At 43.7% G+C, this 117839-nt stretch overlaps 3 protein-coding genes across 8 annotated transcripts; 1 reads left to right on the forward strand and 2 right to left on the reverse strand.

Annotated features, from left to right (window-relative positions):
• Positions 1-7586: 7586 nt before the first annotated feature.
• On the forward strand, positions 7587-16829 carry HNRNPH3 (heterogeneous nuclear ribonucleoprotein H3). 4 transcript variants are annotated; one of them, XM_055138718.1, is made up of 10 exons: positions 7587-7791; positions 11239-11373; positions 11861-11999; positions 12469-12608; positions 13094-13180; positions 13419-13534; positions 14548-14683; positions 15320-15415; positions 15493-15585; positions 15702-16829. In XM_055138718.1, exons 2-10 carry the CDS (start codon positions 11262-11264, stop codon positions 15776-15778), a joined length of 996 nt encoding a protein of 331 aa, XP_054994693.1. In that variant the 5' UTR covers positions 7587-7791; positions 11239-11261; the 3' UTR covers positions 15779-16829. The 4 variants fall into 4 exon arrangements, with proteins under 4 accessions (XP_054994693.1, XP_054994692.1, XP_004617161.1 ...); XM_055138717.1 differs by having other exon boundaries at positions 7588-7791; positions 12469-12653; XM_004617104.3 differs by having other exon boundaries at positions 7588-7772; positions 12469-12653.
• Positions 16830-17053: 224 nt separating this feature from the next.
• Positions 17054-68623, reverse strand: RUFY2 (RUN and FYVE domain containing 2). Of its 3 annotated transcripts, XM_055138725.1 has the most exons (18): positions 68466-68623; positions 66024-66197; positions 54669-54786; positions 53552-53653; positions 50627-50750; positions 50380-50441; positions 49053-49118; positions 47756-47825; positions 45634-45735; positions 45405-45521; positions 41766-41933; positions 39013-39110; positions 36480-36599; positions 33917-34046; positions 30625-30719; positions 25744-25792; positions 20625-20702; positions 17054-20539 (listed from the first exon to the last, which is right to left on the reverse strand). In XM_055138725.1, exons 1-18 carry the CDS (start codon positions 68467-68469, stop codon positions 20396-20398), a joined length of 1821 nt encoding a protein of 606 aa, XP_054994700.1. In that variant the 5' UTR covers positions 68470-68623; the 3' UTR covers positions 17054-20395. The 3 variants fall into 3 exon arrangements, with proteins under 3 accessions (XP_054994700.1, XP_054994703.1, XP_054994702.1); XM_055138728.1 differs by lacking the exons at positions 17054-20539; positions 20625-20702; positions 25744-25792; positions 30625-30719; positions 33917-34046 and having other exon boundaries at positions 36515-36642; XM_055138727.1 differs by lacking the exons at positions 17054-20539; positions 20625-20702; positions 25744-25792; ... (1 more) ...; positions 33917-34046; positions 36480-36599 and adding an exon at positions 36818-38238.
• Positions 68624-68980: 357 nt separating this feature from the next.
• On the reverse strand, positions 68981-110161 carry DNA2 (DNA replication helicase/nuclease 2). The gene is made up of 21 exons (XM_055139211.1): positions 110057-110161; positions 107144-107326; positions 103264-103447; positions 99775-99920; positions 97064-97195; positions 95770-95989; positions 93620-93737; positions 90708-90873; positions 87849-88043; positions 86548-86778; positions 83561-83677; positions 83368-83477; positions 82984-83093; positions 80203-80427; positions 78821-79014; positions 78443-78532; positions 78157-78361; positions 76817-76906; positions 75336-75518; positions 72877-73025; positions 68981-70974 (listed from the first exon to the last, which is right to left on the reverse strand). Exons 1-21 carry the CDS (start codon positions 110128-110130, stop codon positions 70908-70910), a joined length of 3189 nt encoding a protein of 1062 aa, XP_054995186.1. The 5' UTR covers positions 110131-110161; the 3' UTR covers positions 68981-70907.
• Between the last annotated feature and the right edge of the window lie 7678 nt (positions 110162-117839).

Here is a 117839-nt window from a genome sequence, read left to right on the forward strand (position 1 = left end):
AGGCACTCCTGCCCAAAAAACAGTTACAAATTATAAATTAAAAAAGTTTTAAGCCCAAATTTTTGGGAAAATAGTCTAAATTTCCTCTAGTTACTAAGATTATGTGCATAAGTATATATGTTTAAGAGACAGAGATGCAAACAGAGGGAGACAGAGGTAAAGCACTCAACTACTTTGTTTACTGAGTTTCCTAGACTTCATAGAAGGAATATGACTTTGTGAAATATTTATAGGCTGTTTGTGAATTCTTCAAATGCTTTTGCTCAAACACCCATTATTTTGGAAATTTTTCACTTTTCTGTTGCAGTCCACAGCTTCATCTTATTACCATGACTTTCTATTTATCAACCAAACCATTTTTCTCTTTTGAGGGAGATTCTCCTCTGCAATGCTCTGGGGGCTCAGAGGCCACTCTGGGAGAGAATTGGCCCATGACACAAGTTGTGATGGTCAGTGCTCAGGTCCAGCAATATGGTGCCACTGGGGCTTGAAGGTGCTGGGGGTGACTAGAGCTCCACCAGGGAATGCTTGAAAGGCTATGTGGCACTGGGGTGTGATTCCTGGGCCCCATGCATGCAAGACATACTTGCCACCCCTTTGAGCCTTCCATCAAATTTGAAGCATACACACCTGGCTGTGCTCAGGGTTACTTCTGGTTCTGTGCTCAGGCATCATTCCCGGTGTGTTTGGGGGACCATGTGGAATGTTGGGGATCAAACCCAGATCAGCTGTGTGCAAGGCAAGTGCCCTACTATTGCTCCAGTACCTCAATCAATTTTTTTTTAAGTCACTTTGGCATTCATATGGAGCAAAGCGTCCTTCAAGCAAACTGGATGTTTGTCTTGTCTCATGTCTGAGGAAATAACATGAAAAAATTAAAAGTCATTTTAGGATTGAGAGGGAGAGATTAAGGGACAGAGAACAGACTCTGCAAATAGAGGCCCAAACTCAATCCCTGGAACTGCTGGGTGTGCCCATGACCCCACAAATGACTGACTACTTAAAAATAAGACTGGCAGGGGTTGTGATGGGGATTGAACATGGGGCTCCCACGTGCAAAGCATATGTTCCAGCCCTTTGAGTCATCTCCCCAGCCCCAAGACCCAAAATTTTTTACATCCATGGAGTTGGATTAGACTACAGAAAAATAGACTAGAATTGATGCTATGATCTAATCTAAGTAAGACAATCATGATTCAGTGCTTTTAGGTAAATTCTGTTGCTCTATTAAAAAGTTCTATCAAAAACTGCACTAGATGTTTATTTTGAATTTAGAAGTCTTAGTGCCATAGTTAAAGACACTGATATTGGGGCTGGAGAAATAGTACAGTGGGTGGACAGAACCTGCTGATCTGGCTGTTCTTCCCATTTTTTGATGGTTTACTGTTATGTTTCTGTTATTGTTTTGAGGGGGACTGCTTAGGACATACCCTGTAGTGCTCAGGGATAACTTCTAGTGGTTGGGACCATATGGGTGGGGGACAGAACCAGTGCCTTCATCCCAGCACTCTCTTTGGCCCTACTGTTTTTTTTCTTATTATTGTTGAGCTTTGAGTGCTATACATATCTTGGAGATTAGTCCTTTATTTGATCTATGGTGTGCATTTTTTCCCTCCCATTTAGCAGGGTATCTTTTTAGTTTGTGCAGCTTACTAAGCTATAAATATGGTTATAACACATTTTCAAAAGTTAGAGGAGGGGCCGGAGCGATAGCACAGCGGGTAGGGCGTTTGCCTTGCACGCGGCCGACCCGGGTTCGATCCCCGGCATCCCATATGGTCCCCCCAAGCACTGCCAGGAGTAATTCCTGAGTGCAGAGCCAGGAGTAACCCCAGAGCATCGCTGGGTGTGACCCAAAAAGCAAAAAAAAAAAAAAAAAAAGTTAGAGGAAATTAGGTATATTAGGCGTTTCCTTCCTTTAAATTTTCCAGTTTTTACTTTGTTTATACTTATTAATATTAGACACGATCTTTAGATAGCCCCAGAATGGACTTAAAGAAACAAAAGTATCAAGAACATAAAACATGTAATTCAGACTTGTCTAGGAATTGAATCATAACAAGGGAAGAAAGATCACTGCTTTTTAAAGACAATAAATGTATTAAATAAAAAACAAAAAACCCTAAGCATTTTACAAAACCTTCGCATCAGATTTGGTGTTCAAAAGGTATTAACTACTTTAGATACAGTCCTAGAGGCTTGTATTTGTTTTTAGCTTTTCATGTAGGCCCAGTGACATTGACAATCCCGTTTCTAAAGTTATTTTCGAATATCATGGATGAGTGACCATATTAACAAATTTTTAGTTCATATGCCTCTTGCCCTCCCAGGATCTCTTTCAATTCCTCTCTCCCTCAAACTCTGCATGGAATTTTCCTCTCCTCTTCATCTTGGTGGTGTAATCCATCATCACACAAGCTCATTGTCTTGTTCTCACTGGGTATGAGGGCACTTCTATTTCCTTCTCCTTTTGCGTCTTTTCTCTCATCCTGGCCTTTAAACAAGATCTTCTCCAGAGTCCCTCTGATGTCTATGCTAATAGGAAAACATCAAAATGACTGAAAAGAAGACAAAGGAGTGAGAGTTTGGGGAGCCCCAGAGCAGCTGGGAGTCCTTAATTCTAACCATCTCTATGGAAACAATTCCACAGAGATCAATCTGGAAACAATTCAGTAGGGATCATTATAGCAGAGGTGAGCCAATCTCGACAAGCCTAACAGGATTCAGCTTGCACACAGAAATAGTTTGATAGGCTTTTTTTTTTTTTAGAAAAGTAGTAAAATAAAAAGCCAAATAAAAATTAGGCTTATCCCCCATATGGTGACTGTTTCAAACTCAAAAATTCCTATTTGCTATAATAATGAAAAGATAAAAGGAATGCTGTGCTAATTTCCAGTCTTTCCTAAATATTCATATTGACAAACTACAGAGTGCCCAATACAAAGAAACTGTGGCCAGAAAGAAAGAAAATGCCAGAATTTGGTGGTAAAAGTAAATAGAATGACTTTAGGATTATGATCCATATACAAAGTTAAAATGAGAAGCATGCCCTCAGTATGTACTATTTCTCTCGCCCCAAGAATAACAATTGTAATCAGGCAACTAAATTATGTCTGCACATAGATTGTTCATAGACTATTTCCACATAGGGTGAAAGAGATTGCAGGATTCCATCTCTCAAATCAGGTTGAAAGACCTGAGTAGCAATGTATAATTGGACCCAGGAAAAGCAAGGAAGGACTTCCGCTGTGGTATGGAGAAAGACAGTGTTCTAATCCAGCAACTACAAAAAAAAGAGAAAGAGGCAAGGGCAACTCAGGGCCAGAGACTTCAATAGAACATCAAGGTTTAGGTCTCTAAAAGTCCTAAAAGTTGTTCAAAAGCCTCCAATCAACTGATGTGCTTCCTTAATGCGCAATTATTTGCAACCTCAGGAGGGTTCATAGTGATTTAAGAGTTTGACCTCTGGGACCATAGAGATAGTACAGCAGGTAGGGCGCTTGCCTTTTGCCCGCACCCAACCTGTTTTCCAACTGCTGACACTTCTGAGTTCCACCAGAAATGATCCCTGAACAAAGATACAGGAGTAAGTCTTTGACCTCTGGAAGGACCAGAGGGAAAATGAGAATTACAGATGTCTGCTGTCTGAGTTGGATCCCTGGTACCCACAGGGAACCCTGCCTCCTCCCCCAAAGACCCTGAAAAAAAAAAGTTACTTGGATTTACTTTCTAGCCTCCATTTAGCTAGATACTTGGGCAACATTGTTCAACTCTCTAGGACTCAAGGCACCTCCTCTGCAAAAGGAAGAAAATAATAATTAAGTTTCAAATTGCTAATGAGCAAGTGAACCAGCGAAATGAGTACTGCATTGACCCAAGCAAGCTCTCAAGAAAGTTGGTTACATTATATCCTGGCTTTGTTCTTCTGTTTCTTCTGTAAATGACCACTTCCCCTTCTGAAGTACTTTGAGGGTATAGAGTGATTATAATTTAACTGACTATTTGGAATTGTTTGGGGGTTTTGTTTGATTTGTTTCCACATAGGGTGAAAGAGATTGCACACCCTACAGTGTCACACCCTACAGTGCTGGAGACAACTCCTGGTTAAGAACTCAGGAACTGGGGAGGAGTGGAGATTGTCCTCTGGGAGCTGCTGGGGGAACATGAAGTACAGAGGGTAGGGTGCTTGCCTTGCATTCAGACAACCTAGGCTGGATCCCAGGCACCCCATCGTCCCTTGAACCCTGCCAGAAATGAACAGTGAGCACAGAGCCAGGAGAGAACCCTGAGCACTGCACAGTGTGGTACCCAAACCAAATCCATCACACCCGGGTCCCACTTGTTTTGCTCATATGAAATAATCCCTGCCACCGGATTTCTCCAGGAAATGGTGGAATCCAGGCTGGAGCAGAAATGACTTTTTTGTAGGAAAGAAAAGTTAGTTCAAATCTTACCCAGGCTTTTCAGGTCTGTCACCTTCCCTTACCGCCCCCCCCACCCCCAATCAGGAGAACAGAGAAGTAAAGCAAGTTTATGCAGGAAATGAAGGGAGGTGATGCTCATGGGGGCTCTGGGTGACTTATGCGAAGTGGGGAGGAGAGAGGCGACAGCCTGGACAAGGGAATCTGTAGATTTCTATTCACCTCTGCCACACAGGGAGTGGCTTAGGAAATCTAGGACTGTTAAGAGTTTGCAGTGATCTTGCCCTTTGCAGGAAAAGAAAGTCGGTCCTAAACCTTACCCGGGCCTTTCATTTCTGTTGCCTTTCCTCTCAGAAAAGAATTTCAGGAGACAAACAGTAAAGAACAGGTTTTATTTGGAAGTTCTAAAAGGAGAGAGAAACATGCTCGAGAGAATGTGGATTTCTCCAGAATGGAAAGTCCCAGAACATATCCCAGAATTAAAGTATGAAGGTAAGAAAGTACATCTCTCAAGAGGGAAGATGTGGGCAACACATGGGCACAAGGTAACACATGCATGTGGCAGCAACAGATGTGTGCACTTCCTCGTTCAAGTTGGCTTTTATAGGGTTTCTCCCCACCTGCTCCATCCTGGGGGGCTCTCAACCCAGGTAAGAGTCCATGGCTAGGATGGCTGTCTAGGGAAAGAGCAAGGGGCAGCAGGTGGGCTTCTTTCCTGGACTTTGTTCCTGCTGGAGCCCCTCTCCTAGTAGGTCCAGTCTCCTCTGAGTCTCTGCTCGTGCCAGGCAGAAGTCTTATCAGCCTTTAGTTCCTGCGCTCACAGGGTGGGTTTTTTGGGTTTTGTTTTTGTTGTCTGTTTGCTTCTTTTTTTAGCTAAGCCTGAGTTGGCTTGATTATTTAAAGAGAATTCATTGCAGTGAGGCGGGAGCCACGCCAGATGAGGGGTGTCCCTCCCTCCCTGCCTACTTGAGAGGGAGAGAGAGAGAGAGAGAGAGAGATGTGCTCAGCAGAGAACTTGGGCCATCTCCAGAGTGGAAAACCATTGCTAGGGTGGTTGCCAAGGGGGTGAGCTTAGAGCAGTTGATGGTCTTCTTTTGATATTCTTTTCCCTTGTGTTTGCTTTTGGGCCACACAAGGCGGTGCCCTGGGTTTACTCCTGGCTCTGCACTCAGGCCTTTGTTGCTATAGTGAATCCTGTCCTCTGGGGTAGGGGTCCGGGAGTGGGTCTAGTCGTTCTCTGGTTCTGCACCTCAGTGGTTTTCCTGGCCAGGCTCTTGGGATGGGACCCAATGCCTCTGGGCTGGTTTAGGTTTCAGATAATGTTTTATACTATCTACATTACCAGCCCCCTACCCCCATCTCTCTGCCTGCAACACCACTGAGCAACACGTCCCCTCACCGCCCCCCCCTTTCAAAGACTGACTTTCCCCTTGCACCAAAAATGCACCTTGATTTTTGAAACTTATAAATGGTTCAAGGTTCGGTTCTTATTTCTGTAAGAGAGCACAAACAAAGGCATTTGTTAGGTAAGACTAATAGAAGGACACAAGTAGCTCTATTTTTATGTGCGCGGGAAGCAGGATCAAAATAATTGGGGGCAGGAGGAGGAGCTTTTTGGGTCACACCCAGCAATGCTCAGGGATTACTCCTGGCTCTGCACTCGGGAATTACTCCTGGCATTGCTGGGCTGGGGGTTAGGATTGAACCTGGTCAGCTGTGTGCAAGTCAACGCCCTACTTGCTGCACTATCACTCTGGCCCTATTTTTTTTTTTTTAATGGAGATGTGTTGTGCTGCCACAAGTCGAGAATAAACAGAGAGAGACAGCTCAGGATAAGATAATGAGTTTATTAGGAGCTCAGCGCTGAGGACATCAAGTCAGAAGAAAGAGGAGGCCCGTTTGCTGAGACGGTCTCTCTTTTATCCTGTAAAGGTGAGCTACAATCTATGCACATTCTTTGGTCTTATCAGTTAAACAGGGGATACAGAGGTAATAAGTAAAAGAGTGACAATCAACGTGTCATTCCCACACGGTAGGGCTTCAGGAGCTCAAAAGAAAAACTGTCAGTATATCTTGCCCATTTTGGGTGCGGCCTTCAGATATCATCTCCTCAGATTCCCATAAATCTGTCAGGTCCAGTGTGCTCCCATCAATCTAGTGGGCCCTTAACTGGGTTAATTGGGGTCATAAAAGGACTGCTTCTCCCTTCCTTCTCTTGTTTAATTTAGGAGGTTTCAGTTCCCCAGTCCCCATTGCATTTTCTTAATTTTCATTAGTTTCATAATTCTCATCACATAGTTTATTTGACACAATAGTTTTTATTGAAACTTACTTAGAAAGATGTGGGGGGGGGAAGCAGAGAAATGTATTCGTCCATAGAGAATACAGGCTTCTCCAGAGAGGAAATAGGTGAGCAAAGAAAGGGAAGTGTTCAAGGGAGAACACAGGCTCCAAGGGAGGCCAAGGTTCAATTTTGAATCCGACTAGAACAGAATCTGGCCAGAGGGCGTTTAATCCGGTCACTGAGTTTATTAAAGTGGGAGCAATTAGGGGCAAGCGAGCTGACAGATGAGAAACAGGACTTTTTGTATGGACACATCAGCCTGGCAATCAGTGAAATAGCAACTGTGGGCGGCGGGCTCTGGGCTCCAGGACCAAGGAAAAGAGGAAGGCGCCCGGAACCTGAAAACAGGCCCAGAGACTTTTGTTTCCTTCCTGCAAACGCACTTTCCCCGCATAATGCAAACATGGTGGCCAAGCCAAGTCGAACCACGTGGCGTCGTCTCCACGCAGCAGCCGCCGTGGTCAGGGCGGTGGCTTCGGGTATTTGTTCTAGGTGGGGCCGAGTGGGGCCAAGTTCCAAACCGCAAAACCACGGTTCCTTCAAAACACGACGGCGGAGCGACTCCCACCTCAAAAATTTCCCCACAGGGGTGAAAGTTATTCAAAACGGGCTCTGAGTAACAGTGATTTTCCAGGACGGGCGGGGCCCGACAATAAAGCCGCTCAAGTGCGCGGCTCCGCCCGGCGCAAGCGCCTCGCGCGGCGCCCCAGTGGAGGAGGAAGAAGCTCGGACTCCAATCTCGCGAGAGCTCAGGGCGCCGGCTTCGTTGATCTCGCGAGCCTTGGCCAGCCGGTCTGCGCTGCTTTCGCTCCACCTCCTCCCTCTCGCTCGCTCCGTCCCATCCCCCCTAGCCAGTCGCTCTGCTGCGCAGCTCCCCGAGCGGTTACCACTCCCGGAGACGGTTGGGAGGACCGTTGTGGGGCGCGCTCCCCGAGCCCAAGGACCTCTCCTCTCCTCCGCGCCGGACCCCACGAACACCGGAGTCGGCGCTGCTGTCGCCTGACAGGGTATCTGGAGTAAAAGGGGGTAGGTTGGGCTGGCTTCGAGGACGGCGCGGGGAGAAGGACGAAGTGGGGGGGAAGTGTGGAGGTCGCCGTTCGGCGACGGCGGGGCTGCGCCCCCCAGGCGATCTCCCACTTCACGGAGATCCCACCTGCCGCGGGGGAGGGTCTGCCCAGGTGGAATCCCGTAGCCGAAGCCGAGGGCCGGAGCGGGGCTGGGCCAGCGTCTCTGTCCCCTCACCTGCTGGCTCGGCCTCCGCCATTTTGGATACGGTGGCGCGGCCGCCTCGGCTTCCCGCTCTTTCCCCCTCTCCCTTTCTTTCTCTCTCTCTGCTTTTACTTAACTTTATTGTTTCGCCCTTCAGCACAGGGGTTTGAGAGGGCCAGGGGGTGGTGAGGACGCCCGGCAGGGACAAGGGTGGGCCCGGAGCGAGCGGGGAGACCGGGGCGGGCGGGCGCGCGCCCGCGGGAAATGGCGCCGGCTGGGCCCGGCCTCCCTCCGCGGCCTCGCCGCCTCCGCCGTGTGGGCCGGGCTGCCCGCGCCGGCGGGACCGCGAGCGGACTTCGGACGCAGGTGGCCCCACGAGGAGAGGCTGGAGCCGGGGAGGCGAGCCCCGTGGCGGCGGCGACGGCGCTCCTCGCCCCCGCGCCCGGGACAAAGGAGGCGAACGGGCCTCCTTTGTGACCCCGCCGCCCGCCCGCCGGGTGGCGACGGTGTCGGGGCGGCCGGGGGCAGGGCGGCGACTGGCCCGCCGGCCCGTAGCGCCCCGGTTCGGAACTTCGGAAAGAGTACGTACCCCGCTTGGCGACGGGGGCGCGCGCCTCCCCGCGAGCGGACGCGCGGCGGGTTTTCTTTTTCAAACAGGACGAGGGGGTGATGGAGCGCCTCGGAATGTGGAAACGAACGGGGCCTGTTGTCCGAGAGGTCGGCGGGGCCCGGGGGGGCGGCGCGGCTGTGTGCCCGGGGGGGGGGGGGAAGGGCGGGGGGCGGGGGAGCACAAACCGGGTTCGAGTTGGAAGTATTCGGTGCACTTCGGGGGGGGAGACGCCCCAGCGCGACCGGGGGATAGCGAAACCTCCACTTCCCAGGGTCGCTGGGCCGTGTTTGCAGTCTTCTCTAGGCTATAGGAGTGAAATTAGTTGGGGGAGGGGAAACAACTCACGAGCTCATTTTCCGGTGGCAGGCTTGTTTTTTTGTTCAGTGTAGGACCCTAGTTACTTTATGACGATGGGAACATGCCTACTCAACATACAGACAGACTGAAAGCGCAGCATGTGGCGTGCTGACTTGGGTTCTTAGAGAACTGGGCGATGGTTTCACGGAAGACGGCGGTACCAAAGGAGGGCAAGGCAAGACCGGAGATTGACTTCACATAACGCACGGGAGTCTACACGTCTGTTAACCTACTTCCCCGGCTTTGAAATTTTGCAATTGATGAAATACTCAAGTTTTAGTAGACTAATAGCCTTTCCTAATTGGATTGCTCTTAAGCCCCACCCCCTCTCCCGCCCCTGTATGTCATCTGGAAATTTTATTTCATTGCTTTAGTGTTTAGTAACCGCGGACTGTCTTTGTCTCCTTATTTTAGTAAACAAGTGATTAAACTGCAGTAGTAGGCTGGTAAAGAAAATTATTTTAGACGCAGCTATAAATATATTAGTGTTGTGCTGCTGTTTGGGGCCAGTATACAGTTACGGAGCCAGATGCTTTAGAAAAGGAATAGTGTAAATTACTATATCATATGAAAAAACATTTTTTTGGTCGAAAAACTAAGTTCATTCGGGTTTTAAACAGGTTTGAGATACAGGTCACTCTTGATTCATTCAAAACACTGTGACTGCTTTCTTTCAGCTAACATGTTTAGGAAGGTAAAGCCTCAAAAAGTTACCTAATATATCAAGTGCTGTTATTTTTCTTTTTTAATTGGTATCGACTAACATTTGGAATTCTTGAAAAGAAAGTGGAATTCCTACAGCTGAATTAGTGCACTCTTCGAGATTGAGTCAGCTATATGACAGTATTAGAGCAACTTACCTTTTTGAATACCTTTTGTTTTACAAGTAGGATTCACATTTTGGAGTTGGTGTGGCTTTTCTGGATTCTGTCTTCCAACACATCGGATATAGAGCCACTATTTAAATCTTTTTGTCTAATCCCATTTTCACTTTCCCCGGTTTAAAATGACGGTTTAGTGTGGTTTAATAAACTAAGTCCTTTGTCGTCTTATTGGTATAGACTGATAGAAAGCTCCTTTGGTGCCGGTACTAAGAGTTAACAGTGATAAAGCAATCTCTATCTTTCCTGTTTCTGAAACAGCATTATTTACATTGAAGAAAGAAATGTGCTAAATGATGAAAAGCAAATTCCTGTAGAGAAGAATGATCTAAGTTGTAATTTTCTGTCCTTTAGGGTTCCCTTGTGTTTTTCTCCTTAGCTTTTACAGGGCCCTTTACAATCCAGCAAAAGTGACCACAAAGTAATGGTTTAGACTAAGCAGTGTGAAGGATTCTTAGTCTTGTGAGACATAACTGCTATATTTTACAGTTGAATGCGGAGGTTAAGCTGGCTTAAGTATCCAGTGAGTGACAGAATAGACATTCAAACCCTGAAAAAATTTGTTTTCTTCCTGTTTTCTAGTTTTTGTTCCTACAGACAAAAATACATTATATTATATGCAGAGGTATTAAATAGTAACCACAATTAGAAACATTTTAAGGTCATTTATTTTCAATGCGTGAATTACAGAGGAATTTTTTGTAACTCAAATAATCAATAGATGCACTGATCAGATAGAAATTAAACATTAGTGACTTGTTATGAAATAATCCTCAAGCGTAAAGGAATCAGGTGAAAAAAATGTTTTATTTACAGGGGTAGAAGGTGGTGGGAAAGGTATGAAATACTCAGGTGAGTAGGATTCCTACAGCTGCATGGTGACATTTATATGGTTCTGGTAAGTTTTTGCAGCTGAAGGACTTTTGCATTAGCCTCTGAAACTGGTAAAACGTAAAGGATGGTTGTCTTGGGCATGTAACTGGGTGAAAGGGACAGAGAAGAGGGCTTCTCCATGTACTCTCCTAATATAATTTGGGTTTTAGTGTTGAGCATTCGGATGACTGAGTATTGGATTTTTAAACAGTTTAAGGTAGAGGCAGGAGCTGCTATAAGGTGACAGGGAGAAGAGATAGAAGACTAACAATACAGTGTAATTTTCTTAATCTGTTCATGTATAATTGTTTTTAGGAATTTGGATACATTTTGGTGGGATGGGTCAGGCTTGATCATCTTTTTCCTGTCTTTTGTGTCTACCACACAATAAAGGATCCTGTGCCCTTGTATTAATGATAATTGTTACTGGAATCAGCCGAATATTGATTTTCCTTTTGTGCACTACTGAAAGGTGTTTCTTCAGTACCCCTGGAAAGAGTATATTTTGATTGACTGATTTATGTGCTTGTTTATTTTTTATAGCATTTAAATCAAACGGTTTTGAGATGGATTGGGTTATGAAACATAATGGTCCAAATGACGCTAGTGATGGGACAGTACGACTTCGTGGATTGCCATTTGGTTGCAGCAAAGAGGAAATAGTTCAGTTCTTTCAAGGTACCTCTAGTATTAGTCAAAGTTCAGTAGTATTTTATCTGTATTGTGTATTTAGTTTGTAGTTTGTAAAACACAGTTGTGGGAGGGGGGATTTTAAATTTGGGTGTAATATTTTGGGGTTATGTTGTGTAATGTGCTCCACTTAGTATTAAATGTACACTTCTAGAATATGTAGAGCCTAATTGTATAGTAAATTTAATTGAGAGTACTTATGTATTATGAGATGACCATGAATTATATGGAGCACAGTTAAGCTTTATTTCATGTAATATAGGTGGGCGTTGGGAATGTGTAATTTTAAGACTAGTTACAATATTTTAATGTAATCCAGTAATAATTGAAAAATTTGTATTGTGATGGGGTGATGGGAAACTTAAGTTTTTTTGTTTTGTTTTGTTTTGACTTGTTTTAAATATTGATTCAGATGGGATTGTTTCAGCCTTTAACACTGTTCCCCTTGATGGGGTTATTTGTCCTTGGGTTAAAGGGTTGGAAATCGTGCCAAATGGGATAACATTGACGATGGACTACCAGGGGAGAAGCACAGGGGAGGCCTTCGTGCAGTTTGCTTCAAAGGAGATAGCAGAAAATGCTCTGGGGAAACACAAGGAAAGAATAGGGCACAGGTGGGGATGGAGAGTTTGGGATGGTGTTAAATTTTTATTTTTGGGGGTTGTGGGTCACTATTGCTTAAATGGGGGGGGTAACAATAACATTTTATGGGGTAGTTTAAAATTGATAATTTCTAAATTTAACTTGGAAACTACAGATTTGGGTGGGGAATTAATGCTAATAGCTTAAATTAAAATTAGATTGTTTCCATTTCTCTGTAGGATATTATTGATACTTGTTTTGTATATAATCAACTATTTTCTCTAAACATAAATGTACTAAAGGAAACAAGCTAAAATTATTTATAAATTGTTTTCAAGTAACTAATTTGTCCTTATAAAAAATTGTTGACTTTATGATGTACATAGCCAATATTAAATTGGGTTGTGTATCTAGATGTAGAAAAACTTGAATTTTGCCCAATGTCTTTCTTACTCTAATGCATTTATGCTGAAACCTGTACCTTAAATCATTTTTAAATAGGTATATTGAGATCTTCAGGAGTAGCAGGAGTGAAATCAAAGGATTTTATGATCCTCCAAGAAGATTGCTGGGACAGCGACCGGGACCATATGATAGACCAATAGGAGGAAGAGGGGGTTATTATGGAGCTGGGCGTGGAAGTATGTATGACAGAATGCGACGAGGAGGTGATGGATATGATGGTGGTATGTGTATCTAATGAACAAAGGTTCTGTTGTCATTTTCTTAATGTTCCTGACATTTTGTCAAGAAATACAGAAATGGCAGTGATTTCAGTACCTACTAGGTTTTAAAACCTGTTCATGAAAGTAAAAAAATCCCATGGCCAGCTGTGGGGCTTGATTGATGCACATATTGGCACCTATATAAAGAAGAAATTTAAATAGTTATTTGCATATTGTATTCTTGTTTGACATCAGGATAAATATTAATTTTGATAATCTAAATTGATCTTTTGAGATTACTTCCACCAAGTATTAACTTTTTTTAATATTAAGTACTAATTTGGAGTTTGCAAACTTAGATTCTTTAAGTAATCAGACTGCTTGCAATGAAGTGTTCTTTTGTAAATTATAAAATTGATCTCTTCAAAGTGTATTTGTATGTTTATCTCTAAATCATACAGGTTATGGAGGTTTTGATGACTATGGTGGCTATAATAATTATGGCTATGGAAATGATGGTTTTGATGACAGAATGAGAGATGGAAGAGGTAAGAAAATTGATAAAGACATTATAGTGACTTTAATTTGCTTTACCTATGGCCAATTAACTAGAGGCTATTTGTATAAGGCAATTTAGTTTTATATATAGCTAGAGCTGATGGTGTTTTTGTTCTCTGATATTTAAAACAAAAGATTCCATGATAGTCAAATAAGGAAGTTGTTAATGGTGGGGAAAGAGGTACTTTGTTTTTCTACGTGTCTTGATTTATTTTTGGAAATTTATAGGTATGGGAGGACATGGCTATGGTGGAGCTGGTGATGCAAGTTCAGGTTTTCATGGCGGTCACTTTGTACATATGAGAGGATTACCTTTTCGGGCAACTGAGAATGACATCGCTAATGTGAGTGATTTTAGTAATTGTTAGCATTAAATTGAATCCTGATGTCTAAATTATTACTACCTTTTTTCCTCTTTATTTTTCATTTTTGGGCTATACCAAAGGTCCTCAGGGACTACTCTGAGCTCAGTGCTCTAGGGTGGTGCTCAAGAGACCTTGCAGCGTTAGAAGACAGAAGCCAGGGCTCCAGCATACAAAACGTGTGCTATTTCCCTGTACCCTAATGTCTAAATTTTGAGCCACTTCATAGTTTCAAAGCTGTATTCTTTGGCTAAGAAAAATATACTTACCAGCTACACAAATTTGTATTTATAATGTCCACTTACAAATTGGTGAGCTGTCGACACGATGGATTTTGGCAATTTCCCTTGTCTAGTTTGAGGTATTAAAAATCAAGGGTTTTGAGTTCTAAAGATGGAAGATAGAAACTATCTAAAGATAGAAACCAAGAAGTTGGGGCTGGAGCAATAGCACAGCGGGTAGGGCATTTGCCTTGCACACGGCCGACCAGGGTTTGATTCCCAGCATCCCGTATGATCCCTGAGCATCTCTGGGTGTGACCCAAAAAAGAAAAAAAAAACCAAGGAGTTGAACATATGTTGCTGTTACTAATTTGGTAATATGTCAGCAAATTTTCATTTGTGGACTGAGATTAATTATCAATCTCTTGAGTAAAGTACTGTGAAACCAAGCACTCTGCAAGGAAGGCTAAGCATGTTTACCACTAACCTCTTCTGGCCCAGGTCGCAGATGGTCAATGGTGTTTAAATATATTTTAAAACCCGCATACAATTATTCACACCTCATGAATGGAACTCCATAGATTAGAAATTAGAACCTAGGTTAGAAATGCTTTTCCTTCTAAATTTTATTGTTCAGGGGTGGGAAAATGGCTCACATGCTATATGTGTAGGAAGCCTGGGTTAGATCCCCTACTGAACACACTAGATAATTATTTAAATGTATGTAATTATGTTCTAAGCAGAAAAATGTGACTAGTGTTATCTTTTTATTAGTTCTTCTCACCACTAAATCCAATACGAGTTCATATTGATATTGGAGCAGATGGCAGAGCAACAGGAGAAGCAGATGTAGAATTTGTGACACATGAAGATGCAGTAGCTGCCATGTCTAAAGATAAAAATAACATGCGTAAGTGCTTGAATACCATATTATTCCCCAGGTGAAAATTTTAGCTTTAATCAAGAATGGGTGGTTCTAGGATTTATAAGGAACTCCATACAGGTAAGATAGGTGGACCTTGGGTTTTCTGAACATGGCCTGCTTCTGCCCTTAGGCTTCAGTGAAGAACTAATAGAAACTTTTGAACACATGACACAGATGAATTGAAGTTAGTTACTAAAGGGGATGTAATACTAATTGCACTTGTTTTAATGCCATTTGTAAATTGATACATTGACAAGTTTTGGTAAGCTATTCTGCATGCCATTTAAATTGGTAACTTTCCCTTGAAGTGATGCCTAGTTCTAGCTACAGTCACTATACTTGTTTTCCTGAGAAACAAGGGGGTGTGGCTCAGTGATACAGTGTGGGCCCTGCATTTGATACTAAATGCACCTTAAGTTCCTAGATGATACCTCCAAGCTGTTACCTCCCTGAACCCCAGAATTAAAATTTAAGTGAAATCCAGGTTTTTACAATCCTATGTGCTTTATTACTCCACCGGGGATTTTTTTTATTCCTTCTGCTGAGATTCAAGCTGTTGTTCGTGTTTATCGAAGTTTACTTAAAGATGTATATTATTATTATTATTATTATTTTTTGTAGAACACCGATATATTGAACTCTTCTTGAATTCTACTCCTGGAGGTGGCTCTGGAATGGGAGGCTCTGGAATGGGAGGCTATGGAAGAGATGGAATGGGTATGTAATATTTTGTATATAAGTGGGGCTGAGCACTTTACAAGCAATCATTAATTTTTTTATTATTATTTTTAAAGATAATCAAGGAGCTTATGGTTCAGTAGGAAGAATGGGAATGGGGAACAATTACAGTGGAGGATATGGTACTCCTGATGGCTTGGGTGGTTATGGTAAGTATCTTGGTTATCTGATTTAGTTTATAGTTGTCCTTATTAAAATTCAACAATGAGGCCAGAGTGATAGTACAGTGGGTAGCGCCAACAATGATTAATGTTTTTTCTTTAAGGTCGTGGTGGTGGAGGCAGTGGAGGTTACTATGGCCAAGGTGGCATGAGTGGCGGTGGATGGCGTGGAATGTATTAAAGAAAAACTACCAACCCAACATAAAAGCCCTGACAACAGCATCTGGTCTACTAGACTTTCTTACAGATTTCATTTCTTTTGTATTTTAAGAACTTTATAATGACTGAAGGAATGTGTTTTCAAAATATTATTTGGTAAAGCAACAGATTGTGATGGGAAAGTTTTCTGTAGGTTTTATTTGTTGCATACTTTGACTTAAAAAATAAATTTTTATATTCAAACCACTGATGTTGATACTTTTTATATACTAGTTAATCTTAAGGATGTACTGCTTTCATAAGATTTGGGTTTGATGTATTTTACTATAGCTCTACAAGTAGTATAGATACGATTTTAGAGGCAGTGTTTCACCTCTTAAAACATTCAAGTCTTAAGCAGACATCAGAAATAAAGCTTGGAAATAATTAGTGTATCTTTTTCTTAATTTCTTCTGGACAATATTGTAAATATAAAAACCTCAAGATGAGCTTAGATGGCTTCAGAAGTATAAATTCAGTTAACTCTGTATAGTCATTCTTTCAAGTGTCATTTATCAGGTATTGCTCTGAAATGTTACTCTAAAAAGGCATCTGGAGTTCTCAATATTCATTGGTGTGTTGCCTGGGGATGGAAGTGTTAGAAGATTGAATTCTAGCCCTAGATTTTTAGAATAAAATTACCTTGTTTGACTGAAGTACCAAAATACTTCTTTAAAATGATGGTTGTATGTTATCAAATATAGAGGTATTGACTGCAGTATAATCCTCACAGATAAAGATGGGTTTTAAATAATTGTAAATGAGTTAAAAGTGTAAGAGAAAAGTCCATGTATTCAATTAAAATGAGGGTCCTGCATCTGATACCTGTTTGGAGCCATTGTTCTTTTTTTAATGCAAGGAAAAGGTGCTTTTACTTTTAATCCCTTTGATCAATGTTTTTGGTTTTTTTTTTTTTTCAAATTGGCTATTGATCAAAAATGAAATAAACCTGTCAATGTGAATTCGGTTATTGAACTTGTTACTTTTTTTTGCGAGAAATGTTAATGTAATAAATACCGATATGGGAGATAATAGTGTCGTGTCTGTCCTAGAATGCTTTGTGTCCTTACTGTATATGATGTCCAGAACGGTTTCTGACATTAAGCATCATTTAGCAACTCAGTTTCAATGTAGGAAAATTACTCCTCTTAGTGCTTCTTACCTACTCTATTTACTCTTGAAATAGCTTCTTTACTAGGATTTGTCTGTCAAGAGATTTAATGATACCATAAAAATACCCTTAAAAGCAAAATAATTTTTGAAATAGTTTATTTAGCTTATAAAATTCACATTTTTAAAACATTACAGGATTACAATTCATTGGCACAGAGTGTGCTAAGTACTGGTTAAACAAAGGAGAATGACATGGAAACACTGAAGGAAAGTAGAAGTATAAATTAATCAAAAAATACAAGTAGCAAGTTGTTTTGGGGAATACATCTGACTGTGGTTAGGGCTTATTCCTGGCTCTTCTTGGATGACTCACGGCAGTGTTTTGGGACCATATATGTAAAGTGATAGGGTGAACTGGGGCTGGCCATTTGCAAGGCCTATATCCCAAGTTTCCTAGGTGGGGGTAGGAATGTATACTGTGAGGGACCTCACACACACAGTCTGCCACACAGCTATGTAACCAGCCATGTAAGTTGAGACTTGGGGTAGATGAGGGGCTATCCCCAGTGGATCCTGCATTACCTGAAAATGGCTCTGGTCCCTGGAAATCTGAGAGTTTTTGTTTTTTCTGGTTTGGGGGGGCTACACAGTGATATTCAGGGCTTTCTCCCTCTGGATTCACTCCTGGTGGAGCTATATGTGGTGCCAGGTTTCAATCCTGGGTCAGCCATGTTACAAGGCCCTACCTGCTCCAGCCCCCAAGAGATTTTCTTTAACATGAGACCTAAAATTCATTTCACAAAAGGAAAACAACCATAGTTATAGATAACAGGCATATCTTCAAAAGCAGAAAAATGGAACTCCCAAGTTATCAAGGTCAAGGAGTTTAGGAGAAGAAAACACCATGGAATTTAACTTGAAAACATCCTAAAATTTGTTCAAAATACAATAATTAAAACAATTGGTATCTGGAATGAAAAATAACAAATTTTTCATTGTTGCTCATTTTTCAGTCAAAAATTTTAGTTCATCCCATTGATATAATGCATATCTCTTGAGAATACTACAGATAGCTTGTATCAGAGGTTTCGGTCTGTCAGTTCTAACTGAAGACCACAAAGATGGAATTACAGAAAAAATAAACCTTAGAATTCTTTTCACACTTTGGCAATTTAGAAAATTAGGTAATTTTAAGCTTTAACGAGGGAAAGTTCTGTAGAATAACCTGTTCATGACCCTACAGAATTAGGGTCATGACTAATCACAAGTGCTTCTAAAAATAGTGTTGGATTCCTATATGATTGGAGAGGCTTACAGACTTAAAAGTGTCAAATTACAAAAACTAAGGATCCTGAAGTGGTGGTGATCAAAATTATATAAGCAGTATAACAGGATTAGTGTTTACTGACATGCTTAAAATTTAGTTCCAATTATGTTGCTAGCAGCACATCCATCTCAATACCCTGGCTCAGAAGTGCTCAGCATATAGTGAAGTTTCTTTTCTCTCCAGACCAAATAAATGCTTACGAGTTAAACTGGAATGGAAATGTAATTTGTTTTCAATTACTCATCAGGCATATCAACGCTTTTCTATGGGCAATATGCAGCAAGCAGTTCTATCCCTGGTCTTGCTAGGGGTTACCCACATTGGTGCCTGAGACCATGCTGTGCTGTTTGGATGTGGGCTCTTAATGCCCTGGTCCCATGTACAAAGCATGTGCTCAGATCTCTGGCCCAAGACTTCTTAGAAGTTTAGAAGAGAGCCTATCAAGAGTGTACTCTCTGTAATTATATAAGCAATATAACAGGATTAGTGTTCAGTGATATGCTTAAAATAATTCCAGTTATGTAGCTGGCAATACATCCATGTACTCAATACCCTGATTACAGGAGAGTACACTTACAAAGGATTTAGGTTTTCAATTTTCAAAAGATACAAGCTCCCTGGGGCTGGAGCGATAGCACAGCGGGTAGGGCGTTTGCCTTGCACGCGGCCGACCCGGGTTCAATCCCCAGCATCCCATATGGTCCCCTGAGCACCGCCAGGAGTAACTCCTGAGTGCAAAGCCAGGAGTAACCCCTGTGCATCGCCGGGTGAGACCCAAAAAGCAAAAAAAAAATACAAGCTCCCTCAAATAAAATATATTTTTATATTTTATCTGAGGTATATCTGTGCTCAGGTGACACTCCAGGAGGGCTCAGGGGACCATATGGGGTGCCAGGGATCGATCATACCTGAGTCAGCCATGTGCAAGGCAAACACCATACCCGCTAAACTATCACTCACTCTGGCTGTACAGCTGCAAATAACTTAAAGGAGGGTACTTCAAGACAAGAAGGCAAAACAATATTTAACCCAAAACTTGGACCTGAAAGGTGCCATTACATTACTTTCGGAAAGAACCAAAAGGAAGTATTACAGGATAAATAGCCTTTTCTTAAGCAAAGGAAGGGAAGAAAGCAAAGTAAAGCTGAAATCTTACTGGGCAAATCAAATTGTTGAAGTTTGGTGTTTTCAACCTTTCTCTGAAGAAAAGCTTAAAATTATAGGCATCAAGTTATCAGTTTGACAATCTGGAGAATAAAATTACCCAAGGCCTTGTTTTTAAGAAGGTCTTTTTACAAAATAAGGCAAATATGTGTCAGCTATTAAGAGTTAGTGGTAATTATACCAATTAGGAATTAGTCAAGTTATGTGAAAATTTCATATATGGTTGGAAATTCTTTTTGTATGTATGTGGCTTTTTGGGGGGGGTCACACCTGGAGGTGCACAGGGCTTACTTCTTCCTGGCTCTTTGCTCAAGGATCATTCCTGGCAGGACTTGGGGAGCCAAATAGGATGCTAGAGATTGAACCCAGGTCAGCCATGTGCAAGGCAAGCTTCTTGGCCACACCCAGCAGTGCTCAGGGCTTACTCCTGGCTCTGTGCTCAAGGATCACTCCTGGCAGGGTTTGAGGGACCTGATGGTGTGCCAGGGATCAAACCCAGGTTGTGGGGGGTGGCCAGGTGGGGGGTTAAAAAAAACAACCAAAAACCCAGGTCAGCCATGTGCAAGGCTAGTGCCCTACGTAGTGCCCACTGTACTACGGCTTCAGCCCTGGAAATTTTTTTTTTTTTTTTTTTTGCTTTTTTGGCTCACACCTAGCGATGCACAGGGGTTACTCCTGGCTCTGCACTCAGGAATTACTCCTGGCTGTGCTCAGGGGACCATATGGGATGCTGGGAATCAAACCCAGGTCGGCCGCGTGCAAGGCAAACCCACTGTGCTATCGCTCCAGCCCTGGAAATTCTTTTTAAGTAGCACTGGGGAAGGAAATATAAAATTAAACAGCTAATTCCCATTAGCTGAATAAAAGTGAAAACCGGTACCAATACTGTCTGAAAGCAGCTGCTGAAGAAGGACTATATACATACGTATTACATACATACATACATACATACATTCATCATATGTACTTTCAATACATAAGGGTATGTTCTGGAATTCATGGCAAGTTAGATGAGCATCTCTGAATCAGCAAAGCATGACAGGAATCGCATACCCGCACTGGTTTTGGTGAAGAAGGCAAAAGTAGTTCGTTGTCAGAACAAGCATTACAGAAAATTTCCCCACAGTTTCTACAGTGGTGCTATTAAATGAGAAAATAAGAAAAATGAATAAAATTAGAAAACAGTTTTTTGGACTCTTTGGAATTTAGACTACCTCTCTCTTACCTTTCTCTTTGAAAGTGAGAATTCCTTTTCACAAAGTTTACAGTGTGTTGCTTCTTTGTCTTTCAACCAAACGAGTCCCTAGTAGGAAGAAAAGTTAATGTTCAAACTGGAACACAAAATTACATGTGAACATTTTCCTCAACTAAACATTTCATAAGAATATAAATGTATGGGGCTGGAGAGAGAGCACAGCGGGTAGGGCGTTTGCCTTGCATGCAGCTGACCCGGGTTCAAATCCCAGCATCCCATATGGTCCCCTGAGCACGGCCAGGGGTAATTCCTGAGTGCAGAGCCAGGAGTAACCCCTGTGCATTGCCAGGTGTGACCCAAAAAGCAAAAAACAAAAAGAATATAAATGTATGACAGAATGGCAAAGGATATTCACCCAATACCCATCCGATAAGGGGCTGATATCAAGGGCATATAAGGCACTAGTTGAACTCTACAAGAAGAAAACATCCAACCCCATCAGAAAATGGGGTGAAGAAATGTACAGAAACTTTCCCAACGAAGAGCTATGAATGGCCAAACGGCACATGAAAAAATGCTCTGTATCACTAATCCTCAGGGAGATGCAGATCAAAACAACCATGAGATACCACCTCACACCACAGAGAGTGGCACATATCCAAAAGAACAAAAGCAGCCGCTGTTAGCGAGGATGTGGGGATAAAGGGACCCTTTTACACTGCTGGTGGAAATGCCAACTGGTTCAGCCCTTTTGGAAAACAATATAGAAATCGAGCTTCCATTTGACCCAGCAATACCACTGATGGGACTATATCCTGGAGAAGCAAAAGAGTATAGTCGAAATGACATCTGCACTTATATGTTCATTGCAGCACTGTTTACAATAGCCAGAATCTGGAAAAAAACCGAGTGCCTGAGAACAGATGACTGGTTAAAGAAACTTTGGTACATCTATACAATGGAATATTATGCAGCTGTTAGAAAATATGAAGACATGAACTTTGCATATAAGTGGTTCAACATGGAAAGTATGCTAAGTGAAATGAGTCAGAAAGAGAGAGACAGACATAGAAAGATTTCACTCATCTGTGGAATATGAAATAACAGAGTAGGAGACTAACACCCAAGAATAGTAGAAATAAGTACCAGGAGATTGGCTCCATGGCTTGGAAGCTGGCCTCACATGCTGGGGGAAAAGGCAGCTCAGATAGAGAAGGAACACCAAGTAAAATGTGGTTGGAGATGCGTGCTGAAAAGTAGACTAGGGACTAAACACGATGGCCACTCAATACCCCTATTGCAAACCACAACACCCAAAAGTAGAGAGAGAACAAAAGGGAATACCCTGCCACAGAGGTGGAGGGATGGGATTGGGGGGTGGGAGAGATACTGGGTTCATTGGTGGTGGAGAATGAACACTGGTGGAGGGATGGGTTCTCGAACATTGTATGAGGGAAACACAAGCACAAAAATGTGTAAATCTGTAATTGTACCCTCATGGTGATTCACTAATTAAAAAATAATTTTTTAAAAAAGAATATAAATGTATGAATAAAAAGCAAGAATCTTTTGGCTTGCCTTCTCAAGCCCATATTCTCCCATGAACATATATCTTTGCATGCTTGCTCTTTTCATTGTGTAAAAGCCCATGTTCTCTTTCAAACGCATATTCTTTTTTTTTCTGGATTTTTAAATTTATTTTGAATGCATATTCTTCTCTTTCCCCTCATGTCTAAGTAAATTTTCTTCAATAAAAACTACTTGCTTCACTTATAAAAAAAGTCTTTCGGGACTGGAATGATAGCACAGCGGGTAGGGCGTTTGCCTTGAATGCGGCTGACCCGGGTTTGATCCCCAGCATCCCATATGGTCCCCCAAGCACCGCCAGGAGTAATTTCTGAGGGTACAGCTAGGAGTAACCCCAGAGCATCGCTGGGTGTGACCCAAAAAGCAAAAAACAAAAACAAAAACAAAAAAATATTTCTTTGAAAGGCAAGGAAATCTTTTTTAGATTAAGTTGAAGCTGCTTCAAAGTAATGTAGGGAGAGAAGAAAGGAGATAGGATAAATGTAAGTGAAACAACTGGTTATATAATGATAAATGAAACTTAGTGATGGTTTGTTTTACTCTTCTTACAATAAGTAAAAGTATTTTCATGATAAAGTAGAATGATAATGTGAATACCTATTACTGATGAGAATAATAAAAGGGTGAGAGGCAGGGTAGGGGATGGGCAGAGCAATAGTACAACAGGGAGAGCATTTGCCTTGTACGCAACTGACCTGGGTTGGATTCCCAGCACCACATATAACCCTCTGAGTCCCGCCAGGAGTGATCCCTGAGCACTGAACCAGAACCAGAAGTAAACCCTGACCACCATCAGGTCTCTCTCTCTCTCTCTCTCTCTCTCTCTCTCTCTCTCTCTCTCTCTCTCTCTCTCTCTCTCACTCACACACACACACACACACACACACACACACATACACACACACACACACGTGCGTGCACAAACAACATGTAACTTTTACTATGCAAAATGCATGTTTGGCATTTTGTATGCTTTATTTATGTATTTATTTTTTTGCTTTTTGGGTCACACCTGGCGATGCACAGGGGTTACTCCTGGCTCTGCACTCAGGAATCACTCCTGGCGGTGCTCAGGGGACCATATGGGATGCTGGAAATCGAACCCGGGTCGACCGCGTGCAAGGCAAATGCCCTACCCGCTGTGCTATCGCTCCAGCCCCTTGTATGCTTTATAATGTAATAAGTGCCTAAAATTTGAAGAGAAGTTGTAATCAGATGTGAATTATTTAGATAAAACTTTACCTTAAATTCAGTTTTATGTGGCTATTAAAATATAGAACCTCAAGTTCTGTAATTCACAAATACCTGCTAGTTAAACCAGTAGAAAAGTGCATGCAAGCAGTCTGCTTAAGACTAATTGGAGTAATATACATGAGACCTACAATTTCTTTTTTTGTTTCAGGGACACACCTGGCAGAGCTTAGGGCTTAGTCCTGGCTCTGCACTTGGTGGGCTTGGAGGACCATACGGAGTATCAGGGAGCAATCCCATAGTATAGGGGTCAACTATATGTAAGACTTTACCCTATCATATATTTTTCAGTATTTGAAGGATGATTGAAAAAGTACTATCACTTTGGTCCCTGAAAATCCATTCTTAAATATCCAAGATCTTGGCTAGAGAAACATTCTTTCCCTAATTACTGCTAGATGGTACCAATTTCATAATGAGAAGACCCAGGTGAAGGAAGAGTCATGATGCTTCTGATAAACCTAAAAGAGTCAAAACTAACACATCACTATTACTTCAAAGACTCAAAAGCAGGGCCTAGGACATAGTACAAGAGTTAGGGTGCATGCTAGGCCCAGCCTGTGTTCCTGTCACCAGAGTCCCTGAGCATCAGCAGGCACAACTCTGGAGGCCCCCAGCCCAGCCTGGATGCCCAGAGTAATCTCCAGCACCACTGCATCTTTGCAGCATTGCATGCTCAGGCCCAGTAGTGGTTCCTCCACCCTGTAAAAAAATGAAAAAGATCCACCAGGGCCGGAGCGATAGTATAGCGGGTAGGGTGTTTGCCTTGCACACGGCCGACCCAGTTTAATCCCCAGCATCCCATATGGTCTCCCCAGCACCACCAGGAGTAATGAGTAATTCCTGAGTGCAGAGCCAGGAGTAACCCCTGAGCATCACTAGGTGTGGCCCAAAAAGCAAAAAAAAAAAAAAAAAAAAAAAAATCCACCAAGTATAACAATCCAATGGGGGAGACTCTAAAAGGGTAACCTATAAAGTACTTCTCCTGGGAGGAGGAAAATGGGGTGAAGGGGCTATTCTCAGCAGTGCTCAGTGGACAATGAAGCACTGGTTTGAACCTGGGACCCCTGCATACAAAGATGTACTACCTATGAGCCATCTACCTGGCTCTGGAGTTTTGTGGGTTTTTTGGAAAAATTTTTTTTTTGGGTCAGAGCAAGGAGAAGCATTAATCCGATCAATTTGGTGACCACCATAATAACGAAAGTGACTTGGGCTAGACAGAACAGAGGATTGGGCACTTGCCTTGCATGTGGTCAAAATTGCTTTGATCCCCAGCACCACATATGGTTCCCCAAACCCAACCAGGAGTGAGCCCTGAGCACAGTCAATGGGAAAAAAGAAAAGTGGCTTTCCAAATATGCTAAAGCCATTTAGCAGAAACAGCTTCGCATGCCTCCCATCTATACCTATAAGATATGGAGAACTGAAAAAAAAAAAAAAAAAGATATGGAGAACTGGATGCAAAGCAGATTTCAAGCAGCCTCATTAGGAAAAAAGGAAATCTTACTGACATCACTGCAGGACTTTCCAGACATCCTTTGTATTGATCATTCCACCTCTTTCAGGAACATCGGTGAAAGGCCCCCCTACATCAGCACTTAGTGAGGTCTAGAGAGCTAATGCTACTTCCTCACGGAAAGTAGCGCTCCTTACAAACAGAGCTAAGAATAGAAGGCAGCAAGCTACTGCTTCACCAATAAAGGGCTGCTTGCTCTGCCCAGCTCTAGCATGTCATATGCTCAACTCCTGACCCTCATAAAGAATATTAAAAGCATCCCACTCTGTGCGCCAGAGTACACAGAGGTAGGTAATAGAGCAGGTAGGGTGCTTGCCTTGCACAAGGCTGACTTCGATTCCAGTACCACATAGGGTTCCCTGAGCACCGCCAATATTAAGCCCTGAAAGCTGCTAAATATGGATTGCACCCCCAAACTCACCCCCAAACAATTTTTTTAAAAAAGAAAGAAAAGAAACAGGTATCTTGGAATTGGAAACCATCTGTCCCCGAAGTGCTCTTGTGGAGATCATATCTGCCCTTTTACTGTAGAGGAATTCATACATGCAGACACATTCAGGTTTTACTGATAACTTATACTAATCCCTTCCACTTACATTAACCTACTTAAATCATAAACCCATTTCAGAGGAGAAAACGGAGACTTTCTGAGGCTATATGAATTGCTGAAGGTCAAAAGCCTTCTATGGCGAGGGGGAAGCGAGGGGGCTGGCGTGACAGTACAGGGCTCAGGGGCTCACCCTACATGCGCATCTCTCTTATCTACCTACCTGAGGAAGGCTTCCTACTCACCTGCAGTGCTTTGTTGGCTTCTTTAATGTCTTCAATTTTAAGTTTTGATCTAAAAAAGATAACAAATAGGTCGAAATTTCAGCACATTTCTAAATAATAGCATTTAGTCATTAGGTAGAAAAGTACTTGGTTTATCATAGGATATAAAATTATACAACTGGGGGCTGGAGCGATAGCACAGCGGGTAGGGCGTTTGCCTTGCACGCAGCTGACCCGGGTTCGATTCCCAGCATCCCATATGGTCCCCTGAGCACCGCAAGGAGTGATTCCTAAGTGCAGAGTGATCCCTGTGCATCACCAGGTGTGACCCAAAAAGCAAAAATATATATATAAAAAAAAATTTTAAAAGAAATTTTCTAAAGCAAATAATATACACTTTCAATATTAAAAATTGCTTTTACAAACATTAGCATTTTCATGTGATTATGACAACATTATGGTTATCATTTACTATAGGCTATGGTGTTTAAAACACTATGCTATATGACCTCTTAATTCACAATATCTTTTATCATTAAAAAACCAAACCCTGCGGGCTGGAGCAATAGCACAGCAGGTAGGTGTTTGCCTTGCATGTGGCCGACCCGGGTTCGATTCCCAGCATCCCATATGGTCCCCTGAGCACCACCAGGAGTGATTCCTGAGTGCAGAACCAGGAGTAACCCCTCTGTGCATCGCCAGGTGTGATCCAAAAAGCAAAAAAAACAAAAAAACAAACCCTGCCCAGAGGCATATGGAACTTGCCTTGCATACCACCAATCTTGTTTTTTCTGGTTTGGGGGGCATATGAATGCCACCCCCACAAAAAAAGAGTCAGGAAGAGACCTTAAAAATGGCCAGATGTGGCCCAAACAACCTAATTAATTACAAACAACAACAAAAACTATCTTAAAGAAAACTGAGGAGAGTGAATCCATTCTAACAGGTCACAGAGTTAGTAACTAAGAAGTCAGACTGAAAAGCCAGGCCTTATGACTCCCAAAACCCATATGCTAATCATTATGCATGTGTATTACATGTTCCAGCAGATGGACGAATAGTGTGTGTTAAGGCCAGAGAGATAGTAGAGTGGGCCAAGTGATTGCCTTGCATGCAGATGATTCAGATTTGATCACCAGCATCCTAAATGGTCCCCTAAGCACACCTGGAGTAATTCCTTAGCACAGAGCCAGGAGTAACTAGGTATTGCCAGATATGGCAAGTGCAAGCACCCCAAACCAAGTTTTAGAATCCTGGTGAACACTGCATCTAAGTGTGTGAGCACTGCCGCCAGATGTGAGAATGCCCAGAAAACAAAACTAAGTTTGTGTGTGAGACACAAGCAGATGCCTGGTCTAGGTTCAGTTCTCAGTGCCAAAACAGTCCCCTGAGTATGGCTGGGTGCAGCCGTGGGGCCAACTGAGCACTGCCAGCTATGGCCCCAGAGGTTCCCCAAACATCAGTGGGGTGATCCAGGAATCCCTGGCACTACAGGGCCTGCAGAGTAATCCTGGCACTAAACCACCAGCCCAGCAGACCAAGAATCACTGGTAAGGTCCCCATGCCACCCAGGCACCATTTAGGAGAACCTCAAAAACAGAAAAGGAAAGCTGCACAGACAAACCAGCAAAGATAGCACATAGATGCCCAACAGACACATGGGAAAATGCTCGTTAACAGGCAGAGATAGTCCAGGGGTTAAGGGTCCTTGCCTTGCATGCAGCTGACCCAGGATTATCTATGGTCCCTGAGCACCATGGGATGTAGCCCCAAAACTACCCAACCAAATGAACAAAACCCCCCACAGATAGGGCCTGCCTCCCGAGAAGCTGCAGGGAGCCATGAGTGGTGACAATACAATCAAGGCTGCCCTGACCATTACAACTGGAACAAGAACCCAACAAAAGAGGCAGAGAGGAAAAGTGCCCTGGGGGAGAACTCCAGCAAGTCACAGGCTGTCTGCCCACACACCTGCAGTCACAGCAAATGTTCAGAAGAACTACAAGACACGCACCTCTGTGGTTTATACTGTGGCCCTAATGCCAGCAAAACAGAGTTTCATTATCCAAATTCTGTGCTTTCTTTCAGCTTTTTTTTTAAAATTTATTTATTTTTAATTAGAGAATCACCGTGAGGGTACAGTTACAGATTTATACACTTTTGTGCTTATACTTCCCTCATACAAAGTTTGGGAACCCATCCCTTCACCAGTGCCCATTCTCCACCACCCGTAAACCCAGTGTCCCTCCCACCCTCCCCAATCCCATCTCCCCCCCACCCCACCCTGCCACTGTGGCAAGGCATTCCCTTCTGTTTTCTCTCTCTAATTAGCTGTTGTGGTTTGCAATAAAGGTGTTGAGTGGCCGCTGTGCTCAGTCTCTAGCCCTCATTCAGCCCGCAACTCCCTTCCCCCACATGGCCTTCGACTACAATGTAGTTGGTGATCGCTTCTCTGAGTTGACCTTTCCCCGGAACGTGAGGCCAGCCTCGAAGCCATGGAGTCAACCTCCTGGTACTTATTTCTACAGTTCTTGGGTGTTAGTCTCCCACTCTGTTATTCTATATACCATAGATGAGTGCAATCTTTCTATGTCTGTCTCTCTCTTTCTGACTCATTTCACTCAGCATGAAACTTTTCATGCCCATCCACTTAACTACAAAATTCTTGACCTCCTTTTTTCTAACAGCTGCATAGTATTCCATTGTATAGATGTACCAAAGTTTCCTCAACCAGTCATCCGTTCTGGGGCATTCGGGTTTTTTCCAGATTCTGGCTATTGTAAACAGTGCTGCGATGAACATACATGTGCAGATGTTGTTTCGATTGTACTTTTTTGCCTCTCTGGGATATATTCCCAGCAGTGGTATTGCTGGGTCAAATGGGAATTCAATATCTAATTTTTTGAGAGTCGTCCAAATTGTTTTCCAGAAGGGCTGAACCAGTCGGCATTCCCACCAGCAGTGAAGAAGGGTCCCTTTCTCCCCACATCCTCTCCAACAGCGGTTGCTTTTGTTCTTTTGGATGTGTGCTAGTCTCTGTGGTGTGAGGTGGTATCTCATGGTTGTTTTGATCTGCATCTCTCTGATGATTAGTGATGTAGAGCACTTTTTCATGTGCCTTTTGGCCATTCGTATTTCTTCCTTGGTAAAGTTTCTGTTCATTTCTTTGCCCCATTTTTTGATGGGGTTGGATGTTTTCTTCTTGTAGAGCTCAACCAGTGCTTTATATACCATTGATATCAACCCCTTATCTGAAGGGTATTGTGTAAATATCCTTTCCCATTCTGTGGATAGTCTTTGTATTCTGGTCACTGTATCTCTTGCGGTGCAGAAGCTTTTTAGTTTAATGTAGTCCCATTTGTTGATCTCTGTTTTTACTAGATTGCTTAGTTCCGTGTCACCTTTGAAGATACCTTTATCTTCAATATCGTGGAGGGTTTCGCCGACCTTGTCTTCAATGTACCTTATGGTTTGTGGTCTAATGTTGAGGTCTTTAATCCATTTTGATCTGACTTTTGTGCATGGTGTCAGGTCAAGGTCTAAACCCATTTTTTTGCATGTGGTTGTCCAGTTGTGCCAGCACCATTTGTTAAAGAGGCTTTCCTTGCTCCACTTCACATCTCTTGCTCCCTTATCAAAGATTAGATGGTCATACATTTGGGGTTGTGTGTAGGGATATTCCACCCTGTTCCATTGGTCTACGGCTCTGCCTTTGTTCCAGTACCATGCTGTTTTAATTGTTACTGCTTTGTAGTAAAGTTTGAGGTTGGGGATGGTGATGCCTCCCATCATCTTTTTCCCAAGAATTGTTTTAGCTATCTTTGGACGTTTGTTATTCCATATGAATTTTAGGATTGCTTGATCCATTTCTTTGAAGAATGTCATGGGTATATTTATAGGGATCGCATTGAATCTGTATAATGCTTTAGGGAGTATTGCCATTTTGACAACATTGATTCTCCCTATCCACGAGCAGGGTATATGTTTCCATTTCCTCATGTCCTCTTTGATTTCATGGAGTAGCGTTATGTAGTTTTCTTTGTAAAGGTCTTTTACTTCCTTGGTTAAGCTGATTCCGAGGTACCTGATTTTCTGGGGCACGATTGTGAATGGGATTGCTTTTTTCATGTCCCTTTCCTCTGCCTCATTGTTTGCATATATGAAGGCCATGGATTTTTGGGTATTGATTTTGTAGCCTGCAACTTTACTGTATAAGTCTATTGTTTCTAAGAGTTTCTTAGTAGAGGTTTTAGGCTTCTCTAGATATAGTATCATGTCGTCTGCAAATAGTGAGAGTTTGATTTCTTCCCTTCCTATCTGGATGCCCTTAATCTCTTTTTCTTGTCTAATAGCTATCGCAAGTACTTCCAGTACTATATTGAAGAGGAGTGGTGAGAGTGGGCATCCTTGTCTTGTGCCTGATCTCAGAGGAAAGGCCCTTAGTTTTTCCCCGTTGAGGATAATGCTTGCCGTAGGCTTGTGATAGATGGCTTCGACTATCTTGAGGAAAGTTCCTCCAAACCCCATTTTCTTTCAGCTTTTTTTATCACTGTCACCGAATCCCTGATATTGCTGATAGTGTGTATGGCCTCAAAACAAAGAATAATCTGAGGAAGACTACCAAAATGGAATGTATTGGAAAGATTACCTATAGAACCAGCTATTGTAAATATAACACATCTGCATATATCTAATAATAATAAAATAATAATGAAAAAATGTAAGACAATTTTAAAAAGATGAGTAACAGGCCAGAGAAGAACTTCCATGGGCTGAAATGCACATTGAAGTCCCCTGAGTACTTCTGGGAACAATCCCCAAGTATCACAAGGTGTGGCCCCCCCAAGCCAAAAAGAAATAAAAATTAAACCCCAATGACTTAATTGAAAGAAGAGAAATTACTCGCTAAGTTTGTTGCCGAGTTCTTGAAGAGCTTGCTCCTGTTCATGATATATTTTTTTCAATTGTTGATTTTCATCCTGCAGGTTAAGGAAATCCTTCAAAACAATGAAAGAGAGAAAATTCAAAATTCAATTTAAAAGAAACTTCATAAATATGCAGAGAAGGAGAGCATAAGGAGAGAAAATAAATTTCAAAAAATTTTTTAATTAAAGGAAATTCCACATGCAAATATGGCACTTATTAGGAAAACATATCCTTCAGGCTTTGATTTTTTAAAAAAAACAGAATCAGATGTACAGTTTGGCAGTTTGAGTTTGTTTCTTTGTTTTGCCTTTTGGGTTGGGCCACATCCAGCAATGCTCAGGGGTTCCTCCTGGCTCTGCACCCAGGAATTACTCCTGGCAGTGATTGAGGGACCGTGTGGGATGCCAGGATCGAATCCCGGTTGGCCACATGCAAGGCAAATGCCCTACCTGCTGTTCTATTGCTCTGGCCCTGTACAGTGCTTTTTATAACTCTTCTAACAACTATTTTCCATTCACTTAATCACCTAATTGAAATTTTCCTGAGCACTGCTATGTGCGCCTGAGCACTATGCGCACCAATTCAGAAGAAACATCCAAACACCATCAGATATGGGTACCACCCCCAACCCCCATAATAAAATTAATGAGGGGAAAATAAAAAGACTAACAAGAGAGTACACAGGAAATCACAGGTAATTTACAATTTTATTAGTTTGATTTTGGGCTACACTCTGCAGTGTTCAGGGCTTACTCTGGCTCTGCACTCAGGAATCACTCCTGATGGGCTAAGGGGACCATGTGGGATGTCAGAGATCAAAATCAGGTTGGTTGCATGCAAGGTGAGCACCCTACCCACTGTACTATCTCTCTGGCCCCAGTAATTATAATGTTAAATAAAGCATTGTTGCAAGACCATTTTTTCCTTTTTGAAACCACTGTCTCCCTTTCCCCCACCCCGACTCCTCCCTTTCTTCCCCTCCCTTTCTTCCCCTCCCTTCCTTCCTTCCTTCCTTCCTTCCTTGGGGCCACTCCCAGCAATAATGCTCAAGGGTTACTCCAGGCTCTGCACTCAAGAATTACTCCTGGCCTGGCAAGCTTGGGGGACCATATAGGATGCCACGGATCCAGTGCAGGTTGGCTCTGTGCAAAGCCTGACTCACTGTGATATCATTCCAGCCCTGAAATTCTTCTATTTCTTAAGGAAAGTATGACTATAACTTCCAGTTTTAGCATTTATAAAATTTAAAGAGATAAAAATTAAGTTGCAATGTAATCTTGAACACGTTGTTTTATCATCAACAGGGGCTAAGGCATTGCCTTGCATGCAGCGACCCCAATTTGATCCTCAGCACTAACTATGGTCCCCTGGGCACAGATCTAGAACTAATCCCAAAGCACTGCTGGGTGTGGCCCAAAACCGAATAATTAAATTTGTTTTTAAATCTTAAAATTGCCTTAGGTTTAAAGTCATTGCAGGCAGCTGGACCAGTTTGATCCCTGGCACCACACGGTCCCAGAGAACTGCAGGATCAGTCTGAGAAGATCCTAAGGATTCACAGGTGTGGCCCTGGAGGTTCTTGAGCACTGCTGGGGTGACCCAGGTGAACCGTGCACTGCAAGGCCAGAGCAATACTGCATCCTTGTGCCCTCTCAGAATTGCCAGCTGGTGCTGAGAACCACCAGGAGGTGTCTCCAGGCCTCTTGAGCACTGACTGGGAAGAGCCTTTTCAAAACTGATTAATTAAATTTGGTAACTTTCATCAAAATGTACAATTTTCTCATCTAAATATATTAGGAGAAGGAGGCTGTCCTGAGGGAGAGGTAACACGGGCTGGGAACTCAGCTGACTCCAATCCGAACCCCAGCACCACATGGTTCAATCCTCCAGCACCAAGCACCAAGATGAGAATAGTACAGAGGATTGTCAGGTGTGACCCCAAAATCCAATTCCCCCAAATTTGAGAGTCCTCTCCAAAGCAGTACTCAGAGGGTTGGTGACCACTCCCAGCAACTCTTGACCAACCAGGCCTTTCTGGGGTTTGTTTTGTTTTGTTTGGCTTTTTGGGTCACACCCGTCACAGTGATGGACTCAGAAATGACTCCTGTCAGTGCTCAGAGGAGTATATGGGATGCCAAGGATTGACCCCAGGTCAGCTGCGTGCAAGGCAAATGCCCTACCTGCTGTACTATCACTCTGACCCCAACCAGGCCTTCTGATGATGCTAGAGGCTGGGGGCACGCAGCGCTCTTCAAAGCCAGCAGTTCTTGGGACCACAAGGGCCACCCTAGAGATGCTCAGGGGTCTTCACACCAGCACTAGGGAACCATATAGTGCTAGAGATTGAGCCCAGCTCAGGCACATGCAAAGCATATGTCCTAACCTTTGTACTACCTCCCAAGACCCTCAAAAATCCCACCAAGCAGTGCTGAGGGGGATCCAGACCACTCCTTTTTTTTTTTTAATTTTTTAAATTTTATTGAATCACCTGAGATAGTTACAAGCCTTCATGTTTGGGTTACAATCTCACAATGATCAAACACCCATCCCTCCACCAGTGCACATTCCTCACCACCAATATCCTGGGTATACCCTCCCTTTCCCACCTTCCCCCTGCCTCTAAAGCAGACAATATTCCCCATACTCTCTCTCTACTTTTGGGCATTATGACTTGCAACACAGACACTGAGAGGTGTCACGGCTCTTGTCCAGTGCTGGGCCCAGGCTCTGGAGCCACTAGGACTATCCTGGTGCTCCTGGTGGGCCATCCAAGCAGTGGCAGGGATAAGACTCAGCTTGGGCCTGGAGAGGAAGTACTGAGATGAAGCTTGCATTGCTTGTGGCCAATTTTGGTTCGCTCCCTACCTAGCACTTCATATTCCTCATATACACTAGTCATTCTTTCCTACCACTTAAGCTAGCTCCCTAATCCCCAAACTTAAATTATAAAATTTTGGCACCCACCACTTATGTATTTTTCTTCCCCACAAAGATAGAGATTTATTGACAAACTATATAAATCATATAACCTTATCAAAAAAATGGTAGGGCACTGACACTGAAAGAAAACTGAGAACTTTACAATGTTAGCATATAAAAATCCCAATTATATCAAAACCCTATGAGTAACTTTACCATAACATTTTATCACCTTGTTCCTGAGAGTAAAGCAACAGTTTAACTGTTTATTAACTAGTTAATTTATTTACTTTTATTTATTTACTTATTTTTTGTTTAGTTTTGAGGCCACACTCAGCTAACCACTTACTTTTTTAAGACTAACGATTTGTTGGGTCTCATCTTTAACTTGAGATACAGAATCTTTCTCCTTTTGAAGATCTTCCTGCAAAGTTTGCCTCCATTCCTTCTCAATCTTCAGATCAGTTTCTAATTGCACCCTGAATGACAATACAAAACAATCAGAGCTGTTTCTCAGATGAGAATTACTTGCACCTTTTTTTTGTTTGTTTTGTTTTGTTTTGGGGCCATTGCACAGCGGTAGGGTGTTTGCCTTTCACGACCCATGTTCGATTCCTCCGCCCCTCTTGGAGATCCCGGCAAGCTACCAAGAGTATTGCATCCGCACGGCAGAGCCTGGCAAGCTACCTGTGGCATATTGATATGCCGAAAAAAATAGTAACAATAAGTCTCTCAATGAGAGATGCTACTGGTGCCTGGTCGAGCAAATTGATGAGCAACAGGATGACAGTGACAGTGACAGTGGGGCCACACCCAGTAATACTCAGAGCTTACTCCTGGCTGCTGCACTCAGGAATCACTCCTAGTGGTGCTAGGGGGACCATAAGGGATTCCCAAGTCTACCACAAGCAAGGCAAATGTCCTACCCACTGCTATTGCTCTCACCCTCACAACTATTTCTGGTAAACAAACAGCAACAGAGGGTTTTCTGATCCCAAATAATTATAATTAATTTATTGGTTACACTACTTGTGCCAGAGAGAGAGTAAAATGAACTCCCTATGTTAATTTTCCGATCACTTTTTGTTACCTTATCAAGTTAGTGTTTCTACTTAGCTACACTATTTTACAAAGAAGTAAACTGTATGTTTATAATGCAGGATGAACAGAACAGATTTGACTCAAACAAAATTTGTCAGTTGTTAAAAATGCTATTTTGGGGCTGGAGAGATAAGACAAAGGAGAAGGCACTTATCTTGCATGAGGCTGACCTGGATTTCATCCCTGGTCCCCTGTACCCACCAGGAGTTGATTCCTGAGCACAGAGTCAAGAGTGAGTCCTGAGCACAGCCATGTGTGCTCCCCAAACCAAAACAAACATAAAATACAATAAAATAAAATTTAAAAAAGCTATTTCACTACATGCTGAAAAGAAATTGAGATTTTTGTTACTGAGACGGAAATCACCAGTACAGAATGCTTTATCGAGTGGCCTCATCCTTAGAATCAGAGAATCATGAGTGAAAAGCAAAGGAAAAACATTGGGGAGGGGGCACTGAAGAAATAGTACAGTAGGTAGGGAGATTGCCTTGAAGGTGGCCAAAGCAGGTTGGATTCAATCCCTAATGCTGCATGTGGTCCCCAAACACTGCCAGGAGTGCCCCTGAGCACAGAGCCAGGAGTATGCCCTGAGTACAACTGGGTACGGTCCAAACCCCCAGCCCCCCAAAAGATTGATTGGAACTAGAGAGACAGTATAGTGGGTAAGGCGCTTGCCTTGCAAGCAGCCAACTTGGGTTGAATACCTGATGTCTTATATGGTCCCCTGAGCACTGCCAGGAGTAATTTCTGAGTGCAGAGCCAGGAGTAATACCTGAGCATCACTGGGTGTGGCCCCAAACCCAAAACCAACAATAACAAAAAAGATTGATCTACCAGTGGGGAAGTGGAGTGGGACTGGGTGAAGGAGATCATTTACTGGTGTACATACTTTCAGTAAAAAAATAAATAGAAATATGTAATTTACAGTGTGGGAACTACAGGCAACAATATTGTAAAGTACACTTGAAAGCTATTAAGATATGATGTTAGGACTGTTGCAAGTAGATAGTACAACAGGTAGGGCACGGGGCCCTACCTGCTGTACTATCATATATAGTGCCAGGGTGCGATCCCTGGCACTATATATGACCTCTGAGCACAGGATCAGGAGTAAGCTCTGAGCACCACCAGGTGTGGCACACTACCCCTCAAAAAAAAAGAAATGATATTAAACATTCCCATGGTCATTTTTGGGCACATTGTGGTCAATTGTCTTTTTACTATTGTGCATGTCTTAAACTAAGTGATGTTGTATGCAAATTATACTTCAGTAATTGTTTTATTTTGTTTTTCCTTTAATTCAATCACATAACTGACATCCTTATCTATTGATATGTAGATCAACAGATAAAGAACTAATAGAAATTAGCTCCTTGAAAATACAAAGTCCTGAAGTTACAAAGGCCTATTTTTCAGTATGTAGAAACATAAAAGCCATCAGATTAATATCAAATAGTAAAAGTAAAAAACTCTCATTGAGCTAAAAGATAGCAAGAACAAATTTAAAAGCACTCTAAATGCAACATGGGGAAAGTATGTTTTATCATAACTATGTGTGTTCACTTTTTTAAGAACTGCAAGATCAGGCCAGTATCATTAAACAAACGAGAATCTAAGTATCCTACAATCTCTTCAATGGGAGCAACATGCTGTGCTGCCCAGCCCAGAGGTGCTGGGGGCTTTTGGAGGTGGGGATCAACTCAGTCTCCCAGAAACTCTGGCTCCATTCGAATTCTAGCACCAAGTTTGAAAAAAGAGGGGGAAGGGAATTATGTTAGCCTTGTGTTTGTTTCCAAGAGTAAAATACTTACAGCTGTTTCTCCTTTTGGGCGATTTGTTTCTGCAGATTGTTGGATTTACTCTGACACTCTTGGAGAGATTTCTTGTCCTCATCTTCAGCTGCCATTTGCGCCTTCTCTGCTTGCTGCAATCTGGTGTAATTCAAATCAACTTTGGGTAAAACTGAGGCTAGAACTAGGGTGTAAAAGGGTGAAGAAGACAAATAAAAGAAAAATGGGGAAATAGAAACATTTCTAAATGAAAACAAAGTTTGGGGAAAACTCACAAACTCAAAACGTGAAAGAGCCACACAATGTCTAGAAATTGCTTTGTGATCTTTTTTTTCCAATATGACATAATATGCCCAAAATACTATCTTCAAGTTTGTTTTATTTCTTATTCGTATTTAACAATGCAAAGGAATACAGCCTTTACCACTTATGTAGAGCATAATTAATCAACTTTCAAAGTCTAATTAGGTGCATTACTGCCATTTTACAAAACCATGAAAGCACAGTGCTCATGTCTACACTAGGTGAAGAAGCAACATCATTGTATTTTGTGCTAGAATGTATATGCCAGGAATCAAGTGCGCCAAAAGGCCAAGGGTAGAGACCTGAAATTACATCAAATAACAGCTTAGTCCTCCATACAGGATGTCTTGATGTATTTGATAAAATATGCCAAAGCTGTATTTGTGTATGCGTGCAGAGGTGTATTTTTTTAAGACCTGACAGAATTTAGTACTGTTGACAACATTTTCTAAAAATCATTTTTGTTGAATTTTAAACATTAGCTAAAAAATGTGGTTTTCAGTATTTGATTTTATTTCTCCGTCACTGCTTCTCCCTGTGCTGAGCTCCACTCCCTGCCTCCTATGGCTATCATCGAGTTCTTAGATTTAACTTGAATAATTTTATAAGAAAATATCCCCCAAGTATTCAAGAGACATGAACTCCTTCCAGGAAATTATAAGAAATTTCTACTCAACTAATAATTTTAAGTTTAAAAAAAAAATTGCCTCTTCCTTAAAACCAGTGAGGCAACCCTCAAACAATTCAGGAGTTTAAATGCTGCTTTCAAGGAAATAAACTCTCTAAATCTAAACTAAGGAGATTAAGGGGTTAAGGGAGGGGCCAGGGGATGAGTCATGCTTTTCTCTCCGCTTACATACACTACATGTCAAAATGAGGTAGGCCTGGAAGTTGTGCTATCAAAGCAGAGGGCAAGGGGACTGGAAAGCTGAAGTGCTGAAGCATAAGATGATAGGGACCAATCTGGGGCAGAAACTATTTTAAAACATATTAAGGAGCCATTAGGCAGAAAGTGAGGGACCCACGGGGCAAATAATCTGTGCCAACAAACTGTCAACCAAAGAGAACTTATTTTTAAACAGTTTTAATATTTTCCATCAAAAAGTAGCTAAAAAGATAAAACTACATTGAAAATCCTGACCCTCAAAGGGTCGATACTCAAATCAGCCCTGTGCACAAGGGTGGGGGAATGTGTTTCGGAAAGTCCAGGTGCACCCTCTGCTTTATGGCAGTGAATTACCATGGCAGCTGATCAAGAAATGTTTAGGGTTCCTAATACCCTTTTAGAATATGTAATAGCGTATATTCTTCTCTATTTAATAGATTATAAAATTGTTGATATTCTCCTAGTTTAAATACAAGTGTTTTTCAGAAAGATATGTCTTTGACCAGCTTGTACTGGTCCTGAGTGTCACTGTTGGCGCATTTCACCAATGACATTGCAAGTGTCCTAGTTTGGGTTAACAAATCGTTGTCACTTCATAATGGAATGGACAGAAATTAAAGACAGAAAAAGGTAATAAAGATGTTCAAAATGTAAAAATGGGGATAAAGAAAACAAAAAAGAAAAAAGAAGAAAGAGGATGTCAATAAAAGAATATTCATGTCAATAAAGCATTAATAGTTATGTTTTTCATAAGTAGATTCAAAGAAAGCAATGATAAGACATATGTTGACACCAACATGACAGGTCAATGGAAATACATTACATTTTCCAACAATAAAAGTGAAAAATGCCAATATAAAGCAATTCAATTTAAATAAAATTACTTCTTGGGTTGGGTTGAGGGTCCTAATTCAAAGAAACACAACTAAACCGCCAACTCAGAAAGTCTGATTTCAGATGGTGAATGACAAAGGTATGACAGTCAGTATGCATGGAAATCAAATGGGATAATTCCATCATGGATATTACTCATTTTATTCAAGACTTCTGTGTGGATTTTGTTTTATGTAACAGATTAAACCATATGAAATTGCTAATATTAGGCCTTTTAAAAAAATCTACAAAATGGCAAGTTCATATAAATCAGCCAAATACAAAGCAACTTGATTCCATGCAATAATCAAAACAAAAAAATTAAAATTAAAGATTCTGCTGGACTTAAAAATAATAACACATGTCCTATTCTAAATGTCTCTAGTGGTTCTGTGGCAGGTGTCAGAGTTGAATAAAGAAAAAATGGGGAAATAGGGGCGGGGGTGGGGTGGGGAGAAAGGGAAAAGGAAGCCACGCCCAGAAACGCTGTACCTTTGCTCCAGCTGTCTCATAGCAGCAGTGATTTTATTGGTTTTTTCTTCTAGTCGGGCAATTATTTCATTTTTTTCTTTCAAACCATCTTCAGAACTCTACTTACAAAAAACATAAAGGCTATAGTGGTTTTGATTTTTAAACCCGAATAGTTCTACATTTTGCTATAAGATAATTACTTAATTACTTTGAAATAGGCACAGTTATTTAATTATAGCTTAAGATACTCATTTTTAATATACAGCAGCAGCACCGTGGTAAAGTTAAAAAAACTCAAAACTCAAGTTTTAAGTGTTTCTGGAAAAAAACTCATAAAATATATGCTATTTTTCTAATTAAACTATAAAAAGCTTTTGGCAACAAGTCTGCTCAATGGCAATGCCACATTATTTGAAAAACCTAAATACTTCCCAGTAAATCATTTAAATCAAAATTGTTTCTTAAAGCTATACTATATTAAGAAGTTCACAAAAATGTCTTACATTTTTGGACCAGAAGCTAGCTCAAAGGACTGAGCACATGCTTTGCATGTAGGAGGCCCAAGTTCAATCTCCCCATGACATGGTCCCATGACCACTGAGCTGCGAGCCCTGAGTACTACTGGGAATGGCTCAGAAAAACCAAAATCAAAAACAAGTCTCACATTTTAGATTAAGAGTGCTTTCATGGGTCAGAGCAATAGTACAGGAGGGAGGGTGTTTGTCTTGCACAAGTCTTACCTAGGTTGGATCTCAAGCATCCCTTGAGCCTGCCAGGAGTAACCCCTGAACACAGAGCCAGGAGTTTGCCCTGAGCACTGCTGCGTGTTGCCCAAAACCCAAAAAGGATGTTTCTAAAAGATTTGGTGTTCATATTATCATTTCCTATTACTAAGCCCTTCAGTAACAAGAAACAAATCAGGGATCTGGAGATGTGAGAGCAGTAAAGCTCACAGTTTGCGTGCATGAGACCTAGGTTCAATCCCAGCAACTCCAAAAACTAAAGGAAAGAAATTCAGACAGATTATTTTTGTTTGTTTCTTGATAGCTTTTTTTTTTTTTTTGCTTTTTGGGTCACACCTGGCTCTGCACAGGGGTTACTCCTGGCTCTGCACTCAGGAATTACCCCTGGCGGTGCTCAGGGGACCATATGGGATGCTGGGAATCGAACCTGGGTCGGCCTCGTGCAAGGCAAACGCCCTACCGGTTGTGCTATCGCTCCAGCCCCTCTTGATAACTTTTCTTTTGTAAAGTGGGGACACACCTGGCAATTCTCAGAGCTTCTCCTGTGCTCCTGGCAGGCTCAGGGGACCATACAGGGTACCAGGGATTGAACCCAGATTAGCTGCATGCAAAGCAAATGCCCTGCCCATTGTGCTATCTCTCCAGCTCCACCTTTGATAACTTTTCATTGCTATATTTCTTTTTTTTTTTTCTTTCTTTTTGGGTCACACCTGGCAATGCACAGAGGTTATTCCTGGCTCTGGCTCTGTACTCAGGAATTACTCCTGGTAGTGCTCAAGGGACCATATGGGATGCTGGAATTCAAACCCAGGTGGGCCACGTGCAAGGAAAACGCTCTACCTGCTGTGCTATCACTCCAGCCCCCACATTGCTACATTTCTTAAGCTTCCAAGAGAAGAAAAAAATAAGTCACTGGCTTTATTGTTACCAGAGCATAATGGCACATCTCTTTAAAAACTAAATCCAGGGGCTGGAGCAATAGCACAGCGGGTAGGGCGTTTGCCTTGCACGCGGCCGACCCGGCTTCGATTCCCAGCATCCCATATGGTCCCCTGAGCACCGCCAGGGGTAATTCCTGAGTGCAGAGCCAGGAGCAACCACTGTGCATCGCCGGGTGTGACCCCCCCCCCAAAAAAAAAAACAAAAACTAAATCCAATGATCCAGACACACACAACAGAATTTCAGAACCGAGCAGCTTGCTACAGAGATGCCTCTGGACCTTGCGCCAGGCCAATTTCACAGGGGTGCCTCAGATGGGAGCAGGTATTGTCCCCTCACCTGCCCCCTAGGAATCCCAGTGGATGCCAACTTCCAGAACCCAGTGAAAAGCCCAGGTACGTGGGAGCAGTTGCTACAAACTCCAGGCTTCAAGGGATAGGGGATGGGCCAGTCCTTCTCATCTCCCGGTCTCTCTGGGACCCTGGAGGTCACACCCACAAACTGCCTCTGGCTACTATTTAAACTCATTAATCGACAGGATCCAGAGATACACAAAAGAATCTCAAAACTGAGCAGCTAGCTGCAGAGATTTCTCCAGACTTTATCTAAAATTTTAGAATTTTCGGAGCAAAACATCTTATGCTATTCATAACAAGCAATACAAAATAAATTATCTAGGATCTGCCTGTTTGGCAGGTTTGAGTGGTGATGGGAAAATTCAAAATAATGGTGGTGGTGAGAAGGTATAATGATGGTGGGACTGGTGTCAAAATATTGAACGTAATCCATTATTATGAACAACTATGAAAATTAAATTTTAAGAAAACCTAAATCTGGGGCTAGAGTGATAGCACAGAGGGTAGGGCATTGCCCTGCACGCGCCTGACACAGGTTCAATTCCCAGCATCCCATATAGTCCCCCAAGCACCACCAGAAGTAACTCATGAGTGCATGAGCCAGGAGTAACCCCTGTGTATCACCAGATGTGACCCAAAAAGCACCCCCCAACAAAAAAACCCTAAATCCTTCATACAGCTATCATTGTCAATTTATATAGCAAGAAATTCTAAGAATTTAAGAACATTCCTCACCTGCAACTTTTGATACATCTCTATATTAATTGCTTTAACTTCTTCTAGCTGTTGTCGAAGGCCTATCAAGGTATCTTGCTTCTCATGGATATCTTTCTCCAACAACTTCATGGCAAGTTCAATCTCCTGTTTCATGCTGACTTGTACTGCTAGCTCATTCTCCACATCCTGCAATTTCAACACATACTCAATTCACACAAAATGTAATGTCAAAATCAAATACACAATTAAGGAGATCAAAAAGGATTTCTATTCAGGGGGCTGGAGCGATGATAGCACAGCAGGTAGGACATTTGCCTTGCACGCAGCCGACCCGAATCCCAGCCCCATATGGTCCCCTGAGCACCGCCAGGGGTGGTTCCTGAGTGTAGAGCCAGGAGTGACCCCTGTGCATCGCTGAGTATGACCCAAAAAGCAAAAAAGAAAAAGAATTTCTATTCAGTAAGTAAGCTACATCTTACAAATTACATGCCCACTAAAGGCATTCAGTTAGTCCCTGCATTCAGTTAGTTCTGTTGTTTGTTCTGCAAACAACAGAACAATTTAAATATTTTCTGAATTATTATTAACAATTTCCTTGAGGGGTCAGAGCGATAGTACAATGGGGAGGGCATCTGTCTTGCACAATGCCAACCCGGGTTTGACCCAGGTTCAATTCCCAGCATCCAATATGGTCCGTGAGCACAGTCAGGAGTAATTCCTGAATGCAGAGCCAGGAGGAACCTCTGAGCATCACTGGGTGTGACTCAAAAAGTTTAAAAAAATAACAAAAAGAAAAAACAATCCCCTTTATTGATGCATTAGCACATCTTTTTAGTTGCCTTGCTCCTGGCTGTGGTTTGGCTGGAAAGTGTTTGTGCCAACCAAGGATCACATACATCAGAGCTGCCAGGATTACACAGCATAAAACAGCAGCATCCAGGACCAAGCCCAAGGCCCTGTGCCTGCAGTGCAGGGCCTCTAAAATCATGGAGATATGAGTGCCTCTCTATAAATTTTTAGGTGGGAAGGTGCTGGGGCACACCCGGCAATGGTTCCAGGTAGTGCTCTGGAGATTATGTGGGCTGGAAACCGAACTGGCTGCTTACAAGGCAAATGCTGCTATTCTACTGGTTTAATAGTTATTTGAAGGAAGTGAAGTTTAGGCCACAGTCAGTCAAGCTCAGCGACTTCCTAGCTTTGTGCTCAGAAGTGAGCCCTGGCAGCGCTCAGGGGAACATGTGCAATGTTGTCTCTATACTCACTGGTCAGTCCTGGCAGGCTCAGGAGACCATGGTTGGCAGGGATTGAACCTAAGTTGGCCGCATGCAAGGCAGGCACCTTATCCACTGTACATCAAGCCCTTTGGGGGAAAACAAACTTCTTAAAGTTACTTTAAAAGTCTGGAAAGGGGGGCTGGAGCGATAGCACAGCGGGGCATTTGCCTTGCACACGGCTGACCCGAGTTCGATTCCCAGCATCCCATATGGTCCCCCGAGCACCGCCAGGAGTAATTCCTGGATGCATGATCCAGGAATAACCCCTGTGCATCGCCGGGTGTGACCCAAAAAGCAAAAAAAAGGAAAAAAAAGTCTGGAGAGACAAATACTTGGGGAGAAGACAATTGGGCTTAGAGAAGGGATCACCATGACAAAGATAGTTGGAAATAATCACTCTGGAGAACTTCGTGCTGGAAACAGGCAAAGGAACAAACATGATAACCTCTCAGTACCTGTATTGCAAACCATAATGCCCCAAGGGGAGAGACAGAGACAGAGACAGAGAGAAGGAAAGTGCCTGCCACAGAGACAGGCTGGAGGGAGGGTGGTGGGAGGAAAACTGGGGATACTGGTGGTGGGAAATGTACACTGATGGAGAGATGGGTGCTGGAACACTGTATGACTGAAGCTCAACCTTGATCAGCTTTATAACTCTGTTATCTCACAGTGACTCAAATATTAAAAAAATAAATTAAAAAAATACTGGGCTCTCACATTGGGGTGGGGTGGGAGGAAGGCTGGAGAGATAATAGAAATTAATATACTTATTTTCAACATAGTCAACCCTGGTATTGCATAAGTAAGTATCCACAGGAGTTGGTGGAGGCCAACCCTTGCCAAATGTATTATTACTTTAGAATATTATTTTTTTAATATTTTAATATGTCATTCTGTTTCCCTGGTTAGCTGGGTGGGTGGAGGAGGGACTTGAGTGATAACTGACAGTGCTCAAGAGGCTATTTCTGTCTCTGTGCTCAGGGATGATACCTGGAGGTGCTTTGAGGACCATATGTGGTGTCAAGGTGAAAAACTCAGGTTAGCCACATTCAAGGCAAGGGCCTTACCTCCTCTACTAATTCTTCAGCTCCTATTTTATATTTTGCAATGCTGGATACAACCCATTAATTATGAAATGAAATGTATTTATGGAAATACAATGTTAAAATTATTTAAAACCACTGTTTAAAACTCTCTAACAATCCCTGAGCACAGAATCAGGAGTAATCCCTGACCACTGCCAGGTGTGCCCTAAAATTGATGTAGATAAGCTGACAGACAGGGAAGAGTCTCATGGCAATGAAATTCCTTCAAGTAATAAAGCCATAAACTGGAGCGATAGCACAGCAGGTAGGGTGTTTGCCTTGCACGCAGCCGACCCAGTTTCAACTCCTCCATCCCTCTCGGAGAGCCCAGCAAGCTACCGAGAGTATCCTGCCCACATGGCAGAGACTGGCAAGCTCCCTGTGGCGTATTCGATATGCCAAAAACAGTTAACAACAAGTCTCACAATGGAGACGTTACTGGTGCCCGCTGGACAGTGTTATGACAATGCTACAGTGCCAATAAAGCCACTAGTCCTAAGGCTGTCCAACCCACCTGTGGATACAGGAAACAAGACTTGATAAGACCTTGTCCAGCAGAGGACCCTGAGGAGACAACCCCTCCCTACAAAAAGGACCTGAAGGAAATTCCCTCAATTCCTTCCTTTAATCAGATTAACCCTCAAGGCTCCAGAACATTCCAGGCTAACACAACCCCCCAAAAAATCCATAAGAAAACCGGTCTTAAGGTCACTCAAGGCTCTCTCCTTTGGACAAGCCCAGCACATTACTCTCTCTCACTTTCTCTCCCTCCTTCCCCTTCCTAAAATCCTCCAAATAAATCTGTTCACTGCTCCACTGCTTCTCTAACTCCTGAAATTCTTTTGGGCAAGGAAAGACAAGGACTTGGAAGCCCTGGGTGAGGCCTAGGACTTTGCTCTCCTACAAAGGGCTAATCCCCTCTCCAGCCTGAGTCCGTGGCTCCCAGAGAAACTGGGCCCCTCAGGGGCTCGGCATCAAGTGCAAGTATAATCTGCTGCTTATGACCCCCAGCACTACAAGTGTGTACAGACACAACCAAAGATGCCTGGCGAGCAGCACAACTGAGTGTGCATGACTCTGGGTCACCCAGACAACAAAGGGAAGCTACAGAGGGAGGAAAAATCAGATACAGTGGGTACTTAGAAGAATTTGAGGGGCTAAGGGATCTCTCACACCAAAGATGAGAAAGAAATTGTGCCTGTTTATTTTGTGGTGCTGGCACTGAGGCCGTGGGAGGCCCTGCTGCTGAAATCCGTGCCTGCTTCAGGGGAGCAGGAGGGGAACCTAAGGGAACCCACCTGTCTTAGCTGAGATTCATCCCGAAGCTGCCTCCTGGCTTCATTGTACATTTCATCCAGCCCCTGTCGAGAATGTTTGTATGTTTGAAGCTCAGTTTCTACATCTACTTTAGCAACCTAGGGGGAAAAAAAATACAATTTTTAACTCTATCAAAATTCTGAATGCAAAAATCCAAAAAGTAGCAATTTTTGACATAAGACAGTCTGTATACAATCAGTCTCTACTTACCTCTAGTTGCTGCTGTGTTTTCATTATAATCAATTTGTTTTCACTTCGTAACTGATGATTTTCTTCCTGCAGTTTAATGATGTTATTCTTCGCTATTGCTAACTAGAATTAAGAAACAGAAGTAAGATGAGATTTTTTTTTTCCTCTTTGGATCATACCCAGTGATGCACAGGGGTTACTCCTGGCTCATACACTCAGGAATTACTCCTGGTGGTGCTCGGGGGATCATATGGGATGCTGGGAATCGAACCCGGGTCGGCCGCGTGTAAGGCAAACGCCCTACCCGCTGTGCTATTGCTCCATTCCCTGGTCAGATGAGATTTTAGTTATTTATACTTGCTTTAACAGGTTATATCCAGGGCAATAATATCAACATGCCTCTTGCATGTAAACTTTTATTTATTTATTTATTTATTCTGCTTTTTGGGTCATATCCAGCGATGAACAGGGTGGCTTTGCACTCAGGAATTATTCCTGGCTGTGGTCAGAGGACAATATGGGATGCTGGGAATTGACCTGGGTCGGCCACATACAAGGCAAACGCCCTACCCGCTGTGCTATTGCTCCAGCCCCTATCACTGTCATCCCGCTGCTCATCTATTTGCTCAAGCGGGCACCAGTAACGTCTCCATCATGAGACTTGTTACTGTTTTTGGCATATCGAATATGCCACAGGTAGCTTGCCAGGTTCTGCCGTGGGGGCGAGATACTCTTGGTAGCTTGCCAGGCTCTCTGGAGGACCAGGCCCTATAACCTTTTATTTTAGAAACATGCTCCTAATTATAGTAAAATGCCAAATAAGTAAATTATATTATTTCTGCCATCCATTTCCTTGTGATAGTTGAACCAAACTGGCTCTATACTCAGGGATCACTGCTGGCAGAGTTTGGGGGACCACAGAGGGGTGCCAGGATTGAATCCGGGTTGGTTGCATGTAAGGCAAGTGCCTTACCCACTGTACTATCTTTCCAGCTCCAGAAGCTATAATTTAATAAGAATTTCTTACTAAGGGCCTAAGAGATAGTACAGAGGTTAAGACACATGTCTTACATGAGGCTGATTTTGGTTCAATCTCCAACAGTCCCAGCACCACTGGGACCATGAGCACTGTTGGGTGTGGTCCCAAACCAAAACAAAACAAAAATCCCTTCCCTGGCTAACTGGGACAGAAAGCTCAATGTTACAGAGTGCCGCTCAGATCCAGCATATGTTCTGGAGCTTCTAGGGCTACACCCACTAGTGCTCAGGGGGCCAAACTTGGGGCACTGCAAATGCCAGGGGCATACACTGCCCCAGACCCCTAAACTCTCTCTCTGTCCAAGGATTTGTAGTAGTAAGTGATCTCACTGCTTAAATCCTAGGTCATACATAATTTTTTTATTGAGAATTACAGATTAACAACAGAAGAATTTGCATGGGTTTAGTTTGGGGAACTCATTTTCTAGAGTGTCTCAAACACCTAGAGTCACCTGAGAACCTACCTAAGAATTTGCCTAAGTCACATCCATGTGACATCTCACACTTTACATCACTAATATACCAAGAGTATCCCACCACATTTGGTGGGGTTTAAAGTAGAAGGCAACTAATCATAGGGGGAAATACATTTATTCAGATATATATATAAGCACACAAGGCTCAGTCTTTAACATGTTACTAATCTCTTATAGAAGGGCTTAATAGCTCCTGGGTGAAACAATCTTCACACACTTTCCTTTAAGAAACCTTTTTTTGGATTATTTTTAGCAAATTATTCATAACAAGCAATGCAAAATAAATTATTTTGGTTCTGCTTTGGGGGCAGGGTTTGGGGTTCGGGATGAAAACATCCAAAATATAATGGTGGGAAGGTGTAATGGTGGTGGGATTGGTGTTCGAATATCAAATGTAATCAAATATTATGAACTACTTTATAAAAATAAATTTTTTAAAAAATAAAAAAGAATTTGCCTAAGTATATGTTGCTTCCCTAGAGATTGTAATCACCAATTGTAACGCTATTATTATAAATATCCCACAATGTGATGAAAACATATATATACTTAATACATTCATACATAAAATGGGAAAAAAATCACAAACAGTGCTTGAGAAACAGTGAGAGATGGCATCACGTTGATACCTCTTCAATCAGCTTAGTGTTGGACTTTTCCAGGGAGTCAACTCTTGAATGGAGACTGCTCACTGTGCTGCTGAAATTCAGAAAGAAAAACTCATTCAAAATTTATGCAAATGCAAAAGCAAGGAACACTGTACTATCTTAGACTCCTTATGATGTTTGACGTACTCCAACAACACTCTGAATTTCTGAACTGTGGGTAATTTCATTAAGTTAGATGACAATATGGCTAGAAAACCATTAAATACTATCTCAAAAGAATCTATCCTTTTTGTTTATTTTTATTTTGGGGCCACGCCCAGTGATGTTCAGGGGTTACTCTTGGCTCTGTGCTCAGGAATTACTCCTGGTAGGGCTTGAGGGCCAAACAAGAACCAAGCAGGATGCCAGGATTGAACCTGAGTTAGTCATGTGCAGGACAAGTGCCATACCTGCTGTACTATCTCTCCAGCCCCTCTATCCTTATTTTTAGGAATAAATATCTGTACTAAAATTACATTTGATGGTACTCACTTTTTGTCACTGTGATTTTTTTTTTTTTTTTTTTTTTTTGCTTTTTGGGTCACACCCAGCGATGCTCAGGGGTTACTCCTGGCTTTGCACTCAGGAATTACTCCTGGCAGTGCTTGGGGGACCATATGGGATGCCGGGGATCGAACCCGGGTCGGCCGCGTGCAAGGCAAACGCCCTACCCGCTGTGCTATCGCTCCGGCCCTCACTGTGATATTTTTAATATTTCATTTAAAATATCTAAGAATGGAAATTCCATACAGATTCTAAATATTGTTAAAAATAAATTGTATTGATTTCTTTTTGGTTTGGGAGTACACCCCTGGTGCTCAGAGCTCACTCCTGGCAGTAGTTAGGGGATCCTATTGTAGTACAGAGAACTGAAACTGGGTTCAGCAGGCTGAGTGCAAAGCAAGCAATTTTAACCCCTGTACTACCTCTCTAGCCTGGGGAAAAGAATTTTGAACTATCAAATTCTTAAAACCTACCCTACCTAGCCTTTTTTCTCAAGGTATAGTATAAGTCTGAAGTGGTTACTAGTTTTGTTTGTGTGCTCGGGGATCCATATGGGATGTCGGAGATCAAGCCCAGGTCTATCAAAATTTACACGAACTCAAATGGGTTTGCCATGTACAAAGCAAGTGACTTACCTACTGTGCTAAATCTCCAACACCAGGACTCTGAAAGTTTTGGTTTTGAGCCATACATGACAGTACTACTAAGGGGCTACTCCCAGCTCAGTGCTTAGGAGAGATGTGAGGCTGGGTATCTTAGTATCCGTGATACTTACTTCAGCTGTCTATTTAATTCTTCAACATAATTCTTCTGGTCCAGTATGGCAGCAATTTGAACATTCCTAGAGAGAGGAAAAAACACCTTTGGGCTAGTTGGAAAGACATTTCTTGGATAAAATAAATTCTAAATCGCCTTAAAAACTGTTGTAAAACCATGATAGTAAAACACTATCTTACCTTTAAAATATAATTCAAAATTCTCTATAATCATAGAATAGTAAGGTACTACCTAATCACTATGACCTTTGTTAAATAAACTACTTGCTAATATTCAACAATGCCATTTACACATTGAAATTTTTGTTTGTTTTTTGAGGCCATACCTAGCAGTGCTCAGGGACTCTATCTCAGGAACCACTCCTAGCATTGCCTGGGGAACCATATGTCATGCTAGGATTAAACCAGTCAGGAGTCTAATATATGCAAGGCAAGTGCCTTATCCCCTATGCTATCTTTGTTGTTTTTGGTTTGGGGTCCACAACCAGCAATGCTCACGTGTCCATATGGGGTGCCAGGGATCAAACCCAGGTCGGCAAGGCAAACACCCTACCCACTGCACTATCTCTTTGTGCCATTTCCTGTACTATCTCCCAGGGTTATTTATCTGACTACTATACTATCTCCCAGAGATATTTATCCAAGTAGTAAATATATCCCTACATATTTTCTATCTAAACACAATTAGATCTTGAAATAAGCCTGCTTATGCAAGTCTATGAAAAATAATCTTTCATTCCTTTTGTCATAAACACAGTTAACTATTAAAATGAGTCTCAGGGGTGATCTGTTTAGGACCCTCACCCTCCCTTCCCAAAGGGTGCTTTGCACATCACTTTCTTAATATACACTGAGCTTGCTCGCAAAAAAAAATAAATCAAATGGGTATCAGAAGTTTTAGAAGTTTGTACTTTATTTTATTTATTTATTTATTTATTTATTGCTTGCTTGCTTGCTTGCTTTTTGGGTCATACACAGCAATGCACAGGGGTTACTCCTGGTTCATGCACTCAGGAATTACTCCTGGCGGTGCTCGGAGGACCATATGGGATGCTGGAAATCGAACCCGGGTCAGCCGAGTGCAGGCAAACACCCTATCCGCTATGCTATCACTCCAGCCCCAAGAAGTTTGTACTTTATACTAAAAACTCCTCCTATATGATTTTTTTTCCCTCCTATATGATTTTTACAAGGCTTGTCAACTGAAGTAAAAACACAGAAATTACAAAAAAAGGAAACAAAACCGACCTTGTAAACCAAGTGATATCAAATTTGTAAATAAAACTACATAAAAAACATATGTGAAATAATTTATGAAAATCATACCTTTCTTTATTTCCAATATCTTCTTCATTCTTTAAGTACATGGAAAAATCAATCACTCCAACCTGAAGTTAACAAAGATATTTTTTACTTACGGGGGAAATGTGTTAGAAATACCTATGTTACGAGTTCAACCTTTATTCTTAAGCTTTCTTTACTGCTAATAGCAATCTTTATAACTTAAAACTAGCTGAATCAAAGAGCAGAACAAACTGAGAACATGCACTTGGTACTAGTCACTGTTACTTACTTGTGAGTCTAAATCTTCACCCTTTACACACAGGTTAGCGTCTATCACATTCAGGCCGACCAGCAGTCCAACAATTACTGCTCCTTCTTCTTCCATCATTAGTGCATGATACTCATAGAACTCACTGTGAAAATAAAAATAATAAAAGCTTTATACCACAAATCTGTTTCAGAGACTCGATTTAAAATATCTTGGTACCTTATTATAAAGATGAAGTCAATATGTTATCATCAAATTAGTTTTTCTGTATGTAACTTTATAAATTTTGTCATTTAAATGCATATACTGAAAATTTTAAAGAAAGACTGAAGGAAAGGAAGAAAAGAAGAATTTTGAACAAGGAAATAAAGATGCAGAGAATCAAAAGATAAAGAGGCATTACTGAGGCCTAGAATGTGTGACTTGTGTTAGTACTTAGTAACAGTTCTCTATCCAATTTTAGTATTTTTTATAGTAGTTACTGTCACTAACTTTATAGTAGTTAAATTTTTATTTTTTATTTTTTACTTTTTAAATTTTTTATTAGAGAATCACTGTGATGTACAGTTACAAACTTATGAACTTTTATGTTTGCATTTCACTCATATAGTGATCATTTACCCATCCCTCCACCAGTGCCCACTCACCTCCACCAATGATCCCAGTATCCCTCTCACCACCCCCACCCCATCCCCCACCACCCCACCCTGCCTCTGCAGCAGGGCATTCCCTTTTGTTCTCTCTCCTTTTGGGTGTTGTAGTTTAGTTAACTTTTTAATTCTACAACTTATTTAGAACTTTGAGATCATGACTAAGTTGTGGAAATAATATATGAAACATTTTGAAGCCAAGGTTGCAATTAATGCATTTGATTTATGTACTATAAATGTTGATAATAATCGGGTTGAAGCAATAGAAAAGCGGGTAGGGCATTTGCCTTGCACTCAGCTGACCTGGGTTCAATCCCCTGCATCCTATATGGTTCCCCAATCACCACCAGGAGTAATTCCCGAGTGTAAAACAAGGAGTAACCCCTGAGCATTGCCAGGGGTAGCCCCAAAACAGAACAAAAGAAAGTAAAAATGTTAAAAGTACAAGGAGCTGCAGAGTACAGCAGATAGGGTGCCTGCCCTGCACAGGGTCGACCCAAGTTCTGTCCCCAGCATCCCATATGGTCCCCTGAGCATCACCAAGAGTAATTCCTGAGTGCAGAGCCAAGAGTAACCCCGAACATCACTAGGTGTGGCCCAAACAACACCATTATTAACCCCCTACAAAGGTAGTCATCAAGATACTTCATTAATCATCAGGGTCAGGAAGATAGCTCAGAGGGCTAGAGCACAGGCTATCACTTGTAATCACTTGTCATCCCGTTGATCTTTGATTTGCTCAAGCAGGCTCCAGTAATGTCCCCATTTACATGTTTAAAGCACAGGCTTTACATGAGGAAAAGTACAGTACAGTACAGAGGTTAAGATATCTGTCTTGCATGTGCCTATGGTCACAACAATGGTTCAAATCTCAGCACTACATGTGGTTCTCCAGTACTAGCAGGTGGCCCCGGAGCCCGCTGAATGTAGGATGCTCCCTATCCCCCTGCATCCAAAGATTTTTTTCACAAGTCTTTGTTTTCCTGTGATGCTCAGGATTGAACCCAAGTTAATAATCATCAAGGTACTTTATTTGTAGGGGCTGAAGTGATAGCACAGCAGGCTGCGCGTGTCTTGTAAGCAGGTGATCCAGGTTTAATCCCTGGGCACCCTATATGAGCCCCCGGGCACAACCCAGAGTAATTCCCATGCACAGAGCCAGGAGAAAGCCCTGAGCATCTCCAGGTGTGACCCCAAAATAAAACAAAGCAAAACAAAAATAAAAAACAAACCAAAAAAAACCCCAAAATACAAACCCACCACCAACACTATTCTGCTTCACAAATTAAAAAATTCAAAAATTCAAAAGTGATCACAATTCAGTACAAAGAGTAGTCTCAAACATTCAAAGTTTTAAAAGATACCCTGGGCTTAGAAGATAGCTCAAAGGGCTTAGTGCACACACCTTGCATGTGGGAAAACCAAGTTCAATCCTACCACTGGTAAAAGCTTCTCCGAACACCACAAGCACACACCAGAAGTAGTACCTGAGCACTGCTGGTTTGACCCAAATTCCCAAGAGGAAAAAAAAAAGGAACCCCTTAAAGGCGACACATTTACAAACTTTTATTCATAGAATTAAATGTACTTAGAAAAACCTAAAACTTGTAAAACTGTGATTCAGTGATAGTGATTCCCCAAGCACTGAGCTAGATGGAGCCCTGAGCACAACAAGGTATGGCCCAAGAATTCTCCATGGTATTAATTTTCCCCCTTTCTTTCTCTTTGTTGTTTATTGTGGCAATGAGTTCGGGAGGATGGGAGGGGAAGAGGGAAGGGGCGGGAGGGAGGCAATGGCACTTGACAGGGAAGGTACAGTGCTCCGGCTGTGCTTGCTGAATGCTGGGTTATAGTGTTCACACATTTCAGTCATGGCACTTGCAGGCGGTCATATGCTTGTGTTGCAGTGTTTGTACACCCCTGATAGCTCTGCTCCAGACATTCAACACTTTGGGCGCTGGGGGTCTGACACAGCATAACTGTTATATGTACAACAACACATGTGGGTGGCACCAGAAGCAAATTCATGGCCTTATACTTGCAAGGCAGGTTTCTCTAGTCACTGAGCCAAGGTATTCATTTTTAGGTTAGTCTCCACCCAGATTATGTCCCCATCATAATATTCTTTCATTTTGGTTTTCCATTTATTTTATGCCATAATTTTGTCTTTTATATGTATATGTATATATATATATGCAGACATATATATATATATTCTTTTGTAATATATGTCCAACACTTTAAGGAAGACTGGGTATAAACAAAAGAGAAAATAAACACGATTTATGGTACTAACCTCAAGAGATCTCTTTGAATAATTAAGCAACGTAGGTAATCAGCCATTTTTTTTTGCATGAGGGCTAATCGAAGCCATGCTCTTGCACGACCCAGTGGGGTCCTAAAAAACAAAACAAGCTTGTCAGAAAATAGCCCAAGCCCCCAAATTATAAACTACATGTTCTTTCTCTGTTTCTGTTTTTAGCTTACTCCTGGCAGTCCTTGGGAGATCATACAGTACCACTTCACCAGGCTTTCCACATGCAAAACTCCAGGCATCTAAGCCATCTCTCAATGAAGAGATGATGCCCCAAGCACGGCCAGAAGTAATTCCTGAGAGGCAAGCCAAACAACCTGTGAGTATCATCTGGCGTGACCCCCCTCCCCGCAAAAAAAGAAGCCTCTATTGTAAAGCACCTTCTCTATCCTTTTGTTGTTATCACTAAAGTTGATATCAACACACAAGCTGCTCTCATACTCTTTGGCACTGGAGACTGCACTCAGCGCCACTGGCCAGTGCTGGGGACGTTGCTCCCAGCCTCAGGTCGGCAAGGCAAGTGCTCAACCACTGAATCATTCTCAGGCACCAAATAAGCAGAACATTTTATTTTATTTATTTATTTTGCTTTTTGGGTCACACCTGGCAATGCACAGGGGTTACTCCTGGCTCTGTACTCAGGAATTACCCCTGGCGGTGCTCAGGGGAACCATATGGGATGCTGGGAATCGAACCCGGGTCAGCTGCTTGCAAGGCAAACGCCTTACCCGATGTGCTATTGCTCCAGCCCCTAAGCAGCACATTTTAAAAACAAAAAATAGAGGCCACAGGGTAGAGCGACAGTACAATGGGTAAGGTGCTTGCCCTACACATGGCCACCCAGGTTCAATCCCCTGCACACCCAGAGGTCCCCAGAGCCCAACTAGGAAGTGATCCCTGAATGCAAAGCCAGGAGTAAGTCTCGAATAAACCACTGGGTGTAGCCTCAAAAATCTAAAATAAAATAAGAAGTCACCACCAGCTATGCCTGGCTAGGTGGGCCAGTGGTATTCACTATTCTCAAGCCATCAGGACCACTCAAAGGTGCTCTTGGAAAGCCTTACAACACCAGGGATGAGCAAATAATCAGACTACCTACTTGAGACCGGGTAGATCCCGGACACTGGCTCCGATCTCCTCTGCTTCTGGGTATAACTTCTCCACCAGTTCCAAAGGGCCCCAGATAGTTTTGTTGTAGCTCAAAAATGATTTTCTTACTGAAAAAGAAAAAATGTAACAAAAATAAACATACAGAAGTGTAGTTAACTTTCTTTTAAATTTTACTTTCAGTACTTTTTGGGCTGTAGTGATAGTGCAGCAGGTAGGGCGTTCGCCTTGCACGAGGCCAACCCGGGTTCGATTTCTCCGCCCCTCTTGGAGAGCCTGGCAAGCTACCAAGAGTAACCTGCCCGCATGGCAGAGCCTGGCAAGCTACCCATGGCGTATTTGATATGCCAAAAACTGACAAGTCTCACAGTGGAGACATTACTGGTGCCCACTCAAGCAAATCGATGAGCAACAGGATGACAATGACAGTGATAGTTACTTTCTACCTCACATACAAACTATCTATAGGCCTTTCCTCTCTTATCACTTCTCTGATTAGGTACCCATTCATCAGAAGCCTGATATTTTCCTGAGCAGAAATTTTCATGTTTTTCTTCCATGTCACAAATATGCATGCAGGTACTTAAATAAGTAACAACTAAACTCATTCCTTATCAGAAACAAAAATAAAAAGCTGATGGCTTTACTGGGTTGGTGCTTTTTAGTTTATAAAATAAAACAAGGGGGCCAGAGAGATAATATAGCTTATAGGATGCTTGCCTTGCATGTAACTGACCAGGGTTTGGTCCCTGGCATCCTATACGGTCCACTGAGCACCATCAGGAGTAATTACTGAGAGCAGGGTCAGGAGTAACTCAGAAATCAAAAATATAAAATAAATCAAGAACAACTTGCTCTTTTACTTTTAAACATAAAAAGTTGTGACTACCTGTTTACAATAACCAGAATCTGGAAAAAACCCGAGTACCCTAGAACAGATAACTGGTTGAAGAAACCCTGGTACATCTATACAATGGAATACTATGCAGCTGTTAGAAAAAATGAGGTCATGACGTTTGCATACAAGTGGATCAGCATGGAAAGTATCATGCTAAGTGAAATGAGTCAGAAAGAGAGAGACAGACATAGAAAGATTGCACTCATCTGTGGACTATAGAATAATAGACTATAAGACTAACACCCAAGAATAGTAGAAATAAGTACCAGGAGGTTTTCTCCATGGCTTGGAGGCTTGTCTCTCATTCTGGGCAACTCAGGGAAGGGAACACCAAGTAAAATGTGGTTGGAGGTCATGTGGGGGAAGGGTGATGCGGGCCGAATATAGACTAGAGACTGAACACAATGGCCACTCAACACCTTTATTGCAAACCACAACACCTAATCAGAGAGAGAGAACAAAAGGGAATTCCCTGCCATAGTGGCAGTGTGGGGTGGGGGGAGACGGGACTGGGGAGGGTGGGAGGGATGTTGGGTTTACTGGTGGTGGAGAATGGGCACTGGTGAAGGGATGGGTTATCAAACTTTGTATGGGGGAAACATGAGCACAAAAATGTATAAATCTGTACCTGTACCCTCACGTTGACTCACTAATTAAAAATAAACTATTAAAAAATTAAAAAAATTTAAAAAAAAGTTGTGACTACTTTTTCTATGATCTGATTTTGAGAGCTGGGAAATTTAAAACCACAAAATCACGAAGTTTTTTTCTAAATAATGACCAGATCACCCACAGATCCAATGTGCTTATCATATGAATTACCGCAGGGCAAAGCTAAGATAGGTAATTTTTACTTAGGGAGAAATTGTTGTTTTTGTTGTTTTTAGTTTTTGGACCACAACCTGCAATGTTCAAGGGTTACTCCTGGCTCTGCACTCAGGAATCACTCCTGGCAGTGCTCAGCGACTATATGGGATGCTGGGGATCAAACCCAGGTTGTCTACATTCGATCAAAGGCCTTACCCACTGTACTATCTCTCTGACCCCTACTTGGGGAGTAACCTAATCAGCACAAAGTACTTTATAAGATTTGCCAAAAAAGAGCTGGAGATACAGTACAGTGGGTAGGGAGCTGGCGAGGCAAGTGGCTGGCCTGGATTTGATTCCCAGCACCCCACATCTTCCCCCTGAGCACAGGCAGAAGTAATTCCTGAGCAACCCCTGAGCATTACTGGGTGGGCGCCAAAGCCCTCCCTCAAAAAAAATTTTGCCAAAATACCCTGAAGAGTGTTAGAACAGATTTCACAAGAATTTCAAACTTGAGGGAGTGATAGTAACACTGGGTAGGGCATTTGCCTTGCAGGCAGCCAACTGAGGCTTGATCTCCCAGCATCCATATGGTCCTGCCAGGAGTAATTCCTGAGCACTGCTGAGTGTAACCCCAAAACAAAATCAAACAAAAAAAATTTACTACTTAACTATATTGGTAATTCTTAGCAAATTCTATTTTAGAAGGTTGGGGAAAACACCTATGTTATTGCTCCTAAATTTTTTTCAAAAAAGAAAACCAAAATTCAAAGCTTGAGACTAGACACTGACATGCTGAAATATTAAAAGGAGTAGTTAGAGACTTATAATCCCTTTAAACTATCTCCCTGGCCTCAGAGAAAGGCTTTTATTGGAGGCGCTGGGGTGAAAGGACTGGCCACACCTGGTAGTGCTCAGGGGCCAAGGGGCCATTCCTGATGCTGTCTTGGGGACTATAAACTATGCCGGGGACAAACTGGAATGGGTGGCATGCAAGGCAAACACCTCACCCCTGTACTATCTCTCTTATCTATAGGGATACATTAAAAGGAGAATACTTAAATAGATTATGGTATGAAATGTTATGAATATTCTAAATAGTACAAATACACTATGGAATATTATATAGATCTTATAAGTATGCTATAAACTTCTTTGTAAATGGCATGATCTCCAAATCATACCAAGTTCTTTCTTTAAAAAGGAGGATAATGGGGCTGGAGCTATAGCACAGCGGGTAGGGTATTTGCCTTGCACGCGGCTGACCCGGGTTCGATTCCCAGCATTCCATATGGTCCCCTGAGTACCGCCAGGAGTAATTCCCGAGTGCAGAGCCAGAAGAAACCCCTGTGCATCACCAGGTGTGACCCAAAAAGCAAAAATAAAATAAAATAAAAAGGGGGATAAGATAGAATGATTATATGATCCAGCAGTACCACTTCTTGGCATCTATCCCCAAAATACAACATTAATTTGAAAGGATCTATGCACGCTTATGTTCACGGTCATACTCGTTACAATAGTCAAGATAAGGAAACAGCCCTAATGCCCAACAACTAATGAACGGATCAAGAAGTTGTGCTGGCGATCCTGGCAGCAGACTCAGTACTGGCCTGTGTGGTGCGGTCTCCTCTGCTCCCTGCCTTGGCCTCCAGTGCGAAGGGGCCTCACACTTAAGTTTCCTAGCCTCTCTCCTGTATTGTCCTTTGGTCCTGTTTTAGTCCACCTGTTTTTCATTTTATATGATTTGGTCACTTACAGATACAAGACCATGCCTGTTGCACCACTGCACGCATCTTCTGTGATGGGAACACTGGCTGCAGGCAGGGGAGGGTGGGGGGTGTCCACTAGCCAATGGCAGCATGGACAGGGTCCAGTGAGTTGGAATGAAGTGGGTTCTTCAGGAGGGCTCTCCAGCTCCCTCCCACACACTGCAGTCTCCAACCCGCTCAGTTAGAACACAGGGTGGCGCCTTCCCTTCCAGCAGCTCAGCTCAGCTGGACCCAGAAGCGCTGCCTGCTCCAGCCACTGTTGGGTGGCCCTCAGGATCCCCTGGGGCTTGCCCTAATCTCACCCCACTTGGCCCACAGATCCCTTCCTGCCCAGGGGAGGCTGGAAACTCAGCCCAGGGTTTTTGTGCGCTTTGAGTCCAGGGCTTCCCTTCTGAGACCAGCCAAGAAGTCCTATTCACAACTGCTCTTCCTGGGGGTGGGAGGTGGGGCTGAGACAGAGGCCCTGGAGCCCTGGAGTCCTGCAACTAAGTACAGGGTCCTACCTCCTGCCTGACTTGTCCTGCCTTGTCTGTTTACTGAAGGATCACGCTGCACCTGGATGGGGGACAGGCAAGGGGCCTGTGCCCTCACTGCCACACCGGTGGGAAGATGCCAGGCAGCTCATGTGTTTGTACATCTTTGCCTTTGTTTTTGATCAATTTATTTTAAGTTACTCTATAATTTACCACTTGGATGTATTTAACCTACCCTTGTGGAAAACAAAAACCTTTCAAAAAAAAAAAAAAAGACATTGTGTTATAGCCACACAATGGAATACTATGTAGCTCTAAGAAAAAAACAAAATCATGCAATTTGCAGCAACATGCATGGAACTAGAGGATGTCATGCTGAGTGAAGTCAGTCAAAAGAAAAGGGATAGATACAGAATGATCGCTCTCATATGTGGGATTTATATACACAGCAAGGGAGCAACAAAGGGCCAGAGGCAACATAATGGGTGATCTGAGCCACATAACTGAGTTGGCGTGGGGGGTTGCTGGAAAGCAGGGTCATTAGAGTCCTTAGGAGAGGAAGGGGGTACACTGGTGATCACTGCGGTATTGGAATTATGTGCATGAGAAACCATATTATTAGAAATGTAAAGCACAGAATATTAATTATAATATTTTTTCAGGACTAGACCAAAAGCCGGGTATTTGCCTTCCATGCAGCCGACCATACGGTTCCCCAAGTACTGCCAGGAGTAATTCCTGAATGCAGAGCCAGGAGTAAAACCTGAGCATTGCCAGGTGTGGTAAATAAATAAACAAATGAATAAAATATTGGGGTTTTTTTTTAAGGAGGAGATAAAGTGGTCCAGGAATGTGGCTCAGCAAAAGAGAATAAGCTGTGGGTCTGGAGCACAGTGGGTAGGGCATTTGCCTTGCACGCGACTGACCCAGGTTCGATTCCCAGCATCCCATATGGTTCCCCGAGCACCGCCAGGAGTATTCTGAGTGCAGAGCCAGGAGTAACCCCTGAGTATGACCGGGTGTGACCCCCTCAAAATAAAGCAAAAGAGAGAGAGAGAGAGAGAGAGAGAGAGAGAGAGAGAGAGAGAGAGAGAAGGGATAAGACTTTCCCTGAGTTCAATCCCCAGCTCTGCAAAAACAAATTATTTTAAAGGTACAATGAGGGGGTACAGTGCCGCCCAGCAGGTCAACCTGTACCTGCAGGTGCCTTCAGGCTTCCTGATACCCCCAATTGCTGCTGTGACTCTGGCTGGATCCCAACAACTTGGGACCAAGTTTCCCGAGAAATTAAATAGTCAAAAGTTAGGTATGTGGAAGTCATGCCCACAAACCACCTTTGGCTCATCTATACAAGCTCATTTATCAGCCTTGCTTCAGAGACCCATAAATAAATCTCGAAAGAGATCAAAATCAGGCCATTTTAGCACACTAACGGCCCTGATTCAGAGACTCACAAGTGAATCTCAGAAGAGAGCAGCATGAAGCAGAGATGTCTCCCTACCCCACACCAGGCTGATTTCACTGGGGCATCTTGGAGCGGGGCAGATTTGTCCCTTCTCCTGCCCAAATGAACCCTGGCAGCTGCAAACCTCCAGAACCCAACTGCCGCCACACTCAAGGTCAACATTCACAGGCTGACCCCAAAGCCCCCATGCAGAGAACGACTGCACTGAAAAACCCAGGTATGAGGGACTGTGACTCCCCCCGCTTCACAGAGTCGGGGATGGGCAACCTCCTCCCATCTCCCCGCCCTTCCAGTCCCCATGCAGTCACACCCACAAATAATGGCCATGATTCAGAGACTCACAAATAAATCTTGAAAGAGAGAGGCACACTGCAGAGATGCCTCCAGACCCCAAATATTTAAAAAATTTTAGAATTCCAGGAGCACACAGCTGCTTTTGCAGCCACACAACATTTCATACTCTTCATAACAAGCAATATAAAATAAATTATTTAAGCATCTGCCTATGGGACAGGCTTGGGAGGTGGTGGGAAAATTCGAAATAATGGTGATGGGAAGGTGTCATGATGGTGGGACTGGTGTTAAAATGTCAAATGTAAACAATTACTGTGAACAACTTTATGAAAATAAAATTTTAAAATAAGAAAAAGTAATGTGGAGTTCATGCCTGTTTCAGTTTGATCTGACTGAATAATCAGATTCAGTGGCTGAATAAATAGCAGTACTCCTACATTGTTTTAAAAAAAAAAATTTTAAAGGTGCGATGAAAGGAGATAACTCAAGCAGCAGAGCATGTGCTGAGCATGCGTGTGGCCTGGACTGCCCACTCTGGAACCCATGATCTTCCACTGCTGGGTGTAGTCCTGGTGACCCACGGGTCAGCTGCCAACCAGTCAGGCCAGTCAGCTCACTGGGACTTCACTGGGAGTGGCCCGATTAAAAATAATAATAATAATAATAATAAAAAGGAAGTCAGAAAATAATATTTATTATAGGACTCTATTGAGAGTAAAAGGGGAAAAAAGGATAGAAAAGGTTCACTTTAGAAAATGAAAGAAAAGAAGACAAACTGTGTTTTACACTTTGTGTTTCCATGTTGTTTGATTCAGGGACAAAAAGTCTATCTTACTCTTATACAGCTGAAAACTTGGGGCTATGTGAGGACCTATAGGACATACCTATATGTATCAAACCCTGCATCTGATCACCTGCAAAGGGCAAAAAATACGTTTAGTTATCTAATTAAAGAAAACTAAATAAGTACATAAATAATATCATGTAAGGTATTTTTTGGGTATTTTGATGCTCTCACAGTTTAAAATATATTTTATTAAAACGACATGTGGGGGGCTGGAGCGATAACACAGCGGGTAGGGCATTTGCCTTGCACGCGGCCAACCCGGGTTCGATCCCTGGCATCCTATATGGCCCCCCAAGCACCGCCAGGAGTAATTCCTGAGTGCAAAGCCAGGAGTAACCCCTAAGCATCGCTGGGTGTGACCCAAAAAGAAAAAAAAAAAAAAACCACATGTGGGCTTTTTCAACCCTAGAGAAGCCCACCATGATCTCTCTTGAGCACATTATCTTTCTTTCCTCTCACATTTCTCTAATTAGATTTCTTATTTTTTCTTTTCTAATTAGATTTCTTTAAATAAAACTATTTTATATATTTTTTTATATATTTTTCTATATATTTAGTCACACCCAGAAACTGCCCCCCCCCATGTAATCCCATCAATGGCCAACATCCAAAGACTATAAAACCAAGCTCCCGGACAAGAGATGCAGTCTCTTGCCCCCTTGCCTGGCTGTCTTCACTGGGGCCCCTTGGAGGGGATGGGTTGTGTTTCCCTTCCCCCCCCGCCCCCCCCCCCGCCAGCAGAGCCTCGACAGTTGAAGACCTCTGGAACCCAGCCAAAGCCATGCTCAAGGCCACTCTCCACATGTTCAGATGAGCCTCATGCATAAAGGAACCGGCAGAGGAACCCAGGTGTGTGGGACCCAGGGCCAAGATCCCCAAGGCTGCTCAGATCAGGACAGGGCCTCTTCCACCCAGATCCCCCATTTTCCAGTAGCTAGGCAGTCACACCCAGAAACTGCCACCACCCCGTGTAATCCTGTTAATGACCAACATCCAGAGACTATAAAACCAAGCTCCTGGAAGCACGTGATGCAGCCGAGTAACATCTAATAGCCTTGTTCTCCCTCTTGGAGAACCTGACAAGCTACTGAGAGTCTACTGCCATCTCGGGAGAGCCTGGCAAACTCCCCATGGTGTATTCATATCCCGAATACCGTAACAGATATATACATACCTCTTGGAAAGCCCAGCAAGCTACCGAGAGTATCCCACCTGCACAGCAGAGCCTGGCAAGCTACCCATGTCGTATTCAATATGCCAAAAAACAGTAATGATAGGTCTCATTCCCCTGACCCTTAAAGAGCCTCCAATCATTGGGAAAGACGAGTAAAAAGAAGCTGCTAAAATCTCAGGGCTAGGACGAATGGAGATGTTACTGGCTCCAACTGAGTAAATCAATGAACAACGGGATGACAGTGATACACTGATATATATTTTTTAAAACCACATATGTAGGAGATTCTCATCTTGCTTTCCACACTAATCTAAACTTTCAAGCTCCCAGTCAGAGTCCAAGAATTCCCGATTTACCCAGGTTCCTAGTTTACCAATAAGAAATCAAGATTCTTTGCCTTATGATCACTATCACAGGGGCAAGAGAGATAGTACAGCAGATAGGGCTTCTTGCCTTGTACACAGCTGATCTGAGTTTAATCACTGGCATCCCATATGTCCCTAGAGCCTGCCAGGAATAATTCTTGAAAGAAGAGATTCTGAGCAACAATGGGTGTGATTCAAAAACAAAATAGACAAAATTATCCAAGTCTTTTTTGTTTATTTGTTTGGGTTTTTATTTTCTGGGGGGGCCACACCCAGCAGTGCTCAGAGCTAACTCCTCTCTGGAGTAAGCTTACTCAGGGATCACTCCTAGTGAGGCTCAGGGTACCATATGGTGCTGGGGATCAAGCCCAAACCAGTCATGTGCAATTCAAGCACTGTACCCACTGTACTTCCTCTCAAGCCCTCACTGTACAACTCTTACTTGAAAATACTTAGACAAAAAAAAAAAAAGAAAACAGAAAATACTTAGACAAACTGCTGATCATATGCACTAAAGACCAAAGCTGCCAACAACTATTACTATAAGTACTCACTGTTATAAGTAAAAAATATTTGTATATTTAAAGTGTTTACTGAATTGGGCTGGAGCCATAGCACAGCGGGTAGGGCGTTTCCCTTGCACGCGGCCGACCCGGGTTCTAATCCCAGCATCCCATATGGTCCCCTGAGCACCGCCAGGGGTAATTCCTGAGTGCAGAGCCAGGAGTAACCCCTGTGCATTGCTGGGTGTGACCCAAAAAGCAAAAAAAATAAAAATAAAAATAAATTTAAAAAAATAAAGTGTTTACTGAATTAAGCATAATAAATTTTATATGTACTAATTCCATGACTGTGTAAAGAATACAATATCCACCATAATAATCACTTTTAGGAATTACTCACATATCTACAGTAACCTAGTAGAGAAGAAAATTTTCTAGACATGTTCCCATGAACTAAGGAAATAACTTTTTTTTTTGCTTTTTGGGTCATACCTGGCGATGCACAGAGGGTACTCTTGACTCATGCACTCAGGAATTACTTCGGGCGGTGCTCAGGAGACCATATGGGATGCTGGGAACCAAACCCAGGTTGGCTGCATGCAAGGCAAACACCCTACCTGCTGTGCTATCGCTCCAGTCCCAGGAAATTACATTTTAATAATCCTTTTATAAAATTTTTGTTTTAGGGGGCTGGAGCGACAGCACAGCGGGTAGGGCATTTGCCTTGCACACAGCGGACCCAGGTTCGATTTCCAGGATCCCGTATGGTCCCCTGAGCACCGCCAGGAGTAATTCTGAGTGCAGAGCCAGGAATAACCCCTGTGCATCACTAGGTGTGACCCAAAAAGAAAAAAAAAGGTTTAGGCCACCCCTGGCAGTTCTCTGTGCTCAGTAATCACTCCTGGTGGGGTTCAGAGGATCATAAAGGGAGCCTGATAATGAGTCAGGGTTGACTGCATGCAAGGCAAGTGCCTTATCTGCTGTACAATCACCCTGGTCCCTCAGCAATCATTTTTTTTTAATAAATTTATTTATTTTTAATTAATGAATCACCATGAGGGTACAGTTACGGATTTATACACATCTGTGCTTATGCTTCCCCCATACAAAGTTCGGGAACCCATCCCTTCACCAGTGCCCATACTCCACCACCAGTAAACCCAGCATCCCTCCCATCCTCCCCAATCCCATCTCCCCCCACCCCACCCTGTCACTGTGGCAGGGCATTCCCTTCTGTTCTCTCCCTCTAATTAGCTATTGTGGTTTGCAATAAAGGTGTTGAGTGGCCACTGTGCTCAGTCTCGAGCCCTCATTCAGCCCGCAACTCCCTTCTCCCACATGGCCTTCGACTACATTATAGTTGGTGATCCCTTCTCTGAGTTGCCCTTTCCCCAGAATGTGAGGCCAGCCTCCAAGCCATGGAGTCAACCTCCTGGTAGTTGTTTCTACAATTCTTGGGTGTTAGTCTCCCACTCTGTTATTCTATATGTCATAGATGAGTGCAATCTTTCTATGTCTGTCTCTCTCTTTCTGACTCATTTCACTTAGCATGAAACTTTTCATGCCGATCCACTTAAATAAAAAATTTGTGACCTCCCTTTTTCTAACAGCTGCATAGTATTCCATTGTATAGATGTACCAAAGTTTCCTCAACCAGTCATCCGTTCTAGGGCATTCGGGTTTTTTCCAGATTCTGGCTATTGTAAACAGTGCTGCGATGAACATACATGTGCATATGCCATTTCGATTATACTTTTTTGCCTCTCTGGGATATATTCCCAGCAGTGGTAACAGCAATCATTTTAATCTATTCAAAAGGGTTCAGACTTCTACTTTTTGGGTGTTGTTGTTGTTGTTTGTGGGGGAACACCTGTCATTGTTCAGGGCTTATTCATGGCTCTGAACTCAGGAATGACTACTGATGAGGTTAAGGGGTACATATCGGGTGCTGGGGATCAAACTGGGGGCAGACCATATGCAAAGCAAGTGCCCTACCCATTGCACTTTCTCTCCAGTCCCAGAGTTCAGGAGAACATAAGGTTCATGAAATTTCAAGTTTTTTTTTTTTTTTTTTGCTTTTTGGGTCATACCCAGCGATGCATAAGGGTTACTCCTGGCTCTGCACTCAGGAATTACTCCTAGCGGTGCTTGGAGGACCATATGGGATGCTGGGAATTGAACCCGGGTTGGCTGCATGCAAGGCAAATGCCCTACCCACTGTGCTAGTGCTTCAGCCCCGAAATTTCAAGTTCTAGAAATAACTGTATAACCATCCTAGAAAATGAAACCTAGAAAAGTTTAAACTATGTTGAAAACATTGAAAAATCAAATATGCTCTTTTTTTTTAAAAGGCAAATCATACATCTTTACTTTATTTTTATTTTTTGGGTTTTTGTCCACACCCAGCATTACTCAGGGTTACTCCTGACTCTGAACTCAGGAATTACTCCTGGTCATGCTCAGGGGACCATACGGGATCAAACCTGGCTTGGCTGCATGCAAGGCAAGCACCCTAACCACTGTGTTATTTCTCCAGCCCCAAATATAATTTTCTAAAGTATTTCTAAAGACCAGCCATTAAAAAAACACACACAAAAAACAGTGGAATATTTTATCCCAAAATCAAACTACTGGTAGTTTCAAATATAAAGAAACAATGATCTCAAAAAAATATATTCCAAGGATGTTTAAAATAGAAGGAAGAGACCCTAAATGTTAGTAACTTTAAAAAAAAAAAAACCACTCATACCTTTAAGACCATGTTTCAGACAATGTTCCATAACAACAAAGAACTGCTGCAGGGGCGGGTAGTCAGAATCCAAAGTCCGGCCAAAGCTTAGAGCAGATTCAATGAGTCCTTTGATACTCAGTTTGGCCATGTTTAACAAGTTTGCTCTCTCAACAGCCGTGGGGTCTTTTGTAGCTGAAAGTAGAAAGGGAGAGTTTAACATCATTTGCAAGGCCTGGTAGTGAAATAAATACAAATCTCCCTCAGTCTTCCTAAGTAAGTAACACCCTATTTTAGTTTCTCTTTACTCATTCTAGGATACTAATATAATCACTCCCGGCAAGATTCGTTAATTATTCTCGAGATCCTGCAACTTCTCTCTCTCTATATATATATATATTTTTTGCTTTTTGGATCACACCCGGCGATGCTCAGAGGTTACTCCTGGTTCTGCACTCAGGAATTACCCCTGGTAGTGCTCAGGGGACCATATGGGATGCTGGGGATCGAACCCGGGTAGGCCGCGTGCAAGGCAAACGCCCTACCCGCTGTGCTATTGCGCCAGCCCCTCTCTATATTTATTTTACTTCTGCATTACTTCTTCAGGAAGAATGAGTTGGGTTGTTTATATGCTGGGGAATGGAGGGGTCTCAGGGCACAGAGATCAGGGCTTGGGAGACCACAGACGGTGCCTGGGCCAGCCACGTGCAAGGCTAGCACTTTAGCCCTGGATTATCTCTCCCAGCTCTGTTTTTTATGACTTTCTATGGAGATAAGTTTGGGTTAATGACAAGATGGATAATAGGTAAAATCAAAGGATGAAATCAAGGCCCAAAAAAAATCAGTAAACTGGCAATAAAAAACAAGGGGCTGGAGCGATAGCACAGGGGGAAGGGCGTTTGCCTTGCACGTGGCCAACCCGGGTTCGATTCCCAGCATTCTATATGGTCCCCCAAGCACCACCATGAGTAATTCCTGAGTGCAGAGCCAGGAGTAACCCCTGAGCATCACTGGGTGGCCCCCTCCCCTCAAAAGTTAAGGGTCCTAAGAGACAGTAGAGCAGATTAAGGTGCATGCTTCACTCAGTCGACCCTAGTTCGATCTCAAGAACCACATATGGTTACTGACCCCTGCTGCCAGGAGTGACCCCTGATCCCAAATGGCTGTGGTACAACCCTCACACACCCACTCCAAAAAAGTAGTCATAACCCTAAAATTCCAGTGTCATCTCTAACAAATGATGGGTAAATAAAAACACAGGAACAAACTGGAGCTCATTTAATTCTTTCAACGTTATTTGGGGGGTCTTCCCCAGCAGGGCTGGATGGGGGAGAAGCAATATAGCAAGGTTGCCTGATTCAGTGTTCGTACAGGAAGCAAGATGCCAGTAGGGACCACTGGTGGCAGCACTCAGGGCCCACCAGGCCTAAACTTCATAGTACTGTGGGGGAGGGTTGCAGGTGGATGCTGGGGATGGTGGATGCAAGGCTTGTATGTGTCCTCCGACCTCCTAGGAGCTGTTTTAACCCTCTCTATTGTCTTTTGCTGCAACTTTAACTCGGTGTTGTAGCACCTGCCTATCTTCCCAGCCGGGGTCATTTCTGAGAGGTACTTGTGCCGAGCTGGGGAGATAGGACCAGGGTTGGCCTTGGACAAGGGTAAGAGCTCATTTCTCTTGTCCAACAGATGCGTTTTTTTAAAGCTTATTCTTAATTGGTATGTTCAATGCACACCAAACTCTTTTATTCTCGGATTATTCTCGGACGCTCAGCCGCATCCTGGACACTCACAGTTGTGAACGTCAGGTTCATTTCAAATCACACACAGCTCCTACGAAGCACCGAGTCGAACAGTCTGTCACCTCTGGCCCACTGACCAAGCCCAATAAAACGAAGGGTCCCCCCTTCCTTCTCCAAGGACCCGGACCACTGGGCGTGAGGGAGGCCCACCGCTGAATCCCCGCGGCGGCGGCTCGGAGCAACCTGGCGCGAGGGGAAGGCTCCGCACACGACCCCCTCTCAGCCCCCCGCCCCTCCACTTTGCTTGAGGGTGGGGCGCGGGAGGTGCTTCCTGACCTCGGCGCGGGCCCCGTCACATGCTCAGCCCGCGACCCGAGACAAAGGCGGCCTCGGCCCCGCAGCCCCGCGGCCCGCAGCCTTTCCCCAGCCTCCCGGCAGCCCCCGGGATGGGGCCGCGGGGAGACCCGCCCCCCGCCCCAGCCTGCAGGACTCTGCGGGGGGCTCCGCAGGGAGCCCGGCTTTGCCTGCCGACCCCGCTCCCGCCCTCGGCCGCGTCAGGGCTCCGGGCCGCGTCCTGAGACGCGCCTTCCCTCAGCCGCCGCATCCGCCGCGCCCCGACCCGCACCGTCCGGGCGCCCAACGGGAGCAGGGGCCGGAGGGGGCTGCCCCCCGGCCCCCGCGGCGCGTTGCCATGGCGACCCCCGCCCCGGGCCGCTCCCCTTACCCATGGCGGCGGCGCGCTCCGGCCCGGGCCTCCCTGGGCCCCGCCGACGACTCCCTCCGGCGCGCGGCCGCCCCACAGCGCTCCCGGCGGCGGGAGGACGACCCGGCGGGCGGCGGCGCGGGGGGCGGCGGCGCGGCGCGGGCCCCCTCCGCGCGGGCACCCCGGGCGGCAGCCCCCGGCCGCCCCCAGGCCCCCCGAGAGTGACGCCCGCAGACGCCCGAGCTGCCGGAGCCCGCGTGACAGGCGCCGCCCAGGAGCCGTGCGGGATTCTTTCCTGTCACGCGGCCTCGCCCGCCGCCGCCGCCGCCGCCCCGTCGCGTCTGTCATCCTGGCACGACCTGTCCCGCCCGCCCGCCTGCGGGGACTCCCGCAAGCCGCGCCCGGGCTCTCCCCGGCACGCCACGGGCACTGCTGGCAGAAAATACTGGGGCACGACCCTCCGCCCCCCGCGCTACCATTACTCAGTGTTAACCGCTGACACAGTAGGATCCAACAGTGGAAAACAATTTATTTCACAAAAACCAGTCATCATTTTTTAAAACACCTGAGGTAGAGGCATGAGAGATTGAGCACTCAATATTTTGAAATGAGAAAAAATTTCCTACACGAAAATGGCGCCACAGAATCATTCTTCGTACGTGTCTGTCACAGATGCATAGATTCTTTGAGGTAACTGTTTTGCAAACATCTTTTTACAAAGAGGAAAAAAATTACCTGGGGCAAAGGGCTTAAGAACAAACAGGTGAAAACAGGGATACACCTTCTAATTTGTTATATCAGCAAACAAAACCTCTTCTCAAAGGACAATGTATATTTTATTTTATACCAAGCTCTTCAATATAAAAACACTGAACACTAAGGTGGGGGAATAAAAGGGATCAGAAAGGAGGGGGAGAGGGGACTGGAGAGATAGCTCGGCATTTGCCCTTTCTGCAGGCACTATATACAGAATGATCCCAGAGCACTGCCCTTTGAGGCCCAAAACAACACCACCAAAAAAGCAAATAGGATTAGGATAAAATAAAATAAAATAAAAATAAAATAAATTAGCATAAAATAAAAAGAAGAAAAATCAAAAACAGATTTTGGATTAGGGAATTCAAAATACACGTACTGTCTTCTTTTTGTTCTTTTTTTTTTTTTCAGCCACACCTGGCAATGTTCAGGAGTTACTCCCGGCTCTTCACTCAGGAATCACTCCTGGCAGGGCTCCAGGGACCATCTGGGGTGCCTGGGATTGAACCCAGGTTGGCCACATGTAAAGCAAGCTCCTTCCTTACCTGCTGTGCTATCTCTCCAGCCCCCTTCTTAAGATTAAAAAGTTTGTAAACAAAGAAATTTCTTTTTCTTTTTTTGTTTTTTTCTGGTTACGCAGCAGTGCTTAAGGGAGGAAGAATGCAATGCCAGGGATCTAACCCAGAGCCCTTGCATGGGTCCCTGAGTATCTCTTGAGCCCTGAAAAGCAAATCTATACCCAATTGTTTAAACATACAAAATATGAAAAAAACAATCTGCAAAACCAAATTAGTCCTGGACAAAAAAAAAAAAGCTTTTTAAAAAGCACTGGCTCATACTTGGATAGGGCATCACTCTACCATGGACAAATATCCCCAGCCAAAAATTGGTTTTGAAATTTTTATTGCTAAAATTTTAAACTCAGGCCCCAGAGAGAGAGAGCAAGTTCAACAGGTTGAGTGCACATGCTTTGCACTCAGGACCCAGGTTTGATCCCAGGCACCACATGCTCCCCTGGGTACCAGGACAGAACCCCACACACAGAGTCAGGAGTAGTCCCTAAACACTATTGAGTGTGAACTGAAAAAAGAAAGTTAAAGGCTCAGGTCTGGGACTAGAGTGATAGTACAGTTCATAGGGGGTTTGCCTTGCACATGGCCAACCAGGTTAGATCCCCAGCATCCCATATGGTCCCTGAGCACCACCAAGAGTAATTCCTTAGTGCAGAGCCAGGAATATGCCTGAGCATCACCAGGTGAGACCCCTCTCCCCCCAAAAAATTCAGGCCCAAAGTTAAACCGGGTCAAAATTTATCAGGATCTTTTAGGTCACACAAAAACGCATTTGTAGCACCTCTAGTTAGATGTAGCAGGAAAACTTTTGTAACACCAAAACAAAAACTTTTGTAGATCAAAAAAAAAACAAACCACAATTAGTTTAAAATCAAACAAAATCAAACTAAAAGAAAAACAAAATTACTAAGTTAAATTTTATTATGGGTAAAGAATTTCAAAAAGAATATACCTTAATTAAATAAAAATAAATAACCTGAACTCTAAACAGAGTGTGGTTACTTCATATTATGCCCTTTGATTAAATGTTATCTTCACATTCTAATCAGGCAGAGTTATGGCACATCCAAATTATGAATAGACAATAGAAAAAAGAACCACCACAGTAGTAGAGAAACTCGAGGATGACAGGGCATTAACTTCTTTGAGAATCACTCAATATGTGACAAAGACTATCTTGTTCTCCTGGCGGAAGATCAATGATGTAAAATAGGTTAAGGAAGATATATTTTAATACAATATGGAATTTCACAAAACCACTTATGACTCCAATCCTAAAAATATAGTTATGCAGGGGCAGGAGAGATAGCACAGGGAGTAAAGAACTTGTCTTGCACACAGTTGACCCAGGTTCAATGTCAGGTACCCCATACGGTCCCCCAAGCACCACCATGAGTTATTCCTGAGTGCAGAGTCAGAAATAAGCCCAAAGCACCACTTGTCGGGGCCCCAAAAACAAACAAACAAAAAAAGGTTTAAGTGTGTTTCCACTATAGAATGCAACCCAGGGACCAGAGTGATTGTATAGCAGGTAGGGCGTTTGCAAACCCGGGATGTGGCAAACCTGGGTGTATCCCTGACACCCTATCTGGTCGTCCAAACCCACCAGAAATGATTCCTTAATGCAGGACCAGCAGTTACCCCTGAGCATCACCAGGTGTGGCTCAAAAATAAACAAAAAGAACAAATACAGTATAAAATACAACAGTGTCTTTTATTCTTCCTGATGTCAGGACTTCAAAAGTAAAATACATTTTATTTAGTTGTGCTCAAGGGTGCTTAGGGATCCATGGGGTGCCAGATTTCAAACCCTGGGCTTCCCCATGCAAAGCATGTACTTCAGCACTTTGAACTATATCTGAGGTGGGGAGAAAATACAGGGATTAAGGCACTTGCTTTACATTGCACCAACCTCAGTTCAAACTCTGACATATTCTATGGTCCACCAAGGACTGTCAGAGGTTAGTCCTGAGCTGAGCCTGAGCACAGAAGTCCAAAGTCCTCCCCAAACAAATAAATAGGTTGGGGGGCTGGAAACAGTAAGAGTGAGTAAGGTGCCTGCCTTGCATGCGGCTGACCCAGATCTACTCATCAGTACTCTGTATGATGTCCCACGAGGAGTTATCCCTAAGTCCAAAGCCAGAAGTAAGCCCTGAGCGCTGCTGGGTGTGGCCCAAATAAACAGATAAATCACTGTATCACTGTCATCCGGTTGCTCATCGATTTGCTCGAGCAGGCACAAGTAATGTCTCCATTGTGAGACTTGTTGTTACTGTTTTTGGCATATCGAATATGCCACAGGTAGCTTGCCAGGCTCTGCCGTGCGGGAGGGATACTCTCGGTAGCTTGCCCGGCTCTCCAAAAGAGGCGGAGGAGTCGAACCCGGGTTGGCCACGTGCAAGGCGAACGCCCTACCACTGTGCTACTGCTTCAGGCCAAACAAATGTATTTTTTTTTTTCTTTTTGGGTCACACCTGGCGATGCACAGGGGTTACTCCTGGCTTTGCACTCAGGAATTACTCCTGCATTTACCAGTAAGACTGTAGGAAATGGCAGATACATATGTTGGGACTTCACTTGTCCCTAGGCATTTGTCACTTTTTAAACGTAATTCCCTATCCTGAATTTTAAAAAGATCATAAATTGGGGTGAGAAGAATCAGAATAACCAACTTTTCCTGTACGTATTTTAAGAAAAATTTCTTTGTTCCTAAGACCCTTTCTGGCCCTTTCTCACTCATAAATTATCCCTCCGTAATGACCTTCATTACTTTATTTTTGCTTAAAAGTACTTCCTGTCAATTGTTTCCTCTCCTTCCTTAGAGACTCAGAACTCTGAATTAAGTCTATGGAAACCACAAGACACTGAGTTTCAATTTATACATTATTCTCAAAAGTGCAATCAAGGGGTTGGAGAGATAGTACAGTGGATAAGGCACTTGGCTTTGCATGTGGCTGACCCAGGTTCAATCCCCAGCATCCCATATGACCTCTGCAGCACTGCTAAGAGTGATTCCTAATCAGAGAGCCAGGAGTAAGTAACCACATTGACAACAACAACAAAAAGGTGTATTCAAATGTGACCACGTAGAAGATAAAAAGGATATGAGTTTTTCTGAGTTCAGATGATGAAGCAGCTTCTCCAAAGGAGGATAGCGGCTGAGAGAAGACACACATCCCAAGAGGATCAGTTTATGTTTGGCTCTGGTAATAGCAACATTAAGACGTCGCCAATCTTTCAAGAGTTCACCAATCTGTAAAGAAATGTAATTTTCAATTATTTCAGTTTTCCTATATCTTTGAGCTTATTCTGATAATACCATCTGAACCATTTTCCTTCTTTTGAAAACACAGATTGTGAGTTGGTTGAGGGGGATAGCTCATATTTCCCATATCCAAGGTCTTGAGTTTGAACCCTAGTACCAAAAGAAAACAAAACAATAACAAAACCCCACAGACTGCAAAAATGATTTGTCAACATAGTTAAAGCGCTAGACAACTGGAAAAGCGTGTTCACAGTGTCAACTTCAACATTTTATCGGGTATGAAATCAAAGTCATAATTTCAAATATTAAGTAGTGCAATAATAAAAGTAAGAACCATGTTCACCCACTGTAGCACTGTTTATAACAGTAACAAAAACTTATAATAGGAGCTAGAGACACAATGAGAAGGGCGCTTGCCTTGCCAAGTAGGGTTTAATCCCCAGAACCCCAAACCCCTTATGGGTCCCTGAGTCTTGCCAGGAGTGATCCTTGAGCATGGAGGCAAGAAAGCCCTAAGCACAGCTGGGTGTAGCCAAAACAAAACAACAACAACAAAAAAAGTCCTTGTAACAGAAAAGACTCTGGAGAATGATTATATACCATGATATGCATGTACAACAGATAAACTATACAACGGTAGAAAAAAAACTCTCTATTCTCATGGAAAGATTATTAAGTTATTACGATGAAAAAGGAAAGTCTAGCATAGAGTTATAGAATGCATAATTAACTTTTGGAAAAATTTGAAAATATAAATGCTGATACATATCTATTAGCATATGCAAATAAGAAAGCTAAAAAGATTATCTGTGAGGTTCAAAACTGAGTAGAAGACAACAGATAAAAGGAGACTTATTACCATGTTTTTGTTTTGTTCTGGTACCCTGAGGTGCTCATGAGCATATTCCTGGCTCGGTGCTCAGGGTGCTCCAGAGGTACTCGGGATTGACTCCAGAGCTCCTGCATGCAAAGCACATACAGATGCACTCCAGCCCCGAGCCATCTCCCCAGTCCCTACACTTCCTTTATCACTCTGTACACTTTAAAAATCTTATAAGTACTACATAATCAATAAAAACAAATCAAGAGGGGCTGGAGCAATAGCACAGCGGATAGGTCATTTGTCTTGCATGAGGCCAACCTGGGTTTGAGTCCCAGCATCCCACATGGTCCCCAAAGCACTGCTAGGAGTAATTCCTGAGTGCAGAGCCAGGAGTAACCCCTGTACATTGCCGGGTATGACCCACAAAGCAAAAAAAAAAAAAAAAAAAAAATCAAGAGGAGGTAAAATGCAAAACCAAAACATAGAAATATGTATAAATTTGAAAGAACACCAAAGAAACCCTTTATGTTTAAAATGCCCAAAAGTGAAGATAAAAAGTGGCACAGCGAGAAATAGTGCAGGGTTAAGGCGCTTGCCTTCCATGCAGCTGACCCCAGTTCAATCAATGTCTGGCACCAAATGTGACCACCTAAGTCCCACCAGAAGTGACCCTCAGACACAAAGCCAGGACAGACCCCTGTGAACCAGTAGTGTAACCCTAAAACTCAAAATAAATAAAAATGCATAAAAGTAATAACCAAAAGCAACCCAAATGCCCATTGACTAATGAATGTGCAACACACAAAAACACAGAGGCATGATATAGCCGGATACATGCTAACACACATATGGACTTCAGGACATTATGGAAATACAATATGCCAAGAACAGTAAAGCGAGTGCAACCTCCATTCAACTAAGAGTGTGACCCGCAGTGAGCACACATGACAGCACTGTGACTGAAGCACGCACACGGCAGCAGAGTACCAGTACCGCCACCTGATGCACAGCCCAAGAGCTGCACAGTGTGGAATGTGCGAGCCATTGGGGAGATGACTCAAAATGTCTGCATGTATGCTTTGCCTCTGGCAGTGAAGGAGAGAGAGGGAGAGAGAGAGGGGGGAGGGGGGAAGGGGCCAGGGTGAGGGGAGGGAGGAGGAGGGAGGGGAGGAGGGGGAGTGGGAAAAGGAGAGGGAAAGGGAGAGACTCAGGGGGAGGGACAGGGACAGGGACAGGGAGAGAGAAAATAAAACACTGGGTACTAAATGCCAGGAAGTGGGGGGAATGAAAGTTATTCCTGAATAGTTTTAGTTTTGCAAAGTGAAAATGTTTTGGAGACTGTTATATATATATACCACATTAATAGATTTAATACTACTGAACTCTAAACTTTAAACCAATTAAGACCATACATTTTATGTTTTAATAATTAAAGAGAAAAGACTCCAAACAAACAGGAAAAACAATTAACTTACAGTTCCATCTTTATTGCTTCTAACAAAAGAGACCAGAACAATACTTTTGTCTCTTCCTTGGTATTTGTCTACTGTATTAACTTCAACCATCCCAAGAGACAAGTGTGCCAATAAATCATTGATGATTTTCAGTTGCTGCCTGTATGGTGCAATTATGCCAATATCACAGGGATTACATCCAGCCTACACACAATAAAAACACAATTTAAAAATAAAATCCTGATTTTCATTTTCATCTTTTTTTTTACAAAATCTACTATATTAAATATCTATGTATTGTGCCCAAGTGAAAGTTATAATAGTTCTTTTTAAAGAACTAGTTATTGAATCTGCTATACATCTATACCCATACTTTCTGAGATGAAATCATCTCATAGATGAACTGCGCCTAAAATAAAAATATATCCCATGATCTTTAGAGATTCAGGGTAGCATAATGACTGGCGCCTCACTAAAACAGTGCCATTATAAAGAACAGTAGGGGCTGGAGCGATAGCACAGTGGGTAGGGCTCTTGCCTTGCACGCAGCCGACCCGGGTTCGATTCCCAGCATCCCATATGGTCCCCTGAGCACCTCCAGGAGTAATTTCTGACTGCAGAGCCAGAAGTAACCCCTGAGTGTCTCCAGGTGTGACCCAAAAAGCAAAAATAAAATAAAATAAAATAAAAAAAAGAACAGTAAAAACACACTTCTCGGGGCTGTAGCGATAGCACAGCGGGTAGGGCATTTGCCTTGCACTCGGCCAACCTGGGTTCGAATCCCAGCATCCCATATGGTCCACTGAGCACCGTCAGGAGTAATTCCTGAGTGTAGAACCAGGAGTAACCCCTGTGCATCGCCGGGTGTGACCCAAAAAGCAAAAAAAAAAAAAAAACCACACTTCTCTTCCGGCTAGTCCTGAAAGTGAGGCTTTCACATCCCAATTATACTGACTATAATACTGCCTTAACAATAAGAATTAGCTGTTTGCAAAAACTTTTTCTAAATGAAAACCTAAAATGTCACTATGAAAAATTGCATCTTAGATAAACTTTATCAAAATAAAACAGGCTTTATGCCTCTTACCTTAGTAAGGATTAAGGCCAGATGTTTTTGTTTTGGCTTTTGTTGTTTTGTGGCCACACCCAACAATGCTCAGGGACCACTCCTGGCAGGAGCCAGGGACTGTATGGAGTGTTGGGGCTCAAACCCGGGTCAGTTTTGTGCAAGGCAAGTGCCCTACCCACTGTACTCTTTCTGGCCCCAGGTCAGACTGAAGTTCCTTGTACTCTGACTTTTCTTTGAGGGATGGGAATTTGGGGACCACACCTGGCAGTGCTCAGGGGCTGCTCCCGGGAAGTGCCGAGAATCAAACCTGGCCTCCTACATGCAAAGGATGTGCTCAGCCAGTTGAGTTCTCTCCCTCGCCTGCATTTTAATATTCTATTACTCTATAACTAAATATGAATTAGTTCTCAAAATTCACGATATCCTCAATTACCTTGATAAAAATTGAAGTCAGGAAAACTACAAGTTTGGCTTCTGTTATATTGCTCACACCCCCCTTTTCAGTTTGTTCTGGTGCGGGAACCTAAATTAAAAAAAATAAGCAGTCTCTGGAGAGAGAGTCAGTACAGAGTCATAGAGGCGGCACTGTCAGCAGTGGAGACATGATAAACATCTTTAAAATGGAGGAGAAAGAATCAATATGAACGAATGGTATTAAGTCACCTTTTACAAAGCTACCTCAGATAAAACTCACCTTAAACTACTACAGTTGAGACTAAAACCTATCAGCATATGTAGAGTTTCACATACCATATTTTGTTACCTCCAATTTTATGTGTCAAAGACCAAGATAGATAAGAAGTTTTCCCCTGGGCTGGAGCGATAGCACAGCGGGTAGGGCTGACCCAGGTTCGATTCCCAGCATCCCATATGGTCCCCCGAGCACTGCCAGGAGTAATTCCTGAGTGCAGAGCCAGGAGTAACCCCTGAGCATTGCTGGGTATGACCCAAAAAGCTTTAAAAAAGATTTCCCCAAACCTAACAATAATTGCTCTAAGGATCAATCAATCTAGCACTAAGATCTGTGCTTTTTCTTTCTCTTGTGTCCTTTATACAAAACAGAAGCAGACAAAATTGCCCAGGTTCTGCTAAACCTGAAAAAACTCTCCAAAGACTATTCTGCTTCTTTATGAACCTTAAGTAACATTGTTATTATTATTTTCAGTATTTGTTTTTATTTTTGCTTGTTTGGGGACCATAACTGGCTGTGTTCATGGGCTCTATTCTCAGGGGACCACGCAATAGTGGGGACCAAACCCAGGCTTCCCTCATGTAAATCATGTGCCCAGCCCTTGGAGCTACCTCTTCAGCTCCTCGACTATTCAAAATCCTAGTATTAAGAGGAGTGTGAGTTGCAAAAACAATCTGAGCAATCAATTGGGAAGGGAAACAATAAATTTTAGCCAATAAACAGGAATAGTGGTTTATAAAAGCAGCCATTTGGGCTGAAAGGTCGCTCATTAGGTGAAAGCATGCTGTGATGTCGGAGACTGGGTCCAACCCCTGGCACTACGTGCTATCACTGCCAATTTCTAGGAAATATAATTAGACCAAAAACTTAGTTTTCAAGCTTTACTTTTTTCAAAGTTCATTTGACACATCATTCCTCAGAATAAACCTTCTCCCAAAGACAATAAGTATATACAGGAAGAGGTAAGATTATCCTGTGCTGAAGTACCATGGCTTTCAAGCTCTCGAGAAGCGTTCACTACTGAAAACTGTGGAATTTAAACAATAGGACAAACAGAGAAAAATAGAAATTTTTGCTTTTACCTTGTCTGTATTAAGAAAACAAACAGGATTGTTTGGCTCAAATGCTCCGGCCAGCCAAGGGTTTTCAGAATAATCAGCATAAAATTCCAGTTCCAGTTTCACATCTTTAAAGTTAGGAAGGTTTATCACTGCATTAGCTACTTTGTCTGATCCACACTCCAGCTTCCCCTCATATGTCAATTTATTACTTAAGGACATGATCTTACTACAGAGATGACAAAAAAATGATAATTTAGGCAGATAAAAACAAACTTGAAAATCATCACAGCTGGCCAGTTACAAATACCTGTTCATTCTGTACTGCACAGTTAACTGTACAACAGCATCTTTATTCTTCTCCAGCCTTTTGAATAAGCTTTCACTCATGCCGAGATCTCTGTCGACAAATCAAATTCAGGTCTATCAGTGTATTGACACTGTCCCTTAAAAACCCTGCAAGGGGCAGCAGGAGCAATAGTAGAGCAAGTACTTTGTCCCGCACACAGCTGACTGAGATTTGGTCCCCAGCATCCTATACAGTCCTTGAACCCCAGCAAGGACCACATTCCTGAGCAGAGAGCCAGGAGTAAGGCCTGAACACGCTGGGTGTGGTCCCCAGAACAAAACAAACATAAACTAACAAACAAAAATCCGATAAATCCCTGAAATCCCTGCATCTGCTTACCTCGCCTCCCGGTTTAGCACAAGAGGAGGGAGCTGCTGATGATCCCCCACCAGCACAAATCTCCGCGAAAAGAAAAGTGGCCCCAGGCAAATGGGCTGGCTGATTTGAGACGCTTCATCCACAATACAAAAATCAAAAATTTTACGAGAAAATATTGGGTGGTTTATTCCCATACATGTTGTTGCAACTATAAGCTGAAAAGAAAGAAAACAGAAAATTATAGCATCATTTTAAATGTCTAAGAAATATACTTTTGGAGCACATGATTTGCATTTGAGAGCCTGACACTGACTGGTCCCCTGAGCACTGCCCCAAGAGTAGTTCCTAAACTCTGCTGGGTGTGAACCCTCCAAAACAACAAAATAGTTCTCCTTTTTTTTTTTTTTTTTTTTTGGCTTTTTGGGTCACAGCTGGCGATGCACAGGCGTTACTCCTGGCTCTGCACTCAGGAATTACCCCTAGTGGTGCTCAGGGGACCATATGGGATGCTGGGAATCAAACCCATGTCAGCTTCGTGCAAGGCAAATGCCCTACCCGCTGTGCTATCACTCCAGCCCCAGTTCTCCCATTTTTAAATCAAGAGGTAAAGAAATCATTCTCTAATCCCATGGTAAAAATACTCATGATATTTAATATCTGATTTCAAAACACTGTTTACAGGATACAAATAAAAAAACTTTTTCAACTATGAAACTGATTTTGGGAGGGAAGGAGGGTGCTGTGATACCAGGGCAAACCCAGGGCTTCACACACACAAGGCAAATGCTCTACTGCTAAGCTACGTTCCCAGCCCCTTTACTATAAAGTAAAAAAAAAAAATTCAAGTACATTTTCTAGATATTACAAACAATGCTCAACTTTGGATATTTCCAGATGGAAATCTAAGACATTTAAGAGGCAATAAATGAACACTTTTATTTTAAAGTTAACTGACAGGATCTCAAAAGTATTTGAGATCCTGTACTGCTTCCCTTTACTCGTCCCAAGTACAAGCAAACATACATGAGCGTTATATACAGAACTAGGACTCTAAAGATGAAGAAAGTTAGATCAACTAGGAACCCTGGGAGCTGAGAAATAGGACTTAGTTGCCCCAGCTTTGCTCCTGTGCACATACCCCAGAGTCAGAGCTGAAAAAGTCTGATTGGTGCCACAGATGAACAAAAGGATCTAACAAAAGTCTACTACTCCACTCAAAGGAACAGGAATGGGAAAGCATTGTGGAACCCCTTCCCTCGCCATCCCCCCCACAAAAAAAAAAATAAGCTGTTCTATAATAAATACTCTGGAGCAATAGCACAGTGGATAGGGTGTTTGTGTGGCCGACCTGCGATCCATTCCTCCGGGCCCTGATAGGGTCATTATACAAATGCAGGACTTACTTGACTATTGTAGAGCTCTTCCAGGTGAGCTAAGGATTTAATGGACTTTGTTCTGTAAATTTCCTCCTCTGTAAACTTCTGGATATTTGGATGAACTTTCTGCGTCTGACCCAAGCGCAAAAATCCTATTTTAAACTTGGCTAACTTCAAAAGAATATTGTCAACAGCTGAGTGTGTATAGCTGGTCAGCAAGACACTAAAACCACAGGCATAGAGAATTCTTACCTAAATAATAAATAAGAGAAAAGAAAAGAAATTATGGATCACTTTGAACATGTTTCTATTTTCCACTAAGAAAAAAAAAAACAACTAAAAAGAAAGCTCATTTAAAAGCTAAGGCATGGGGGTTGGAGCAATAACACAACGGTGGGGCATTTGCCTTGCACGCGGCTGACCCGGGTTCAATTCCCAGCATCCCATATGGTCTCCTGAGCATCGGCAGAAGTAATTCCTGAGTGCAGAGCCAAGAGTAACCTTTGTGCATTGCCAGATGTAACCCAGAAAACAAAACAAAACAAACAAAAAAAGCTAAGGTATGGAGCATGTTTTTAAATTATAAAGTAAAAATGCTTTATAAAAATTTAAATGGTGACAGACATAGAAAGATCGCACTCATATGTGGAATATAAAGTAGCTGAGAGGTACAAGCTTACAATGTTGTGATTCCTGGCAGACATTTCTCTGGACTTAGTTACTAAAATACTAAAATACAGAAATCCAAAACTATGCTGCTGCTAGTGCGGCCTCCTGACCTCATATCTCTTCATTCTCAGCAATGGAAAACAAATTACCAAATGCTTTCTTTTCAGCAGATCGACTTTAGGGGGGAGAAACTCCAAATCAATAATAGTAAATTTTTTTGTTTAAATATTGAATGTAATCAAAGTAAAGTGAAAAAAAAATTTTAATGGCAACAGCATTTTATTAATCATATAATATAAAAATAATCATATATTAATATAATAAGTATATGCCAGCCTTTAACAGTGTCAATCAACTACTTGAAGCTTTACTGACATTAAAAAAAAGAAAAGAAAAACCTACTAAGCCATCATTATATACTTTTTCTTTGGTTTTGGGGTCACATCCAGCAGTGTTCAGGGGCAACTCCTGTTTTGGTTGTTCTTATCAGTGCTCAGGGAACCATGAAGAAGAGCCAGGGATTACATCCACAGCCTCCAATATGCAAGGCAAGTGCAATATCACTGAGTCACATCCTCAGTCATTATAGAATTTTCTTATTAGGATGAGGTAAAGCCGGGAGTACTGTTCAGGTTTACGTTTCGTTTGGGGGCAACATGGCAATGCTCGGGGTACCAAATGGGATGCCAGGGCTTGAACTCAGACGTCCTATATTCAAAGCAGGTACTCCAGCCCACTGAGCTCTCTCTTTAATCCCCAAACTGGAGAGTGTTCAGGGACTGTTCTAGGCCTGGTACTTAGGGACCATTCCCAGTAGTACTTAGGGAACCCTGTGGTACCAGAGATCAAACCTAGAACTCCAGCATGTAGAGTATGCGCTTCAGCCCTTTGAATCATCTCCCTGATCCATAACTTATTCAATCTTTTTGGTGGAGAGGGGAATTTGGGCCCCAATCAGCAGTGCTTAGCGTTTACTCCTGGCTCTGTGCTAAGGGGTGACCCCGGTAGCATTAAGAGGACCAAGTGTGTTGTCAGAGATCAGAGTCATTGACATGCAAGGAAACCACTTTACCTCCTGTACTATGTTTCTGATCCTATTAATTTTTTTTTTTTTTGGCTTTTTGGGTTACACCCAGCGATGCTCAGTGGTTACTACTGGCTCTGCACTCAGGAATTACTCTTGGTAGTGCTCGGGGGACCATATAGGATGCTGGGAATCAAACCTAGGTTGGCCGCGTGCAAGGCAAACGCCCTACCCACTGTGCTATCACTCCAGTACCCTATTTTCATTATTATTATTATTTTTATTTTATTATTATTTTTAAATGAATCACCGTAAGGTACAGTTACAGACTTATAAACTTAAGTTTGAGTCATACAATGATCGAGTACCCATCCCTACACCAGTGCCCATTCTCCACCACCTATTAATTTTTTTTAATTTTTGCTTTTCTGGGTCACACCCAGCGATGCACAGGGGTCACTCCTGGCTCTGCACTCAGGAATTACCCCTGGCGGTGCTCAGGGGACCATATGGGATGCTGGGATTTGAACCCGGGTCGGCCGCGTGCAAGGCCGCTGTGCTATCACTCTAGCCCCCACCTATTAATTTTTTAAAGGACAAGAATTTACAATGCTAGCAAGAGTGATCTAAGACAATTTTACATCTAAAAACTCCAGGGTCCCAGGTGTATGTCACAGACACATACCCTATACTGACAGGCACCAGGTTCAATCCCTGGCAGCATAACAAAGTGTGTGGCTCTAACATAATTGTGTGACTGCTTCCCCACCCCCAGTCTTTAATGATCTTCTACCAATAACTAAGAAATCAAGACTTCAGGGCCAGAGAGATAATATAATGGGCAGGGCGGCTGCCTTGCATGCAGCCAACCTGGGTTTGATCGTCGGCACCCCACATGATCCCCTGAGCTCTGCCAGGAGTGGCCCCTAGGCATTCAAAGCGGGGCCTGAGGTTATAGTGCCGCTCAGGCCCTGCGGTGGCTGGGGACACTTGTATCCTATCTCTGCCTTAAAAAATGATGTTCTGCCTAAAAAGTTCAGCCCTTTGAAATAAAAATACTGAGCTGAGCACTCTAATGTGAGTATTTACTTGGAGCAAAATAACAATAATCTTACAAGAGTACAAATTGTCGTCGTTTTTCCTGTGCCAGGCATACCCACGATGAGTGTGTAATCTTTTGAAAGAAGGACCCTTTTCATGGCTTGCCTCTGAGGTTTATTCAAACCTGTATTTAAATTTTTAAATAACAAACAAAAAGTTATTTTTTTAAAAAACAAAAAATTATTAACATCAGTGAGCAAATAAACCATTTTCCAAGGACAGCAGCCTTATTTTCAACACACCCTTCTCACAGTAATATTACTGACGAAAAAGGATATAAATAAACAAGTGGGAAGGGATGAAAATTGTGAGAGCAGGCTTAAAACGCGTGACAGAGCTTCGATTGTCAATAGAATCCAGACAGATGAGTGGGCTCAGCCCTGCTGACCACGGCTTACCCTTGAGGATGCTGGCAACAGTGTCCTTTGCGTCATGTGGAAGAACAGAACTGAGGTAGCATATAAACTGGGGCTCATGAAAGTCAATGATTAACTCTCGAAGCTTTTGGCTGAAACATAAAACACACGTTTTTAAGTAATAAAATGTCTTAGAGAAGTGAGGTCAACTTCAGATCTGTTCGCTACTACAAACCTCACAGCAGAATTTTCCATCAGTTTAGAAAGATTTCCTAATGGCGTATTTATATCACTATTCTTTTCTTCTTGGTCCATTCTGAATAAAGTTGATTCTGGAAATACTGACAAGTTCCTAAAACAGCAAAACACAAATGGTACTCAGTTAACATAGTGGTCTGTAAGAGAAGTAAATGCTGTCACCTGAAACAGTAAATGGGTGGGGAGATATACAGTGTGGAAGGTACTTGCCTTGCAAGTGGCTGACCCAGGTTTGGTCCCAGCACCCCATACAATCCCCTGAAGCACGCCAAGAGTGATCCCTAGAACTCAGTCAGGAACACCACCAGATGTGACCCCAAGCTAACAACAAAAAAAGAGTAGGAAGCTGGAGAGATAGTACAGTAGGTAGGATGTTTGCCTTGCACATAGCCAACCTGGGTACAATTCCTGCCATCCCATATAGTCCCCCAAGCACTGTAGCACCGTCAGGAGTAATTCCTGAATGCAAAGCCAGGAGTAACCCCTGCACATTGCCAGGTGTTGCCCAAAAACAAAACAAAACAAAACTGTAAGATGACATTAATTTGTCCTCTCCCCCCTTGCCAATGAGCTTAGGCAAGGGGGCAGTTTAGGCTTACCCCAGTCTCACCCATCAAGGTGTTCCCGAATCTCTCCCATCCCTTTGTTTAGCTGTAATCACTTCTCTATGCTCTCTTCCCCCAAAAACAGTTAATCAGCTTCTCCCTCTAATCTGACTCTGCTAATTTGTAAGGTCAGACCTTCCTAGGATACTGAACTTATAAGTTAATATTACCTTTCTCCTCTCCTTATGCCTTTTGAATAATTTACTTTAAAGCATAGTATAGACACAAGAAGACAATATTATGCTTTAGTAACTTGGGACTTAATTGGCTTCAAATATTATTCATTCCCGGGCATCTGCTTTCTCCACTTAAGCCTCAGTTGCCCTCAGTTCCTAGCACCCCAAAAGCAGGGTCCCAACAATGGATAGGATGGATCCAGGGCAAGCAGTGAGTTATATGCTACCCTGGCATCGAAATGGGCCTGGCCAAAGTGTCTAATTCTTAACTATAAGTTAAGAGCTTGATCATAGACAAATGCTGTCATGATCCAAAAGTAATGACGAGACTAGGACCCTGCTAGGGATAGGAAAGACTGATCTGGTCTAAGCACTATAGTCTGAGATCCAGATGGCCCCAGGAGGGCAACTCTACAAGCTTTAATGCATTTCTTATTGTTTCCATACAAAATGATTAATATGAATGTTTATATGTTTGCTGGATGAGGAGAAACACACTCATGGGACTCCACCCTTGGGTGGATCCTCCTGCTGAAAGAGAATCAGTCCTAGGAGAAGCATCCCCTGAAGGAAAGGAACCTTACCCTATTGATTGTGACCACACCTATGTGTACGCCCCAACCCCCTCATGCTGGGGGATTTAACTAGGCTGGAAGAGTGGGCTGGGGGGGCGAGATCCAGAGATCCAGAGAAAGATCAAGAACTGGGAGAGGGGCTGGAGAGATAGCACAGCGGGTAGGGCGTTTGCCTTGCACGCGGCCGACCCGGGTTCAAATCCCAGCATCCCATATGGTCCCCTGAGCACGGCCAGGGGTAATTCCTGAGTGCAGAGCCAGGAGTAACCCCTGTGCATCGCCAGGTGTGACCCAAAAAGCAAAAAAAAAAAAAAAAAAAAAAAAGAACTGGGAGAGAAGCAAAGAGAGAGAATGAAATAAACTGATCGAGTAACCAGTTTGGCCTTCTTCCTTGCATCACCTGCCCTTGACCAACAGCCACACACAGTGGTTCCAGGGCACCAAACTCGGGCAGTGAGACAGAGCTGCCTGGAGAGCCCTCGAGTCCACATGCCCGTCGGCGTGCCTTAGTTTTTTACACAAAACAGAAATAGAATACTCTAGGGGCTGGAGCGATAGTACAGCGGGTAGAACATTTGCCTTGCACACGGCCAAATCGGGTTCAATTCCCAGCATCCCATATGGTCCCCTGTGCACTGCCAGGAGTAACTCCTGAGTGCAGAGCCAGGAGTAATCCCTAAGCCCCGCCGGATGTGACCCAAAAAGAAAAAAACAAACAAAAAAAAACCCTCTATACTGCTAGGTTACCATTCAAAGTGAAAGAACGACATATGCTTTACCAACAAACTACAGTGAAAAAAGTTCAATTAGTTTTTGTTTTTGTTTTTGTTTTTTTCAAAAAACTAGCTTTGCAAGAATCACAAAATGGTTTCCTGAGAAAGGCAGAGAGACTGACTCTACAGGGGCCAGAGACAGCTCATCAGGTAGTGGCATGCATGGATTCAATCTCAAGCAAGGCATATGGTCCCCAGAGCCCTGTCAGGTGTGACCCTTCACACAGGGCCAAAAGTAAGCCCTGAGCACTGCCAGATGGGGCTTACCACCCCCCAGATGAAGTAGTAATACATGCTAATACATAAAGATGAACCTCAGAAAGTGATGCTGGGCTGAAGAGACAGCTCACGGAGCTGAGTAAGCACCTTGCATGCAGAAGGCCCAGTTCAATGCTAGGCATTGCTAGGTATGACCCACCAAAATCTCACTGCTCCCCCAGTCCAATTAGGGGGACTGAAAGAAGCCAGTGGACAACCAATCACATAATAATGATCACATCTATACGGAATGTTTAGAACAGGCAAATCTAAAAAGACAGAAAATAAAGGGGTGTTTGTCGAGGGCCTCAACTTACAGGGCAATAAAAGCATGCCAAAATTGACTGTGTTGGTGGAGGCAAAATTCTAGAATATAACAAATATACTCAATATAAATGCCTGATGCTGATAATAGACTAGAGTACAAACCTACTAAAATATTCCAAATACCCAAAAACCACTTGTTTTTAAATTGCACATTTTAAATGGGTGAGTGGTATGTGAAAATTATACTCAAAAGCTGTGACTTCCTCTGCCCCGCGCCTCCCACCCCCAACTCCAGGTAACATTTCAGTACCTGTCTAACAAGCAGGTTACTGCTGTCGCATCGATCTCCTTCACATATCCCCTTGACAAAGCAAACAGTGTTCTTGCTTCTCCACTTAAAATAACTCTGTCACCGGCCATCAGGTTTGTGACAGGCATGGCACCATTTTCACGGCGAAACTTATGTAAATACTGTCCATCACAAACTGCCTTTACGTGTTCTGTTCTCAGCAGGTTTCCAATGCAGCTGCCACTCTCCTCCCTGAGAAAGAGAGACAGCAGCCATGAATATTGCATATGTAAGTATTCAGTCAGCATCTTCCCCACAAACCTCTTGTTCAAATGACGCTTCAACATCAGTATGGAGTCCATTGTTTTTACATTTTCCACAATCCATACGGAAGCACTAGAAATGCTGAGGAACATCATTTATTTTGGTTTTTAAACAGTCTCTCACCAAAAAGAAGTGCTAAGGAGCCTGTTGCACCAACAGACTATGAGCTTTAAGAAAGGTTGGTACTGGTATGTTCAGCCTTAAAAAAGCCCCTCTCCTGTACTAAATACACATAACATTCAGAAGACAAACTAATAACCAGTTTCTGGAATCTGTGGTGCAGAAAATAGCAACCTATTTATTTAGTGTTGACATGAGGATTTTAATTATTGTTATTAAAATAATGCTAAGCAAATAGATAATTCCACTGCTTCTAATTAATACGCATTAAGCATCTGCAATCTTTCAGGCATGACTACATTTTAGCTTAAAATTTCAGAAACTTGTGGGGCCAGAGAGGTAGTCAGAAGGTTAGAGCACATGTTTTGCATGCAGAGGGCCCAGGTTTATCCCCTGCAATACATGGTTCCCTGAGCACTGAATGGCAACAACTGTCCAAGCATTACTGGAGATGGTCCCAAAACAAAGAAGAGATACAATCTGGGACAGGGGAGACAGACAGTGCACACAGCCAACCCTGGCTCCCTCAACACCACTTGAGTCTCACCAAGAGTGATTCCTGAGCAAAGTCAGGAATAATAAGTTCTGAGCACCTCCAGGTGTGGCCCCCCAAAAAAAGATACACTTGAGTTTACATTCTTACTATTGATAAAAAGGATTTACTGATAACTTAAAATATTCTTTAATAATTATTAAACTTAATGAAAATAATAGGGGCTGGACACAGTTTACTGGAAGTCATCAAGCTGGCATGAATCTATAAAATCGCAGGTTTTTAACAAACTACATAACATGTGTTTTCCAAGAATTCCAGATGACATTTCACTAGCTACTACAAACCACTGAAGTTTCATTGTTACACTAAAAGGACCACTTACGAAGCTGAAGTAGGCATCAGCCAAATATTTTGTTGATTCTTTTTAATATCCTTTGACTGTGATTCCAGGGTTAACATCAGACACCAACGGTGGAAGTATTCTAAGTGAGTAGGCTTTAGATGCTGGGTTTCTTCTTCAACTTTGTGCAGCACCTCAACAGGCACTGAGAAATCCTCCATCTGCTGTTCAATTGCTCTAAAGATAAAGTTCCATATTAGTTGGGGGCTGGAGCAATAGCACAGCGGGTAGGGCATTTTCCTTGCATGCAGCTGACCCAGGTTCGATTCCCAACATCCCATAAGGTCCCCTGAGCATTGCTAGGAGTAATTCCTGAGTGCAGAGCCAGGAGTAACCCCTGTGCATCGCTGGGTATGACCCAAAAAGAAAAAGAAAAAAAAACACTATAGTAGAGATGCATATAAAATATTTCACTGGCTGGCTCTGAAATAAATTATACATTCATCATAGTCACCAGAACTTATTAAAATAAGTTTTTCTTCAAAACTATTTCAATATTGGGGAGTTGGAGAGATAGGATAGCTGGTAAGGCGCTTGCCTTGCTTGTGGCCCACCTGGGTTCCATCCCTGGCATCCCATATGGTTCCTTAAGCCCCACCAGAAATGATCTCCAGGCACAAAGTCTAGAGTAAGCCTGGAGCACTGCTGGTTATGACTCCAAACCAGAAAATTAGAAATATGAAATGATTTGAATGTTGGGCCAGATAGAGTCCAGGGGGAAAGCATTTGCCTTGCATGTGGACATCCCTGATTCGATTTCTAGCACCATGTGGCCCCCTGGCACCAACCGGGCAACAACTCCTGGGCACTAAGCATTGTGCCCCTCCACAGCAAAAAAAAAAAAAAAATCGAACACTTCAGTATTTTGTAGTCAGGGATGAGGTTTGTGAGAACCCATGTCCTGGATGGGCAAAGTCCTGGGCTTGGTCCCTGGCACTGCACTGTTCTAGGAAAGGCTGAATATGGTCCTTCTGGTTCCTGAGCATGCTGCGGGCAGGGCCCCTCCAGTAGGTTATTCCTACTGGGTATGACCCTCCACAACTGATAACACCAATAACTTCAACATTTTAAAATTTTCTTTGTTTTGTTTACGAGCTTTACCCAGTGGTGCTCAGGGCTTTGCTCTGCACTCAGGGACCACTCCTGGTAGGACGCAGGGAACCATATGGGGTACTAGGGATTGAACCTAGGTCAGCCACATGCAGCCTTACCTGATTTACTATCTCTCCGAGTCCAGACTTCAGCATTTTATAAGTCAAATAAATGGCTTTCCTGTTGTTATATTTTTCTCAGGCCAAATCCAGCAGTCCTAAGGGGTTATTCCTGGTTTGGTATTCAGGAGTTACTCCCAGAGAATCAGGCTATTTCAGAAATGGAACCAAGTCCTCCCAGGTGCAAAATATGCACCCCAAGCCATGGAGCGATCTCCTCAGGCCCCAAATTATAAAACAAATGCATCAAAAACTCAATACTGTATTATCTTGTCCTTAGTGACTCTCTACAAACAACTGAAGTTTGGCATGCACTAGCCATCATTTTTTTTTTTTAATTGAATCACCATGTGGAAAGCTACAAAGCTTTCAGGCTTAAGTCTCAGTTATACAATGCTCGAACACCCATCCCTTCACCAGTGCACATATTCCACCACCAAGAATCACAGTATACCTTCCCCCCCACCCCCACTAGTCATCATTCTTGTCAGTACCAAATTATGGCTTTTTGTAATTCTGAAATTCTCAAAATAAAAGTCACTGGGGGCTGCAGTGATAGCACAGCGGGTAGGGCGTTTGCCTTGCACGTGGCCAATCCAGGTTCGATTCCCAGCATCCTATATGGTCCCATGAGCACCTCTAGGAGTAATTCCTGAGTGCATGAACCAGGAGTAACCCTTGTGCAATGCCAGGTGTGACCCAAAAAGAAAAAAAAAATTAAAAAAACATAAAAAAAAAAGTCACTGGACACTGAGCTCTTTGAAGAAAGCCAACAGAAGGGCCAGAACAACTACAAAGGGTAAGGGCACTTTGCCTTGCACACAGATGACCTGGGTTTGATCCCTGGCATCCCACCTGGTCCCAAGCCCTGCTAGGTGTGGTCTCAACGCCCCCCTACCCCCCGAAAAAAAAAAATAAAAACATGGAGAATACAGAGAATTCATATCAGAGCCCTAGGTTTGATCTCTGATGGACTCCTGAGCACTGCTGGGGACAGACCCGATGGCCCCCAGCACTGCTGGACAGCTCCAAAATGAAACCAAAATACAAGAACACAGAAAATCATTTGAAGGATCAAAAATTTTGCTTAAAACTAAATTTAAAGTATTGGTTTTATTTTTATTTATTTATTTGCTTTTTGGGTCACACCCAACATTGCACAGGCACAGGGGTTACTCCTGGCTCTGCACTCAAGAATCACTCCAGGCGGTGCTCAGGGGACCATATGGGATGCTGGGAATTGAACCCAGGTCAACCGCGTGCAAGGCAAACACCCTACTCACTGTACTATTGCTCCAGCCCCTAAATTTAAAGTTTTAATCTAGAAACAAACATAAGGCAGCGTAGAAAATAAGACAACATGATTTCAAAACAGGAAATGCACCAGGATCTCAGCAGCGCGCTCAAACAGCTAATGAGCATACACTGCCCGCTGGAAGCCAGAGGGCGGAACTGCAACCCTGTCGGCAGGGGAACCTCAAGAAGGGAGCACTGGGTGAGGCTCTGCAACAAAGCAAATCAAGACAAAACCCAACAAAATCATCAGGGCAGACCGAGCATCAGCAGTGTCAACTCATACTGCACTGAGCACATTCTCCATCTGAATTCGTACTTTGGGAAGACAGAGTACCTGCTATAAAGAGCACAGTTGCCCGCCTGCGAACAGTATTTACAAGTCTGCTGCTCCTCAATGATCTGTGGCAAAGCAGCAAGCTTTGTCTTCTTCATTCCAGTAGCCGATTTGCTGATGCGGTGAAACAGAGAGAATGCCATCTGGTTTCTTAGCTTTAATAATTCTATGGAAGCAAAACAAAGAAAGAAGTTTTATTTTTTTAAAAGAATGAAGTAAATGGGGGCTGGAGTGATAGCACAGCGGGTAGGGCGTTTGCCTTGCACGTGGCCGACCCGGGTTCGAATCCCAGCATCCCATATGGTCCCCTGAGCACCGCCAGGGGTAATTCCTGAGTGCATGAGCCAGGAATGACCCCTGTGCATTGCCGGGGTGACCCAAAAAGCAAAAAAAAAAAAAAAAAGAATGAAGTAAATGTATTTTTTCCTCATTATTTATATAAAAATCAATCCCTGGAACCCCAGATGATCCCCTGAGCACCATCAGGAGTGATTCTTGTGCACAGAGCCAGGAGTAAGTCCTAAGCACCGATGGCTGTGACCCCAAAACAAAACAAATTTAAATAAAAATCACCACCAGTTTTTTTATTTCTGGGCTCCCCCAGTGATGCTCAAAGGTTTCTCTTGGCTCAGCACTCAGGAAGTATTCCTGGCGATGCTTGGGGGACCGTATCTGGTGCATACACCACCAAGCACCCTACTTGCTGTATTGTCTCTCCAAACACTGTCATGAGATGACGTCCTGTCTAGCAAACACTGTGAAGCTGTAACCCCCTGCTCGAAACCAGAGTTTCTCAATCTTTCCCCAGCTGCGACACCAACCTTCCTGCCTTCCTGTGGTCTCCCTATTCTACTAGTTCGCTCCTAATCTCACACCATGCACCCCTTACTTATACAATGGTCCCTTGAACACCACTAAGATCCTGAGGACAGAACTGGAAGTCCTGAGTACCTCATGCGAGGCTCAAACTTCCACGAAACCCCTCAACCCAAATATAAGTAGTCTCAGAGGGGCCGGAGCGATAGCACAGCGGGTAGGGCGTTTGCCTTCCACGCAGCCGACCCGGGTTCGATCCCCGGCATCCCATATGGTCCCCTGAGCACCGCCAGGAGTAATTCCTGAGTGCAAAGCCAGGAGTAACCCCTGAGCATCGCTGGGTGTGACCCAAAAAGCAAAAAAAAAAAAAAAAAAAAAAAAAAAAAACAAATAAGTAGTATCAGAGATAGCTGAGCGGGGAGAGCACATGCTTTTCGTGCAGAAGGCCTAGGCTCCATCCCAAACAAAACAAGGTCCCAAGCAAAGCAACAGTAGCAATTCCTGAGATGTGCCAGGTATGCACCACCACCAACCCCCACCCCTGCAAAGAAAGATTTATTTTTAAAAAATAAACAAACTAGGTGCATATGCTACCCAGGTTCATGTGCTGCTTGTGCCCACGTGGTCAAGCACATGCGTCGCCCACATCTCCCCTCTTGAGATATGCACTTTCAAATTTTCCTATCTAATGCTGGGATATGTGTAGGAGCTCTCTCCACCTTTGGAGACTCCCATGCTCTCTCTCTCAAGTGTGTTTCTCTCTCTTTCCCTCCCTCCACCCTTCCAAAAGCCTCCAAATAAAATTTGTCAAAATATATATATATATTTTATATATATTATATATGTTATATACAATATATATATTCTTGATATATATCAAACTACAGGCCAGGGAGATAGATCAGGACTACACCCGAAGTTTTTATTTTATTTTGTTTTGTTTCCTCATTGTTACCTTTTTTTTTTTTTATTTTATTGAATCACTGTGAGATAGTTACAAGCTTTCATGTTTGGGTTACAATCACACAATGATCAAACACCCATCCCTCCACCAGTGCACATTCCTCACCACCAGTATCCCCGGTATATACCCCCTTTCCTACCCTCCCCCTGCCTCCCCATACTCTCCCATACTCTCTCTCTACTTTTGGGCATTATGGCTTGCAACACAGACACTGAGAGGTCATCATGTTTGGTTCATCATCTACTTTCGGCATGAATCTCCCATCCTGACTGATTCCTCTGGCCATCATTTTCTTAGTGATCCCTTCTCTATTCCATTTGTCTTCTCCCCTCCGCTCATGAAGCAGCTTCCAGCTATGGGGCAGTCCTCCTGGCCCTTGTATCTACTGTCCTTGGGTGTCAGCCTAGGTGATGTTATTCTATACTCCACAAATGAGTGCAGTCCTTCTATGTCTGTCCCTCTCTTTCTACTCATTTCACTTAACATGATACTCTCCATGTCTATCCATTTATAAGTAAATTTCATGACTTCATCTCTCCTAACAGCTGCATAGTATCCCATTGTGTAGATGTACCAAAGTTTCTTTAACCAGTCATCTGTTCTAGGGCACTCAGGTTGTTTCCATATTTTAGCTATTGTGAACAGTGCTGCAATGAACATATAGGTACAGATGTCATTTCTACTGTGCTTTTTTGCATCCTCGGGATATAGTCCCAGAAGTGGTATTGCGGGGTCATATGGAAGCTCAATTTCTAGTTTGTGAAGGACTGCTAGACCCCAAGTTAACCTCCCCCCAGCCACCCAACGTGGCTCTAGAGGTCCCCAGAGCCTCCGGGTCCAAGCAGCACAGCATCGCTGAGCCCCAGCAGGGAACTAACTGTCTGTCTCCAGGGCCAGGCTGGAAACCGTGAGTGGCCACAGGCCCTCGAGTCTTGCGTGGAAATAGCACCCCCCACACACACCCAAAACAGAAACATCACAACCAAAATCTGCAGCCTGTGGTCCACTGGGCCTATCAAGTTCAGTAAGCAACTGTCAGAACCGCCAAGTTCAAACATTTAGCTTCAACCAAAAAACAAAAACAAAAGCAAACCAAGCCTCATGATCAGCGAAACAGAAAGCGAGCACCCACCTCGCTTGTCCAGATGGTTGGCGGGCACAGGGTACAGCTGGCCGGTCTTGAGGTAGAGGAGCAGGCCGGCCTCTGGGTCAGCTCTTCGCTCCTGGCTTAGCAGCGTATACAGAACAAGCTGTGAAGAGACGGAAACCTGGTCAAAGAAGCCAGGAACCTTCCATAGTCACTGGGATGTGGGGCCCCCCACACACCAAAAAGGCTGAGGAGGCGCGTCAAAGAGCTAAGCACATGCCTCCCACACCTGAGGCCCCAGGTTTGAGCCCCTGGCTTCACTGTGAGGGAGAGAGCACATGGTATGTGTGCAGTGGCGGGAGAGGGGGAGCACAGAGGGAGCAACGAGGCTGGCCCTGAGTGCTTCGACCAAATGCCTGACAGAGTGACAACAAATTTAGGGGGAGCAGAACATTTCACTGGGGCTTCATGACACCCTGCAAGGCCTCAGGGGAGACCCAAGGGTGGTAAACATCCGTCAGTGGCTGGTGCCTTCTGACCAAGTCACACTCTGGGAAGACTAACAAATCCAAAGCACACCCAAGGCTGCCAGGCAGTCTACAGTCACGATGGCCACTCACGAACAAGGTCAAAGGCAACCTGGACCTCCAATTCCAAGTACTTGCTGCCCAGCTGGGAGGGGAAGGGGAGAAAACGGAAATGTGGGGCAGAGCAGGGGAGGAGGGTGTGTGAAGTCACAAGAGAAACAACAGCTGTGGTGTTCTCCAAAGGCCCCCAAGTCTGCACTTGTGGGGAGGGATATCTGTGCTATTTATCCTTAAATAAAACCTTTATTTAATCCCAGCCAGGGGCTTGCTTCCTTCATTTGCCTCCTCCACCTTTTATTTAACTAATTTATTGGCTTTGGGGCCACATTCGCCCGTGCTCAGGGGCCCTCCTGGCTCTGCACTCAGGAATCACTCCTGGCAGGCTCGGATGAGATGCCGGGAATCGAACCTGAGTCAGCCGTGTGCAAGGAAAACGACTTCTTCGTGGTACTATAGCTCCAGTCCCCATCTTTTCCTTTGAAAATAAATGCCTGCTTTAATTAATTTGTGCTCACCACAAAATCCACAGAACTAGGGACCAGCTTGCGGGGAGTGGGTGCCCCCCATCATGCTACCACCACCAGAAGCAGCAACTCCTAAGCACAGAACGAAAAGCCCCTGAGCACTGTCAGGTAGGACCCGACCCCTATCCCCCAAAAATGAAACTCATAAATGACAAGGTAGAGCCTTGGGGCTGTGGGGGAAGGGCATCCTCCAAAGTGCATGCGGTCACGAGTTTTCTCCTTGAGCACAGAGGCTGAGGGAAGAGGCATGCGGACAGCCTCTGCTATGCTCATCAGAAGAAAACAAAAGTCTGAGCTAAAACTCTCTAAAACTCCCTATGATAATAGGGGAACTGGGTTGACATTTTCCAATGCTACTGTGTAACTCCCTACTTCTCAAGTTATATGGGTTTCTGGAAGCTGACTGAGTGATCCCAGCTGTGTGACATTTCAGGGCCACACCTGACTCTCCTGGGAGGTGGGGCTGGGAACTGGACCAGAATTGGCCACCCCTGTACCATTCCATACACTGCGACTGGATCTTTGAAAGCTGCTAAGATCTCAAGTTTTCATCACAGGGGCCAGGGAGGTGAACTTGGTAGAGAGCAGCTTCTGACAGGGCACCAAACACATGAACACGAACTACTAACACTTACTAAGGGGACCACTTTGAAATAGGCACAAATGTTAAATCTTTGTGCTAGGTACCTAAACTAATAATGCTATATATACATTAAATGAATTTTTAAAACATTCTCGCTTTTAAAAATTCTTACAGCCGGAGCTAGAGACAGCACTTGGCTTGCATGTGGCTGACCCCGTTTGATCCCAGAGATAGTGCACATGCTATGCGTGTGGGAAGAGTGGATTCAATCCACTGGGGAGTTGGGGAAGACACCCACATGGTCCCTCAGTCATCACTGAGAGTGACAGCCAGAAATGCACTGCTGGCTGTAGCCCCAAAACAAAGCAACCAACACACACACACACACAAACACGCATATACATATACACATACATAGATGTATATATGTATATACATAAATATTAAGCAGTATAATGTCTGAATGTTAAACATAGACAATTTTCTTATTAAGACTAATACCTGACTACGATGCTCAATAGAGTTTGATTCTTTACCAGTTTTCAGTTCCAGGGGCATTATCTTATATTTCATTTTACCTCCTCGATGTATTTTCACACCAACTGTAACATCTATTTTGCCTTTCAATCCAAACCTAGGGGACCAAATGCTTTCTTCAATATCCAATGAGTTTACTACTTCAATATTGCATGTTGGATTATTGTTATCACCATCACTTGGCCTAAAAAATAATAATAATTAGAATATTTAACTAATTTCTGGGGCTGGAGCGATAGCACAGCGGGTAGAGCATTTGCCTTGCACGCGGCCGACCCAGGTTCGAATCCCAGCATCCCATATGGTCCCCTGAGCACCGCCAGGAGTAATTCCTGAGTGTAGAACCAGGAGTAACCCCTGTGCATCGCCGGGTGTGACCCAAAAAGCAAAAAAAAAAAAAAAAGAATATTTAGCTAATTTCTTATCTGCTACCACGGGTACGGCTGATCCTGGGTCCAATATCTAACACTCAACATGGTCTCCCGAGCTCCACCAAGAATGATCCCTGACTGCAGTCAGGAGTAAACCCTGAGCACCACATGATACTTCACTTTGCAGGTGAAGTATCTACATCACCTGCAAACTTGTATTTCTAATTCCAGATCTACTCTACAGGTGAGACCTGCCATTTACTTAAAAACCCTCCAAGTGATTCTCATATAAGCTCTAGACTGAGAACTAATTATATGCAGGCTCTTATTCACATAACGTCAACTTCCTTAATATAGATGATATGGCTTGTTCAGTTTGTTCCTCCCTAAGGTCTTTACTCCCTTTGGGGGATGTGGTGGAGTGGGGAGGGTACACCCACACTCAGCTATGGTCAGCTCTTACTCCTGGCTGTGCACTCAAAGATAAGCTCTGGTAGACTCAGGGGATCATACCGGGTATCAGGAATCAAACCCAAGTCAGCCACATGCAAGGCAAGCACCTTACCCACTGTACTATCACTCCGGCCCCTAAGGTCTCTATTTCCTTGGCCTAGATTACAGGAATAGCTCTGCTACTTAGACTGCTCCAACTAAACTAATGTTTTTTGTTCTTGTAGGCTCAGGGGACCATATGAGATGCCAGGGGCTGAATCCAGATTAGCAGGGTGCAAGGCCAGTGTACTATCAGTCCAGCCCACACTTTCACACTATTACCTACATTGCAATTAAAAAAAAATTTTTAAAAACAGTTACTTCAACATATAAAACAGAACCCTGATCTAAACATACAAACACCAAGTAAAACAAGTAATAAATGGGTTTATTACAGAGAGAGCTTCATCTGAGGAAAGTCAGCCGCAGTATCTTTGTGCATGAAGTCATCGGCCCATTTAGAAAACGAAGGAAGGTATTCCTCTACGTCTTGTTTTATTTCATCTTGGTTCAGATTTAAGCAATACCTGTCAAAATAAGAGCAATAAATACAATAATGTAAACCAGCTAGAAGACATGAAACGATCAACTCAAGTTCTTTTTGTTTTTGTTTTGTTTGGGGGCCACACCTGACCATTCTCAAGGATTCACCTGGCTCTGTGCTCAGGAATCACTCCTGGCAGTGCTCAGAGGACCATATGGGGTGCCAGGGATTGAACCCGGGTCAGCCACATGCAAGGACTTACTATCTCTTTGGCCATCAACACAAATTCTTTTCTACTAAATACTGGATAAGAAGATATACAAACAGTGGGAAAAATATTCAACCTTAAGATGGAGGAAAACAGAACCCTAGTGTTACCACAGAATAGCCAGTTCAGGAGCCGGCGTGACTGTATAGCCCAGAGTGCGCTGGCCTTGCACACAGCCAGACCAGAACTGATCCCAGGCGCCCCATCGGTCCCCCAAGCAGGGTGAGCAGTGCCAGCAGTAAGGCCCAAGCACCACTTTCTTTTCCCAAAAACACAAAAAGTGACAAAAGAGACAGTTCAACAGGGCAAACAAAATTAGCAGCCACCGGGGCTGGAGCAATAGTACAGGAGGTAGGGTATTTGCCTTGCACATGGCCGACCCGGGTTCGATTCCCAGCATCCCATATGGTCCCCTGAGAACCACCAGGAGTAATGTCTGAGTGCAGAGCCAGGAGTAACCTCTGTGCATTGCTGGGTGTGACCCAAAAAGCAAAAAAAAACAAAGAAAAAAAATTAGCAGCCACCCTCTGCCAGTACCGCTTTTCTAAGTACAACAGGGACCTCCAGTAGAAAGAAGCTGAAGCAGCTCCAAAACAGGTTGTGACTTGGTGTGGCCCCAAAACAAACAAACTAAATATATATATATATTTTTTTCTTTTTGGGTCACACCCGGTGATGCACAGGGGTTACTCCTGGCTCTGCACTCAGGAATTACCCCTGGCGGTGCTTAGGGGACCATATGGGATGCTGGGAATCGAACCCTGGTCAGCCGTGTGCAAGGCAAATGCCCTACCCGCTGTACTATCGCTCCAGCCCCCCAAATATATATTTAAAACAATAACAAAAAAAATTTTTTTTTGGTTTTTGGTTCATACCCAGTGAAAATGAGGATTACTCCTAGAAGTGTGCTATACTATCTCTCTGGCCCCAACACAATTTCTGTGGGAGAGGGGGAATGACTTGTTTAGTTTTTGTTGTTTTGTTTGTTGTTTCCATTTGTGGCTCACACTCAGCAGCACTGAGGACTTATTCCTGGCTCTGTGCTCAGGGTCACTCCTGGGGGGGACTTGGTGGGCCATGTGGAGTGGAGAGGACTGAACCTGAGGCAGCTGTGTACAAGGCAAGTGCCCTACCCACTCACTGTACTATCAACCTGGCTCCAAGTTCAATTCATTCAATTTTTTGTTTTGTTTTTGGGCCCACATCCAGCAGTGCTGAGGGGCTACTACTAATTCTGTACTTGAGGGACTATGTGGTGCCATGGGCCAAACCCAGGCCTGCTGATGCAACATATAAGCTCACCCCACTAACACCCTCCAGCCAACACTCCAATTTATCAACATTTTCAGCATCCGCAAAAGGGTATGTGTCCTAGAGGGGAAAACGTGCTATAAAGGACATTACTAGATGAAACTAAGATGTGGACAGATCAGGCAAAAGTATTCAATCAATTTCTTGAAAGTGGTAGCTGTACTGTCACAAAAAAGAAAATACTTTTAGGAAATACACTGTATTTTTTTTTCTTTCTTTCTTTTTTTTTTTTTTTTTTTTGCTTTTTGGGTCACACCCGGCGATGCTCAAAGGTTACTCCTGGCTTTGCACTCAGGAATTACTCCTGGCATGCTCGGGGGACCTATAGGATGCTGGGAATCAAACTGGATCAGCCACATGCAAGGTAAATGCTCTACCCGCTGTACTATCACTCCAGCTCCAAACACTGTATTTTCTTTTTTTTGCTTTTTAGGTCATACCCAGCGATGCTCAGGGGTTTACTCCAAGCTCGGTGCTGAGGAATTACTCCTGGCAGTGCTCAGGGGACCACATTTGATGCCGGGGATCAAACCTGAGTTGGACACATGCAAGACAAACAATCTACCCGCTGTGCTATCACTCTGACTCCAACACTGTATTTTCTTAACTCCAGCACAAGCATGAAGTCAACCTACAATCCCACAAATGTAGAGGGAATAACAAACAACTCATTAAGTGAAGTGCACCAAGTCCAACATACAAGCTTCAATAATTTTTTGTCTGTTTGTTTTTGGGCCACACTCACCAATGCTCAAGCGTGACCCCTGAATCTGTATTCAGGAATCTCTCCTGGCCATGCTCAGGGAACCATATGGTATGCTAGGGATCAAACCCAGGTTGGCTGCAAGCAAGGCAAACGCCTATCCACCATGCTCTGCCTCCAGCCCCAGTTTACCTGTTCTATGGTGGTTTAACATACGTACTACCACCAAAAAATGGCATTAAGGCCTCAGTGGAAGAAAAAAGCAAAAATTAATTAAATAGACTAAAAGCTTATATGATTAAATGATAGCCATAGTTCCTCTCATAGTTATAGTACGTACATTTCTTTCAGATGTCTTATTTCTTGAACAGTTTGAGAAGCAAGGTGTTGTAGCTTTTCTAGTGCAAAGGTATCACGTATGGCCTTTTGGAAAATTTCATGGAGAACAGTACCAACCAGCATTTGGCGTGTGACGAGATCGGAACTCTAAACAAACAAACAAAAAAAAATCATACAAACATTTAATTTCACAGCATATTGACCTACATGATCATATACATACTTCTGACCAAACCACCAGAGCCAAAATGCAACGTGGTATTATGGGATAGTACCAAAACAGATCACAATTTTTATTTTAGTGGATAGAATTACACATAATTTTTCTTTCTTCTATTCAAAATTACCTAATTTAAGAACAGGCCTGACATAAACAATTAGTGTTGGCACTGGATGTGGGGAAAAAGGAGCCCTTAGCTAGAGACTGAGCACAGCGGCCACTCAACACCTTTATTGCAAACCACAACAGCTAATTAGAGAGAGAAAACAGAAGGGAATGCCTTGCCACAGTGGCAGGGTGGGGTGGGGGGGAGATGGGATTGGGGAGGGTGGGAGGGACACTGGGTTTACAGGTGGTGGAGAATGGGCACTGGTGAAGGGATGGGTTCCCAAACTTTGTATGAGGGAAGTATAAGCACAAAAGTGTATAAATCTGTAACTGTACCCTCACGGTGATTCTCTAATTAAAAATAAATAAATTTAAAATTAAAAAAAAAAAAAAAAAAAGAAAATAAAAAAAAAAAATAAAAATAAAAAAAAAAAAAAAAAAAAAAAAAAAGAAAAAGGAGCCCTTATCCACTTCTGGTGGAAATGTCAACCATTTTGGAAAATATGGATACCTAAAAAACTGAGAATTGAGCTTCAAAAACAAACAAAAACCTAAGAATCGAGCTTCCATGTGACTAGCAATTCCACTCCTGGTGATCAATCCTCAGGGATCAAAAACTCTACTCTGAAAAAACATTTGAACTCCTGTGTTCACTGCAGCACTATTCACAATAGCCAAAATCTGGAAACAACCCAAATGTCCAAGAGCAGATGACTGGTAAAGAAACTGGGGGCTGGAGCAATACACAGTGGGTAGGGCATTTGTTGCCTTGCACGCGACCAACCCGGGTTCAATTCCCGGCATCCCATATGGTCCCCTGAGCACTGCCGGGAGTAATTCCTGAGTGTATAGCCAGGAGTAACCCCTGTGCATAGCCGGGTGTGACCCAAAAAGCAAAAAAAGAAACTGCGGGATATATATGAGGACCAGAGCAATAGTACAACAGATAAGGCCTTTTGCCTTGCATGAGGTCAACCCAGGTTTGATCCCTGGCATCCCATATGGGCCCCCAAGCACCACCAGGAGTGATTCATGAATGATGAATGCAGAGCCAGGAGTAAATCCTGAGTACCGCTGGGCAGCACTGCAGCACTGTCATCCCATTGTTCATCGATTTGCTCAAGCAGGCACCAGTAATATCTCCATTGTGAGACTTGTTGTTACTGTTTTTGGCATATCGAATACACCACGGGTAGCTTGCCAGGCTCTACCATACAGGCAGGATACTCTCGGTAGCTTGCCAGGCTCTCCAAGAGGGAGAGAGGAATCGAACCCGGGTCGGCTGTGTGCAAGGCAAACATCCTACCCGCAGTGCTATCGCTCCAGTCCAAATATTGCTGGGTATGACCCTTAAGCCAAAAAAAAAAAAAAGAAAAAGAAAAAGAAAAGAAACTCTGGGATATATACACAATGGAATATTATGAAACCACTGGGGGAAAAAAGATGAAATCACGTAGTTTGCTGCAGTGTGGAGGGAACTGGAGAGAATTAGGCAGAGTGAAGTCAGTCAGGAGGACAGATCTCTCATATGTGAGACAAAAAGAAGAGCAGAAGGGGAACAATAACTAACCAAAGCAACAGACCCTGTGAAATGGTCTGCAGAACTGAGCTTACCATGGCGGGGAGACAATGTGGGGTAGTGGGGCAAGAGGCGGGGGCCGGAATCCAGAGACAATAATGGAGAAACAGGCACTCGAGGTAGGCTGTGGGGTTAACACCCCGCTGGGAAGGTGCCTTCAAGCCCATGTTCTCCCTCAAACACATGTCACTCGTCTGTCTCTTTCATTTCCATTCTGGTAAAGCCCGCGTTCTCTCTCAAACATACTTCTCCCTCTCTCTCCACTCAGCTCATTCTAAATAAATTTCAATAAAAACTTTCTTGCATCACAAACAAAAAATAAAGCTGTGTGGATGAAATTCTATCATTGACAAGTTTTGTAAATCTTGAGGACTAACAATTGTGTTTAAGAATAGAGCCAAGACTAATCCCCGAGCATTGCTGGGTGTGGCCAAAAAAAAAAATTTAAAAAATAAATAAAGAGGAGACAGAGATAATTCCATAGTAAGATACCTGTCCTGCACATGGTTGATATCCAGGTTCAATACCAAGCACCTTCGGTCCCCAAAGCAAGTGCAGAGCCAAGAGTAAGCCCTGAGCACTGCCAGGTGTGCATCCCTCTCACGGCCCCCAAATCACAGATGTGTGTGTGTGTGTGTATGTGTGTGTGTGTGTGTGTACACATGTACAAATAATTTTTTTATCGAATTATTTTGTTTGGGGGCCACACTCTCAGTACTACTCAGGGCTTACTCCTGGCTCTGTGCTCAGAAAGCTCTCTTGGTACTGCTTGAGGGACCTATGAGACAACAGAGATCAAATCTATGTTGGTCATATGCAAGTTCAGTGCCCTGCTCAGGCTTCTGCACGCATTCAGTCCCCTGACATGTCTCTCTGGTTCTTATTTCATCTTCTTGCTTTTTTGGGTTTTGTTTTTGTTTTGTTTTGTTTCAGGGATTACTCCAGGTGGTGCTCAGTTGACCATCTGGGATGCCAGAGATTGAATCTGGGTGGGGCCTATATAAGGTAAGCACCTACCTGCTGTACTAAGGCTCCAGCCCCCTTACTGCATCTTATCACTGGAATTATTCTAAGCGGATAAACAAAATGCAAAGAATTGAGGCCTCTGGTCCTGAGCCCTAGCACTTCTACACCAGTGTGATTCAGTATACTACATTCTCTGAGTCTGACTATCCTTCTAGGCAGATGAACAGGATTCCAGGGAAAACTCAATGAATTTAAAGCGTAAAAGGGACTAAGGAGGGGTTGGAGCAATAGTACAACAGGTAGGGTGTTTGCCTTGCATGCAGCCAACCCAAATTCAATCCCCAGCACCCCATTTGGTCCCCCAAGCACTGCTATGAGTGATGCCCGAGCACAGAGTCAGGAGTAAGCTCTGAGCACAGCCAGGTGTGCCCCCCCCAAAAAAAATGAAAATAAAAATGGGGGAACACTAGGAAGACAGCTCAAAGGACCAGAATACATTGCCACCCAAGAATCACCATGAAGCTCCTGGTGGTACCCAGCACTGCAAGAGAGAAAGTGTAAAAGTGCTCCATAAATTCTAAATCCTGATAGAAACATCAACTATTAAAATTATTCACCCTGAAAATTTCACTCAAGACAGCTCGTCTCATACATCGGATACTACTGGCAACGCTTGTACCAGAAATAAACATATCTGGATATAGAATTAAATATCCCGAATCTTCATCTATTATCCAAGTATGAGATGTGCAGTCTCCCTCCAAATGAATGATGTCCCCGGGAGCGACTGGTACAGAGCACCTGAAAATAAAGCATAATTAAAGCATAAATACATAGCTGGCCTCCTATACATAATAAAGGCTTCAAAAAATTATTATCTTGGAGACTGGAGCAATAGCACAGCGGGTAGGGCGTTTGCCTTGCATGCAGCTGACCCGGTTCAATTCCCAGCATCCCATATGTCCCCTGAGCACCGCCAGGGGTGGCTCCTGAGTGCAGAGTCAGGAGTAACCCATGCATCGCTGGGTGTGACCCAAAACGGAAAAAAAAAATTATTATCTTAAGAAATAAGTATTTTGGGGGCTGGAGAGATAGCACAGCGGGTAGGGCGTTTGCCTTGCACGCGGCCGACCCGGGTTCAAATCCCAGCATCCCATATGGTCCCCTGAGCACGGCCAGGGGTAATTCCTGAGTGCAGAGCCAGGAGTAACCCCTGTACATCGCCAGGTGTGACCCAAAAAGCAAAAAAAAAAAATAAATAAAAAATAAAAAATAAAATAAAAAAAAAAGAAATAAGTATTTTGGGGGCTGGAGCGATAGCACAGCAGGTAGAGCATTTGCCTTACATGCGGCCGACCCGGGTTCGATCCCCAGCATCCCATATGGTCCCCCAAGCACCGCCAGGAGAAATTCCTGAGTGCAAAGCCAGGAGTAACCCCTGAGCATCGCTGGGTGTGACCCAAAAAGAAAAAAAAAAGTACTTTTGGCCTGAAGAAGACCATGTTCTCCATTGAACATGTATTTCTCTCTTTCCCTTCACATCTCTACATAAATTTCTTGAAATAAAACTATTTTGCTTCAGGGACCAACCAGAGAGATAGTATAGCAGGGCAGGCGCTTGCCTTGCACCTGGCCAACCCAAGCTCAATCCCTGGCATTCATATGGTTTCCCAAGCACTGCCAGGAATGATTTCCGAGTGTAGACACAGGAGTAACCCCTGAGCATCACCAGGTGTGACCCAAAAACAAAAACAAACTATGTTTTTGCTTCATTAAAACAAAACAAAACAGATTTCCAAATTTCTGGGGCCTTTACACAACAACAGACGACAGTCTTTCTACCTTCAAACAAAACCCATGGATTTTCCTGAAATTCCAAAAGGAAAACTTTTTTTTTTTTTTAGTTTATTTTTAATTAGAGAGTCATCGTGAGGGTACAGTTACAGATCCATACATCTTTGTGCTCATGTTTCCCCCATACAAAGTTCGATAACACATCCCTTCACCAGTGCCCATTCTCCACCACCAGTAAAATCAACATTCCTCTCCCCCTCCCCAGTCCCGGCTCCCCCCACCCCACACTGCCACTATGGCAGGGAATTCCCTTTTGTTCTCTCTCTCTGATTAGGTGTTGTGGTTTGCAATAAAGGTGTTGAGTGGCCATTGTGTTCAGTCTCTAGTCTGTATTCGGCCCGCATCACCCTTCCTCCACATGACCTCCAACCACATTTTACTTGGTGGTCCCTTCCCTGAGTTACCCAGAATGAGAGACCAGCCTCCAAGCCATGGAGACAATCTCCTGGTACTTATTTCTACTATTCTTGGGTGTTAGTCTTATAGTCTATTATTCTATATTCCACAGATGAGTGCAATCTTTCTATGTCTGTCTCTCTCTTTCTGACTCATTTCACTTAGCATGATACTTTCCATGTTGATCCACTTATATGCAAACGTCATGACCTCATTTTTTCTAACAGCTGCATAGTATTCCATTGTATAGATGTACCAGAGTTTCTTCAACCAGTCATCTGTTCTAGGGAACTCGGGTTTTTTCCAGATTCTGGCTATTGTAAACAGTGCTGTGGTGAACATATAAGTGCATATGTCACTTCGACTATACTTTTTGGCTTTTCTGGGATATATTCCCAGCAGTGGTATTGCTGGGTCAAATGGGAGCTCAACCTCTAGTTTTTTGAGAATCGTCCATACTGTTTTCCAAAAGGGCTGAACTAGCCGGCATTCCCACCAGCAGTGTAGAAGGGTCCCTTTCTCCCCACATCCTCTCCAACAGCGGTTGCTTTTGTTCTTTTGGATGTGTGCTAGTCTCTGTGGTGTGAGGTGGTATCTCGTGGTTGTTTTGATCTGCATCTCTCTGACGATTAGTGATGTAGAGCACTTTTTCATGTGCCTTTCCAAAAGGAAAACTTTTATCTACTATAAAAGCTATCAATTGTCTAAAAATGTAATACATAGCTTCAATTAATGATTTTCTTTTCTCTTTGGGTCACACTCAGCAATTCTCAGGAGTCACTCCTGGCTCTGCACTCAAGAATTACTCCTGGCTGTGCTCGGGAGACCCTATGTGATGCCGGGGATCGAACTCAGGTAGGCACTTGCAAGGCAAACACCCTACCCCCTGTACTATCACTCCAGCCCCTCCAATTTATGACTGTGGGGCTTTTTGTTGTTTTGGAGGTCACACCCAGCAGTGCTCAGGGGTCAGTCCAAGCAGGACCATATGGATGCTGAGGCTTGGACCTGAGTAGCAGAGTCAAGCACCCTACCTGCTGTACTATCACTCAGGCCCCTAACAATTGTGTTTTAACAATAATTCTCTGATTCTGAAGATTTACAATGTGATAAACAGCTTCCATAAGTTTTAAGGTATAAAGCAAAATTCAGTGGAGCAAGAATGTAACTTACTGTTGAGTTCAAACCATGTTACTTACCATCTATACAAAGCTAGACCCGCACTGCTCTACCTGTCTCCTCTAATTCCACATACTCCCTGAATATTCAAATTCAGCCTCTCCAGCTGAAGCATTAGAACAGTGGATTAGGCATTTGCCTTGTACACGGCCAATAGGAGTGTGATTCGATCACAAGCATCCCATATGGTCCCTCAGCACAGCCAGGAGTAATTCCTGAGTGCAGAGAGAGGATTAAGTCCTGAGCACTGCCGGGTGTGACATGAAACCACCCTACACCCCCCAGCTCCCCACCAAAAATAAAACCAAAACAACGCCTAGGCTTTAATAATGTCCCCATGCTATAAATTTTACTCTAAGCAAGAACAAGTAGACTTTAAACTGCATTATTAAAACAGAATATATCTGAAGATAGAAAACAGTCACTTAATAAGTTTCTTTTCACCTCATTTTTCAAAATGTTTTTCAATTTTAACTTAATGGGGGGAAAGGTGCTCCCAAGCAGTTGCCCAAGGAACTGAGAGCCACTACCAGCAATGTCCAGCCAACTGGGCCAATGCCAGGGCTCAAGGCTGCAGTGTTCCTCAGGTCCTTGGTAACAGGGACTAACACACCCAACATTGTTCAGGGCCCCCCAGGGTTAGTAGCCGGGGGACCATGTAGTGCTGAGGATGGAACCTGGGCCGAGTGCATGCTTGGTATATACCCTAACACTGTACTAGCTCCCAACCCCAACCTAACTTTAAAAAAACAAACAAAAAATTCCCCCAAAACCCTCATTTCAGAATAGGACTCGCAATACTAGTGTAAGAGGGACAGGTTTCATGTAGAGTTAATTCACAATCAAAATCTATTCCTTCTGTTTACAATTAAATTATAATAATAGTCATACTGGCCCATGTGTCATAAGGCACTTGCCTTGCATGGCGAACCCAGGTTACATCCAGCAGGATACATGGTTCCCCAATCTGCCAGGGTACCCCAGAGCACAGAGTCAGGAAGAAGCTTTCAGCACAGCACAGACAAAAAAATCAGCCAGATCAGTGTTCAAATACCACAAAACTATTACCAGCTCTTCCTAAGGATGCACAATTCTTTATTCTGTAGTGATTGGGAAGCTGTGATGGTCAGGTGCTTTTCAAGTTCTCCATCTTCATTCTGTACAGGATGGACAGCTAATACTAGAAATCGATTATCCATCCCTTGGCTCAGAACTGTTTTAGAAAAGGAAGCTTCCACATTCTTCTGAAATCTAAAGCATACACCAAAAAAACTAATTAGTGCAAGCATAAAGTAAGAAACCACCCTATCTCCTTTATCCAGGTTAAAAGAGAAAAAACAACCTAAGGATCAATCCCTCCTGGAGGTGCCCAAGGGACCCTATGCAGTGTCAGGGGTCTAATGAGGGTCCGCTACATGCAAAGCAAACACCTTGTGCCCTGTATTATCTCTCTGGCCTCCCGACATACCTACTATTTAATACAGAAATTCTTCCATAAGACATTACTGGGGATCTCTGCTTTACAGAAAAATCAAGCTCTTCCTGTCTCAGACTTTCATAAAATAACTCAGAAATTTTCATATTCAAAAGGAGCTAGGAAATTTTACAGCTCTTCTCCCCACTAATACTTCCTGTTTATGGCAAGTCTTTATCAGTGACATCAACAAGTTTCAAATCAGGGCTGCCAAAAACCAAATCGCTCCCATTTGACCCTTAAACTATCTTCATCCAACCCTACGTTCTATTCCATTCTATGACACCTCACTCACCTAGCCTAGGTAGCCTCCCATGAGTTTCCCAAGGTCAGCTGGGGTGCATTTCACAAAAAGATTTCACCAAGTTCCCAAAATGCAAAGATCCATCAACAATTTGCATTAGTGTCATTACCACTGAAAATAATTCCACCGAATATTTCTTTACATATGAGTGTAACAATGACCCCGAGAAGTCCTGCAATAACTTTTAACTGTTCAAGAAATATCACCCAAACTTATTTAACCCTACTAAAATCCCATGGATACAGTGTTCCACAAAAGTCCCACTTTGGAAAATGCTGGCCTCCAATCATACTTATACTAACACTGTAGCACTGTCGATTTGCTTAAGTGGGCACCAGTAACGTCTCCATTGTGAGACTTGTTATTACTGTTTTGGCATATCGAATACGCCATGGGTAGCTTGCCAGGCTCTGCCATGAAGGCAGGATACTCTCGGTAGCTGGCTAGGCTCTTCGAGAGGGACGAAGGAATCGAACCCGGGTCGGCTGCGTGCAAGGCAAACACCAAACCCGCTGTGCTATATCGCTCCAATCTCCTTATACAAGATCCTAGTAAAATTGAAGCTTATTTACATTCCTTCAACTGTTCCTCTTCCTTCTGGTCTACACAGCCTTCACTTTTCTAGTCTCTTGCTTTCAGATCCTGTCACTTGACACCCAGTTTTATCCCTATTAAAATTCTCTCTAAAGTTACCCAGGGGGCCAAAGAGATAGCAGAAGGATAAAGAGCTTAGGGCACAGGTCAGCATGTGGCTGGCCCTGGTGAGACCTCAGCATTAAATATGGTCTCCTCCATGAGCACCACCAGGCACAGCCCCTGAGCACTGCTGAGTGTGGTCTAAAAAAAAAAAGAAAGAAAGAAAGAAACAAACAAAAAACTCTGACTTTAATAAACACTTAGAAAATAAAGTTACCCAGGGACCTGAGTGATAGTACAGTGTGCAAGGTGATATTGATAGTACAAGATAGGGTGTTTGTCTTGCACACAGTCAACCCAGGTTCAATCCCTGGCATCAAGTGTGGTTTTCTGAGTACCTCCAGGAGTGATTCCTGACTGCAGGGCTAGGAGTAAGCCCTGAGCACCACTGGGAGTGATCCCCCAAAACAAATTAATTAAATAAAATTAAGTTATCCAGAGCTGGGAATGTGGCTCAGCAGTAATATACAGGCCTAGCATGTATAAGGTAGAGTTTGATTCAGAACTGAGGGGTTGAAAAAGGTTCCTCAAAGTTCCTTACTATTCATCTAGTGAGTGGATGTTAAATTGTACTCAAGATAATAAGCATTTCTGGGGCGGGAGCAATAACACAGCAGGGAGGGTGTTTGCCTTTCATGTGGCCGGCCCAGGTTCAGTTCCAAGCATCCCATATGGTCTCCTGAGCACCGCCAGAAGTAATTCCTAAGTGCATGAGCCAGGAGTGCATCGCCAGGTGTGACCCAAAAAGGAAAAATAAAAAAAATTCTTACTTTATGATTAAAAAATAAAATAAAATAAAGGGGGTGGAGCTGTAGTACGGCAGTTTGTACATGGCGTTTGCCTTGCACACAGCCGATCGGGGTTAGGTCACCCAAGACTGCCAGGGATAATTCTTGAGTACAGAGCCAGGAGTAACCTCTGAACATCGCAGGGTGTGGCCCAAGGAGAGAGACAGAGACAGAGACAGAGAGACAGAGAGAGAAATAAAAGATCCCCACACCAATGCCAATATTCCCAGGCCACTTACAGTTCTTTCTTTAATAAAATCTTCCAAACAACATGGCCAGAGAGCCAGTATAGGAGTTAAGGCTCATGCCTTGCACATGTAAACCCCGTTGGATGGACGCCCAGGCCCACTAGGGGTGGGCCCTGAGCATAGCCAGGAAAGACCCCTGAACGCAAGGCCAGGAGTCAACCCTGAGAACACTGCTAGGGCAAGACCAACACGAAAACAAACCAGTTCCTCCAACTACAGAAGGAGAAAAGGACTGAGCACGTGGAATTTCCTTTTACAAGGACACTTAAATTAGCCGGGCTCCCCAAGTTCGGGAAAGAGGCGAAACCAGGGTCAAGAAGGAACGCTGTGTAGACGCTGGCCTCGAAGGAGCCCCCGAGAGCCCAGCTCCCGGGACGTGTCCAGCGGACCCCGCGGCCTGGTCTCCCGCCCCTTCCTTTCAAATCTCCCGCGTTTCTCCCCGACTCTCCACCCCGCCGCGCTCCCGCTTACAGCCCCTCCGGCCGCGCAGCTTCCTCCCCGAAACCTCTCTCCATCAGCCTCTCCAGGTCGTCCAGGTGCTCCATCCCGGCGGGGACACAGCAGCCACCCAGGGAAACCAAGTCACAGTCCCGCTCCCGCAGCGCGGAAAGCTGGAAAGCGGCCCGGCCACGCCCACGAGCCGCCACGCGCATGCGCCACCCCGCCGCCGCAGCCGCCGCCGCCGTCCGGAGGCTCCGCCCCCAAGCCCGAGCCCCCGCCCCTGCACGGTGGTAGCTCCTAGGCACAGACTTCATCAACAACCTCTTCACCTCCTGGAAACACCCTCTTCTAACTTGGCCAACGCTAAAACCTCCCCCTTTTAGTCCACACACGTACGTAGTTCGAACATAATTATTGCAATTGCCCGAACCCAAGTGTCCATGTTGGGCTTTGTGATTTTGTATTCTTTAGAAAACTCTTTTCTAGAAAACCGAGAGAATAGAAACTGGCAGAGAACTCCTTCATCAAGCTCCAGCTGATCCATAAAGCTACCAATAATATCCAGCTGAGTCCATAAAACTACCAATAATATCCATGCCTGCTTCACCTCTTCTTCTTGCTTTCAATTATAGGCAAAGCGTTCATCCTATCAATTTGCACCCTCAGCTCTACCATTCTCAAGGGCATTCTTGGTATTGCTTTCTTTCTTTTTTTTCTTTCTTTCTTTTTGGGTCACACCTGGATGATTCTCAGAGGTTACTCCTGGCTCTGCATTCAGTTATTACTCCTGGCAGTGCTCAGGGGACCCATATGAGGATTGTTCAAATGCAAGGCAAACGCCCAACCGGCTGTAACATCGCTCTAGCCCTCTCTTGCATTCTTTCATGTCGATTTGGTCCTCACAATTTTTTGTTTCTGTTCTGCTTTTTTCATCAGTATGCTCCTGTGTTTTATGCATTGTTACATGAAATATGTTTGTTCATTTGGAGGAGGGAGGGGTCACAGTTGGGTACTCAGAGCTTACTCCTGGCTCTGCGCTTAGGGATCATTCCTGGTGGGCTCCAGGACCAGGTATAGAGGTATAGAACCTACATCAGCTGTGGGCAAAGCAGGCGCTGCCTTTTCTCTCCAGTCCCCAGGTGTATGTGTGTTGTGTATGTGTGTGTTTATTGCCCAGTCACAGCTGAATCATTTACATTTTATTTTTGCTATCTTGAATAAAGTTGCTACCAATATATTTGTGTAATTTTTACTTTTTGCCAGAGGACAGCTTGTCAGTCCATAAGGACTTTGGTTAAGATCATGGGGCAGCATCCACAGGTTCAAAATGGGTTGCAGTGTTTGGTCCTTCATGGGTAGTATTGAGTCACTGTCACAGTCATCCCGTTGCTCATTGATTTACTCAGTGGGCACCAGTAACGTCTCCATTGTGAGACTTGTTTGTTACTGTTTTTGGCATGTTGAATACGCCATGGGTAGCTTGCCAGGCTCTGCTGTGCAGGCGAGATACTCTTGGTAGCTTGCCGGGCTCTCCTAGAGGAGAGAAGGAATCAAATCTGGGACGGCCACATGCAAGGCAAATGCCCTACCACTGTGCTATCGCTCCAGCCCACATAACACAGGGCATTCAGTAATTTTCATTCCACATACAGTTGGCAGAGCACATAAGGCACAAAGACACTCCCTTGGGAAATAACCCGGCAAGCTTCAGATTTTTTTTTCTTTTGCTTTTTGGGTCACACCTGGCAATGCACAGGGGTTACTCCTGGCTCTGCACTCAGGAATCACCCCTGGCGGTGCTCAGGGGACCATATGGGATGCTGGGAATCGAACCTGAGTTGGCCGCGTGCAAGGCAAACGCCCTACCTGCTGTGCTATCGCTCCAGCCCCAAGCTTCAGATTCTTTCCTATGAAAAACTTTACCCCCCACTCCTCAGGGGATGGAGGGTCTCTGATGTGGACCACCCCCCACTATACTTTAAACAGAGTTTAAACATGCCTCTGCTTAGAGGTCACTTCTGATAATGTTTAGGCACCATATGAGGTGTCAGGATCAAACCCTAGTCAGCAGCAAGTAAGGCAGGTGCTTGAATCATTGTGCTTTCTCTCCAGCCCTCAAACTCCTTTTTTAGTTTGTCTTTTGTCCACACCATTGGTCCTCAGAGGTCACTCCTGACAGTGATGAAGGTGCCATATATGATGAAGGTGCCATATATGATGAAGGTGCCATATATGGCACTAGGGGTTGAACCCAGATAGGCCCATGCAAGGCAAGCTATACCATCTTTGCAGCCTGAACACCTTAATTACCTTGTTTGGGGGCACACATAGAGAATAGCTGGTGCAGTAACTAAGCTACATGAAGCCTTTCCCAGCACAACCACCATTGGCCATAGGAAGGACTCAATTCAAAGCAGCTCAAACGAATCTTTTTTTAGATATATGCTTTTATTTCTTTGGAGTAAACATTACGGGGTGGAGCTAGAGATGCAGCAAAATACATGCCTTGCAAGTATAAGAATCTGGGTTTGATCCCCGGCTCTGCATGACATGCCAAGCACCTCCAGGTGGATATTTGGTGACACCTGATCACAACTAAGAGTGGCTCTGAGCCCCCAAACTACCAGGAATGCTTTACCTCCAAAATCTTAGAATGAAATATTTGGGGCATTGATGGTTTATGTTTTCAAGAAACGGACTTTTAAATTGTTTTGTTTTGTGGCCACACCCAGCAGTGCTTATGCCTGGCTCTGCACTCAGGGATCACTCCTAGCAGGGCTCAGGGAATGATAAGAAATGCCAGGAATTGAACCCAGGTTAGCTATATGCAAGGAAAGCACCTTACCTGCTGTACTACTACTTACAAGGTAAGAATTCAATTTCTGCACATCTTTGGCATCTGCGGTTGTTAGTCTGTTTGGCCTTCATCTGTATGCCATCACTAGTGACCCTGAATACCCTTTCACATACATGGTGACTCCAATATTTGCGCACCTGCATTTTAAAATAACTTTGGGGGCTATAGAGACAGTGAAGTGGGTAGGGCATTTGCCATGCACACAGCCAACCTAGGTTCTATCCTCTGCATCCCATAAGGTCCCCTGAGCACCACCAGGAATAATTCCTGACTACAGAGCCAAAAGTAAGCCCTAAAGATTGCTGGGTGTGGTACCAAAATAAAAATAAAATGTGACTTCAGAGTCCAGTGACTTCACTGTGGCTCAGTTGTAGGCGCCAAGACTCACATATGTGAGGCCACAGGAACAATCCCTGGCATGGAATTAAAAAAATAATAATAAAATATATTCTCAAATCTTTGCTCATTCTTTTCATTAAGGCACTGGGACTTACATAGTTATTCAGAGTTGAATTTCAGGCATATCTTGTTCCAATACCAACCCAACCAGCAACTTTTCCTCCCTATTTTCCAGGGAGTGGGTCACAACCAGTTGTGCTGGGGGCGGGGGTGAGAGAGAAAAGGTGTATTTGGTGTCAAAGACAGAACTCAGGGCCTTGCCATTCTCTACTATTTTGACCCAGTTCATGACCTTTTTGCTCTTTTGGTCTTGTTTGGGGACTACACCCAGAAATGCTTAGCAGTGTAAAAAAGAAATAACGTTTTTCATCTAAGAATACTTTGGTACTTTCATAATCTAGTAGAACTTTATTTCTAATCTTTACATTAATTTAGTGACTCTCCCCCACTGATCCTTTCAAGTTCAATCAAATAGCTACTACTGTTCACTTTCAATATTTCTTCTTAATTTTTCTAGAACTGGAGAGAGTATTATAGGGGTTAAGACCCCTGGTGATGATTGCTCTTTTTTATCTGTAGCACTGTAGCACTGTTATCCCGTTGCTCATCGATTTGCTCCAACAGGCGCCAGTAACGTCTCCATTGTGAGACTTGTTACTGTTTTTGGCATATCGAATACGCCACAGGTAGCTTGCCAGGCTCTCTAAGAGGGACAGAGGAATCAAACCCAGGTTGGCAGCGTGCAAGGCAAACACCTTACCCACTGTTCTATTGCTCCAGTCCCTTTTTTATCAACTGACATTTATTATAGATTAACATCTCTAAACTTTAATACAGTGGGTAAGCTGTTATGCATGATGACTTCTAAGCTCCTATAGGCATTATTTCCAAATTGACCAGCTACCAATTTTTACCATAGTAACAAAGCTAACATGACCTCCTATGACTTAACAAAGAAGAAAATTGAGTAGAGTTTCTTCAGAGCACAGACACACAAATGGAATCACCATTTGATCTCTTGAATTGGTATCAAGTCCTGATGCCCGTCCACATGCTTCAGCAATTCAATCTTTTTCCTTCCATGCAGTGTGGAAAAGGGTTGCAAAGACGGGCAGAGGTGGGGATTGGGGGGCGGTAGGACCATCTCAACGGGACAATGGGCAAACTAGGCAGAATAAATCATACTTCAGATTCTGGTGTTACTCAGGGTAGCACTTGGGGCTCACTACTGTCATTGCTGGGGTGCTCAGTGCTAGGCCTTCATGTTCACCAGACACGAAGAGAACAAAACAGTTAAAAGGGAAGGAGTTTAATGAACTCTTAATAAGTAAATCTTTAATAAACTCTCAAGACAAACAGAGACTTGGAGAGCCCCAACTGTTTAGCTTGTCTTCATTTTATCCAATTTTGCATACATTCCACCCAAACATCCCTACCTATTCTTATCTGGGCATAACAGGGGTGTAGAAATGATGGTGGTCAGCACACCTCATCCTAATTGGGGCATACCTCGTGTCTGTGAGAACGGTCTTTCTCCTGTTCTTTATCTCTATGGAGCGTTGCCTACTGTCTGGTGTTTTAGTCTTTGGCGTGTGCTTTTTGTTCTGAGTTACATAACGATTACTATTTGCTTTTAGCAATTGTTTTAATCTAACACCTATAGATTCTATTAACTCTTATTGTTCACCTGGAAACCCATAAAACACCAGGCACCTTAACTCAGGGCCAAGCAGGCGCTCTACCCCAGCCCTCAGTCCACCCTGTAGATGGGAGGAGTGAATAGTGGGGACGCTCAAATAGGGGTGGGGGACCTCCCCTGTACCCACTCACTGGCCTCTAGTCCCTCTGGAGGTGACCAATGTGGCCTGGCACCTGGTCTGAATGGAGAGGAACCAAGAGACTTTAAAACGCACGGCAGCCGCAGGGGAGCAGCCACGGGGAACGGGCGCCTGGTCTCCCCACAGATTCTCAAAAGCACTTTCTATCGCCTGCTGCATGCTGCGGTTTTGGGTCTCCTCCTCCTGCCGCTGCTGCCGGCATCGCTCCACATCCAGACCCTGCAGCAGAGCGTTGACTTGGCTTGTCAGGGCCACATTAAGGTCTGCTGCACTGCAGTCAGTGTCGCTGCGGCCAGTGTCGGTTTCGCCTTGGTCAGTGTCAGTGGGGCTTGGCTGTGTGGCCTCCTCCTGGCGCCATGTGTGCTCCTGCATGAGGGCCCGCAGGTCACCGATGTGCAGGCACTTGGCCAAGATCCACTAGGCAGGAGGCCCAACAGAACCCTGTCACGCTGACTCCACAAGCACCAGCAGCAGAGCCATGGGGCGCACGAGCACCAGCTGGCACACCACGACCTACAGGTCGTGGAGAGAAAACTGAGGAAGTTGAGGACCCATGTCACCCTGGCAGTGACACTGTAGTCACTGCCCCCACTAGTTTCCTGAAGAAATTCAAGATTTGCTGAGAACAGCAGTCACTGTGTGTGGCTCTGAACTGCCCACAGTGCTACTGTGTCACCGGGGCCACAGCAAAGCCCACGGAACTCTTGGACGCTCCATCCAGAACCCAGCAGCACCTCCCATTCCTTAAGGGGCAATGATGTAGTAGCGGGGAGTTGGGTAGGGGAGGGTCAGCTGGAATAAGCCGGATTCTCTCCATGAGTGACCAGTGGCTTACTGGGAATGGCAAAACTGGAACAATAATAGAGCAGGCAGGGAACCTGACTTGCATACAGCAGATCCCCAGCACCCCAGAAGGTCCCCCGAACAGCTCCGGAAGTGACCCCTGCGTGCAGACCCAGGAGGAAGCCCTGAGAACCTACTGATTATGTCAAAAAAAACAAAACCTCTGAAATATTTTGTACTTGTAAAACCCGCCTGAAACAGTGATGGGTATCACACGGAGGTTAAAATAAATTAAACTTTACTATGGCCCAAGCCACTGGAAGGGCCTCTGGCCACGTGTGTCACCAGGTGACCTTGGAGATTGGCCATGCAGTGGAAGTCTTTCCCACACTGTAGACACGAGTTAGGACGCTTGCCCGCTGGATGCACTGGTGGGTGCTTGGCCAGAAAATGGTTGTGCTGAAACACCTTGCCACACTCAGGGCAGTTGGAGGACTTCTACCCACTGTGGGTCCAGCCCTGTAGGCACAGCTTCGAGTCCAACCTGAAGCTTTCACCATACCACTCGCACTGGTAAGGTTTGATGCCTGTGTGCAGTTTACAGGGGTACCTAAACCCCTGGTGACACTTGGGGCATTTAAAGGGCTTCTCAAAACCCGCGTGGGTCTTGGCATGCTCCTGCAGGGGTAGCAGAAGCTCTTGCCCCTCGTCATGCTCCCTGATGTGACGGGCCAGGAGGGAATTGCATCTGAAAATCTCCCCACACACTTTGCGTTCGGGGGACACTGGGGTCAGGGTGCCTGGGACCCACTGCCGGTGTCGCCTGAGGGGTCTCCTGGCACCCTGATTGGGAGAGGGGGTCTCTTACCTGGGCAGCTGGATAAGGAGACACCCCCGAGTCAGTTCACATGAGGAGAGCCAAGCGGAGGCACTGGTGAGTGTGTGTGTGTGTGCAGGGGGTGGGAGGTAGGACACACAGAGAGGGGGTGGCAATAGTACTTTGGGGCCAGCGAGGCTTCAAATCGGCCTCGGGGTTCCTCTTGCACCCTTCATAAGCTCCGTAATGGTCACCAAGAGTGTCCACCAAGAGGCATTTCAGACACCACTTCTGGGTTTGCTGCTTATCACTAGCTAGGGAAAAATCAGCTTCTCTCCAAAAACATGTCAGGAATGATTGCTTATGAGCTTTATGGTGGGCTTCACTGACTAATTCAATCTCCATGGCACCCCAAAGAGGACCTCTGGCTTTTTACCCGTGCAGCCCTCCACAAAGGCCAGGTAGCCCCAGATCTCTGGCATCATGTCTCTGTAGAAGCACCTCTGTGCGCGATCCAGCAAAGCCCACTCTGCCTGGCTTAAGTCCACAGTCATGCCCTCGAAGGCCACTGAGTCCATTTTTGTGCAAGTCATAAGTCAGGATACAACGGGTCTGGGCCTATGAAGAAGCTGCTCAGAGAGGGGTTCCAAACTCTCTCATCCTGGTCTAATTCCTAGGCTGCTTTCGCTTTCAGTGTAATAGTTCCTGATCTGGAATCTGTCCAGCTTATGGCTGTCTGTCCAGGAGTTGACAGCCTGGCCTGGTCCAACACCTATCCGGGCACAGCTGAGGGAGCAAAGAGCATAATGGCCACTCTTAAGGCAGGACTCTTATCTTCTATACTATCCTTCCAGCACTTAAGTTATCTTTTGGTTTTCTTTTTTGACTGGGGGGTGATCACTAACGTTGACCATGAATCATTCCTGGCAGAGCTCAGGGAACTATATGGAGAGCCTAGGATTGAACGCAGGTTTGGCTATATGAATAGCACATGTCCTACCTGCTGTTCTATCTCTCCAGCCCCAATACTTTTTTTTTCTTTTTGGGTCACACCTGGCAATGCATGGGGGGGGGGGGTTACTCCTGGCTCTGCATGCAGGAATTACCACTGGCGGTGCT

This window comes from Sorex araneus, chromosome 5 (genome assembly GCF_027595985.1).
Source record: "Sorex araneus isolate mSorAra2 chromosome 5, mSorAra2.pri, whole genome shotgun sequence".
NCBI classification, from domain to species: Eukaryota; Metazoa; Chordata; class Mammalia; order Eulipotyphla; family Soricidae; genus Sorex; species Sorex araneus.

What these genes read in the sequence shown, in the direction of transcription:
- HNRNPH3 (XM_055138717.1), top strand. Translation starts at nt 11,262, where the DNA reads ATGGATTGGGTTATGAAACATAATGGTCCAAATGACGCTAGTGATGGG. An exon ending in CAGAATGAGAGATGGAAGAG is followed by an intron (nt 13,181 to 13,418) that starts GTAAGAAAATTG and finishes GGAAATTTATAG; the next exon opens with GTATGGGAGGACATGGCTAT. An exon ending in TAAAGATAAAAATAACATGC is followed by an intron (nt 14,684 to 15,319) that starts GTAAGTGCTTGA and finishes TATTTTTTGTAG; the next exon opens with AACACCGATATATTGAACTC.
- RUFY2 (XM_055138725.1), bottom strand. An exon ending in TCTGAAACATGGTCTTAAAG is followed by an intron (nt 54,787 to 66,023) that starts GTATGAGTGGTT and finishes TTTCTTTTTCAG; the next exon opens with TAAGAAAATCATTTTTGAGC. An exon ending in GAATTAAATAGACAGCTGAA is followed by an intron (nt 47,826 to 49,052) that starts GTAAGTATCACG and finishes TCTGAATTTCAG; the next exon opens with CAGCACAGTGAGCAGTCTCC.
- DNA2 (XM_055139211.1), bottom strand. Translation starts at nt 110,130, where the DNA reads ATGGAGCACCTGGACGACCTGGAGAGGCTGATGGAGAGAGGTTTCGGG. An exon ending in CCTCAGATGAAGCTCTCTCT is followed by an intron (nt 95,990 to 97,063) that starts GTAATAAACCCA and finishes ATTATTTTTTAG; the next exon opens with GCCAAGTGATGGTGATAACA. An exon ending in GTAACCTGCTTGTTAGACAG is followed by an intron (nt 83,678 to 86,547) that starts GTACTGAAATGT and finishes TTGCTGTTTTAG; the next exon opens with GAACTTGTCAGTATTTCCAG.